General features: G+C 43.2%; 1 protein-coding gene across 1 annotated transcript; it reads left to right on the top strand.

The window, feature by feature from the left end:
- The first annotated feature begins 27,172 nt into the window (after positions 1–27,172).
- On the top strand, positions 27,173–125,461 carry LOC126095171 (uncharacterized). The gene is made up of 7 exons (XM_049909899.1): positions 27,173–27,324; positions 51,627–51,864; positions 64,667–64,839; positions 83,144–83,271; positions 91,359–91,534; positions 97,418–97,668; positions 123,831–125,461. Exons 1-7 carry the CDS (start codon positions 27,174–27,176, stop codon positions 125,315–125,317), a joined length of 2,604 nt encoding a protein of 867 aa, XP_049765856.1. The 5' UTR covers position 27,173; the 3' UTR covers positions 125,318–125,461.
- The last annotated feature ends 18,718 nt before the right edge of the window (positions 125,462–144,179 follow it).

The following is a 144,179-nucleotide window of genomic DNA, read 5'->3' as shown; positions in this document are numbered from 1 at the left end:
TCAATGCCATCATCATCCCGGAGTGTCTGGATATGCTGTTTCGAGCCACTTACTGATTTAACGTAAGACCAGAACTTCCTAGGATTTTCTGTCAAGTCGGTACATAGAATTTTACTTTCGAATTCACCGAACGCTTCACGCATAGCCCTCCTTACGCTAACTTTGACATCGTTTAGCTTCTGTTTGTCTGAGAGGTTTTGGCTGCGTTTAAACTTGCAGTGAAGCTCTCTTTGCTTTCGCAGTAGTTTCCTAACTTTGTTGTTGTACCACGGTGGGTTTTTCCCGTCCCTCACAGTTTTACTCGGCACGTACCTGTCTAAAACGCATTTTACGATTGCCTTGAAAAGTTATTGAACTTATATCCAACACATATTGATTTTGTATTACTCCTGACATGCTAGAAACATCTCAGGTTATTTACTTCGTTTTAAATTATTGCGCAATATTTATGACGTCGGAGCTAGTTGCAGCGAATGGCTGGCACACAATGGAAAGACTGATGTGAATTTTATAAGGCGTGAGTATGCTGCTTCCCTACAACATCCGCTCTCAGTGCTCATACTCATGCACCGGAACAATCTTTTTCTAGTCGACTGCCTAGCAAGAAAACTATACCTCTATGACTAATTTCGTCTGAAGACATATAAAATCAACAGAATCTAATTTGAAGGTTTCTGCGGATTTCACTAAAATATTTAATAATCTACCATTACTGTTTCCCCAAAATTAATTTCAATCCCAATATACACGTCACTTGCCTAACCATGTACGGATCTAATCATCTCGTGGTGCTGTAGTTCTTCTTCTTAGATCCGTGCTTGCTGTGAAAATAGGACGAGGAATTCCGCCTAACGCAAGACACCTATTCAGTTTTGTTTTAGCCAGACACGGTTCAAAACTTTTTGTGTCATCTCCAGTGGGTTATTTTTAGTTTCTTACTTACATGATGCTACTGGATATTTATGTTGGTAGTTGGTCTGCTACACAATCTACAACTTCTCATGGCTTTGATGTTGCAGTGTTTTCTCATATGTTGTTGGCGAGGTGAATAGGCTGATTTCGTGATCTATGGTCGCTTGACAACGCACTTTTTATTCTCACTTGTCAAGCAACCATAGGTCACGAAATCAGCCAGTTCACCTCGCGAACAACATATGAGATAACACTACAACATCAAAGCCATGAGCAGTTGTAGATCACGTAGCAGACTAGCTACCAACAAAAATATCCAATAGCTCAAAAATGGCTCTAAGCACTATGGGACTTAACATCTGAGGTCATCAGTCCCCTAGACTTAGAACTGATTAAACCTAACTAACCTAGGGACATCACGCACATCCATCTCCAAGGCAGCATTCGAACCTGTGACCGTAGTAGCAGCGCCGTTCCCGACTGAAGCGCCTAGAACCGCTCGGCCACAGCAGCCGGCTATCCATTAGCAGCATATAAGTAAGAAAATAAAAATAACCCACTGAAAGTAGCACAAAAAGTACTGAAACATGTCTGGCTATAACAAAACTGTAAAGGTGTCTTGCATAAGGAGGAATTCCTCGTCCTATGTACGGATCATCGCAACTTACGTAAGCACCGTATCCCCTGGTGCTACTCTGAACGCATTTATTTGTACTTTATATAAAATGATCAGGCTTGCTGCACATGCTCAGTACTTCATATATGATGATTTCTTTGACAAAGTTAAATTTATCTCCGGAGAGACCATGCACATTTTCCATTGCAATGCAGGCTTTGTGGACTCGCTGGGCACATGCCTAACGTACTCACCCTTAATTTTCTTGCGTCCGGCCATCCTGATTTAGGTTTTCCGTGATATCCCTAAATCGCTTCAGGCAAATGCCGGGATGGTTCCTTTGACAGAGCGCGGCCGACGTCCTTTCACATCCTTCCCTAATCCAATGAGACCGATGACCTCGCTGTTTGGTCTCTTCCCCGTGACTCGTCACTCCACACAACGTTTTTCCACTGTTCAGCCGTCCAATGGTTACGCCCCTTACACCAAGTGAGGCGTCGTTTGGCATTTACCGGCGTGATGTGTGGCTTATGAGCAGGCTTATGAGCGACCTTCCTCCTAACTGTCATTGTACTTGTAGTGGATCGTGATGCAGTTTGCAATTCCTGTGTGATGGTCTGGATAGATATCAGCCTATTACACATTACAACCCTCTTAAACTGTCGGCCGTCTCTGTCAGTCAACAGACGAGGTCGGCCTGTACGCTTTTATGCTGTACGTGTTCCTTCACGTCTCCACTTCACTATCACATCGGAAACAGTGTACCTAGGGATGTTTAGGAGTGTCGAAATCTCGCGTACAGACGTATGACACAAGTGACACCGAATCACCTGACCACGTTCGAAGTCCGTGAGTTCCGCGGAACGCCACATTCTTCTCTTCCACGATATCTGATGACTACTGAGAACGCTGATATGGAGTACCGCCGGCCGCGGTGGCCGTGCGGTTCTAGGCGCTTCAGTCCGGACCCGCGGGACCGCTACGGTCGCAGCTTCGAATCCTGCCTCGGGCATGGATGTGTGTGATGTCCTTAGGTTGGTTAGGTTTACATAGTTCTAAGTTCTAGGGGACCGATGACCTAAGATGTTAAGTCCCATAGTGCTCAGAGCCATTTGAACCATTTTTATGGAGTACCTGGCAGAAGTTGGCAGCACAATGCACCTAATATGAAAGACGTTTGTTTTTGTGTGTGTCTGGATATTTTTGATCTCATAGTTTACATCACGTACATACAGGGTGTTTCAAAAATGACCGGTATATTTGAAACGGCAATAAAAACTAAACGAGCAGCGATAGAAATACACCGTTTGTTGCAATATGCTTGGGACAACAGTACATTTTCAGGCAGACAAACTTTCGAAATTACAGTAGTTACAATTGTCAACAACAGATGGCGCTGCGGTCTGGGAACCTCTATAGTACGATATTTTCCACATATCCACCATGCGTAGCAATAATATGGCGTAGTCTCTGAATGAAATTATCCGAAACCTTCACATGCAGATGAGATGTACTGCTTCAGCTGTTCAATTGTTTCTGGATTCTGGCGGTACACCTGGTCTTTCACGTGTCCCCACAGAAAGAAGTCACAGGGGTTCATGTCTGGCGAATAGGGAGGCCAATCCACGCCGCCTCCTGTATGTTTCGGATAGCCCAGCGCAATCACACGATCATCGAAATATTAATTCAGGAAATTAAAGACGTCGGCCGTGCGATGTGGTTGGGCACCATCTTGCATAAACCACGAGGTGTTCGCAGTGTCGTCTAAGGCAGTTTGTACCGCCACAAATTCACGAAGAATGTCCAGATAGCGAGATGCAGCAATCGTTTCGGATCTGAAAAATGAGCCAATGATTCCTTTGGAAGAAATGGCGGCCCAGACCAGTACTTTTTGAGGATGCAGGGACGATGGGACTGCAACATGGGGCTTTTCGGTTCCCCATACGCGCCAGCTCTGTTTATTGACGAAGCCGTCCAGGTAAAAATAAGCTTCGTCAGTAAACCAAATGCTGCCCACATGCATATCGCCGTCATCAATCCTGTGCACTATATCGTTAGCGAATGTCTCTCGTGCAGCAATGGTAGCGGCGCTGAGGGGTTGCCGCGTTTGAATTTTGTACGGATAGGGGTGTAAACTCTGGCGCATGAGACGATACGTGGACGTTGGCGTCATTTGGACCGCAGCTGCAACACGGCGAACGGAAACCCGAGGCCGCTGTCGGATCACCTGCTGCACTAGCTGCGCGTTGCCCTCTGTGGTTGACGTACGCGGTCGCCCTACCTTTCCAGCACGTTCATCCGTCACGTTCCCAGTCCGTTGAAATTTTTCAAACAGATCCTTTATTGTATCGCTTTTCGGTCCTTTGGTTACATTAAACCTCCGTTGAAAACTTCGTCTTGTTGCAACAACACTGTGTTCTAGGCGGTGGAATTCCAACACCAGAAAAATCCTCTGTTCTAAGGAATAAACCATGTTGTCCACAGCATACTTGTACGCTGTGAACAGCACACGCTTACAGCAGAAAGACGACGTACAGAATGGCGCACACACAGACTGCGTTGTCTTCTATATCTTTCACATCACTTGCAGCGCCATCTGTTGTTGAAAATTGTAACTACTGTAATTTCGAAAGTCTGTCCTCCTGAAAATGTACTTTTGTCCCAAGCATATTGCAACAAACGGTGTATTTCTATCGCTGCTCGTTTAGTTTTTATTGCCGTTTCAAATATACCGGTGATTTTTGAAACACCCGGTACACACCGTGTCGGACAGCATAAACAGGACGAGGAAAGGTACACTGCTGGGAAAGTACACTAACGTCCAGGGCAGGTAACTGGGGCGTTAGAGGCCACAAGGCAGAAGTTACCACTGGTTGTAATAAGAATAATAATCAATTCAGTGTTGAATAACAAACAGAGAAAGACGGCTGCAATATTTCACCGCCTCGAAACACTCCACTCGTTGCCGCCATGCTCAGTAGCCCTGGGAGCAACAACCTACAGACCAAAGGCGAGAACTCAGAACAGTGTAGGTTGCATTAGCAGTGAACTCTTCACTCAAACGTCCAGGTTTCGGAGTGCAACGAAGTCGTCGCTCTCGCAGCTACCCCTCCTCGATCCGGCAGTGGCAGCACGCCGCCAGCAGCCCCGGCTTGCCCTAGCACTGCACGGACCTGCTCGCTGCTGCGCCCCAACCGAACTGATGTCCGCTCGCAACTCCCCGCTCCACACAACTCACCCGGAAATACTAGCGGTCGCTCCAAAGATACGCTACTGGCCATTAAAATTGCTACACCACCAAGATGAAGTGCTACAGAGGCAAAATTTAACCGACAGGAAGAAGATGCTGTGATATGCAAAAGATTAGCTTCTCAGAGTATTCACACAAGGTTTGCGCCGGTGGCGACACCTACAACGTGCTGACATGAGGAACGTTTCCAACAGATTTCTCATACACAAACAGCAGTTGACCGGCGTTGCCTCGTGAAACGTTGTTGTGATGCCTCGTGTGAGGAGGAGAAATGCGTACCATCACGTTTCCGACTTTGATAAAGGTCGGATTGTAGCCTATCGCGATTACAGTTTATCGTATCTCGACATTGCTGCTCGCATTGGTCGAGATCCAATGACTGTTAGGAGAATATGGAATCGGTGGGTTCAGGAGGGTAATACGGAACGCCGTGCTGGATCTCAGCGGCCTCGTATCACTAGCAGTCGAAATGACAGGCATCTTATCCGCATGGGTGTAACGGATGGTGCAGCCACGTCTCGATCCCTGAGTCAACAGATGGGGACGTTTGCAAGATAACAACCATCTGCACGAACAGTTCGACGACGTCTGCAGAAGCATAGACTATCAGCTCGGAGACCGTCGCTTCCGTGACTCTTGACGCTGCATCACAGACACGAGGGCCTGCGATGGTGAACTCGACGACGAACCTGGGTGCACGAATGGCAAAACGTCATTTTTTCGGATGAATCCAGGTACTGTTTACAGCATCATGATGGTCACATCCGTGTTTGGCGACAACGCGGTGACCGCACATTGGAAGCGTATATTCCTCATCGCCATACTGGCGTGTCACCCGACGGGAGGGTATGGGGTGCCGATGGTTACACGTGTCGGTCACCTCCTGTTCCCATTGACGGCACTTTGAACAGTGGACGTTACATTTCAGATGTGTTACGACCCGTGGCTCTACCCTTCATTCGATCACTGCGAAACCCTACATTTCAACAGATTAATGCACGACCGCATGTAGCAGGTCCTGTACGGGCCTTTCTGGACACAAAAAATGTTCGACTGCTGCCCTGGAAAGCACATTCTCCAGATCTCTCACCAACTGAAAACGTCTGGTCAATGTTGGCCGTGCAACTGTGTCGTCGCAATACGCCAGTCACTACTTTTGATGAACTGTGGTATCGTGTTGAAGCTGCATGGGCAGATGTACCTGTACACGCCATCCAAGCTCTGTTTGAACCAATGCCCAGGCGTATCAAGGCCGTTATTACGGCCAGAGGTGGTTGTTCCGGGTACTGATTTCTCAGGATCTATGCAACCAAATTGCTTGAAAATGTAATCACATGTCAGTTCTAGTATAATATATTTGTCCAATGAATACCCGTTTATCACCAGCATTTCTTCTTGGTGTAGCAATCTTAATGGCCAGTAGTGTAGTACCACAGCACTCGTATCGATAAGCGCTGCTGCTGCCACTCATGGGCAGGCAAGCCAGTAATTTAGTGACGCCAGTAAATCGAATAAGAAACGAGATGCCATGACCGTAATGACAAGATACGAAGCAGTAAACTGCGTCAACACGAGCCGCACACGGCTGACATGTGATCAACTGCACACGAGCTGTCTGTATGTGAGCGGTGGGCAGTAACGGTCGATGAGACATTTGTGTTTCAATGGAACGTTGTACGTAAAAATGGGAAATGTAAGGATGTGACAGAGTGACAAAAATGAGGAATTTTGTTTTGCCTTGGCTAAGGGAATACGGTGGTGAAGTCTCTACATTTTTTTGTGTTTCGGGCGCGCCCTTCAGCCACTCTAGAGGCAGTAATGTAACGGACCTGGCCACGAAACACAAAGGCAGAATTGTGGTAGGAAAAAGATCCAGGCTGAGGCGGTCCGGGGACGCGTTTCACGGCTTGTGACTCAAAATCGCTTCCACACCCCACAGGAACTGCTGCATGCAGTGAATGAAGGTCCATCGCAACCTGTCACCGAGAGAACATTGCGACGGGAACTGTACGCAATGGACATTAAGAGTTGGTCACCTTGGAAAGGGCCATTGCTCACACAAGCACATAGAGCTGTGCATCTTTAGTGGACTAGAAATCATCGAATGTGGTCAGTAGGTGACTAGTGGAACGCAACATTGTCTGAAGATTCACGTTTTCGCCTGTAGTCAAATGACGCCCGCCTTCATTGAACCAGAGTCCAAACGAAGTGTCGGATGATCAAAAAGGCAGTATAAATTTGAAAACTGAATAAATCACGGAATATTGTAGATAGAGAGGTACAAATTGACACACATGCTTGGAATGACATGGGGTTTTTATTAGAACCAAAAAATTACAAGAGTTCAAAAATGTCCCACAGATGGCGCTTCATCTGATCAGAATAGCAATAATTAGCATAACAAAGTAAGACAAAGCAAAGATGATGTTCTTTACAGGAAATGCTCAATATGCCCACCATCATTCCTCAACAATAGCTGTGGTCGAGGAATATTGTTGTGAACAGCACTGTAAAGCATGTCCGGAGTTATGGTGAGGCATTGGCGTCAGATGTTGTCTTTCAGCATCCCTAGAGATGTCGGTCGATCACGATACACTTGCGACTTCAGGTAACCCCAAAGCCAATAATCGCACGTACTGAGGACTGGGGACCTGGGAGGCCAAGCATGACGAAAGTGGCGACTGAGCACACGATCATCACCAAATGACGCGCGCAAGAGATCTTTCACGCGTCTAGCAATATGGAGTAATTCTAATAAAACCCCATGTCATTCCAAGCATGTGTGTTAATTTTTACCTCTCTATCTACATTAGTCCGTGGTTTATTAAGTTTTCAAATTTATACTGATTTTTTGATCACCCGGTATTTCGTTCTGAATGTGTGCGAGGTCTGGTTCAAGCCTGAGGTGAGTCTGTGGTATTTTTGGTGGTTTTTTTTCTTGTCATGAATACGGACCGCTCACTGAGGTTATCGCTAACGTGAACCAGCACGTTTACCCAAACATTCTGAATGATCAAGGCAATGCCTGAATGATCAGGTGTTGCCTTCCAGTAAACATCTCTATGATGAGTGTGCAGCCGGCCGCTGTGGCAGTGCGGTTCTAGGCGCTACAGTCCGGAACCGCGTTGCTGCTATGGTGGCAGGTTCGAATCCTGCCTGCGGCATGGATGTGTGTGATGTCCTTAGGTTAGTTAGGTTTAAGTAGTTCTAAGTTCTAGGGGACTGATGACCTCGTTTAAGGGTATACGGAACGCCCTATGCTTACAATGTTAAATTGAGCTAAATGTTAGGAACATTTTCTTATTTGTTATTTGGACGATACTCTTGATTTTTTCACAGTACGCAGAGATATGTTCTGCTTTCATGCTGAATTATTAATTTTGAAAAATAATGTATAGTTTTTCAGATATTTTTTTTAAATGTAAAAAAAAGTTATTAATTTTAAGATGTATTTTAAAATTTACATCCATTAATACAAAATAATTCCACATATCTTTTAATTAAGATATAAGGTCTTAAGGAACAACTACAGAAAATTTCATCTTTCTACTATAAATAGGCCCTGAGAAAATGTAACTTATACACAAAAAAACTGATGTTACGGGAAATTAGCTTCATAGTTTTTACTTCAGTACAAGCCTGCTCCATAGCTTGTATCATCAGAATCGTCCAACAGCTTCCTCTTGATGGCTCTGCTATACTGTCTAGCCATCTTTGAATATACTTTTATGGCATTATCTGAAGACCCGAGCCGTTCCTTGTCCAAACAAAGCATAGCTGCGGCAGTTCGTAGTCATACACAGAGACCCAACTTCTGCAGAACTTTGCACTTTGTTATATTGCCCTGATTGAATGATGAAACAGCATCATAAACGCCAAAGTGAAGTGTGTTTTACCCACAAACACAGTTTAAGGTAGTCTATTCCATATCACATGGTTCACACACTCATTTGGATTTTGAGTCCGGCCATGAAGACATTTTGTTAGTAGACTAATATCTGCAAGGTCTCGGAATATTGGTTTTATTTCATCCATTACGGCAGGTGGCAGGTGATGAGGGTGATTGTATCGTTTCTTAGTTACCTTGCCTCTGTTGTACTTGCACCAACTATCGTCTCCTTTTGGACATAGCCCATGTTGGGGATTCTCATTGTTTGAAGCTGTATGAAAAAACAGAGCCCAGACTGCTCTTCTCATTAATTCTGCATCTGCTGTATTCTATCTTATTGATAGAACATAGCACTTCTGAATATGATCTATTGTAGCATCTGTCAGTCTATTTTTCCTATCTAAAGTTTTTCCATCGCTCAATTTCTTGCCTTTCATGCTAGCCTTGAGCCGTCGAAGTCTTGATCCCATCCTTTTCTGAACATCGCCAACACACTCCAGTTTGGAAATTTTCACATCGTTACCTTATGGTCTCAGTTCCTCAATTTCTTTGAAAGCCTTTGAGTCACCATCTCCAAGATAATTTATGTGTCTAACGTTGTACCATTTTACTGAGCGTTGATAAATACTTCTTACACCAGGAACTTCCACACCACCACTTGACCCATAGTAATTTGCCATGCACTCATCTTCATGTTTATTTTTCATTTTCTCCTTGCATCTGCAATGCTTGGAAAGTATTGCCACATCAACTACCTTGCCAGTGTCCACACTTGTAGCTGTTACTACACCATTCAGAGATGTGTGGCCTCTCTTCTGCCAGCTTCCATCAAAAGCTATGGACAAGTCTCTGCTATTATTATTTTCAACAACTGCTTCCTCAACAGCATCTTTCATGTTTTCCTGTGCCACATCTTCTACAGCAGAGCCTATTGCAATTATGTGTTTGTTATATTTTGAAAGTGGAGGAGGGAGGTTCATCACACCACACAACATGGCACTTGCAGCCCTGCCCTTTCCTATACACCGTAATCCATAAACCAGTCTAATGTTTATATCGTATAGTTTACCTGTATCTGCAGTAACATGTGAGGAATTGAAGAAAGTAACACTGTGTTTGCAATAACTGCACATCAACTCTAATTCACAAGCAAGTCCTACATGTAAGTTTGTTTTCAATGAAACACCACATTTTCCACATTATTTGCAGCACACATTGTTCTCCAAAACGTCTGATAATAAAGAGACGTTAATTACCTCATATTTTGTAGTCCCAGCATTTAGTTTCTTGTATTCTTCTTCAATTCCAGCTAGTTTTCTTCTTGAAGCACTTTCCGGTGTAGTGGCAGCAGCATCACTCAATATATCACTACCAGTGTTGAGGTTAGTCGCTACTGGGACATCAGATACTGATGAAGATGAATCAGACGAATTTTTAGTACACTTTACTTTCTTGCACCAATGTACACACTTTCTAAATACCTTCAGACTAGGTCTTGGCATGTTGAAGGACAGAAAACTCAATGACTTCCCCACATACGACTTTCACAACAATGACATGGATGTACTCACAAAGGAAACAATACAAATGGTGCAGAATCTATCGTCAACTGTCTAGCAGTGTAGCCAACAGAAAAGCTAACTCTCTTGTGCTCAATTATATCTCTGGCAAGGCTGCCTATATCAGGTATATTTCGCGTCTCATATACAAGGTGCGGAACATCGTGAGTCGAAATTATTTTAAAAAATTATTTAAAATAGTTCTATTCATTCACGTCATCCAAATATTTTATACATGGTATTAAACGGGAGAGTCTAAATTTTTCGAAAATGCATTTACCCAAAAATCGATTTTTTCAACGAAAAACTCATTCCATATACCCGTAAGTCCCGTAGTGCCTAGAACCATTTGAACCATTTGATTGTGTGCTATTGATACCCCTACATTTCAAGACGACAATAGCAGAGTTCTTCAGCCAGGCAGAGTATATGACTGGTTTTCTCAACACTCCCTCACCTTATTATTGTAGTGGGTAATAAAAAAGAAAAGAAAACAAGAAAAGAAAAAGTTGAAAATGTGGGAAGAAATGGTGAATAAGAAGGGGAGTTTTAAAATCGTTAATGACCGTGAAGAAGGGAAAGAATGAAATGTAAATCGGACTTCGTATTACAGAAAAGCTATCGGACTTAGTGATTCGGAAAAGATATTGTTTTGGTGGTCCTTGTGGCGTTTCTTAGCGGAAGTCAAACCAATTTCCACAACAAAAATTATTTGAAAGACAACAGAGAATAACAAAATGTGATTAACAGGGGGAAATGGCGTAGATAAGAGTTCGTTCTTTACCATGTTAACATGTCTTCTCTCGTGCGGCGTCCAAGTCTTGTTCTCCAACAATCTCCTGCTTCATTTCTGCATGAAAAGTCGTAGCTGCTCCAAAATCTTGCAGTAAATTTCATTGTCCAGGAATTACTAATGTCTACAAATTAAAACCATCTTGGTATTGAATGCAATGTATTTTACGTTGCTGCTTCCATCCTCCAAATTTCATACAAACTTTCACAATACGTCAGCACATCAATAAGTTTTTTTTTCGTCTTAATCCGACCAAGACTAGCTAATAAGTAAGTTAAGCTTCCGCTCTCAAGAGACAAGAGCGGGTAGAAAACAAAAAGATTCACAATTTTTGTACCTTCATTTTCTTATATATTTTCTCTGCCGTCGGGCGCTCATACAGCTGCTTCGGTATAATTTATATCTGAGGGAACGAGTGTAGCGCGGCGAAATTCAAAATCCCGCTACATTACATCTCGACTGATCAGCAAAATGACATGACTCGAACCCCATAGAAAATCAGCAGAACATGTTGCAACAGTGGTTAAAACGGCATCAACATCCCCACAATTTCCTGGAACTGCGCGATCAAATCCTCCGGAAGCAGGAAGTGTTTAACACTTTCTCATCAGATGACTTCCGTATGAGCGACAGTAAGAGCTTGCTAGTTGTAGCTGAATTACTGAAGAAAACAGTGGAGGTGAATGCCTACAGTGGTTTGTCCATAAACAAGAATTTAGAACCCAATATTGTTACGTTCATGAGAAGGACGATGAACCGTCTTCTCACTCTGATAGGTTACTGTTTGAGTCTAGAGTTACGGACCGCGTCAGGAGATTTCTACTGAAGAACTATATACAACCACATTTTTCAGTCAGAAAAAAATAAAAGCCTTTTCCTGTCCCAAAATGGACGCACGTGATTACTCCCACACTGCTGGAGTTTATGAGGTGACGTACGGCTGCGGCAAAACATTTATAGAAGGGAAGGACTGTAGAAGAACGAATTCAACAGCACGAACGCCACACGAGGTGAAGACAAAGTGTGAAATCTGCATCAGCGGACCAGCAGACCTGCGGTCAACACAGTGATTTCGAGTCGTGGTTGTGCTGACAAAGTATGCAACATTTACAGAAGGAAAGTCCGAGAAGAGATTCAGATTTCCAAAAAGGAATGTAACTTCAATAGAGAAGACGGATACAGGCGTCCGGCTTTGTGGTTTCCCGCCATCAGGGAAGTAAATACGCAGCTACGGTGCGCGAGGAACGCAAACAACGAGCAGGAAGTCGCCTCTGCAGCACGAAAATAATATTTCGGTAAACAAAAAAATGGTTCAAATGGCTCTGAGCTCTATGGGACTTCATGCTGTGGTCATCAGTCCCCTGTAACTTAGAACTACTTAAACTTAACTAACCTAAGGACATCACACACATCCATGCCCGAGGCAGGATTCGAACCAGCGACCGTAGCGGTCGCGCGGTTCCGGACTGAAGCGCCTAGAACCGCTCGACAACAGCGGCTAAGGAATACTAACTGACAGGAAAATCACATCCTCACACTGTTGTTGTTGTTGTGGTCTTCAGTCCTGAGACAGGTTTGATGCAGCTCTCCATGCTACTCTATCCTGTGCAAGCTTCTTCATCTCCCAGTACGTACTGCAGCCTACATCCTTCTGAATCTGCTTAGTGTATTCATCTCTTGGTCTCCCTCTATGATTTTTACCCTCCACGCTGCCCTCCAATGCTAAATTTGTGATCCCTTGATGCCTCAGAAGATATCCTACCAACCGATACCTTTCTCTGGTCAGGTTGTGCCACAAACTCCTCTTCCCCCCAACCCTGTTCAATACCTCCTCATTAGTTCTGTGCCGGCCGGGGTGGCCGAGCTGTTCTAAGCGCTACAGCCCGGAACCGCGCGACCGCTACGGTCGCAGGTTCGAATTCTGCCTCGGGCATTGATGTGTCTGATGTCCTTAGGTTAGTTAGGTTTAAGTAGTTCTAAGTTCTAGGGGACTGATGACCTCAGCAGTTAAGTCCCATAGTGCTCAGAGCCATTAGAACCATTAGTTATGTGATCTACCAATCTAATCTTCAGCATTCTTCTGTAGCATCACATTTCGAAAGCTTCTACTCTCTTCTTGTCCAAACTACTTATCGTCCATGTTTCACTTCCATACATGGCTACACTCCATACAAATATTTTCACAAACGACTTCCTGAGACTTAAATCTATACTCGATGTTAACAAATTTCTCTTCTTCAGAAACGCTTTACTTGCCATTGCCAGTCTGCATTTTATATCCCCTCTACTTCGACCATCATCAGTAACTTTGCTCCCCAAACAGCAAAACTCCTTTACTACTTTAAGTGTCTTATTTCCTAATCTAATTCCCACAGCATCACCCGATTTAATTCGACTACATTCCATTACCCTCATTTTGCTTTTGTTAATGTTCATCTTATATCCTCCTTTCAAGACACTGTCCATTCCGTTCAACTGCTCTTCCAAGTCCTTTGCTGTCTCGGAGGGAATCACAATGTCATCGGCGATCCTTAAAGTTTTTGTTTCTACTCACACTAAAAATTGTCAAAATTATCTGGATGGTTCTGAAACACACATGACACAATGGAATGATAAAATAAAATTTGAACATTTTTGCTATGTTCAATCCGTAAATTATTTCTGAAGCAAATGAACAAACTTCACTCATCTGTGACAATCTATGCTGGAATAAATTACACTTCCTTTAATATCAGTTATAAGACTGACGTAGATTTTAGGTTTCGGGTTAGGATGTTATCAGACTTAACGTGACTTGTAACAGCGATAGTGTGGATCACACGTAAGTTGTGTCAATATCTCACAAAAAAAACTTGCATAAAATCGACACTTAGCCCACGTCTTTTTACAGTTCTAGTGAAAACAGTTTATTGGAAGTTACGACGGGAAGTGTTGTGTCGGTGCAGGCAAGTACTGCTTGAACATAGCTTCCACCCTTGCACCGCTCACAAATGGCCCTCCTTCCACTTAACAATTGTCATAAAGCATAATACTTGCACTGTATGTGTTTAAATACAGAATCAACATTCAATAGAAGTTCTAATTCTTTGCAAGCGAAGATACATTAGCCTAGAATGCGAGCTGTTCCACTTCACTTCAGACAGCAGGAAACCTTGCATTTTCTTTAGGGGTTGAATTTTCAGTCCTCTAAAGTAGATGTTAAGTTAATATCTTTTGCATTCTTGTAGCTGTGACCAACAAGTGAGTTCGAGTTTTTTAAGAGCCACGCGATTATGAGACTTCCTGCCGAAGAGGCGAGCGGTTCTAGGCGCAACAATCTGGAACCGCGCGACCGCTACGGTCGCAGGTTCGAATCCTGCCTCGGGCATGAATGTGTGTGATGTCCTTAGGTTAGTTAGGTTTAAGTAGTTCTAGGGGACTTATGACCTCAGAAGTAAAGTCCCATAGTGCTCAGAGCCATTTGAACCATTTTTTTGATTATGAGACTCGTAGCTCAGAAACTTTACAAAGTAAAAGTAACAAATAAAAGTTCAAAGTGAAGGTATTATTCTATAGTTTCAGGTAATATTCACTCGATATCTTAGAACTTAAATTTAATGTACTTTTCATCATGTTTCATATTTTTCCTGCAAAACAATATTTTAAATAGAATAAAAATTACACTATATTGTCCAGAAATTGCTTTATAAACAATATTAGGTAACATTTTTATGATAGTTTTAACTGAGAGCGGTAGAAAATAAAAAAGTAAATTTAAATGACTGTAACATCCGTAGATCCTGACGAGGAAGATGTCGGTCGTGAGTTGTCAATGTTTCAAGGCAGCTCATCACAACCTAAGTATAGCACAAGCTTGAATATTTATAATTTTTTTCCATATTACAGACAAGGATCTCCATGAAACTTAAATCTGGAATCAATGTGTAATAAAAAGAGGTTCAAGCCCACGTAAGGTTAATGTTTATGAAATTTTTGTTCATGCTTAATGGATGAATAAAATTTTTTTAAATTGAATTAGTAATTGTTATGTTATTGCTATATATCCCCATCAACAACAGAAATTTAGCTTCAAAATAAATCGCAGTTCGCTGAAAGCCGATATAACGTTCTTGGTAGACAAATCGTCGCGTTCGGAAAATTAGGCAAATTTTAGCGAATTTTAATTCGAAAACTAGTAAAATTTTAAAACAAAACTTTTTGAAAGTTGTATTCTTTTACTGTAACTGGCATTTGTAAAAATTATTTAGGATTTAAAAAAAAATACGACGTCCATTTTCTCATCTTTCGTGCGGTTTTAAATGGATGTGTACGGTCTGCCTCAGCTGGCGCGATCTCTTTGTGCCTTCTACGTCGCCTTTGGCGCGCTTTTGCCTCTCTAGCGTAGAGGCACTTCCTTCCGATTCTCCCTACTCCACCGTTACAATTCTAACTAACGGCTCTGTGCATGGATCAGTAAATTATACACTCATTAAAAAAAGAAAAACCCCCTTCAGTCAATCGTGATTTTATTTTAATGCACAATGCATTTCGAGTCCTAGGGGCTTATTTTCAGGTCCTTTGACAATCTAGATCAATGTTTTTCTCAGATTTAGTTTAATTTTGGTCCTGGTAAGATTACAGTCGGGTATTATAAAGTGACGTATTGTGAATATATGTTTACAAATCTAAGACAAATTGAAGAATAGCTTACTGTTTCCAGTAGTGAATACACGGTTTTGCAGCACAGTAATGAGTAAACATGTTATTGCAAATACACTGACGAGTCAAATAAACTGGTACACCTACCTAAGATCGTGTGGGGCTCCTGCGAGCACGCAGAAGTGTAACAGAACGACGTGGCATGGACTCGACTAATGTCTGAAGTAGTGCTGGAGGGAACTGACACCATGAATCCTGCAGGGTTGTTCATATGTCCGTAAAAGTACGAGGAGTTGGAGACCTCTTCCGAACAGCACGTTGCAAGGTTTCACAGATATGCTTAATATTATTCATGTTTGGGGAGTTTGGTGACAAGTGGAAGTGTTTTACAGCAGGAGAGTGTTCATGGAGCGACTCTGTAGCAATTCTGGACGTGAGGGGTGTCGCATTGTCCTGCAGGAATTGCTCAAGTTCTTCGGAATGCACAATGGACATGAATGATTGCAGGTGATCAGACCGGATGCTTACGTACGTGTCACCTGTCAGAATCGTATCTAGACGTACCAGGAGTCCCATGTCACTACAGCTGCACACGCCCCACATCATTGCAGAGCCTCCACCAGCTTGAACAGTCAAAAGTGTTCAAATTGCTAAGGTCATCGGTCCCTGGACGTACACACTACTTAAACTAACTTATGCTAAGAGCAACACACACACGATCCATGCTCGAGGGAGGATTCGAACCTCCGGCGGGAGGGGCTTGAACAGTCGATGGCTCACATGTGTGGTCGATGGATTAATGAGGTGGTTCCCATACCAGTACACGTTCATCCGCTCGATAAAATTTGAAACGAAGCTCTTCCGATTGGGCAACACGTTTCCAGTCATCAACAGTCCACTGTTGGTGTTGACGGGCCAAGGCGAGGAGTAAGGCTTTGTGTCGTGCAATCATCAAAGGTACAAGAGTGGGCCTTTGGCTAAGAAAGCCCATATCGATGACGTTTCGTCGAATTGTTCGCACGGTGACACTTGTTGATGGCCCAACAATGAAATCTGCAGAAAGTTGCGGAAGTGTTGCACTTCTGTCACGTTGAAAGATTCTCTTCAGTCGTCGTCGGTCCCGTTCTTGCAGGATCATTTTCCGGCCGCATTGATATAGGAGATTTGATGTTTTACTGGATTCCTAATATTCACGGTACACTCGTGAAATGGTTATAAGGGAAAATACCCACTTCATTGCTACCTCGAAGATGCTGTGTCCATCGTTCGTGCGGCGACGATATCCCCACGTTCAAACTCACTTAAATTTCGATAACCTGCCATGTAGCAGCAGTAACGGATCTAACAACTACGCCAGACACTTTTTGTCTTGTATCGGTGTTGCCGACCGAAGGGCTGTATTCTGCCTCTTAACATACTGTATCTCTATATTTGAATACACATGCCTACACCTGTCTCTTGTAATTAAAAGCCAAAACAAGGCAAACAATTTTAAATGTAAAGTTGCTGCATTTCTGCAAACACATATGTGTTATCAGAAATAAAAATACTTGCTGCGTCAGTCACTTGTTTATTTTGGTACTACGCGTTTCCATGGTTCACATCTCCATCTTCAGGTATATATTTGTTTAATTACATGGCTGGTGTTGGTGAAGAGTACAGACGTCTTTTCACAGACGCAGACCACAGGTGGTGTAGGTTATTTTGAGCCTGTTAATAATGATAAAAATGGTTGATTCAGAAAAGGCACTGCAGAGCCGGCCGCGGTGGCCGTGCGGTTCTGGCGCTGCAGTTCGGAACCGCGGGACTGCTATGGTCGCAGGTTAGAATCCTGCCTCGGGCATGGGTGTGTGTGATGTCTTTAGGTTAGTTAGGTTTAAGTAGTTCTAAGTTCTAGGGGACTTATGACCTAAGATGTTGAGTCCCATATTGCTCAGAGCCATTTGAACCATGTTTGCACTGCAGAGGTTAATAACATGAATTTCCGACAGTGAATTGTACTGACAGTGACGGTACTGTTGCCTGATGTGTGTTCTCTCCACTGCACATTACATTCAAGCTGTCGTTTCAGAGAAGTTATCCATCTTAACGGTATGTTTGTTTACATTGGCTATAGAGATATGAGATCAAATGGTTTCTGCAAAAATATGTTTTTTTCTAAATACAAGTATGGGCTGCACCAAAATACTAAAACCTGCAGAACTTACTTATTATATCAGGTAGCTATTTATACATTTCATTTTATGTGAATGTGCTGCAGCATTGGATACGAAAAATAATGATTAAGTAGTTAAGTACAGAAATATCTTCTTATTTTGTTTAAAAAGATTTTAATGGGCTGCTGTTGAGTACAGATTGTAAGAAGGCAAGAACTATACCCCTTTCATGAAGTCATTAAAGATCACCTAAATCACATTGAGCGAACCGTAGGGCTGAACAAAAATGACTGACAAGGCACCATGCATCTTGTAGAGGGTATAGTATGGATGTATTGGAATAATTAATGTTGGATGATGGTTTTAAAGTAATTCAAACGACATTAAAAACTTTGTGGAAATGCGTCGATTTACTGGAGGCTAGGTTATCCCAGGGAAGTATTCAGAATTGACTGTGGCCAGCTGGGGAGCGGCGAAGGGAAGCGACAATAGGCAGCTTAGGGCAGCTCAAGTTCTGAGAAAGCGCCAATGGGGAGCGGCCTCCAGCTACCTTAAGATGAGTGACAGTGAGTGGGTGGTTGACCCCTTCCTGGTGTACCGAGAAGCAGATGGAGAACTTGTACGCCTGTTGATAAATGTCCATCGTCCCGTTTTCAGTGAAACATGCGAGAAAGCCGCGCAAAGCTACAGTGGAGTGTTCAACAGAGGCCAAAATATGCGTGTTTGTGACTATAGCAACTTCATGCTGAATTCACGGTCTGCTGAGTCTGAAATAAACCAGTTGAAGAGCGACAGACTGAAATAAGCCGGTCTCCGATGGGAACGTAGGACCAAGGAATTTTAAGTACTCTCCTGGGAGTCAGAATTCCGGAAAAATTGGTTTTGTGCAGACGCTAACCTTGATGGAGGAGCTAAATAGCAGAAGTTGAGAGGAAGAGAATTTTTGTGGGAATTTGTTCACTTCCCAGAGCAGGCACTGGTTTGCACTGGAAAGCGATGCATAATTAACGCGACTTGCGCTGCAATTGGCGTAAGTGATTTTGCTGGAGAGGAAACTGAGGCGAAGAGCGGACTGGGAGAAGACTTCATAGTGGTCTTCCATTCCCAGCTTGCTTTGAGTGCGGATGTGGCGTTCTTTACTCAGCTTGCCTGAGAGAGAGTGAGCATCTCTGCAGTTTAGGACTTAGCAAACGTAACGATTGAGCTTGGAGATAGAAAGTTATCGTTCAGCTATGTACTGAGCAAGATGGCTAGAAGTGAATAGATGAGCGCAGCCTTTCAGCACCATGAGGCCGGCTGATGTCCTCACAACGATGACGCCCCGCCACGCTGAATTTGGTGATATTGCACCCACTCCAGCTTGAATTAGGCCACTGATTAATTTGTTGGATCATGTCGGCAAAGTTTCCATGAGGCTTTCATGGGCCGTGTATTGTGGAATTCTTCTCGCACTTTGCATTACGCCGGGGTTGGTCAATAGGAATTAAGTTTGATTTATCGTGCTTTACCCCACGTGAATGCAATTTATTAACACTGCCTGTTAGGAGAGTCATGTAATGTGATGATTGAAATTCGGGAGGTAAATAAATTTATGCTAATCGACTGCATCTGTTTTCAATCAAGTAGTTGAAATCCCAAGTCACTTTCTTAAGTAACTTTATGTTCAACATTTGCATCTGGTGTTCTATAGCTGAATATAACATCAATGTGCACCCCTTTTTAATTAAAAGGGATCAATTCTGAATCAATTAATGAGAACACTGCCCCAGAGTTCAATCAGGAGTCACAGGGCCTTATTACATTCTTTGCGTTATCCAACATTGCTGCAGTTTTGCACTCTCTGTTGATCTGTTATTCAATTACCTGGGGTGAACACACACCAAGACCAGGTAAGTGATGGGTGGGGTGTTACAATATACTCATACACTTCAATTATTATATTAACTTCTTACCTATATAACGATTACAAGAGATCATACATATGTACTGTAAGTTGAAATTATTGAGAGACGACTAGGAGTATTACATTAATTGCTGTGCAGTGAAACTGTAAATTATGGAAATGCATTAAGTGTTGTGAACGCTTTTGAAAAAGTTCATTAATCCTGTTTTTCAGTATTGAGACTGGATAGATGTTCCCAAAGGTTTTTTTCGGTGTATGTGGATTTCTAGTCCTTCATACCTTTGTGTCCTTTGCTCACTGCATGTAGTGTTTCAAGGTTGCTTTCTACATTGATAAATGAATATCCTGTATCTTTTATATTGCGGGCTGCTGCAGATTTGTATGGTGTGTTTTACCGGAAGGCATTGATGTGTTCTTTGAATATGGTTGTAAGTACATTTCAGTGTCAGAAATTCATGTTTTCCAACATCTAAAGCGCCTTTCTAAATCAATAATTTTTCTCATTAGCAATCTTGAAGAGATTGGCAATCTGCTGAGAAATCTTCCCTACGAAAGGCAGGCTTATGAATGTGGTGTTTTTGTTTGTGGATGGTTGTTCAGCAGTTCTCACCAAATTGCCAACCTCTTCAAGACATACAACATAAAAATAACCTTCTTCACCAACAACAAAACACAAAATAAATTTACACACTGCACCAAAACTACTAAACAACAGTATCAAAAGTCAAGTGTACAGACGCTCGTTTGCAACTAATGTCCAAGCTGCTACATTGGAGAAACTGGTAGAAGCTTCACAACAAGATTTAAAGAACACATAGATGCACTCCGTCTTAACAACCTTAACAAATCCAGCTTTTCCTCACATCTTGCCCAACACAATCATTATGCAAAAAACATAGAACAAAATCTCCAAATACTCCATTTTGCCAACAAAGGCACTATACTTGACCTTCTTGAACAAATACAGCGTCTGACTACCTACTCATTGACGCAACTGAGCCGGCCACTGTGGCCGAGCGGTTCTAGGCGCTTCAGTCTGGAAACGCGAACCGCTACGGTCGCAGGTTCGAATCCTGCCTCGGGCATGGATGTGTGTGATGTCCTTAGGTTAGTTAGGTTTAAGTAGTTCTACGTTATAGGGGAATGATGACCTCAGATGTTAAGTCCCATTGTGCTCAGAGCCATTTGAACCATTCTGACCAAACTGAACTGAAAAAGAAAAATTTATCCTTCAGAACTTTGAAGATTTACTAGTTCAAAACCAGTAATCACTCAACCAACCCTACACTGCCTTCGCACCCCCTCTCCCATCACACCCTACCCCTCTCGTTACATCTAACTTCAATGGTGTCAATGTAAATATCCTACCACGGAATAAAACCTGTAGTACTCAATTCAAAAAAAGGTTTTGCATCACCTCGATTCAGTGAGTTCCGAAATCTGTACAGAAAATTGGAATATAGATCAACATAAACATCATTTCCTTCCTTTTTATTGCTCATGAAAAACAAACATTGCATGTTGTACCACGATACAGGTAGACCCTCAGTGTTGGTGGTCCAGATTGCTGTACACACCGGTACCTCTGATACCCAGTAACACGTCCTCTTGCATTCATGCATGCCTGTAATCGTCGTTCCTCCGAGCCATAATCCGTAGGTAGCGATCATCCACTGCAGCAGCAGCCCTTGGGCGGCCTGAGCGAGGCATGTCATCGACAGTTCCTGTCTCTCTGTGTCTCCTCCATGTCCGAAGAACATCACTTTGGTTCACTCCGAGACGCTGGACACTTCCCTTGTTGAGAGCCCTTCGTGGCACAAAATAACAATTAGGATGCGATCGAACCCCGATATTGACCGTCTAGGCGTGGTTGAACTACAGACGACACGAGCCGTGTACCTCCTTCCTGGTGGAATGACTGGAACTGATCGGCTATCGGACCCCCTCCGTCTAATAGCCGCTGCTCATGCATGGTTGTTTGCATCTTTGGGCGGCTTTAGTGACATCTCTGAACAGCCAAAGGGATTGTGTCTGTGATACAATATCCTCAGTCAATGTCTGTTATCAGGAGTTCTGGGTACCTGGGTTATATGAAAACTTTTGATGTGTGTATATTTCTAAGTGGTAAAGCCCTCTAGTATCAACATAAATCAGTAATTTTATACATATTACTTCTAGCTGGAACAAACAGAATCTGCCTTTACCAATATTTCGGATCACATTAATGTCAGAACAAAAATAAGTCAACATTTGGCTTGATTTTTTGTTCTTGGTTTTTAAATATAAAGTGCATGGTCATGCAAACAGCTATAGTCCATTACAAACACTATAACATTTATACCTATTACCTTCAGCTAAAATAAACACAAGCTACTCTTACTAACATTCCACATCATGTTAACGCAAGAACATTATATAAAATTTAAATTTACATATAAAGGTGGTGGTCATACAAACAGCTGTTTCTCATTGCACATACAATAACTCTGTATTATTAACTCCTGGGCATTCATGTTAAGGCCAATCTTGATTAAAATATTTGCTATAAACTGACTGTATTCTACGTTAATATACGAATAGAAATAAGATATCAGGTCACTTGAATTTTGTTCTTGTAGTAATTTATTTATTTATTTTATCTCGTGCTCTCATGTTATCGCCAGTCTGGTTAAAATATTTGCCTTGATATCGACTTTAATAAATGTAAAAAAGAACAAATTACATCTGTGTGCAAAGTATGCTTATGCCATATCTTTTTGTCAAGATTTTTGTTACAAACAACAGTTGTATAGCACTTGCTAGATGCTGGCCAATTTTCGTTGTCTGAGTGTACATTAATATAGACTGTGTAAAAGTGTGTGAAGTGATATACCAACTGGCCATCAAAATGGAAGCAGAGAGACGGACACTAACGAAAAAAGCCGCCCATACTGTCGCAATAAGTAAGAAACTAAATTTAAATCCATATCGACAGATAAACAATAGTCACGACTATACATTAAAGCGTGTTACATCTTATTATCACAGAGCCAGCACCCAGCATTATGCCAGAAATAATGATGTAACTTCCAGAAACCATCTGAAGATGAACCTGAAAAGGTTCGAAAACTGGTTCAGGGAATAAAACATAATTATTCAAAAAAAGTGACTGGTTGCGGTTTTATGTAACTTATTTACCGTAAACAATTCTCCACCTGAAGATGATGGCGTGAACCATCGAAACGTGTAGGAGCAAAATAAACAAGTGACTGTTGCAGAATCTGTTTTATTTATATTGATAAACAGTCAAAGACTCATGACGGACGAAATATTTACATGAGTTATTATTTGAAAGAAGATACAACGTTATTACAATATTAGTTGTTACGAGACATCATTTACAAAACAAATATTTGTGAACTTGTCAAATGTGGTGAATGTTATCAAATGGTTTGCAGTGTTAAATATTTGTTTAAATAGGGAAGAATGAGCTTTTAAATTTACTGAGAAAACTGTGGCTGCTAAACTCTGTTTATTCATTCAACATATTTTCAGAAGATTTTTCTTTATGTAACATTATTTATGTTTGTTCTTGTAGACCAAGTTTCTTAGCATGGTTTTCTGTCTGTAGTGCTGTTAGGCTGCTGTGGATGTCACTTACTCTTTTTTCTATTAAGGTACATGTAGTTGGCTATTGTGGGTTTGTCAGAGTGGTTAAACATAAACGCATTAGTGTGTCCTTCATAACATGTGTAGAGAGTTCTTTCTGCTTTGACTATGTAAAATGCAGGGCAGCAGTTACATTGTAATTTATATATTTCACCATCTTCTGTTACAGAGGTGTTTGTGTTTACTGTGTCCATGTTTGGTGTTTGTTGTTTGTGGAGAAGTATATTTTAACATTAATTTTTCTAAATAAGTTAGCAATGTTTTGTGATGCTGTGCCTAAAAATGGAATTATTGTGAAAATATATTATGTGTAAGTTGTTATTCCTCTAGTGCTTCAATTACTGGTGTTGTTCTACATTTTGTTCTATAGTTCGTCAACAGGTTTTTCTGAATACCGTTTACTTATTGCAGTTCCTTTGATCGTATCAATTTCTATTTAAAAACACCAATATTAAAATATCAAAGTTTATTTTTTCCTAAATAAACAAATATATAATAGTGCAACAATTTGACAACATTCATCCGAATTTGAAGTATTCACAAACGCTTTGTAAGTGATATGTTGTACAGCTAATGAACTAGTAGCTCTGCATCTTCTTTGAAATAACAAAAGCTTTGTATCTGTAGAACTGCAGCCTCTTTGCTTCTAAAATACTTTGACTCGTTTTGATTATTGTGTGCAAATGTGCTGTAGAATCGAAAGTGTATATATGTGTGTAAAGATGTTTAGTCATACTGTGCTTCGAAACTATGTATCCACGTATGGAAACAGTAAGTCATTCTTCAATATGTCTTAGTTTTGTAAACTTACATTGACAATATGCTACTTTGTAATATACCTTGTTAAGTTACCATGTCAACAGTTAACCTAAATCTGCTAAAAATCTATGGGGATTCTCAAAGCACGTGATGATAAACCCCTAGGGCTCAAAATACAGCGTGCATTGAAATGAAATCGCGGTTCTGAATGAATGCGGTTGTTATTTATTTTACGAAAGTAATATGGTGACGCAAGTAACATTGACGCCAGTGGGTAAAATTATACTATACAGTATTTTACAGCTTATAATACAGATACAGAAAATGTCCGTATTCAGTAGAAAGTTATAAGTTTACTTAAATACTGACAGAGTATATACAAAATATAGAAAAAAATTATAAACAAGTGAAATTACGAGTGGCATGAAGTGTTGGTGTTACGCAGTCCCGTTCACTCGAAATCCTGATCATGATCAACTGTTTTAACAGCATGGAAACGAACGACACACGCTGTAATCACTTGAGACTGCATGGAATGGTTTCGAAAAATCCTTGACGCTGCTTCGGAGCTGTGTGTCACGAGGTACGTACGCACAAGTCCCGTAAATTGCCTTCGGTGATGCGTGGGAGCGTAGCTAGCGCCTGATAGCGTCTCCAATTGTAAGTCTTCTAGGTTATTTTTGTTATTCAAGAGCATTGATGTAAGCTCTATTTTCATTCGGTGTGTCATACTTCAAATCTGTGTACTGGATATTTTTCAGACAGAGGTTTTAAACAGTTGATATTTTATATCACAGAGGCTCTGACTACAAACAATCTGATCTCTGATTGCTAGTAGCATTGTCGATGGTGTAGCATTCCAGATGTTGGTCGTCCTGAGAGGTTTGGTAATAGTTTTCAGAGCTCGGAGAGAAAGATACCGAGAATGATGAATTTTGGAACTACAATTTGGTGACGTTTAATTTCCGAACTATCAATTGTAACTAGTAAAGAAAATTGTGTTAGAAATAAAAAGAGTGACGAACGGGACTCGATCCAGCGATCAGGGGCTTGAACGCTTCCCACTCGGCTGCCGCCGCTTCCTGGTAAAAACAGCCACGCACAGGCATATACTTGACGACCGAAATTATCTTGTGATTGTCTCAGTAACGCTTGAGAAGTACGCGCTACCGCTTACACATTTTGTTGTCCTCATGGAGTACTACGAGTGTGAAAAGTTTGAAGTAAATCCGCGTTCCAAACATCGTGGCCTGCCCTTGTGAGATGAAGAGGTCGGCACGGGAGAGGAGTTCGTGGTGGGTCGCATCAAATCAGTGAGAGGACTGATGACAAAAGAAATCAGTGATATATGTGAATATTGCATTCAAAATGTGCCGCGAACACAGATAGTAATGAAGAAGTAATAAAATAAAGTGTTATGGTTTAGACGCCAGTTTTCCTGGATGAACAACGAAAATTAAGTAAGCGACGAACATCTTTCATCTTTTTGTGGGGGATGACAGCGAGGAAAAGTTTCGTAAAGGTTTGAAATCACGTGTAAAGCCTGCAAAAAGTCCCTAGTGCTCTCATTCACAGATGCTGGATGAATGAAGTATGGCTACTTCCACGTCATGAGGTACACTTCTTTTCTCCCGTTCCCGAAACCCTTTAGTTTTTAGAAATATATAAGATAGCCTGTTTTAATTCAAGGTACAAGCAACCCTCATTGCAAATTTTATCTATACACTTGCAGCCGTTTCAGCGTGAAGGGGTAACAGACATACTACAACACACAATAACTTTCATTTTTATAATATATGTAAGATATAGAGTGACAATTATTGAACTATGTGAAAAAAAACCTAAATTAGTTACTAACTACGGCGTACATACACTTTGTTCAACATGTAAACGTCACTACCCCTTTTCGGATGTAGGTTGTGACATGTTCGATATGCGTGCCATCATAGGCGATTATGTGACGCAGACGAATAGCGAAATTCTACACTAGCCGGTGAAGTGTCGGAACATCGACGCTGTCGATGACCTCCTGAATGCCTGTTTTCAGCTCAGCATTGGTTATTATTCTACACATTGTCTTTAATGTAGCCTCACAAAGATTAGTCGCATGTCTTCAGATCCAGATATGCCGGCCAATCGAGGCCCCTGCCAGTGGCCTCTGGGTGCCCCAGAGCACGAATGCGGCCCTCAAACTGCTCCCCCAGGACATCAGACACTCTCCTGCTTCTGTGGCGGTCATGAAGCACATATTGTCAACATCAGGATGACTTTGGAAAATGGGGATGAAACCATTTTCCACAACCTCCATGTACCGATCGGTAGTTACCGTGCCATCAAGGTAAACATCGCACCGATTACTCCGTGATTGGATATTGCACACCAGACAGTCACCCGTTGAGCGTGAAGAGACTTCCCGGTCGCGAAATGCGGATTTTCAGTCCCCCAGATGCGCCAATTTTGCTTGTTGACGAACCCTCCAAATGAAGGTGGGCTTCGTCGCTAAACCAAACTATGCCAGCGCATTCTATTTCCCAGAGTGCCGCGTGCCCAGCAGTTTGAACATCCTAACACAAACCGTAATGACGATTTTATTGCACGTATTTCAATAATATTGTCTCCCTGTATAAGATAACAGGCATAGCGTCAATCACAGGGATGAACAAATTTATTGTTACAATGAGCGGAGTTACCTACAACTTCTCTCAGTTGGGGAATCAGTGTTAAAGAAGGTCACGCCTCGCAATTCTTGAGTCGGAAACTAAACCTTCACTTCTGGGTATCACCCGTTTATCCCTTAGTGGTTCTCTCTGTCGTCCTAAAAACGTGTGGCAGATGTACGCGTAAAACGAAGGAATATCTTTCTGTAACGACTGTGTGCTTGCAGATTGCTACTGTGACAGGAAAAAAGAATAAGCACGGAAGTCGTCGTTCTTCCTGTGGTTTTCCCATCCTGCGGAAAGACTTCCGCTACGAGAATCCTTATGGTGCGCCCGCGGTGCCAGCGATGCTCACTGCATGTGATTCCCTCTCGGTCTCAACAACAGCTGACAATGCATCCAGTGGGGGTAGCTGCTCCGTTGCTGGTTTTGCTGGCGGCGAACGGCACTACGGTGCTCGACTGTGTCTGCGATAAGATCTCCAGATACAACTTCGAGGGCTACGGTGCAGACTGGATATATAAAGCCTACTGTAGCGATTTCAGTGAGTACTTTTTCGTATAGCACTGATTCACACTACTTTAATCACCGTCCAGTTTTGATGTACTGAGACTAGGCTTTGCTTGCATATATCGTCATCAAACAAGATAAAACATTCACAGTCTGACAGTAAATGACTGTGACACTCACTACACATCAATCGACTTTGTCCAGCCTTTCGCGTGTGACCAGATGGTACGAAGTGCGGTTTGGAAGGCTGAAAATAATCAGTCTACATCTCTTCATTGAGCCCAAGACGTTTTCGAAATGTGTGAGAGTGCGCGTTAGACAGAGGTTGTGGAATGTGATTGGTAGGATGCATAATACTTTTTCGATCGTTTCCAACCATTGTTTCGTCCAACGTAATTCATTTTATGTTAACATCGACCACCTTATTCTCTTTTGGTCACCGCGTACTTACATCCTATGAATGCACTCTTATTTCCCAGTATGTATAAGCTATTACTTTGATTTTGTTAAAGACCTTTTGGTACCATAACTTTGACCTCATAGTCCTACACATAATATACTAGCTTGTGATGCTACACTACTGGACATTAAAATTGCTACACCACGAAGCTGACGTGTTACAGAGGCGAAATTTAACCGACAGAAAGAAGATGCTGTGATATGCAAATGATTAGCTTCACAGAGCATTCACACATGGTTGGCGCCGGTGGCTACACCTACAACGTGCTGACATCAGGAAACTTTCCAACCGACTTCTCGTACACAAACAGCAGTTGATCGCCGTTGCCTGGTGAAACGTTGTAGTGATGCCTCGTGTAAGGAGGAGAAATGTGTACCATCGCGTTACCGACTTTGATAAAGGTCGGATTGTAGCCTATCGTGATTGCGGTTTATTATATCGCAACATTGCTGCTCGCTTTGGTCGAGATCTAATGACTGTTAACAGAATATGGAATCGGTGGGTTCAGGAGCGTAATACGGAACGCCGCATGGCTGTAACGGATCGTGCAGTCACGTCTCCATCCCTGAGTCAACAGATGCGGACGTCTGCAAGACAACAACCATCTGCACGAACAGTTCGACGACGTTTGAAGCAGCATGGACTATCATCTCGGGGACCATGGCTGCGGTTACACTTGGCGCTGCATCACAGGCAGGAGCGCCTGCGATGGTGTACTCAACGACGAACCTGGGTGCACGAATGGCAAAACGTCATTTTTTCGGATGAATCCAGGTTCTGTTTACAGCATCATGATGGTCGCACCCGTGTTTGGCGACATCGCCGTGAATGCACATTGGGAGCGTGTGTTCGTCATCGCCATACTGGCGTATCATCCGGCGTGATGGGTTGGGGTGCCATTGGTTACACGTCTCGGTCACCTCTTGTGCTCATTGACGACACTTTGGACAGTGGACGTTACATTTCAGATGTGTTACGACCCGTGGCTCTACCCTTCATTCGATCCTTGCGAAACCCTACATTTCAGCAGGACAATGCACGACCGCATGTTGCAGGTCCTGTACGGGCCTTTCTGGATACAGAAAATGTTCGACTGCTGCCCTGGCCAGCACATTCTCCAGATCTCTCACCAATTGAAAACGTCTGGTCATTTGTGGCCGTGCAACTGGCTCGTCGTAATACGCCAGTCAATACTCTTGATGAATTGTGGTATCGTGTTGAAGCTGCATGGGCAGCTGTACCTTTACACGGCATCCAATCTGTTTGACTCAATGCCCAGGCGTATCAAGGCCGTTATTACGGCCAGAGGTGGTTGTTCTGGGTACTGATATCTCAGAATCTATGCACCCAAATTGCGTGAAAATGTAATCACATGTCAGTTCTAGTATAATATATTTGTCCAATGAATACCCGTTTATCAACTGCATTTCTTCCTGGTGTAGCAATGTTAATGGCCAGTAGTGTACTGTCATACTTAGTCCTGTTACATATAAGTTAAGTTTCCAAATCACTATATGCAACTTGGATATAGATGACTTTTGCAATACAGATGGTCAACGTTATACCATTCAGTGAATGATTAGTTTACGTGTAACAGTTAAGAAAGGCACGTAGCTAAAGTATCACACTAACTTTCGTGCCTTGTCACTGAATATCCATTCCTGATACTTCGACGCTTAAGACTTAGAAATTCACCACGACATTTAGTGACGTTCAATACTATGGTTTAATTAATATTCCTTACGGTATATATAGTTCTCGTTCCAACATAACTGACAATATGGTAGACAAACATACCAACGGTGCTGGCACACATTGCCTTTTCTTTCTACCCATAGGCATTAAGACTCATGCCCGCCTTTAATTCAAGCTGGACGATGCTATTTCATGAGATCTTGACGCCAATTTAAGCTAACTTCAATATTTATGGAATACAGTTTAATGTATTCTTCCCTAGGCAGATAACTTTGACCTTGTTGCTCTAAATAATATTTTTTAGGAGAACTATAGCGTTGCCCGCTTAGTCACGCTGTGTACAGTGTAACCTTTGAGATATTATTCCTATCAAAGGTTAGTTTGCAGACAATATTCTGTAAATGCTTGACCTATGTCGGTCAACAGCACGTAAGAGTGATGATGGGGCCGTTGTGGGCCCAGTCGCACCCTACTTTAAATGCTAGGTTCTGATTTATGCTATTAACATACGTGAGACATTTACACTTTGCTCGCTATTAGACCATGTCCGTAATTTATGTTCCCGTTCAATAGGGAAGAATACAGCTTATGTTCATAGTATTAGCTTGACCTTTATCGGTCAATAGTACATAAGTGTGTTGGCAGTTGCGTTGTACGTCCTGACACACCCTATGAAACTTCCTGGCAGATTAAAACTGTGTGCCGGACCGAGACGCGAACTAGGGACCTTTGCCTTTCGCGGACAAGTGCTCTCCTGCAAAGGAGAGCTTCTGTAAAGTTTGGAAGGTAGGAGACGAGGTACTGGCAGAAGTGAAGCTGTGAAGAGGGTGCGTGAGGCGAGCTTGGGTAGCTCAGTTGGTAGAACACTTGTCCGCGAAAGGCAGAGGTCCCGAGTTTGAGTCTCGGCCCGGCACACAGTTTTAATCTGCCAGGAAGTTTCATATCAGCGCACACTGTGCTGCAGAGTGAAAAGCTCATTCTGACACACCCTACTTTAAATATTAGGTCCTTATTTCTTGGTAGTCTATGTGAGAATTCCAGGACGCTCACAATAATCGTCATCCTAAATAGTTAATAGCCTTGTATGCAACATCCTAAATAGGTAATATCTGATACACTAGAGTGTGTATTTCGACAATTAGCGTGGCATAACCTATTTGAATACATAGGGTCTTGAACCCACTGCTAACTAATAATCAATCTTTTCCCTTAAGAGTTTTGTTCCACGTCACCCTTGTGACTACATACAGTGGACGGTCGTACATATTATATTTATAGTTAGTGTATGTTTGGTTAAGTTATTACAGATTTCCTAAACACAACGTTGACCACCTGTGTATAAAGCCATAAATGATGCCCTAAGCTTTACACACCCAGTCAGCCATAAATGCGTAGTAATGTAGTGCCATAATATAACAACCTTAGTCAAATTTCGAGTTAACAAAGTGACGTATTACTCCATGTATAATGGAAATTATTTTATTTGCACCTTCTCCTAACCCTGAGAAGTTCTCGCGTTACTGACATATAACCTTGTTCATCCCCCGCATGAGATCGTGCGGAACCATACCAACATAGCGGTGATCATATGTGGTTTTTAATCTAACAAGCTGAACGTAACGTCTAAGTAAATTTCGTATCAGTTAATAAGGTCTCGGTTTACAGTTAACGCTCATCGGGATTCTATCTACTTAGTGCCTTGTTCCTTCACAAATTTCTACATATACATCTATTTCTACGTGATTACTGTGCTATGACAATAAAGTGCCTGGCAGAGGGTTCAGTGAACCACCTTCAAGCTGTCTCTCTACCGTTCCACTTTCGAACGGCACGCGGGAAAAACGAGCACTTAAAGTTTTCTGTGCGAGCCCTTATTTGTCGTATTTTATCGTGTTGATCATTTCTCCCCATGCAGGTGGGTGGCAACAGAATGTTTTCGCAATCGGAGGAGAAAACTGGTGATTCAAATTTCATGAGAAGATCCCGTCGCAACGAAAAACCCCTTAGTTTTAATGATTGCCACTCCAAATCACGTATCATGTCTATGGCACTATCTCCCCTATTTCACGATAATACAAAACGAGCTGCCCTTCTTTGTACTTTTTCGATGTCATCAGTCAGTCCCACCTGATACCGATCCCACACCACACAGCAGTACTCCAGAATAGGGCGGACAAGCGTGGTGTAAGCAGTCTCTTTAGTAGACCTGTTGCACCTTCTAAGTGTTCTGCCAATGAATCGCAGTCTTTGGTTTGCTCTACCCATAATATTATCTATGTGATCGTTCCAAGTTAGGTATTTGTAATTGTAATCCCAAAGTATTTAGCTGAATTTACAGTGTTCAGATTTGTGTGACTTATCCCGTAATCGAAATTTAGCTGATTTGTTCTAGAACTCATGTGGATAACTTCACACTTTTCTTTATTCAGGGTCAATTGCCACTTTTCGCACCATACAAATATTTTATCTAAATCATTTTGCAAGTTATTTTGATCACCTTATGACTTTACAAGACGGTAAATGACAGCATCATCGGGAAACAATCTAAGACGTCTACTCAGATTGTCTCCTATGTCGTTAATAGAGATCAGGAACAACAGATCGCCTGTAACACTTCCCTTGGGGAACGCCGGATATCACTTCTGGTTTACTTGATGACTTTCCTTTTATGACTACGAACTGTGACCTTTCTGACAGGAAATCACGAATCCAGTCGCACAACTGAGGCGATATTCCATAGATAGTTGCGTTACAAGACGCTTGTGAGGAACAGTGTCGAAAACCTTTTGGAAATCTAACAATGTGGAATCAATTTGATAGCCCGTGTCGATAGCACCCATTAGTTCATGATTATAAAGAGCTAGTTGTGTTTCGCAAGAATGGTATTTTCTAAATCAGTGCCGACTATGTGTCCATAAATCGTTTTCTTCGATGTACTTTATGATGTTCAAATACAGTATACATTCCAAAACGCTACTGCAAATCGACATTACTGATATGGGCCTGTAATTCAGTTTATTACTCCCCCTTCCCTTTTTGGGTATTGGTGTGACTTGAGCAACTTTTCAGTCTTTAGGTACGGACCTTTCTGTGAGCGAGCGGCTGTATATAATTGCTAAATACGGAGCTATTATATGAGCATACTCTGAGAGGAACCTGACTGGTATACAATCTTGACCGAAGGCCTTTTCTTTATTAAGTGATTTAAGCTGCTTTGTTACACCGAGCATATCTACTTCTATGCTTCTCATCTTGGCAGTTGTTCTTGATTGGAATTCAGGAAAATTTAGTTCGTCTTCTTCGGTGAAGGAGTTTCGGGAAACCGTTTTTAATAACTCTGCTTTAGTGGCACTGTTATCAGTGACTTCGCCGTTGTTATCGCGCAGTGAAGGTATTGATTGCGTCTTGCCACTGGTGAGGTTTATGGTTTAAGGTTATAGGTAATTTCCCAGTACATAACATAAAGACAGCCAATGGCAGGCACCTTTGACTTTCCGGGATCCGCCATCTTGCTCGGCACATATCCGCGTGCCACAGTCAGTTCCAACGTAGCGTCCACGGCTAAAAGACTGCTTTCCACGGAGGGGCTGTTCCTCAGCTAAATAACGTAGGTTGACCTGGTATCACGGTACTTAAGCTTTTTATGTTCGACCGTGTCTTATTCTGGCAAGTATTAGTTTATTTTATGCTTCTGAAGAAGGCTAGATTAACTGAAACCTGGTTAAAGACCAGTAACATTTCGCAACTGAGGCGGATTTTTGAAATATTAATTTATCACAGTTGCTGACTGGGCTGAAACATGTTAAAAATTCCTAGGTGTCTGTCACCATCGCAAAGATGCTGAGCAAATCTGTCCGATCCCCCGTGTGCGGCCCGCCCGCAATGCTGAAACGTGCGGACACTCTCACTCGAAGTGATCGACGCGTCACACGCACTTCGCTGCTCAACTGTCCGTTTCTTTTGTTAGTGCTGGCACACTCATCTACCCGTAGGGGTACACAGATGTGTGTGCCCACTGGGATCATCTCCACTTGAGAGAAGACCATAAAGATCATCGAAGGACCGTCTGTGCGGAACTGTTTGCTTGCTACGAGGCTGATAGTACCGTTTCTTATCGAACATCGTCAAGGGCGATAAAATGTAGGTTCATCACTTCGCACCGGAAACGGAACTGCAAGCCGTGGTGTGGCGTCATATCACATCTCCTCCGTACAAAAAGCTTAAAACCGCAGCCACAGACGTTAGAATCATGGTCTTCTGGGCCTCTGAAGGAGTTATTCTCTTTGATACTCTCCCTCATGGTTGCGGGCTTTCAAAGAAATTAATGATGGCCTTCAGCTTAGAGTTGAAATATTAAAATTACAATGAAATGAACACCCTGAGCTGCTTACAGGCGTTGACATACGTCAACGGGGACAGATGAAAATGTATACCCCGACCGGGACTCGAACCCGGGATCTCCTGCTTACATGGTAGATGCGCTATCCATCTTTTTTTTTCTTTAACCACAGTTCTTTAACCACTTTTTTCCATTTTTGTTTTTTTCTCTATCCACTTTTTTATTTCCATCTTTTTTCCAGCAATCCAATTTTTATTAACCACTGTTATTTTCTTTTTATTTTTTATTTATTTTTTATATATTTTTTATTTTTAGGATGGTCAGGGCGTGGTACACGCCGCAATAGCAGTGGGGTCTCTTCACGGCGCTGCCAGTGCGTCGAGGCCCAAACCCCTGCCACCCCTTTTTCATGTTCCCTGTTGGGTCATAGCACTGTGCAGAAACACAATATTCCCATTCTCCGATGTAAGAAAGACAAAGAAACCGCTTCTCTGAGTAGAAACTGATCACTGATAAAACCAATTCTTCTCGAATCACACAAATGCGTTGGAAGTCGAACACGAGTAATTTTGATAAAATGTTTTGAAAAAAGAAAAAAAAATAGCCCGGCATAGTTGATGTTCCGCCACACAGCTTTCCAGTCACAATTTGGGAATTTCGTTTCAATTTTGCTTCTACCCTCATTTAACTTCCTTTCAAGTATGATGTCGCGCGCTGTGATACGTGTGTTGCTTCTCACTTCGTCACTAAGGTAACTTGCTTCGAGGAAAAAGTTCCTCACATACTGCAGACGGCCATTAATCCTTAGCACATCAATCGGTGCTTGCAGGCTATGGGGTGTCACAGCCTCAAAGAGCTTTGCGGTTATAAATTGTGGAAGTTCTCTGAGTATATGGAAAGTCCGTTCGAGGAACAGAGCAGACGCTTTATTGCGAATATCCACCAAACCGAGGCCCCCGTTTCTCACATCCAGTATAACGGTAGTCGCACCAACCCTGAATATGTCTCCTCGCCATAAATAATTGGTAACAGTGGACATGATCCCTTTCGCTACTAGTTTAGGGATTGGAAATACCTGTGCAGTGAAATACGCTTTAGACAAAACGCAGGAGTTGACGAATCTGACTTTTTGCACCAGGTCCATAGTTTTATGGATGTTCTCCATTACAGCACCATGAACTTTCCTCCTAGTTTCCGTCCAGTTAAAAGCAGCCATCCTCATCGGACATGCCATTAAGGTTATTCCCAAAGTTTTATGTTTGTTGTCTTGTTTTGCCCATGCCAGTCGAAGGTGATCTAGGCCCCGTAGATTCAATATTTGACTTTTGTTTTCATTTGGTGCCGCTCCCGACGCTAGACAATATCTTTGGATTTCTCTTTCCAGTGTAACTGTCTCCTCCTTATTCCTTATTACAACGCCCACGTCATCAGCATAAGCTCGTATGACAGTTTTCTCTCCACTCAATGTTATACCTGTTAATCCTGCGTGGACAGTGTAGAGGAAGGGCTCTAAAGACACGGAAAATAAAAACATAGATAAGGGGCTGCCCTGTGGAACCCCTCACCTTATCTGTATGGGTTTAGATGTTTGACCATTGATTGCTATTTTCGCATTTATACCTGTTGCAATATTCCTTAGCACGTTCACAATCTGGGGGTGGAAAGCCATTCTTGACAGCGTCGCAAAGAGGTATCTATGACTAACGCGGTCAAAAGCTTTGTTGAAATCTATAAAGATTAAAGCACATTTTATACTTGTCACTGAGGTAATTGCAATGACGTCTCTGTATGCAGATAGACTTTCGAATATCGTTCTGGTCGGAGAACAAGATTGATGATGACTCAATATTTTGTTGGAAAAGGCAGAGAGTCTTTTGTTGATAATACGCGAAATTATTTTGTAATCAGAATTTAGTAGCGAAAGAGGCCGAAAATTGTTTAACTTGGTTTTGCCTTTACTCTTAGGAATCAGTACTATTTTACTTTCCTTAAACTCTGCAGGGACCGGTTTTCCGTTCAGGACCTCATTTCCTGTGGAAGTGATCTTGTCCCCTGTTGTGAATTGGCAGGAGCCAATTCACGGGATTTGGAGGAAGCCGAAAGGCACGCGTTAAGCTCACGCAGGCTGGCGTGAGGTCTGGAACAGGACAATGTAATTAATATAGCCAATAAGGTACGTTGCTGCTGGAATACTTAACTTTAATCCATAATTGGTGTACATCGGTCTGACGGTACAGGCATGACAAGATTAATAACAATTGATATTGGCGCCTTGCTAGGTCGTAGCAAATGACGTAGCTGAAGGCTATGCTAACTATCGTCTCGGCAAATGAGAGCGTAATTTGTCAGTTCCATCTCTAGCAAAGTCGGCTGTACAACTGGGGCGAGTGCTAGGAAGTCGCTCTAGACCTGCCGTGTGGCGGCGCGCGGTCTGCAATCACTGACAGTGGCGACACGCGGGTCCGACGTATACTAACGGACCGCGGCCGATTTAAAGGCTACCACCTAGCAAGTGTGGTGTCTGGTGGTGACACCACATCCCCAATTATAGACCAGTAGCGGGCATAAAAGTCCACAGGGAGGCCATCAAGTCCCGGAGATTTTTTGAAAGGTGAGTTACGCACTACCTCATGCACTTCATCTTTAGTAATAGGTGACAGGATGACAGCGTTGTCTGTTCCCGACAATTGTGGACCTAAAATAGTGAGAAAGTCCTCGAGAGCTGCATCTTCCACTGTGGTATGGGCATATAGGGTTTCATAGTACCTGTGGACTTCGTCCAGTATTTCTTTCTGGCATGTGAGCCTCGTACTAGTATGCGTCTGGACTTCATCAATTGAAGTTAGACGTCTGTTTTTAGCATGCCGCACCAAGTGATACAGAGAAGCTGTTTCATCTGCTACGACTGATGTGGCTTTCGATTTAATTTTGAGTCCCTCCATCTGTTTCCGTTTAATGCTTAATAACTTGGCTTTTATTTATTTGATATCATTCAGACGAATTACGTCATCATGGGCCTGTCGATATAAGTTTCTTAAAACTTTATAATAAAAAATCCATTGTATTCCTCAACTCCCTGTGCCTCGCTGCACTATACTGCATGACAACTTTCCACAGCCTTGGTTTAGCCCTCCTAGTCCACCAGTCAATGACTGTTGGGTGCTTGTCTACTGTGCGGAGGCACATAGTCCACGCTACTCTTATTTCCTGTTCCAGTTCTTCCTCAGTTAAAACAGAGATATTTAAATTCCATTGGCCTCTGAATCGACGGGTTGGCTGTACACTTAAATTAATTCAAGTTGAAAGTGTACTGTGATCTCTAAAATACACGGGAATAGTTTCAACGTTTAACAAATAATTTTGCAAATTTGGTGACACGTAAATTCTGTCTAGTCTGCTGCGGGAGTGGCTGGTTATATACGTGAACCCGACTGACGTCGGGTGCTGAAGTTCCCACACATCCTTAAGGTGTAGATCACTTACTAACTTTTTTAACTGTGGCGAGTAGTTGAAGTTGGGTTGTTGATCCTTCTGGTTTAAAACACAGTTAAAATGTCCGCCTAGTATAAGAGAACACAGATTTTTCCTCAATAAATAAATCAGTTGATCTTGAAAAAACTTCGCACGATCCAATTTGTGGGAATTTCCTGATGGGGCGTAAAGGTTAAGCACTGTCACATCGAAAATTTTTATGCCTATGGCTCTTAACCTGATTCTAGTCGTTCGATTTCAGTCACCGGAATGCCTTCCCTTTTAAGAATGGCTGTACCGATATTGGCTTCCGTAGAAACATTAACAATTTCAAAAAAGCCTGGGATCCGAAATTCCGTTATCACAACTTCTTGTAGCAACGCGATATCTGTCCCGGACTGGTACAAGAATTCTTTTAGGGCTGCCAATTTCAAGGGTGACTGTATTTTATTAATGTTAATAGTAGTAATGCTATAAGCTTGAAGATGGTCAAGTAGCCGGTGAGCCTTAACCATATATATATACTAAGATGGTATCTGTTCTTTCGTACATGTTCCGAAAGAACAGATAACATCTTAGAATATGTATATAGAAATATTATATATATATATTTGGCTGATTTCTTTGTCTAGGGGCTGGGATACGTAGTTGCCGCATTACAAGCCAAATACTGCTGAGTCTACGGTATACAATATCAATATACACACGAATCGAATGGTCGAAGGTTCCTATCACTCGGCAATTGTGAATTTTGAATGTAACATAGAAATTTATAAATGAAAGATTGCAGTTAAACAAAATCTGTAGATACTATTTTTAACGACTTTAAATGATGAGTACGAAAGCAGAAGTACCTTTAAGAATGCCGCTTATTACTGCAAAACACTTATTGGTTATCGATGGTTCAGCAATTAAATAAAATATAAGTTGAATAACAGGGAGACAATAGATTCCTACTTCACGTAATTAGTTATGAACAACAGCATAACCTCGTGAGATATTCACTTCTAGATGCAGACTACGTGTTCACTGCAGAAGCCATGGAAGTCGCACAAGTGCACAAGCCGGCACTACGAAATATTTCTACCTCCCGCGACCACGCACAAGCTGCTCAACACTCTCCAAGCATTTCCTGCGACTGCCCGTGGCGCCTTCCCGTCCAGCACTCCCCTGTGTCCTGTGCCACCCGATGCTCCTCCCCCACTTCCATCCAATCTCTCCATTGGCTTCGGTAGTCGCCTACTGTAGTAACGAGCGCTGTGATTGGCTAGAGCGCTCCCGCCATGTCTCAAAGCCACGCACACTCACAAACATATTGAAACACATACGAAATACTGGATTTACATTTAAATGACTTGAAATTAAATAAATATTCCTACGGCTGGACCATAAACGCGCTCTAACACACATATTTAATACATAAACAAATTAAATAAACATATATCAAAGGAATAGAAACAAAAGTAGGCCAGTAGCCTAATGACTCAGAGCTTCCTAAAACACAGTAAATATTTGACCAATTTCTTCGTGAATAGCACATACCGGATATAGACCAAGACGTAGACGAATAAGTACATTTATAAACATGGTGCTACCGCTTTTTTCGTGTAACTGTGGAGTACTTATCGCCTGATGCCATCAATAATGACCTCCAATAACTCATCGGCTATTAAAGATACATGCCTGTAATTCATACCAATTTAGGTTTACACTAATAGCTTTCTATAGACACGTCGATCGTCAAAATCGGATGAACCGTTCAGGTTTTGAAAATTCGCTCCTGGGTGTTACTTATATAATTTACAATGAGATACTAAACTTTAACCTAATAAAGATATTGAAAATCTAATTAAACCACCAGAATCGTCGTGCAAATAATGGTAATGTATATGTATCTTTTTAAGGTATCAAGATTCCTCCAGCTATTATTCATTTCTACATGAACTGTGAAATGTCTGCCATTATGGTTCCACGAAGTCCGCCATCTTTGGCATTCCCGGCCTACAAATCTCCTTCATCGACACAGCGTCAACACGGAATTCCCAGCCACACGGCTGGCCTGGACCTCGCACTGGGGCTGCCCCTCTTGCTCCGGCTGACGTCCGGCACCACGCAGTTGCCGAGGAGCTCCGGCTTGCCTAGCGGCCCGTGCAGCCACGCCAACTCCGAACTTAGAATATTTTCATGGCGCCACATCTTGCCCGTTACCTCATATGGTGTACCGATCAACTCTGAAGTGTGATGCGCTACCCTCAGTAAATAGAAACGCAAACGAACTTCTCTATCTCCACAACAGTGCAAGGTCTCACACAAGGCTGCACACCCGAGAGGAGCTTATAACAACTCACTGGACTCTTCCCCATTATCCACCCCACAGCCCGGATCTCGATACTACCGACTTCCATCTGTCTGGCCCAATGAAGGATGCAGTGAGCAGGAAGCAGTACACGGAAGATGGGGGGGATACTGATACGACAAGACGTTGGCTCCAACGTCGACCAGTAGATTGGTACCGTATGAACTTAGGGGTGCACCCAGTAAGCTAGTATCATGCCACAGCTGAACTCGATGTCTCTCTGGTAGTGGTGGCCAGTTGCGTTTCTCAAAAGGTGTGCACTCGCTGGGTTCCTCGGCGCGTCTAAACATTCCGAGTTCCATCTGTTTGGTTGAATGAAGGATGCACTTCGCGGCATACAGTACGTTTATAATTGGGAGCTTACTGATGCAGGAAGACTTTGGTTACGACCATTAGAGTGGTACCAAGCGATCATACAGGCCTTCCCACTACAGTGGCATATGGTCGTCGCATTGAACTGAGATTACGTTGAAAAATAGGGTTTTGTAGCCAAAAGTGTGGGGAATGATATAGTGTATTGGAATCCTGAATAGATTCGACCTACTTTTAACCCTTTCGGGACGCAAGGCCCTTATACATGGCCCGACGTGACAGTCGCTATGGGACGCGAGGCCCGTATACGTGGACCGATTGTCACGTCACACACCCAGTGCTGTATCTAGGGACTGCCTTTGAGTATCGACACGGGACGGGGCGCATCCTGACAAAAGGGTAACCGTTCTGGCTAATATCAGTTAGCGATCGTCAGCGCTTACTTACTGCATGTCATCGTGGCAAAGAAAAGAGGAGACACACCAAAGAGTCATTTGCAGTTTCGGAAGAGTCTCGTCAAGGAGCTTGTGGGCGAGGTCAGGGCTCGAGGAAGAGGCCACGCTCTGAGCACGGTGACCCACACAGGATGGACGGCCTGTACCGAGCTATCGCAAGAATAGACACCGGAAAACTGTGTGACTGTGTCGTTTGCACTGATCGCTCCAAGCCAGGAGGGCGAAAACGGTTCCCTTTTTTTTTCTGCGAAACTTGTCCGTCCAACCCTTCTCTTCATCTGCCTGAGTGCTTCAACAGCCCTCACAAAGTAGCAAAGTACCGAGAGGACTTGTAAAATATGGTTTCCTATCGAAAACTCGATATGCAAAAGTTGTAAAGTTTGTTTTAAGCAAATTTTATGAAATTTTGTTGTTTATTGACGTAAATTAAATTTTTCTTCGCTTAAAATGGACTTTTTATTTTTCTTCCCACGGACGTATGTCGTTTTAAAGCTAAAACTTTAAAGACTAAGGTACAACTAATTTTAATAGGTATAATTCATTGCTTCACCACACAACTAAAAAAAAGTAACAAAAAATCAAAATTTTCATTTTTTCTGTTTTAACACCACCGCCTAGTCAAAAATTGCGTTATATGGAATAATGAAAATAGTATGCCGGTAGAGAGCGTGTTTTAAGCTTCATTTACAAAAAAAAAAAGAAATAAATTACTCCCGTAAGTCAAACATAAGCGATGAAAGAAACCAAGGGATATGGAACCCGTACAGCGCCGCCGAATCGCTCCGCTTTGAGGAAATGCGCTCCGTCCCGAAAGGGTTAAAAGAAAAAAAAGTGTCGCATTATTTATTGAACGCCCCTCCAGGCAGTTCCGATCATGTGTTTTGTACCAACTGACACAACGCAGTCAGTAACCCCAGGTAATGGGCATGTACGAGGAGAGCGACGAATGTAACCTAGTCACGTTCATACTCTTCGGAGTCTCCACACATGAGCATCACGATGCTCTTATCAGAACAGGGACTCGTCCGAAAAATCGATCTGCTGAAACTCCTGTGTAGAGTGTTGTCGTCATGCACGACCACTGTCGGCGCATCTCTCTCTGCTTCCGGACCAATGGAAGCCGCCACTAAGGTCCTCGTGCTGACCGTCAGCTGATACGCTAATTACTTCTGTGGCGAAGGACGCAGGACACCTCAAGCCATGTTGACGTGCACTAACTGCCGTCTCAGTGACTACTGCTGACGTAGACACACTGAGGTGATAAAAGCCATATGATACCACCTAGTATGGTGTCGGAATTATTGAGCCATGGTGCTTCCATAGCCGTCCACAATTGCGAAGGTGTTGCCGGTGCAAGGATTTTGTGCACGAGCTGACGTCTGGCGTCTGTCCGATAAATGTTCAATGGGATCCATGTCGGGCGATCTGGCTGGCCAAATCATTCTGTTGATCTGTCCGGGATATTCAGCAAACCAGTCGCAATCAGCTGTGGCCCCCTGACATGACTCCGTTGTTTCTAAACATAGAGATCATGAATGGCTGGCAGTGGTCTCCAAATACACTAACGTAATCATTTCCAGTCAATGACAGGTTCAGTTGGCTCAAAGGAGCGACCCACTAGCTTGCACAGTACCTTGTTGACAACTGCAGTGCTTGAATAATGTTGATAACAAAACTGGGGGCTCAATTTAGATCCAAAAATCATCTTCAGGCCCCAAACGTAAACTGCCATGCACAACCGTTTTCATGAACAATGAACAAAAATGGTTCAAATGGCTTTAAGCACTATGGGACTTAACATCTGAGGTCATCAGTCCCCTACAACTTAGAACTACATTAATGGACAATAAAATTGCAACACCAAGAAGAAATGCAGATGATAACCGTGTATTCATTGAACAAATGTATTATACTAGAACTGACATGTGCTTACATTTCCACGCCGTTTGGGTGCATAGATCCTGAGATATCAGTACCTAGAACAACCACCTCTGGCCGTAATAACGGTCTTGGTACGCCTGGGCATTGAGTCAAACAGAGCTTGGATGGCGTGTACAGGTACAGCTGCCCTTGCAGCTTCAACACGATACCACAGTTCATCAAGAGTAGTGACTGGCGTATTGTGACGAGCCAGTTGCTCGGCCACCATTGACCAGACGTTTTCAATTGGTGAGAGATCTGGAGAATGTGCTGGCCAGGGCAGCAGTCGAACATTTTCTGTATCCAGAAATGCCCGTACAGGACCTGCAACATGCGGTCGTGCATTATCCTGCTGAAATGTAGGGTTTCGCAGGGATCGAATGAAGGGTAGAGCCACGGGTCGTAACTCATCTGAAATGTAACGTTCTCTGTGGTGAAAGGTAGTGGTTGATATCTGGTATTCTCAGCACACGGTCACTATTGATCTCTAAATACTGAATTCCCCAGCGATATCCGAAACGGGATGTCCCATACTTGGAGCCCAAACTAACATTCTACGTTCAGAGTCTGTTAATCCCCATCATGTGGGCATAATCACGTCGGAAAGCTTCTCACGTGAGTACAAATGACAGCTCCATCAACGCACTCGCCTTTTGTACCTTGTGCGAGGGGATACTGATTTAATCTGTGTACGGGGTGGTCCATTGATAGTGACCAGGCCTAATATCTCACGAAATAAGCATCAAACGAAAAAACTACAAAGAACGAAACTCGTCCAGCTTGAAGGGGGAAACCAGATGGCACTGTGGCTGGCCCGCGCTGCCATAGGTCAAAAGGATATCAACTGCGTTTTTTTTTAAATAGGAACCCCTATTTTTTATTACATATGAATTTATTACATATGAATTTTTATTACATATGAATGTTTTAGTTGGATCACTTTTTCGCTTTGTGATTGATGGCACTGTAATAGTCACAAACCCATAAGTACGTGATATCACGTAACATTCCACCAGTGCGGACGGTATTTGCTTTGTGATACATTACCCGTGTTAAAATGGACCGTTTACCAATTGCGGAAAAGGTCGATATCGTGTTGATGTATGGCTACTGTGATCAAAATGCCCGACGGCCGTGTGCTGTGTATGCTGCTCGGTATTCAGGACGACATCATCCAAGTGTCCGGACCATTCGCCGGATAGTTACGTTATTTACGGAAGCAGGAAGTGTGCAGCCACATGTGAAACGTCAACCTCTACGTGCAACAAATGACGATCCCCAAGTAGCTGCTTTAGCTGCTTTCGCGGCTAACCCGCGCGTCAGTAGCAGACAAATTGCGCGAGAATCGGGAATCTCAGAAACGTCGGTGTTGGGAATGCTACATCAACATAGATTGCACCCGTACCATATTTCTATGCACCAGGAATTGCGTGGCGACGACTTTGAACGTCGTGTACAGTTCCGCTACAGGGCACAAGAGAAATTACGGGACGATGACAGATTTTTTTCAGGCGTTCTATTTAGCGACGAAGCGTCATTCACCAACAGCGGTAACGTAAACCGGCACAATATGCACTATTGGGGAAGGGAAAGTCCACGATGGCTGCGACAAGTGGAACATCAGCGACCTTGGCGGGTTAATGTATGGTGCGGCATTATGGGAGCAAGGATTATTTGCCCCCATTTTATCGATGGCAAACTAAATGGTGCAATGTATGCTGATTTCCTACGTACTGTTCTACCGATGTAATTACAAGATGTTTCACTGCATGACAGAATGGCGATGTACTTCCAACATGATGGATGTCCGGCATATGGGTCGCGTGCGGTTGAAGCGGTATTGAATACCAAATTTCATGACAGGTGGATTGGTCGTCAAAGCACCATACCATGGCCCGCACGTTCACCGGATCTGACGTCCCCGGATTTCTTTCTGTGGGGAAAGTTGAAGGATATTTGCTATCGTGATCCACCGACAACGCTTGACAACATGCGTCAGCGCATTGTCAATGCATGTGCGAACATTACGGAAGGCGAACTACTCGCCGTTGAGAGGAATGTCGTTACATATACTGCCAAATGCATTGAGGTTGACGGACATCATTTTGAGCATTTATTGCATTAACGTGATATTTACAAGTAATCACGCTGTAATATCTTGCGTTCTCAGAAATGATAAGTTCAAAAAGGTACATGTGTCACATTGGAGCAAGTGAAATAAAATGTTAAAACGTACCTACATTCTGTGTTGTAATTTAAGAAACCTACCTGTTACCAACTGTTCGTCTAAAATTGTGAGCCACGTGTTTGTGAGTATTACAGCGCCATCTATCACAAAGCGAAAAAAGTGGTCCAACTAAAACATTCATGTTTCTTTACATACTACACGAATATGTAATAAAAATGGGGGTTCCTGTTATAAAAAAACGCAGTTGATATCCGTTCGAGCTATGGCAACGCCATCTAGCGGGCCAAACATAGCGCCATCTGGTTTCCCCCTTCAAGCTAGAAAAGTTTCGTTCTTTGTAGTTTTTTCGTTTGACGCTTATTTCGTGAGATATTTGGCCCGGTCACTGTCAATGGACCACCCTGTATATGCATATCGCCATCACCTCTGTGTAGTACTAGCTAATAAAATCTTGCCTGAATTGTGTACATGCATGAAGGTGAGTGAAAACATTGAAACATCTCAGTGAAGTCGTTTCATAAGTCGCTTGTCGAATTCTGTGCAACCTATTCATTTTACTACCTGATTTTAGCGCAATTCATGAACTCTTCCAGAAAGACTGAGCACTCAAACAAGACCTATTCATTATTATATGTGTGTTTTAATGTGGGTTTCGGTTTTGTTTTGTGGGAATCGCTGAGTTGGTCATCGTCTGCTGGGGTATTGAATTTACGAGCTCCACACACCGCACAGTGGCCCTGGCTCGGCGGCTTTTGCAGTCGATTCGGCACCATGTCCGCGGTCAAGTGCACCGTAACTTAAACCAACTACAACGTGTGTCCTATGTCAACATGTATGTCGCCCCTAAACTGGTACACGTTGCCCAGATCCTCCCAATGCCGTTACTCCTTGCCCTCCGCATCCAATCAGCCTTTGGATATTTCGTGTCAGCAGGGGCACTTTTCAAAGTCCGCTACAACACTCTAACACTGCCTCCTGCAAAAGGTGGCCTCGGACTCGTCAACGTGCGGGCACGATCTTCTGCACTCTTTGTCCACACTCTGTTGCGACACTGGCAGGGGCCGGTCCCGTCCTTAACACGCAGTCTCTTAAATATCCTACGACCAGCTTCTCTTGACCCACCGTTCAATGTGGCACCTATTTCTCCATTATTGTACCACGTCGCCAATTGTTTCATAGAACTCAGTTACGTTCGGGTCGATCTTCCAGTCACCCGTCCTCCCCGTACAAAAGATTATTATCGTTTGTTTATGCTGTCCAACCCTTGCGACCCCACGGTGCTACAGCATCCTGACATTCTCTGGCGCACGGTTTGGGGGTGTGTGCATGCACCCTTTTTACCGTCGTCTGTGTCTGCACTCTGGTATATTTTATTCTACGGAAAATTCCCGACTAATAGTCGACTTTATCGCATAGGACTGGCCACCTCCCCACTCTGCCCTGACTGTCAGCTGGAAGACACCGACGAGCACCGTCTTACGTGCCCCTGAAACAAAACGTATGGCTCCTCATCCAACGAATCGTGGGCTTTTACCTCCGTGCCCCGCCAACGACGGAAACCCCGGATTTCTTGCTGTTGCCCCAGACATTTCACTACCCTCTTGCTAAGCACCATGCCCTCATCTGGTTTCGAGGACAGGCTTTAGAATACCTCTTTCAGAGTGGTCCACATACAGTCCTTGACTTCTGGTACAAAGTTGTGACCGCGCATAGCACCCTCACCCGAAAACCATCATACCGACAAACTTTTGCCGGTTATCTCCGCAGCGTCTTCCTTGACCCTCCTCAAAGTTGGGGTGTACCATGCCTACCTGTCACATGATGCAACACCCTTATCAACGTTCTCATGCATCGACCAAAAAAAAAAAAAAGGAAGAAGACAGAATATGTTATATTTTGTTGTATTTAATGTTTTTCTTTTTAATATTTTTTGTTTAACTAACAGTGATTTGTATTTTTATAATGGTACATTGAAGAACTCTTGCATAGTGAATATATATGTACTTTTAGTTTGTTCGATACAAATTATTAAAAAATAACAAAGAAAACAGGATGTGTTATATTTTGTTGTATTTAATGTTATTCTAACAATTTGTTTACCTAATACTCGTTTGTATATGTTTAACTGGTACCTTGAAGAACTGTTGCTTTGTGTATATATATATGTACTCTCCGTTTGTTCAAAAAAAAAAAAAAAAAAGATGGTAGAGCGCTTGCCCGCGAAAGGCAAAGGTCCCGAGTTCGAGTCTCGGTCTGGCACACAGTTTTAATCTGCCAGGAATTTTCATGAAGCAACTTGAATAATACAGGACTGGAAATCAGAATAAGGGGGTAAGATCGACGCCAAGGAATTTATCTTTAACGTAGATTATTTATTGTAACTAAATATTTGATTGCACATCCTAACTACACATAATTGGTGCCTGACTCGAAATATTTAAGTAAGAAATACGTGAGAATGAAACAGAGCATAATTTAACTACAGCAAGAAGAAACACAGCAGACGGGGGTGGGAGACAATTATACTATCATCTTCTTTGCATTAATACCATAAAAATATCTAAGTGAGATTTGCATTACGATTATACGCATGCTCTATTCTGGGCAGAGGTTTAGCCGATACACAAGGCTGTGCGATCATTATTTAACATACTAACTGCGTCTGCTGCTTGCAAACGGCCGAACTAGAGCACGTGGTGCATTCTGACTCAAACTGTTGTGTTGCATTGTAAAAAGCGCACGAAAGAACAGATATTTTTGCAGAAATTGTAGCTCATTAAACAAGCAAAGCCCATTGTGGTGTCGTGGTGAACCAGAAGGGTCATTGATTGCCAAACACGTGGCACAAAATCGGCACACACAGACACAAGCAATTTCCACAATATATAAGACTAAAAATCATTTTAAAAAATAACCCGCTTCACACGCTTCAGTTTAGCTAAAGTTCTTAAGTATTTCACCAGTTAAACATAACGAAGTCCTAACTCAACCTGATTCCTATCACTTGAAACCTCCTTAACAGCTACGATCGGTGCTCACCAAGCGTTCACCGAAGAGTGCCCCTTTCTCTTACCTAGCTCCTCGTGCAGCGGAAGCTAGCAGAGGGGTAGCCCTCCAACCTCACACACAAATACAGCTTTCGACACAGCCGTCGACTAAGAAGGGGAAACCTCTCTGTTCAGGAATTGGAGACCTAGGTTGGTCATCCTGTGCTCTACTTTGAACCGCGGGAAGTAGTAACCGGCGAATGGCACCGACAAAAAGTAATGGGAACCCCATACGTGTCGCCACCATGAGGAGGAATGGGTGTCGAACGCGATCAAAGGCACTCGTGAAATCGACGGATACCAGTGCTGCACGAAGGCGACAAACCGACGCCAGTGCAATGAGGCCACGGCATTCTCCTAGGGCTGTTTGTAAGGTGGCGCCACAACCACGTGCAGTCTGCTCAGGTGAAAGGACCGTAGGTAAGACGGTGCGTATGCGCGCTGCTAAGAGGCGTGCATAGATTTTATAGTCTGCATTCAGCAGTGTATGAGGGTGATATGCAGAGACATGAGACCCTCCCTTCGGTTTAGGCACAGGTAGAAGAATGCCAGTGACGAATTCAGGTGGAATTGGGAAGGACGGAGTAAAGAGTTCCTGAATCATTTCCATCCAGCGAGGAAGCATTAACGTGGTGAACGCCCGGTAAAACTCCACCGGGAGACCATCTGGTCCGGGTGATTTGTTCTTGGCCCCCTTGTTGATCGCATCTACCACCTCCTCTGCGGTGATTGCAGACATCATGGACGTTGACTCCGCTACGGTGAGTGTCCGATCAGGGGAAGGACGGAGATCATCAGAAATGGGCGTCGCCATCGGTTCATCATCATAAAATTGGCGATAATGTTCAGCAAAGGCAAACACCACTGCCGCCTGTGTTGTGTGGTGAACACCATCGGAGGTCGTGATGTTGGGGACGAAAAGTTGACGTCGACGACTATGGTCGGATGCGGCATGGATTGTGGATGGGGTTTCGTCGTGGGAGTCTTGTCGTCGGGAACGCACCACGACACCATGCAGCCGTGCACGTTGAAGAGAGAGGAGACGAGCTTTAGTACGTTGTCGTCCCTATGGGTGTCAGGTGATGGAGGGAGTGCTTCGAGCTCACGGAGGACGGCGTAGTGAAAATTTGTGGTGTCTCGATGCCATGCTGCTGCTACCTTGCTACACTGCATGAAGGCCTTTCTGATTGCAGGTTTGGCACATGTGAGCCACAAATGGAAAGTGGATGTGTACTGCGGAAGGCGTCTTTCGCAAGACGCCCATGTAGTGGCAATACATTGTCGGCAGTGTGGATCATTAAGGAGGGAGGTATTAAGCTTCCAGTGACCTCTGCTGCGCCACACTGACTGAGGTGGCAGAGCCAGGGAACAAATGACGGCGCAGTGGTCCGAAAATGCAAGGGGCCATCGTTCAGCTTGGACGACTTCATTGCCAAGGTGGGCAGAGACATAAAACCGGTCCAGTCTGCTTGCAGAATGTGCTGTATAATTTTCTCCCAAACGTCCACTAGATGAAAATCTTCGATTAAGGTGAGCAGCGCCGGGCATGGCGAATAACCAGGCATTTGGTCCAGCGGATGGAGGACACAGTTGAAATCGCCTCCCATGATAAGGCGATCATAGCGTCCAGAAAACAGGGGCGCCACGTCATGTCCGAAGAAAGTGGACCGCTGCCGACGGTTCGTGGAGCCAGACGGAGCGTAGATATTGATGACGCGCGTGTCGAAGATGGTAACAGCCATGCCTCTTCCACAGAGAAGGATTGTCGTGTCCTTGAGTTGGATTCCTTCGCGTATGTAGAAAGCCACTCCACGCCCTGATTGATCACATGTGGACGTGTATGAGTCGTAGCCGTAGACTGGTGGTAGTGTGGCAACGCGTACTTCCTGAAGAAGGGCGACGTCGACGTCAGAGGCCCGAAGCATGTCACATAGAAGTTGCAGCTTGGGTGCAGTGCCGATCATGTTGATGTTCAGTGTGGGAAACCGGTACGTTTGTTTCAGTGGTGGTGGACGCGCATCTACGATCACCAAGGGAAGTAAGAGGAGGGCACCGACAGGAAGTCCCGTCCCATCAGCTGCAGTGCCTCGCTTTTGATGTTAACAGGCAGCCTTGTCCGGCGGAGGCAACTCATCCGGAGGAGGGGGCGTATCTTCGTCAATGTCGTCGGCCCATGCTCCTGTGCCGTGGGTCTGTCCAATGTCCATGGGAATTGCGTCGTGGTGAGAGAGATCTGGAGTTGTCGGCGGGGAGACAGGCGTCTCAACCGGCGCACCGATCGTTACATTGTGCGTGGCGACCTCCATAGTGGTCCCGTCCTGCGAAACGTCTTGTTCATCGTGAAAGTTGTCCGCCGACCTCTGTGTGGAAATATCGGCTGGTTGGGTGTCGTCTTCGTCGTCGCGGGTGGCGACGCTTTGAGAGCCCGTGGGCGAACGGCGACGGCGTTTGCGCCTACGTGGTGAGCGTTGTTTGCGCACGTGTTCCTCAGTGTCGGACGACGGCAAGGAGGAGTGTCGACCTGGTTCGAAGGCGTCGGTGGGTACAATGAAATGGTCAAACAGATGTTGTGAAAAAGTACTGTTCTCCTCAGCGTCCGGTGCGGGAGACTGTTCGGAGGCAAGGTTGTCAGGTGGGACGTCCGCACCGTCCATAGGTGACTGGGACGGTGGGACGTGCCGATCGGAAGGACCGGGCGACGGACTGGACGAAACTGTAGACGTGGCGAGAGCAGGCAGGGCGGTCATCGTGGGTGTGACGGACGCTTCCGACAACGGGAGCTGCGCGACACGTCGTTGAATGCATTCAGACCGTAGGTGACCTTCTTTCCCACAACCGGAACAGGTCCGAGGTTGGCCGTCGTACATTATAATGGCACGGCAGCCTCCGATACGTAGATAGGAAGGCACGTGTTTCTGCAACTCGATGCGGACCTGTCGAACACCGTTTAAAACTGGATGGGTTTGAAATGTACCCATCGTTCGGCAACATGTTCCAGAACGTTGCCATAGGGACGGAGCGCCTCGATGACGACGTTTGCAGGTAGTTCGAACGGCAGTTCGAAGATCCTTATCGTCCGTGTGCCGAGACCTGCGTGATCGACGGTAACGGCTCCGACGTTGCCGTCGGAATGACAGAAGCGCAGTCTACGTTTTGCCTCTCGAAGCACCTTGTCGCACGCCGCATCGTTGATCATTTTGACGTAGACGGTACTGCTAACTATGGACAAGCGGATACCAATTAGATCCGTTGGTGGTATCTTAACTTCATCGCGAATAAATCGTTCTACCTCCAGGGCCTTGGGTCGGGCGAAGTCGGAACAAAAGTTGAAACGTAATGTCTTCTTCCGATAGTTGTGCGCCATGGTGGTCTAGAAGGGAAAACGGCACTGACAGCGGCCGAAGTAAACACAAACACACCGTGCGCGCCTCGCCCGCAGCGCTCTGGCGCGTGACCGCCTCGCAGCACTGCCGGCGGCAGACTATCCACCAGAGCTACCGAAGCACGACTCACGCCCGGTCCTCACAGCTTTACTTCTGCCAGTACCTCGTCTCCTACGTTCCAAACTTTACAGCAGCTCTCCTGCGAATCTTGCAGAAGCAGCACTCCTGAAAGACAGGATACTGCGGAGACGTGGCTTAGCCACAGCCTGGGGGATGTTTCCAGAATGAGATTTTCACTCTGCAGCGGAGTGTGCGCCGATATGAAACTTCCTGGCACGTTAAAACTGTGAGTTCGAGTCTCGGTCGGGCACACAGTTTTAAGCTGCCAGGAAGTTTCATATCAGCGCACACTCCGCTGCAGAGTGAAAATCTCATTCTGGAAGTTGCTTCGTGCACGACACGGAGTACTATTTATCTGGCTGCTTGAAGAAATTTGCGTACTTGTAATTAAATTATTAAAGTAATTAAACTAATATTTTCCAGCTCCGTTTTATTTTGTAAATTGTTAGGAATGGCTTGGGCTGGTGGCGACCCTGAATTTCTGAATTTTTATCTTCATTTGTGTGAGAAAAGCAGCTAGAAATGCGAGTAACGCATATGGCTCGACGAGAAACGTCGTAAAGATAGTAATACGTTACAACGTGTTGCAGAACACACTAACGTGTTGATACCCTACAAAGTCCTCCTGTATCGGTCCATCGCGGTGGGTGCGATGCTTCCCCTGATAACGAGCTGGACGCTGGGACGCTATAGCCTCGGCTACGAGGGCTGCGACGACGGCCAGGCTGCTCTCGCCGGCCTCACTGACGCCACGGCCAACGACCACCTCGCTATGGACCTCGTGTGCTTCCTCGCTGCCGACTGCATCGACTCCTGCTCTGCGTCGGGGTACGTACGCCACTCAAAGCCCCAACCACCAACCTTACATCTACTACTCTTGTCCTCTTCTTACATTTGTTCTTACACTGCCATTCACTTTTCCTATACCTCGAGACAACATTCCATTAGAACTACTGACGGCCTTGGGAGAGCCAGTCAGGACAAAACTCTGCCATCTGGTGAGCAAGATGTATGAGACAGGCGAAGTGCCCTCAAACATCCAGAAGAATATAATAATATCAATCCCAAAGAAAGCAGGTGTTGACAGATGTGAAAATTACCGAACTATCAGTTTAATAAGTCACAGCTGCAAAATGCTAACGCGAATTCTTTATAGACGAATGGAAAAACTGGTAGAAGTCGACCTCGGGGAAGATCAGTTTGGATTCCGTAGAAATGTCGGAACACGTGAGGCAATACTGACCTCACGACTTATCTTAGAAGAAAGATTAAGGAAGGCAAACCTACGTTTCTAGCATTTGTAGACTTACAGAAAGCTTTTGACAATGTTGACTGGAATACACTCATTCACATTCTAAAGGTGGCAGGGGTAAAATACAGGGAGTGAAAGGCTATTTACAATTTGCACAGAAACCAGATGGCAATTGTAAGAGTCGAGGGACATGAAAGGGATGCAGGGGTTGGAAAGCGAGTGAGACAGGGTTTTAGCCTCTCCCCGATGTTATTCAATCTGCATATTGAGCAAGCAGTAAAGGAAGGAAAAGAAAAGTTCGGAGTACGCATTAAAATCCACGGAGAAGAAATAAAAACTTTGAGGTTCAGCGATGACATTGTAATTCTATCAGAAACAGCAAAGGACTTGGAAGAGCAGTTGAACGGAATGGACAGTGTCTTGAAAGGAGGATATAAGATGAACATCAACAAAAGCAAAACGAGGATAATGGAATGTAGTCGAATTAAGTCGGGTGATGCTGAGGGAATTTGATTAGGAAATGAGACACTTAAAGTAGTAAAGGAGTTTAGCTATTTGGGGAGCAAAATAACTGATACTGGTCGAAGTAGAGAGGATATAAAACGTAGACTGGCAATGGCAAGGAAAGCGTTTCTGAAGAAGAGAAATTTGTTAACATCGAGTATAGATTTAAGTGTCAGGAAGTGAAACATGGACGATAAATAGTTTGGACAGGAAGAGAATAGAAGCTTTCGAAATGTGGTACTACTGAAGAATGCTGAAGATTAGATGGGTAGATCACGTTACTAATGAGGAGGTATTGAATACAATAGGGGAGAAGAGGAGTTTGTGGCACAACTTGACTAGAAGAAGGGACAGGTTGGTAGGGCATCTTCTGAGGCATCAAGAGATCACAAATTTAGCATTGGAGGGCGGTGTGGAGGGTAAAAATCGTATAGGGAGACCAAGAGATGAATACATTAAGCAGATTCAGAAGGATGTAGGTTGCAGTAAGTACTGGGAGATGAAGAAGCTTGCACAGAATAGAGTAGAATGGAGAGCTGCATCAAACTAGTCTCAGGACTGAAGACCACAACAACAACAACATTCCTCGAGACTAATATCTGACATCAAACAGACACCCTAGGCGAGAGCATGCCAAAATCTTGTAGAACTGTCTCTAGAAAGTCTCTTCGTGTTTGCTGCCGGATCCCAAAATCAACTTGACTCGATATTTCGGTGGTTCAACTGGTCGCCATCTTCAGGAGAATGCTGCTTCTACTGATGAGTCCCGCTGAGAACTGACGCTAGGCCGCAAATCGACGTCCTATATAGGCCACCGTTCAGTACACGGCGCATGCCCCACCCATCACGGTTGCTGCCCTCCAAGACAGGGAGGTGGCGCCGCCCTTGGTGGAACACTGCTGGCAGCGATATATCGCACTCAGGATCGCACCGAAGAACGTTCAATTTCGATGCGAGACAATAGGATTCCACGTCTTGCTAAGAGGGAACCCATTGTCCCTTTTGATTAAGGGGGGAGGACGTCAAACGGACCGACTTCGAGAAGGAGAGGCAACACAGGACATTTTAATTTGCACTGTCTATACTTTTACAAATAAATTCATAAAACTATGTCGGCATGAGCAGGAAGGATTCCGAATTCACACTCATAGCAGTGAAAGTTCAAAAACACGAAAAAATTTAGTTTTTTAAATGTGAAATTTCATGCTTTTTTCCACTTACTGTTGGCTGCATTTGTTGCTATAGGTACACTTTTCTTCATAACTAAGGGAGATTCTTCGATGAATTTTGCACAGCTTGCAAACCGTACTGACAGATGTATGAAACTCTTGAATTTATGGAAAAATGAATCGGCTGATACATTTTAAACTTTGTGTTTAGAGAAAACTCGAATTTCATACCTAATTATCTCAATTTTTACACACAGTTTTTAACAGATTTGGGAAATTCTAGAGTTTCATACACCTGTAAGTATGGTTTGTAGTATGTGCAAAATTCATCGAAGAAGCTCTCTTACTTACGAAGGAATGTGTACCTACAGCAACAAATGCAGCCAATACCAAGTGAAAAAATGATGAAATTTCACATGTAAAAAAAAAAATTTGTTTTGTTATGTTTTGGAACTTCCTCTGCTGTGAGTGTGAAACCTGAATCATTCCTGGTCATGCTAACAAAGTTTTAAGAATTTATTTGTAAAAGTATAGACAGTGTAAATTAAAATGTCCTGTGGTGCCTCTCCTGCTCCGTTTGACGTCCTACCCCCTTTAAATTATCCGCCAACCTAATTTCAATCGCCTCTTTATAGACACTGTTCCAAAAAGCGGAAATGTTGGCAACTACGACAGTTTCATCAAATTTCACACTGTGTCCCTCATTTAGGCAGTGTTCTGCTACTACCGATTTTACTGCCTGGTATGACGGCGATGTTCCACACACCTGTCATGCACTGTGTGAGTCGAACGCCCAATGTAAGCCATCCCACACTGACACGGAATTTTGTACACACCAGGTTTCCTAAGCCCCAAATCATCTTTCACATTAAACCTCCCCTTAGAAAAATTTATGAATGATTGTGCTGATAAACCCCCTTACATTATTTGATTTTCAAACAGCTGAGCAGAAGTAAACGTACTCAGACATTTCACTCTTTACTTATTCTGATCAACACTAAAATCACACACAATATTTTTACCGCAACGCAATCTGACTTTCAATAATACCTACAAAAGAATTGTCCTTTCTAACAATAACCTATACCTTTCATGAATCACTTACCTCACAAAAATCTTCGTTACTCGAACTACTGCAATACAGCGAGCGCCAATACTGCCAGCTAAATAAACGATTCTAACTATTGAAGTCACTAACTACTGATAAGCATAGTTGGCAAATGAAGGATTTTGATAGAGAACAAACAATGTTGTTGTTGTTGTTGTTGTGGTCTTCAGTCCTGAGACTGGTTTGATGCAGCTCTCCATGCTACTCTATCCTGTGCCAGTTTCTTCATCTCCGAGTACCTACTGCAACCTACATCCTTCTGTATCTGTTTAGTGTATTCATCTCTTGGTCTCCCTCTACGATTTTTACCCTTTACGCTGCCCTCCAATACTAAATTGGTGATCCCCTGATGCCTCAGAACATGTCCTACCAACCGATCCCTTCTTCTAGTCAAGTTGTGCCACAAACTTCTCTTCTCCCCAATTCTATTCAATACCTCCTCATTAGTTATGTGATCTACCCATCTAATCTTCAGCATTCTTCTGTAGCACCACATTTCGAAAGCTTCTATTCTCTTCTTGTCCAAACTATTTATCGTCCATGTTTCACTTCCATACATGGCTACACTCCATACAAATACTTTCAGAAACCACTTCCTGACACCTAAATCTATACACTGGTTTACACTAATATGCTCGATGGACCTCGTGGTCCGGCCGTTGCTAACGATCTCGGCCCTGCCGAGCGACCAGATAGGTGGCCGCCAACTCTGAACTTAGAATATTTCCAGAGCGCCACGACTCCCCCGTTACCTCACACGTTGCGTAATAGTCTCATTACTAGTTGCAGATCATCTGTCCAATTTACCGCTACTCTTAATCGAGGTGGCAACACTTTTATTTAAGCAGAATGAACAGTTTTGACACACAGTACCACATGCGCACAACACGAATGTGTTATTTCCTCATAAAAACATTTCATGAAAGTTGTTGCGAAATAACCTGGCTCCATACATAAGCAGAGAACAATTTTTATCACGTAAGATGCTGTTTGCACTATAGCTACAGATTATTCACAATCTAAGTGGAATTTATTACCTCTGAGTGGATTCTGGGCCACCAATACAGAATTATTATCGCAATAACGTCGATCAATGATCTCTGTTTAAAAATTCAGTTTAAAACTGCCGCTGAAATATTCCAATAAGATGGTGGCTAACATAAGACAATCACTTATAGAATCTATCTTCAGGCAGTTTTACTACTAACATATATATATATATATATATATATATATATATATATATATATATATATATATATATATATATATATATATATATATATATATATATAGGGTGAGTCACCTATCGTTACCGCTGGATATAGTTCGTAAACCACATCAAATACTGACGAATCGATTCCACAGACCGAACGTGAGGAGAGGGGCTAGTGTAATTGGTTAATGCAAACCATACAAAAATGCACGGAAGTATGTTTTTTAACACAAACCTACGTTTTTTTAAATGGAACCCCGTTAGTTTTGTTAGCACATCTGAACATATAAACAAATACGTAATCAGTGCCGTTTGTTGCATTGTAAAATGTTAATTACATCCGGAGATATTGTAACCCAAAGTTGACGCTTGAGTACCACCCCTCCGCTGTTCGATCGTGTGTATCGGAGAGCACCGGATTACGTAGGGATCCAAAGGGAACGGTGATGGACCTTAGGTACAGAAGAGACTGGAACAGCACATTACGTCCACATGCTAACACCTTTTTATTGGTCTTTTTCACTGACGCACATGTACATTGCCATGAGGGGTGAGGTACACGTACACACGTGGTTTCCGTTTTCAAATTACGGAGTGGAATAGAGTGTGTCCCGACATGTCAGGCCAATAGATGTTCAATGTGGTGGCCATAATTTGCTGCACACAATTGCAATCTCTGGCGTAATGAATGTCGTACACGCCGCAGTACATCTGGTGTAATGTCACCGCAGGCTGCCACAATACGTTGTTTCATATCCTCTGGGGTTGTAGGCACATCACGGTACACATTCTCCTTTAACGTACCCCATATAAAGAAGTCCAGAGGTGTAAGATCAGGAGAACGGGCTGGCCAATTTATGCGTCCTCCACGTCCTATGTAACGCCCGTCGAACATCTTGTCAAGCGTCAGCCTAGTGTTAATTGCGGAATGTGCAGGTGCACCATCATGCTGATACCACATACGTCAACGCGTTTCCAATGGAACATTTTCGAGCAACGTTGGCAGATCATTCCGTAGAAACGCGATGTATGTTGCAGTTGTTTGGGCCCCTGCAATGAAGTGAGGACCAATGAGGTGGTCGCCAATGATGCCGCACCATACATTTACAGTTCACGGTCGCTGTCGCTCTACCTGTCTGAGCCAGCGAGGATTGTCCCCGGACCAGTAATGCATGTTCCGTAGATTCACTGCCCCGTGGTTTGTGAAACCCGCTTCATCGTTAAACAGGTAGAACTGCAACGCATTCTCTGTTAATGCCCATTGACAGAATTGCACTCGATGATTAAAGTCATCACCATGTAATTGCTGATGTAGCAACACATGAAACGGGTGAAAGCGGTGACGATGCAGTATGCGCATGACACTACTTTTACTCAGTCCACCGACTCTCGCAATGTCCCGTGTACTCACGTGTGGGTTCATGGCAACAGCAGCTAACACACCAACTGCATCCGCTTCTCCTGTGACGGGCCTGTTACGGACCGGTGCTTTGTGCACTGTGCCTTCTCCTGATTGGTTAACATGGCTTCTTGGGCACTTCCCCTCATCCACTACCTACGTGCTGCGATCCTAAAACAGAAAAAAAACTTTGATAGTTGTAAACAATTCGACACAAGTTTCATATTTGTTTCTTACTTCTAGCCTGAATTTATGTAATCAGGGAAAGACTTTTCGGACACCTTGTATTTCAACTGAGACCAGACAGTTTTCGGAAATGTGTCAGCAGTCCCGCATACCACCCTTAATTTACGCTGGAGGATGATGGTTCAGATGGCTCTGAGCACTAGGGGACTTAATTCCTCTGGTCATCAGTCCCCTAGAACTTAGGACTACTTAAACCTAACTAACCTAAGGACATCACACACATTCATGCCCGAGACAGGATTCGAACCTGCGACCGTAGCGGTCGCGCGGTTCCAGACTGTAGCGCCTAGAACCGCTCGGCCACTCTGGCCGGCTACGCTGGAGGAGCTCACTCTCACTCATCTCTTATGACCTGGGCACCTGTAAAAGGAAAACATTAAAATTTGTGAAAGGACAAGTTGAGTTTAGCTTTAACAATTCTGTTCCACAAAGTACTGGGATGTGCTGAAAAATAGTGTCTCCGAATTTTTTATGTGAAAATTCTTATAGCTTTTTGAATAAAAGAAAATGTAGTAACATTCTACATCTTTATTCTTCATGTCTGTATATTTCTTTCTCTACGTCTCGTCTTGGCAATCGCCTTGCCGCAGTGGATACACCGGTTCCCGTGAGATCCCCGAAGTTAAGTGCTGTCGGGCGTGGTCGGATCTTGGATGTGTGACCATCCAGGCCGCCATGCGCTGTTGCCATTTTTCGGGGTGCACTCAGCCTCGTGCTGCCAACTGAGGAGCTACTCGACCGAATAGTAGCGGCTTCGGTCAAGAATACCACCGTAACGACCGGGAGAGCAGTGTGCTGACCCCACGTCTCTCCTATCCGCATCTTTCACTGATGATGACATGGCGGTCGGATGGTCCCGGTAGGCCACTCGTGGCCTGAACACGGAGTGCTTTTTTTATTACGTACCCACCTTGAGAACGACCACATTTCTCTCCACGAGAGACGAGTTTGGTGTTACCGTCGCGCCTTAATCACCACAAAGTGAAATCCGCGAAAGTGTTCTTCAACTTTTTGAAACAGATGAATATACGAGGCGTGTTTTTTAAGTAAGTACCATTTTGAAATTTAAAAAAAAGACTTTCTAAGATATCTCAATAATTTTATTTTTACGTCAAAGCCTGTACCTTAATCTACGCACTGACGCCATTACAGTCTGATTCTTCCTTGTTTACGTTGTGCACTGAGTGTTTAAGATGCCTCCGATAATCGAGAGTCCCGCCGACTGTGAAGTACGGGCTGTTATAAGATTTCTCAGTGCTAAAGGCCTAAAAGCGATCGATATTCATCGTGAGATCTGTGCAGTTTACGGAGAAAAATTATGAGTGATGGAATGGTAGGAAAGTGGGTGATAGCATTTAAAGATGGCGGCACAAATGTGCATGATGAAGAACGGAGTGGGCGTCCTTCGGTCGTTAATGAAAGTTTAGTGCAGGAAGTGGACCATAAGGTGAGAGAAAACAGGCGCTTTAGGCCTACGATTTCGTCGTTGCGGGGTGACATTCCTAATGTTTCTCGTAGTGTTTCGTATAGCACTGTGACCGAGCACTTGAATTGCCGAAAATTGTACGCACGTTGCGTACCGAAAATGTTGACGGATGTGCACAAAACCAGACGTTTAGACAGTGCATTGACTTTCCTTGAGCGGTACCACAACGACGGTGATGATTTCTTAGGCCAAATTGTTACGGGCGATGGAACGTGGGTGGCCTACGTCACACCAGAATCAAAGCAACAGTCCATGGAAGTTGAGCAAGGGCATCGTTTTGCTGCAAGACAATGCCCGTCCGCACCTGGCGAATCAGACCAAAGATCACATCTTTTCGATGGGAAACTCTAGATGATCCTCTGTACAGCCCCGATCTTGCGCCCAATGACTACCATCTGTTCCTGCACTTGAAGAAACACCTGGGCGGTCAGCGTCTTCAAGACGATGACGAAGTCAAAACAGTGGTGATGCAGTGGTTAACAAGTCGGGCGGAGACTTCTATGAGGAGGGTATTCAAAAACTGGTACAACGTTATGAGAAGTCCCTCAATATTGACGGAAATTATGTAGAAAGGTAGATTAAGGTACAGGCTTTCATGTAGGAATAAAATTATTGAGATACCTTAGCACGTCTTATTTTAATTTCAAAACGGTATTTACATAAAAAACGCGCCTCGTTGGATGGCGCAAAGTCCGGACTGTATGGAGAATGATCGACGAGAGCGAACTCGAGGCGCTGGATCGCTTCAGCGTTCATGTGTGGTCTGTCAGGAGAGGGTGCCCTGTGTCTGGCCGATCTCTTAGAATTCGAAACACGATTACAGCACTCTGTTTCTCACGCACTGATAAAGTTACGTCACACACCGCCGTCTTACACCCTACAGTTGTGAGCCCTCTAGCGTCAGAGGGCTGCAAATATGTGGACGTGAAGCGCAAAGATGAATAATGTTTTATTTTCAAAGCGTTGAGAGTTTCACACTAACAATCCGGAGGCATCACTTTTAAGCATGCTGCAACGTCGTGTTTACGTGCAAACCGGTGACAAGTGAAATAATAAGTACAGAGGGTTTGCAAGATATTACTGATCAACAGTTTAACCCAAAGGGCACAGTATTTACATAAAAATTTTGTACAAGTGTATCATATTCACAAGTCAGAAAATACATTACACAATACCTTTCTAATTGAATTAGGTGCAAACAAGAATTTCTTATAATTTCTCTACTAACTGTAAGCTCTTCGATAATAAAAGGTAAAATCAGTTTCATTTAACGAGGACACTTGAAAAATAAAGGTGAAATAAGTTTCTTTTGAACAGGATACACAAGTAAAAAAAATATATTACGCAAATCCTTTCTGATTGTATTACTTGCAAACAAGAACTTCTCATAACTTCTATACTAACTGTAACAACTTCAATAATAAAAGGTAAAATCAGTTTCATTTGACAAAGGGCACTTGAATAATAAAGGTGAAGTAAGTTTCTTTTAAATAGGTCACCTGGGCAATCGCAATAGGACAATTCACATAATTTCCGATTTCCGCTTCCCATCAAGTATTTATCTTTAACATGTACATAGGCTCAACTCCCGCTACCATTAGGTATAATTCAGAAAACTAGTCTCCTTCCTTTATGGTTTTGAAGGTAAATACACTACTGGCCATTAAAATTGCTACACCAAGAAGAAATGCAGATGATAAACGGGCATACATAGGACAAATATATTATACTATAACTGAAATGTGATTACATTTTCACGCAATTTGGTTACATAGATGCTGAGAAATCAGTACCCAGAACAACCACCTCTGGCTGTAATAACGGCCTTGATACATCTGGGCATTGAGTCAAACAGAGTTTGGATGGCGTGTACAGGTACAGCTGCCCATGCAGTTTCAACACGGTACCACAGTTCATCAACAGTAGTGACTGGCGTTTTCTGACGAGACAGTTGCTAGGCCTCCATTGACCAACCGCTTTCAATTGGTGAGAGATCTGGAGAATGTGCTGGCCAGGGCAGCAGTCGAACATTTTCTGTATGCAGAAAGGTCCGTACAGAACATGCAACATGCGGTCGTGCATTATCCTGCTGAAATGAGGGTTTCACAGGATCGAATGAAGGGTAGAGCCACGGGTCGTAACACATCTGAAATGTAACGTCCACTGTTCAAAGTGCCGTCAATGCGAACAAGAGGTGAGCGAGACGTGTAACCAATGGCACCCTATACCATCACGCCGGGTGATACGCCAGTATGGCGATGACGAATACACGCTTCCAATGTGCGTTCACCACGATATCGCCAAACACGGATGCGACCATCATGATTCCGTAAACAGAACCTGGATTCATCCGAAAAAATGACGTTTTGCCATTCGTGCACCCAGGTTCGTCGTTGAGTACACCATCGCAGGCACTCCTGTCTGTGATGCAGCGTCCTGGGTAGCCGCAGCAATGGTCTCCGAGCTGATAGTCCAGGCTGCTGCAAACATCGTCATACTTTCGTGAAGATGGTTGTTTTCTTGCCAACGTCCCCATCTGTTAACTCAGGGATCGAGACGTGGCTGCACGATCCGTTACAGCAATGCGGACAAGATGCCCGTCATCTCGGCTGCTAGTGATACGAGGCCGTTGGGATCCAGCACGGCGTTCCGTATTACCCTCCTGAACCCACCTATTCCATATTTTGCTAACAGTCATTCGATCTCGACCAACCTTGTGTGAATACTCTGAAAAGCTAATCATTTGCATATCACAGCATCTTCTCCTGTCGGTTAAATTTCGCGTCTGTAGCACGTCATCTTCGTGGTGTAGCAATTTTAATGGCCAGTAGTGTATATAAGGAGTATAGCAAACGGAACAGGCGCCTTGGCGTCCCAATGCAGAGGAAACTTAACTGAATGCAAGATCCCCACTCACTGCAACCCGAAGAACTCAGTGGCCGCCGTATCGGTTGCCACTTTCCCCGCGGCCAAAAGAACCTCCCGTTCCCTCTGGTATTGGTCGGCCAAGGCGTCGTACTCCGGACATCGATTCAGACATGGACTAGGTGGCCGCTGCAGTGCTGAAACAGAATAGCACAAAAACACAGCCACAGTGAAAAGAAACAATGTTAACAGCCCCCAGAATATATTAAGATAAAATTCTGCAAAGAGAGATCACATCAAGACAAAGGCAAATTAAAAATGGTTAAGAGCATTATCTGTAGACTTCAAATTTCAAAATACACTCCTGGAAATGGAAAAAAGAACACATTGACACCGGTGTGTCAGACCCACCATACTTGCTCCGGACACTGCAAGAGGGCTGTACAAGCAATGATCACACGCACGGCACAGCGGACACACCAGGAACCGCGGTGTTGGCCGTCGAATGGCGCTAGCTGCGCAGCATTTGTGCACCGCCGCCGTCAGTGTCAGCCAGTTTGCCGTGGCATACGGAGCTGCATCGCAGTCTTTAACACTGGTAGCATGCCGCGACAGCGTGGACGTGAACCGTATGTGCAGTTGACGGACTTTGAGCGAGGGCGTATAGTGGGCATGCGGGAGGCCGGGTGGACGTACCGCCGAATTGCTCAACACGTGGGGCGTGAGGTCTCCACAGTACATCGATGTTGTCGCCAGTGGTCGGCGGAAGGTGCACGTGCCCGTCGACCTGGGACCGGACCGCAGCGACGCACGGATGCACGCCAAGACCGTAGGATCCTACGCAGTGCCGTAGGGGACCGCACCGCCACTTCCCAGAAAATTAGGGACACTGTTGCTCCTGGGGTATCGGCGAGGACCATTCGCAACCGTCTCCATGAAGCTGGGCTACGGTCCCGCACACCGTTAGGCCGTCTTCCGCTCACGCCCCAACATCGTGCAGCCCGCCTCCAGTGGTGTCGCGACAGGCGTGAATGGAGGGACGAATGGAGACGTGTCGTCTTCAGCGATGAGAGTCGCTTCTGCCTTGGTGCCAATGATGGTCGTATGCGTGTTTGGCGCCGTGCAGGTGAGCGCCACAATCAGGACTGCATACGACCGAGGCACACAGGGCCAACACCCGGCATCATGGTGTGGGGAGCGATCTCCTACACTGGCCGTACACCACTGGTGATCGTCGAGGGGACACTGAATAGTGCACGGTACATCCAAACCGTCATCGAACCCATCGTTCTACCATTCCTAGACCGGCAAGGGAACTTGCTGTTCCAACAGGACAATGCACGTCCGCATGTATCCCGTGCCACCCAACGTGCTCTAGAAGGTGTAAGTCAACTACCCTGGCCAGCAAGATCTCCGGATCTGTCCCCCATTGAGCATGTTTGGGACTGGATGAAGCGTCGTCTCACGCGGTCTGCACGTCCAGCACGAACGCTGGTCCAACTGAGGCGCCAGGTGGAAATGGCATGGCAAGCCGTTCCACAGGACTACATCCAGCATCTCTACGATCGTCTCCATGGGAGAATAGCAGCCTGCATTGCTGCGAAAGGTGGATATACACTGTACCAGTGTCGACATTGTGCATGCTCTGTTGCCTGTGTCTATGTGCCTGTGGTTCTGTCAGTGTGATCATGTGATGTATCTGACCCCAGGAATGTGTCAATAAAGTTTCCCCTTCCTGGGACAATGAATTCACGGTGTTCTTATTTCAATTTCCAGGAGTGTACGTAAAACTGCCCCAGCACAAACAGGCTAGTTTTAAAAGGGCAACGATGAGACAATTATTACACTATTACGTCGCAGTTCCAATACAATATTGAAACTCATAAGAAAGAAGCTAGTGAAAACACGGCGTAAGTCCGATTGTAAAACTAGAAAGCTTGAATGTCTACTTCTTCAATAGACAGCTGCGTGGTACATAATTCAACCCCAATAGCCAAAATGAATAACACATTACTCAGTGTCCTGTGTGGAAGACCATGGGCCAGTCACACCTCAAGAACTTGCGATAACAGGTGCACTTCCGCATTCCGAGCCACATACACCGGTCAAATCCAGCTAACTCCACGCAAACACTAGTTTCACCCTCTGAGCAGCGACACGTACCGGCCGTTCCGAAGGCAAAATCCAGTCTCCCCGCCAGCTCACCAGCACCACCACCGGCCTACGAGGCAAAGATAAGAAACGCCAGAGGGAAACAATCGATCCGGGTGAATCGAACGGAGAAAGCAACTGGCGCCGGCGCCTCCCCACGTGTCACATCTCCTCTTACAATCAAATTTCAGGATTTCATTTGTTACACCAGCTGATTGCGTTTTGTTTTTAAAGGTCTAACATCACGAAGTGGAACGTGGAAACGCTGAGCTCGGACGATCACAGGCGTCCTGTCCTCTTCAAATTAGAGCGCACCCTTCGGCACATCACAAAAGCCATACGCCTAGGCAGAATATGCGCCGGGCACAAAAAATGGAATTTTCTCCAGCGGCACATGAACAAAACAGGTGAGATACATGCGATTGCAGCCTTTCTCGGCGTATTCCACTGATGAATTATTCTCGGGTTATCAGCCGAGTGGTGGCGTCGTCTTGTCGCAACGTTTCAGTGAGTTTCGTACCCATCATCTTCTGGCGAAGATGGGAGGGAGTTGACACACTTCGCCAGAAGATGATGGGTACGAAACTCATTGAAACGTTGCTACAAGACGACGCCACCACTCGGCTGAAAACACGACGAGAATTCATGAGCAAAACAGGTGAGTCTTTATTTGTAAGTAAGTTCTTTGGGAATGCAGATTTTATCGGTGAATTTCAGTGGCGAAACTTTTCGAGGTATCAACCGAATAGCGGCGCCTTCGCTGGAAGATGACGAGTTAGAAATTCGCAATGTGCAAAAATTTCATCTAATATGGTATCCATGGCCCGCCCGATTGGCCGTGCGGTATAACGCACGACTTTCCGGGAGGGAAGGAGCACCTTGTCCCGGCACGAATCCGCCCGGAGGATTTGTGTCGAAGTCCGGTGAACCGGCCAGTCTGTGGATAGTTTTTAGGCGGTTTTCCATCTGCCTCGGAGAATGTGGGCTGGTTCCCCTTATTCCGCGACTGCTGCGCAAACAAGTTCTCCGCGTACGCTTACACCACCATTACTCTACCACGGAAACATAGGGGTTACACTCGTCTGGTGTGAGACGTTGCCTGGGGGATCCACCGGGGGCCGAACCGCACGATAACTCTGGGTTCGGTGTGGGGTGGCGGAGGGGGGAAGTGGGCGATAGTCGTCGTGGGGTTGTGGACCACTGCGGTTGCGGCGGGGACGGAGCCTCTCCGTCGTTTCTAGGTCCCTGGTTAACATACAATACAAACAATGGTATCCATACATATTATAAAAAACTATGTGTAACTGTACGCATGTACACTGATTAGGCAGAACATTATGACCATATACGTAATAGCCAGTGTGTCCACATTAGCACGGATAAAAGCCGCAACGCATCGTGACATGGAAGCAATGATGCCTTGGTAGGTCTCTCGAGGGAGTTGACACACATCTGCACACACAAGTCACCTAATTGCCGCAATTTTCGGGAAAATGGGGGGGCGATGAAATCTGACGCCACATTCAGTCATATCCCAGATGTGTTCCATTGGGTTGAGATCTGGTGAGCTGGGGGACAGCACATCAATTATAACTCGCCACTGTATTCCTCAAACCACTCCATCACACTCCTCGTCTTGTGACATGGCGCATTGTCTTGCTGAAAAATGTCACTGGCGTCATGAAGGAGCGTACATGGTATTTGTTGTATTCTCCAACAGTTTATTGAACGTAACTTCTTCTACAATACAATAGCTGGCTGTACAATAGACGTAGGTGTCCGTCGATCTAGCCGGAGATGTGGTTCCTCTCGGTCGGCTGGTACTTCGATCGGCGGTGCAGTACAGCGGCTTCGGTGATATCTTCTCGGAGACTCCGCTGTAGCGGAGACTCCATTAGCAGCGGACGAAGACTGGTCTGCGTTCGACCGGCCGGGCCTATATAGTGAGCTGGAGCCAATAGAAACCCGGTTTAGAAATCCGTGGCCGGATATGTCGCGGCGACCTCTGGAAGGAAAGGTTCCTATTAATCGACTGGAATCTTCGGCGTGTTTGCTGATGTCTTCGCCTGTTTGGCTGTTGGTTTGTTTCCCTCATAGCGTGGTTGCTATGCGGTGCTGCCTGCCATGTAGGGGAACCCGATGGCAGACGGTACAGTATTGAACCAGCCTACGATACTTCTTGGCCACCATGGTGCCTTGCACGAGCACCACTGGAATCATGGATGCCCATGTCAATGTTCCCTAGAGCGTAATGGAATGGCCACCAACTTGTCTCTGCCCAGTAGTACAGGTGTCAGGAAGCTGTTCCCCTGGTAGACGACGGATTCGCGCCCTCCTGTCGGCATGATGAAGGAGGTATGCCGGCCGGAGTGGCCGTGCGGTTCTAGGCGCTACAGTCTGCAACCGAGCGACCGCTACGGTCGCAGGTTCGAATCCTGCCTCGGGCATGGATGTGTGTGATGTCCTTAGGTTAGTTAGGTTTAAGTAGTTCTAAGTTCTAGGTGACTGATGACCTCAGAAGTTAAGGCGCATAGTGCTCCTTGAACCATTTGAAGGAGGTATCGGTCTTCATCAGCCCATGCAAAGCTCTGCCACTGTGCTAACGAACAGTGCCGATGGTCACGAGCCCATTTCAGTCGTAGTTGTCTACCTTGTGTTCTTAACATTGGCACGTGCATGGGTCGCCGTCTGCGGACGGCCATCGATGGAAGTGGTCGCTGCACTGTACTCTGCCCAGCATGGAAGTCTGATATTAGTTCCATCACAGTTCGCCGACTGTTCTGTTTTACCAGTCCGCCCAGCCTACGACAGCCGACATCTGTAGTGAGGTATGGTAGCCCAACCCGACGACGTCTGGACGTGGTTTCATCTTGGTTTCGACACGTATTGAAGACACACCCGACACAACTGCTCGAAAAGCATACAAGTCGTGTAATTTACGAAATGCTCCTACAGAGACTTCTGCACATCATCATGTGCCTCGGTCAAACTGAAATAGGTCGGGCACCTTCCCCATTCAACACACAGACAGCAGGCTCACTCATAGTAAGTACATGCACCAAGCGTGTGTCTAACTAGCAGTCATTCCTCGTCAGGTGTCACTGATACATTACTGGCCATTAAAATTGCTATACCAAGAAAAAATGCAGATGATAAACGGGTATTCATTGGACAAATATATTATACAAGAACTGACATGTGATTACATTTTCACGCAATTTGGGTGCATAGATCCTGAGAAGTCAGTACCCAGAACAACCACCTCTGGCCGTAATAACGGCCTTGATACGCCTGGGAATTGAGTCAAACAGAGCTTGGATGGCGTGTACAGACAGGTACAGCTGCCCATGCAGCTTCAACACGATACCACAGTTCATCAAGAGTAGTGACTGGCGTATTGTGACGAACCAGTTGCTCGGCCACTGCCGGTCAACTGCTGTTTGTGTATGAGAAATCGGTTGGAAACTTTCCTCATGTCAGTACGTTGTAAGTGTCGCCACTGGCGCCAAAGTTGTGTGTAAACTCTGAGTAGCTAATCATTTGCATATCACAGCATCTTCTTCCTGTCGGTTAAATTTCGCGTCTGTAGCACATCTTCGTGGTGTAGTAATTTTAATGGTCAGTAGTGTATATTCTTGAAGAGAATGGCGGACCCATTTTCGAACAGGCGATGGATTCGTTTGAACCAAGGGTAATTCCTTTTTTATACTGTGGTTGCGTTCTTTATTTTTGTTAGGCTTTGAGCTTTTTACCTTATATTAATTTTAGTTCCCGTTCTTTTGGCTGTGAGGTGGAATTTGGATCCATACTGTGGAAAAAAACCTCCCTAAAAACTTCAGTTTGGTTATTTGTATTTTAAACTAATCTATATTAATCTTCTTCCAAATTTTGATCCTGTAAATCCTGCGGCATAACTTGTACTTGCTGGGTTCTGTCATAGTTGTGCAGTAGCACTTGGTGGGAACGAATATTTATGTTTTGGAAAATTAAGCTGCATCGTTGGTTGTTTTAACGAGTGCGTTGTTTTTGATTCTGTTGTTAATTTAGATTCTCCGTATTTAGCTGTCACTTGTATCAGTCTCTGCTCTAGTACCTGTACATATGCTACATGGTATAGATATCTTCTATTGGCTCTTGGACTAGTATTTATCGCTGTTCGTATCATTATGTTAAATATTTTTGGTGTGTGAACGTTTGAAAGAAAAAAGGGCTCCAAGCACTATGGGACTTAACATCTGAGGTCATCAGTCCCCCAGGATTTAGAACTACTTAAACCTAACTAACCTAAGGACATCACACAGATCCATGCCCGAGGCAGCAATCGAACCTGCGACAGCAGTAGCAGCGCGGTTCCAGACTGAAGCGCCTAGAACCGCTCGGCCACAGCGGCCGGTTTGAACGTTTCATATCATCCATATTGGTGCAGCATGTTCCAGTGTTGGTATTATAAAACTGCGGTAGACATAAAGTAGATGTGGGGCTGTTGCTGCATAACTTTTTTTTTATCAATTTTAATAGTCCTAATCGTTTTCTCTCTCTCATTATTAACCGAGCGGGGTGGCGCAGTGGTTAGACACTGGACTCGCATTCGGGAGGACGACGGTTCAATCCCGCGGCCGGCCATCCTGATTTAGGTTTTCCGTGATTTCCCTAAATCACTCCAGGCAAATGCCGGGATGGTTCCTCTGAAAGGGCACGGCCGACTTCCTTCCCAATCCTTCCCTAATCCGATGAGACCGATGACCACGCTGTCTGGTCTCGTTCCCCAAACCAACCAACCAACCTTTCATTATTGGTTCTGTAATAGCTTGTCATCACGGTGGAATCAAATGTTAGTCGAAGATATTTTACGTCTTTTTTCGGTTTTATGGATACTTTACAGCTTATTTTTCTGTGGTTCGTCACTTTATAAACTACATTTTCACCTCTAACCGGATTTTAAGTGCTTATTTGACACGTACATGAGAGGTAAGTATGAACCTCAGTATCTCGAAAACGGATAAAGAAATCAGTAAAATTTTTGGAGATCAGGATCTTAGGAATACATCGTAAGAATTTCAGCCATTTACTTGGAATCCGCGGCTCGATTTTGGTACGAAGGAATGGGATAGGAAAAGGTTTATTTCGGGGGATGGGGGGGGGGGGGGGGCGGGCGGTTCCTAAGGGAACGCCCATGAACTAATTGTGTTTCCAAAAGGCACTTAAGACTCACCGTAGGCATCAAATGCAAAAAGACTCAACTGAGTCGCTCCGATTGCCTAAGCAGGAGGAAATTTGTAACATTGATACTTTGGCCCCATACTGTTGGATAGCGACACTAAGAAGAGCCTTCTGTGGGATACACAAATGGTCCCCAGCCAAAGGACTATCCAAAACATTCGACCCTACATTTCTGTCAGCAATAGAACCCGAGGTATAAGCCCCGGAAGGATCTCGTTTTTATGTGCGACGTTTTGTAATATAACAGGTACCGCATGCTTCCCGCACGCATTCCGTTATGGGCGACGGCGTTGCTGCAGCGTGTACGCAACGTAGCGAGACTCCTATGCAGGTATATAAGCACCGACATGTAGGCAAGGGATTAGTATGGCATTCGCGTCTTTCCTCCGTGCGTGTACTATGGAGACGTTATTACCAACTGTGTCCGAGCAGTACCAACGTGCTGTTATTCTTCTCTTGGATGCCGAAGGACGAATACCGGGAGGCATCCATTGGAGAATGAAGAATGTGTGCGGTTAAGGCGAAACGTTCGGGGAAACTTCGACAGAGAATCCTACTGCTTCATGACAGCGCAAGTCCCTATATCGCGAATGTCGTAGCGCAGAAGCTACGCCAGCTCAAGTGGCGTCGGTGGAATGACAGCATCATTGCTCACGGCGATTTTTTCTGACTGGCATACCGATTCTCAACGGTACGGCCGTCCGACTGCCCCTCCCACCCTTGTATCTTATGGTGAGGACAGTATTAACTGGTCACTGCTACGTTAGCAAGTTTGAATAGAGGAACTGTGATTTATCGTGATCCTGTGAGCGGTGTTTTTGACAGACAGATTTCAAGTAACGGTAGTTTTATACCTTTACTCGCTCTGTATAGGAGATCACTTTTATTGTGTCTCACTGTTTAGAGGCACAAAACGCGCGGGTGTGTAACGACTACGCTCTCGCCTACGTTAACTCTTTAAAGCCTGTACTATGGTAAGTTGACGGGCTTCACCTTATAAGAAAGGATTTTAGTAAATATGTTGACCGCGTGTACCTGAATGGAGGCAAAATCAGACCTACACCCACTCAGTAACAACAATGATACGTCAAGCAAGTCTAAAGTGCAACTACACGTTAGGACGGGCAAGAAACATACACAGTAGATGCTACCAATTGTTAATAATACGGTCGCCAGCCTAATTAGGCATTAACTGAGTTTCTTCCCTGTACAAGAGGAAGTACGTTCAAGCATAACAACACGTAATAACATTGCATTATATGGTAAATTTTAGAACCAGAAAAATCTACTGAACTAATATTTTCTCTTTCTGTGCTAATTTTGACAAGCTATACATACACAACATTACACTATAATGATTACTACAAACTGCGTTTTGTCTATTGGTCCAACTGAAATCGGGCATAGGTTACCCTAGAAACAGCACTTTTGAAACACACATACGATGTCAATTTTAAAAGGGTAAAACACTGATAAATTTAGGTTTTATATTGACTTTAACTTTGCTGGTCAAAGCAGTTCACCACACTTCAGGATTCAAATGAATAGAAAAGAAAGAAAGGAGAAGGGGTTGGGGGTGGGGGGACCCTGAAATTGTTATGATCACTGTAGTGAAAGTTTGATCATTGAGAGTCTTAAGCATTCCAGATTTCCAATATATGATTTACCACTCTTTTTGTCTTATTTCCTACTCATTTAACTACCGTTATTTTTGTCTCAATTTAAATAAACTTCATTACTAAACCAATTTCAATATTATCTTCCAACTTGGTCAGACCAATATTATTCGTCCAATATTTCATTAACAACAAAGTTCTTTAAACATCATTCTAACGTAGATAGGGCTGCAGGTAATTATTATTAACATAAACTTTAAATCTTCATCTTGGGATACTCGGATTGCACAACATTTGGAAAGGACCCTGTCTAGGTTAGTTGTGAGGATAATTAATTGATAGGACAGTTCTGGTAAAATTTAAGTTGTTATTGAACAGTATGTAGCAAAAGCGACACTGGTCCACACGAATACAGTACTGAAAGTTTCAACCTGTTCGTATCGATGAGGCGGTCGGCAGGCGGCGAGATGGCGAGGCACAAAGCACACGTGCAATTACAGCAATGGCTCATGAAATATCGGCACTTTACTTCTTCATGGCGTCGCAATGCTTTTCCATATAGTGCCTCTGGAATATTGTCATGCTGTATAGACGTCGGAAACAGCGCATCCGAGGCTCAACGAAACCACTTTTTCCAGTAGAGCCTCCTCGATCCAGCACGTGTTTCTCAAATCGATGCCCAACTCCGACTACTCTACTGAGCGCGTTATGCCGTACCGTGCCTGTGTGCATTTTCCCGCGCTCGCCTGCCTCCACCTTTTACCGCTCCCCTACAGACAGGGTATTCACCAAAGGTTTTACATTCCACATATTCTAATACATTGCCTACATATGGACCAGGCGTACAAATACAACTTTCACATATTACAATAGTTTCAACATTAGGTACACTTCCCTTCGATTACAACATTACTTGAAATTTGACATAAATATTAAAATTTACATCGAAATTTGTTTATAGCTTTTTCAACATAATGTCATGAAACAAAAAAGAAATGAAACCAGAATATCGATTATACTAATTTATCGAAATTCAGAAGAAAAAAAATTATTACATATACAATAGTATAACGTTAGTGTTGTTACACATGCCCCTGTTTCCATTAAATTTCATTAAGTGAAAATTTGATGGGAACACTGAACTTTATTTTACACAGTGGTTCTGAATCTTTGTGTGATTGTCCCATCAAAAAAAATTTTTTACCACAAACTTCCTTTCACTCAATTTACATAAGTATATAATTTTTTAATACACCAAAAACATTTACCTATCGTTTACTTAAGTGCCTTTGGCACAGTCCAACCTCCAATCACAACATTATTTAAGTAGCAAATCACTCATCATTGTTCAATTTCTCAGACAAATAAAAACCAAATTTGGAACACAAACACTTATTTACAAAAGCAAATACAAATATCTATATACACTATAAAACAATTTGTTGCTGCTTGCATTGAATGGCAGTCCATTTCCTGATTTCCTAAAAAAAACACACAATAATATTTAGAAAATTACTACACACATTTGCTGCCTATTATTCAGATTTGGGCAGTCCTTTTCACCTCATATTGTCATATCTCCTGTATCACACTTACAATTCTCCTTTGACTATTTATCTGCCCTCTTTGGTGTTTGGCAGTCCTTTACATTATGGGTCATACACTGCCAATTTTCATTTTTGACAGTCCCATCTTTTATCTGGCTGACAGCATTTATCCTTTCTTTTCAGCCCCTTTTCTCCATACCTCTTTACATTTATAGTACAATTGGTAATCTGAAACTCACATAATTACATTAGTACACTGATATTAGTCTACCTATATTACAAAGGTTTGTTACATTTGGCATACATTAGCTTCAGTATAATATACAGCATATTTACTGTAAATTGTTTTCTGATTGTACTTAGTTCACTCACTGCTAGGAACATACAGTTTCAGGTCCACAACATTTCTTACACCTAAAGGTCTTTTAGATTTTGGGTAGATCAGGTAGTAAGTATTATCATGTGGAATGTTCTGTATCACATATGGTCCATTATAAATATATTTAAATTTGGAAATTTCATGGTGCAGTTCACTAGACTTTTCGTGGGTTTTTAAAAGAACATAATCTCCAATTTCAAATTTTGAAACTTTCAGATTTTTATCATGTCTTTTAGATCTCGATTCAGCTTTTTGCTTTGCCCTATTTCTGACTAATTCTTTCTTTTGACTCAAAACCAAGCTTGTACAAGGTGAAACTCTAGTTTTTCCTCAATTAAACTTCTACTTCTGCTGCCTAACAAAATTTCTTCCGATGGGAACCCAGTAGATTCATGATGCAAGGTGTTCATGACATTCTCAAAGTCCGATGTAAACTTGCCCCAGGCCCTAAATCATGCCCCTTCCTGGTTTTTCCGCAACGCACCTTGGTCGACTGTGACATCATCCCAAGATACGTTCCTGACCTGTGGACCACTTATATCTGGCGGCTTTCTCGGTTTCTGGAGTTCAAAGTCTTTACTTACTTGAACTCTTTGCAAAATATACACTGAGTCATCAGGTGGCTCTTTCTTTCTTTGTTCGGTCTCAACATCTGGATTTTGTTTTGAAACTTCGCCATCATTAGGTATAATATCGCAATTAGCTGCATCCCCATTATTTTCATCAGTACCGAAATATTCGTCATCTGAACTATCGTCAGAATCCGACCATTCTGGATCGCTTTCAGGTTCTAACATAAAAGCTTTTCTGAGACAGGCACTAAGTTCTTCCTCTGCATTTTTGTCAGGCTTTAATTTTAACTCAGTATCCTCTTTTAACAAAACGACCTCATTATCAGCTTTACTCACATCCACTGCTACTTCATATTTAGTGTAATCCTCGTGGACTTCAATTACTTTTAGGTAATTACCTGCCTCTTCCTCACGGTGCCTTTCGGTAGCAGCTTGGACTGTTGGCGGATCGTTAACAGAAGTTACTTCCTCGTCAATGCTTAGGATTTCATCCTCCAATTCCTTCCTACTTTTAATCATCGTCCTATCGGCAGCACGCGTACTTTGCGCGGCGCTATTTAATCTCTCCTCTTCCAATTTGGGCCACGTCACCTTATCGACGTCCCTATTATCTCCCTTTTCACTAATTAACCTCCTTGCCTCATACTCCTTCTTAAAATCCTCCCACTCACATTGCTTGAGGCCCTTGTACAGATCATCGATCTGCACACGCCAATCAGTTACTTCTGCTAATTCATTCTCGCCATTTACTTTATTGCTAACACTGCTAACCGCACCTCTCTGTGTATCCACAGTTTCATCTACTATTTCCTTCGCCATGGAATTACCTCTTGTAATGTATGCACCAGTTCTTACGGCAGTGTTCGTATCTAATGCTGCCGCATTGCTAGCGGCTTCTCTCTGAACAGCTGTTTTGCTAGGCTGGGCCGTTGCCCTCTGATGCTCCACTCGCCTGTTAACATGTAGCACTCTGCGCGGCAACGATGACTCATTTATGCCCGCACCTGACGCTTGTTTCGCAACAACACGTTGCGTCGTTCCACGCCTGTCTCTAACCTGTCTCATAATATTACTGTCAGTTCGGTAACATTTCTTAAATTGGGGCCGGTATGTACTATCCGCTTCCGTTTGGCCCGCAACGTTCGCGGAAATCAGTTTCCCGCATCGTTATTACTTTGTGCGGTATACCCTCTACCACGACCTATATAACTTCCTCTTCCTCTACCTCTGCCTCTTCCTCTCTGTATCATATTGACGCGAATTCCATCGCCGTCATTTCTTTCGTCACTATTATGATTATTTCTGTTGCCAAAATTCTGATAATTGGCACGACTTTCGCGCCAGTGGTCTTCGTCTTCCACCCTTTCGAGAAACGCTTGGAAGCTACGATGATTGCTTTCCACATATCTCTTTGAATCTTCTGGAAACTTTTTATATAGCTCCCATATGATTTCTGAATCAGATCTTCTCCCTCTTAAATGCGTCAACTTTCGGTACCAATATTCGCAGAAATCTTTCAAAGAATTCCTGCCCCTGTCATCATGAAGTTTGGCCATGATAAACTCGCGCCACAAATGATCCTGTTTTTGTTCGGACCAATATTCTTCCATAAACTTTTGCTTAAATTCTTCGAACGTCATTCGTTCGGTATTCAAATTAATTCCCCAGCGCTTAGCGTCACCTGCTAAGGCGCTAATTACTACGTTTATCTTTTCCTGATCAGACAAGTGTTCAGGAAGTATTCTCTCACAATTTTTGATGAAATCTAACGGATGCCATCCATTATGTTTCTTGGCGGGATCGAAGCGTTCCTCACCTTCCAATAGCTTCGTAAGTGGTGTGCCATTATAGACAACACCAGGCCTATATTTAATTTTACCCTCAAGATCGAAAATTTTGCCTTGAATTTTCGAAGTATTTTGTCACACTTTTGTACACATCCAGTCACTTTTTCGCCTAATTCTCTTTCAGTGTCTGAAACTGCCTTTTTCAACTGAGATATTCCGTGTTGACATTCGTTTACGATCTCAGTTTTAAGACCGAAAACTTTTTCGTCTACTTTTGTTTCCACTAGAGGCTCTACTTTCTCTTGGATGTTGAGAATTTCAACATCAAACCTACTGTTAATGTTGTCAATTTCCCCCTGCATAGTATCCATATTTTTATTAATTGTGTCAATTTCGAACTTCATAGTATTTACTACAGAGCTTAAACTACCCACTTGTTGTTCTAGCTGTTCTATTTTTTTACTAATTTTAATTCCTTGCTCTTCGACCTGTGCTTTAAGCTGATTATTCTGTGTCTTGAGCTCTTCAACGTGTGTTTCAAGCTGATCATTCTGTGTTTTGAGCTGCTCTGCAACGTGTGTTTTATGCTGATTATTCTGTGTTTTGAGCTGCTCACTCTGTCCTGCAATTTGTTTGGTTAATTGTTCGAATAAATCGTTCATGCTTAAAATTTTCACACTGTTTTGTCCTACGGAATCGGTGTGTTCCGATCCTACTTCAAAAGTTTCTTTCGGTTCTTTCTTTACCTGTGGAGAATCAAACATGTCAGTGGACTCATTCACGTACCCACTATCATCTACAAAGTCATCCCCTACTTCTTGTTTTACCCCTTGCTGTGTTCGAGGCAATCTCGACATTTCAATCTGTTCATTAACATGTTCGTGATATTGTATGTACGCCAACTGTCTTCCGCTAACGCCATCTGTTATCTGGCCGCTTAAACTCCTGCTATTGCCATGCGCATCTTCCATTACGCTCGGCACATCTACCCTGTCTACTTTCCTGTCCATACTGAATGCAAGCTACACCACACTACCGTACTTGACGTTCACTGCTATTTATTTTACTGAATATTATTACAATTCGTGCCACTGAACACCCACTGTTCGGTATTCACGTTAATTTGTGACCGACAACAACTGGATGTCCTGTCATCGGGAAGCCACTTGTAACGACTACGCTCTCGCCTACGTTAACTCTTTAAAGCCTGTACTATGGTAAGTTGACGGGCTTCACCTTATAAGAAAGGATTTTAGCAAATATGTTGACCGCGTGTACCTGAATGGAGGCAAAATCAGACCTACACCCACTCAGTAACTACAATGATACGTCAAGCAAGTCTAAAGTGCAACTACACGTTAGGACGGGCAAGAAACATACACAGTAGATGCTACCAATTGTTAATAATACGGTCGCCAGCCTAATTAGGCATTAACTGAGTTTCTTCCCTGTACAAGAGGAAGTACGTTCAAGCATAACAACACGTAATAACATTGCATTATATGGTAAATTTTAGAACCAGAAAAATCTACTGAACTAATATTTTCACTTTCTGTGCTAATTTTGACAAGCTATACATACACAACATTACACTATAATGATTACTACAAACTGCGTTTTGTCTATTGGTCCAACTGAAATCGGGCATAGGTTACCCTAGAAACAGCACTTTTGAAACACACATACGATGTCAATTTTAAAAGGGTAAAACACTGATAAATTTAGGTTTTATATTGACTTTAACTTTGCTGGTCAAAGCAGTTCACCACACTTCAGGATTCAAATGAATAGAAAAGAAAGAAAGGAGAAGGGGTTGGGGGTGGGGGGACCCTGAAATTGTTATGATCACTGTAGTGAAAGTTTGATCATTGAGAGTCTTAAGCATTCCAGATTTCCAATATATGATTTACCACTCTTTTTGTCTTATTTCCTACTCATTTAACTACCGTTATTTTTGTCTCAATTTAAATAAACTTCATTACTAAACCAATTTCAATATTATCTTCCAACTTGGTCAGACCAATATTATTCGTCCAATATTTCATTAACAACAAAGTTCTTTAAACATCATTCTAACGTAGATAGGGCTGCAGGTAATTATTATTAACATAAACTTTAAATCTTCATCTTGGGATACTCGGATTGCACAACATTTGGAAAGGACCCTGTCTAGGTTAGTTGTGAGGATAATTAATTGATAGGACAGTTCTGGTAAAATTTAAGTTGTTATTGAACAGTATGTAGCAAAAGCGACACTGGTCCACACGAATACAGTACTGAAAGTTTCAACCTGTTCGTATCGATGAGGCGGTCGGCAGGCGGCGAGATGGCGAGGCACAAAGCACACGTGCAATTACAGCAATGGCTCATGAAATATCGGCACTTTACTTCTTCATGGCGTCGCAATGCTTTTCCATATAGTGCCTCTGGAATATTGTCATGCCGTATAGACGTCGGAAACAGCGCATCCGAGGCTCAACGAAACCACTTTTTCCAGGAGAGTCTCCTCGATCAAGCACGTGTTTCTCAGATCGATGCCCAGCTCAGACTACTCTGCTGAGCCCGTTATGCTGTACCGTGCCCGTGTGCATTTTCCCGCGCTCGCCTGCCTCCACCTTTTACCGCTCCCCTACAGACAGGGTATTCACCAAAGGTTTTACATTCCACATATTCTAATACATTGCCTACATATGGACCAGGCGTACAAATACAACTTTCACATATTACAATAGTTTCAACATTAGGTACACTTCCCTTCGATTGCAACATTACTTGAAATTTGACATAAATATTAAAATTTACATCGAAATTTGTTTATAGCTTTTTCAACATAATGTCATGAAACAAAAAAGAAATGAAACCAGAATATCGATTATACTAATTTATCGAAATTCAGAAGAAAAAAAATTATTACATATACAATAGTATAACGTTAGTGTTGTTACAGGTGGTTTCAGCTCGTTACTAAATGCAAATAAGTAGGAGGCCAAAGTTGATAGGAGCTGAAGGAGTCCAGGCTGCAATAATATGCGGTACGGCATATTGTTAGAGAGAAGGATTACTATTCAGGAAACACGTAGTACAATGAAATTACTTATCTTAAGTAGTTTGTAGGACTGCAGCTGCGGCTATGATCTGACAGTCTTATAACATGGAATACCGTGAACTAATACAACCTGTTCTCAGGGACTAAGCCTGATGGGACCTCCTCAGAGAATCAGTGCAAACATTACAGAAGTGGCTGAGGGCCGATTATGAAAGTGCGTCTGCCTAGGTTGAAGTCTAGCTAAGAAGTGCACGAGGCACACTCCAGTTCCGCCGAGCTGCACAGCTCGCCAGAGTGCGCCGTGCTCGGCAGACGAGGGGCTGCCGACCTTGCGTTGGCACGGCGTCGTAGTAGTACATGTGGCAATGATACTACAACTTTCAATATCACCAGAACGATATTCATTCAGAGTATGTTCACCAAAGTTGGAATCTCTCTTTTTCAGTCTCCATGTGTTTTCGTGTTAAGTCAGTCTAGCAGTTCTGTCCTTTTCTGATTGGTCTTCATATACATTGTCACAAAAAAAAGTAACATGAAGCAGTATACATTCCACTTCTTTCTAAAGATTGAATCTCGTCTTTAATTCTTGGATGTGTGGTCCGTCAGTTATGCAAAACACCGTTTTTTCTCAGTATCCAAACACGTTGCTGCACCACTGTGCCATCATCAGTGGCTTTTCGTTTTTATTTATTCTGCAATGTGAGCATTTTTGTTAAATGATTATAAAATTATGTGCATCTTTAGTTCAAACAACATATCGTTTCTTTTTGTAAATACCTTTACGTTTGGTGTGCATGAATTTTCTGGATCAATTGTGTGTTAATTACTAGAGGTAGCTTGCAATCTGCAACCAAACTATGTTAATGAGAAAGTTTTCTGCTGGAAGTTAACCTATCTTCTAGAACGTAATTTAGTTTGTCGCACTGTTTCCGCCGCTATATTCGTTTTTACTTACGTTTGCGTGTGCGAAGCACTTCAATTCTCCGCATCATGCTGACGTGTTGTGATGCACACGTAACTATAACAAGTATTTTCCATAAATAACGTAGTAAAACACTCTTCACTTCAGCAAAACACAGTGTGATTGTGGTTTGTTGTGTGTCCCAGCGCAGTCACTGTTCATTTGTTCACCAGAGAGTTCGGCGCCAAATTTAAATTTTGTTTGCTTTTTATCTTTGTGTGTGTGCTTGTGCGTCTGTGAGTTTGTTTTCTGTGCACTTCTTAGCTGTGTATGTTTTCTTTTATATGGTATTCATTTTGTGTGAAAATGGTGCGTCTTTGCAGATTTTAGTGTATCATTTTTTAGCGCGCGTGTGTGTGTGTGTGTGTAGATGTATGCCTGTGTGCGTGTGTGCGTGTGTGCGCGTGTGAGTATTTACAAAAATGAACCGATCTGTTGTTTGAACTAAAGATGCACATAGTTTTATAATCATTTAACAAAAATGTTCACATTGAAGAATTAAAAAAACTAAAACCCACTGATGGTGGCACAGTGGTCCCGTAACGTGTTTGGGTACTGAGATGGTTCAAATGGCTCTCAGCACTATGGGAGTTACCTTCTGAGGTCATCAGTCCCCTAGAACTTAGAACTACTTAAACCTAACTAACCTAAAGACATCACACACATCCATGCCCGAGGCAGGATTCGAACTTGCGACGGCAGCATTCGCGCGGTTCCAGACTGTAGCGCCTAGAACCGCTCGGCCACTCCGGCCGGCGGCTACTGAGAGAAAATGGTGTTTTGCATAACTGAAGGACCTCACTTCCAACAATTTTAACTGCAAACACGGCCAATACGTGGAGCTGTAAATCAAAATGATGAATATCTGGTCTTTAACATTGAACACAATGCTGAAAGGAGTATACTGGGGCTCACTTGTATGTGGCACCAGAATAAGATAAGAATATTAATAAATTAAAATGAAACTAGTATACTATAAACGACGAATGTCTCTGATAGGCTCGATAATGTGGATTGATGACTGTGCGCGACCGTAGAGCCAGAGATACTGTTTCTGGTCTGAGAATGTAGTGTTGGAGAGAGCTGTGCGCACACTTGTAGGCAGCTGCGTGTGAGGGAAAGACGGTGGAGTGGGCGGCTTCTGTGGTGTGCTGTGTGAAGTCATCAAGAGTTAGATTAATGCAGGTGTGTCGATATTGTTGAACATGGAAGCAGAAGTCTTCATGTATGCGAGGTAAAAATTCTCAATAATTACGATGTTCTGTTTTTGCCAGAGCGTTAGTATAGGTGACTTGGCTGACAATTTGTTATTGTTGAGTAACCCCACGATGTACGTAAACGGTTTTCACAGAAAGTCTACTTAGGTATTTCATTTTTGTAATGCTTTTAAGATTTATTAACAGAGCTATGTGTAATTTGATGATTTGCATTTACGTTGGATTAGTGAAGTTAGATAATACTTGATGTTTAAATCTCATTGTTTGTGAATCAATTGTGAGTAATGTAACTTCAATTTCCAGATGTTTTTGAAGAGGCAAACTTAATTTGCAACATAATTCTGCTGTATACAGTGAGTGCTAGTAATGCATCATTATCAGCAACGCCTCCCAGTCCAGGTTATATATTTCTCAAATAATTTGGAATTTCTTAAATGTTCTCGTTTATCAGCCAAATGAATTTCATGTGCATTTCAAGTATTATGGCCAGAATTGCACTCTGCTGAGCCTGTAGTTAGTGTATTTGTATTTTTTTATGAGAGACCAGAATATACGCGTTCCACCGTTGCTGCTTTAGACGTAAGACCATTTAATTTAATTGTTACGTGTACAGGGAACAAACTTATTGGTTTTTTAACAGGGCTTCAGCATTCAGTGGTAAAGGGGGTGAATGTATTTTGCAGTGACTGTTTCTTCATTGGTATTGAGAGTTGCATTACCCAACCGATTCGTGTTAAGTTTTGCTAACAATTACACAGACTAAGAACACTACTTGCACTTACAACACGCCACACGACAATGCGAGTTCAGTAGTCATTCCACAGATCAGACATTCATTCAACTTAATCATCAAGTATGTTATACCACTTTTTAAGGAACGCTACAATGTGGACATCTACATATACTCCTGCGTGATTACTCTGCTACTCACAATAAAGTGCCTGGAAGAGGGTTGAGTGAACCACCTTCAAACTGTCTCTCTACCGTTCCACTCTCCAACGGCACGCGGGAAAAACGAGCGCTTCAGTTTTTCTGTGCGAGCCCTGATTTCTCTTATTTTATCATGTTAATCATTTCTCTCTATGTAGGTGGGTGGCAACAGAATGTTTTCGCAACCGGAGGAGAAAACTGGTGATTGTTTTAATTATTGCCACTCCAATCATGTCTGTTGCACTATCTACCCTATTTCACGATAATACTGCCCTTCTTTGTACTTTTTCGATGTCATCCGTCAGTCCCACCTGATGCGGATCCCACACTGCACAGCAATACTCCAGAATAGGGCGGACAAGCGTGGTGTAAGCAGTCTCTTTAGTACACCTGTAGCTCCTTCTGCCAAAGAATCGCAGTCTTTGGTTTTTTCTATCCACAACATTATCTATGTAATCGTTCCAATTTATTTTATTTGTAATTGTAACCCCTAAGTATTTAGTCGAATTTACAGCCCTCAGATTTGTGTGACATCGCGTAATCGAAATTTAGCTGATTTCTTTTAGCACTCATGTGAATAACTTCAGGTTCAATTGCCACTTTTCGCACCATGTAGATTTCTTATCTAAATAATTTTGCAATTCGTTTTGGTCTTCTGATGACTTTACAAGACGGTAAATGACAGCAACACCTGCAAACAATCTAAGACGGCTACTCAGATTGTCTCCTATATCGTTGATCTAGATCAGGGACAATAGAGGGCCTATAACACTTCCTTGTGGAACGCCGGATATTACTTCTGTTTTTCTCGATGACTTTCCTTCTAGAACTACGAACTGTGACCTTTCTGACAGGAAATCACGAATCGAGTCGCACTCCGTAGGCACGCAGTTTGGTTAGAAGACGCTTGAGAGGAACGGTATCGAAAGCCTTCTGGAAATCTAAAAATATGGAATCAGTCTGACATCCCCTGTCGATAGCACTCATTACTTCATGGGTATAAAGAGCTAGCTGTGTTTCACAAGAACGATATATTCTGAATCCGTTCTATGTGTCAATAAATCGTTTTCTTCGGGGTACTTCTCAATGTTCGCATACAGCGTACGTTCCAAAACCATACTGCATATCGACATTTGTGATATGGGCCTGTAATTCAGCCGATTACTCCTACATCCTTTTTTGGGTATTGGTGTGACTTGAGAAATTTTTCAGTCTTTAGGTACGGATCTTTCTGTGAGCGAGTGGTTGTATATAATTGCTAAATATGGAGCTATAGTATTCTAAGTTTTTTTTAATACATTTGATGTATATTTCCTGGACTGCAGCTTTGCCTATATGTATCATATTAACAGTTGAAGCCAGGAAGTGAAAGCTGTGTTTCTGACAGAAATCTGGTCAGTTGTGTAGTTCATTAGAATGTCGTCTGTATTGTCCAGAACTGGAGGCCGAGGTGCCCGCCTACCTGGAACATGTCTCCAGCTACTCACGGAATGTTGCCCAGTTGCTCTCACATGGTGTGAGGCATATATCAGCAGCTTTGGTTCCGTTCGCATTCGAGATCATGGTAAGTGACGTTTCCCTTACTCAGTTTGTTACACGTAAGATGGGTGAGAAAATGACACACACAGCCGCGCGTTAAGTGGTCAGTTCTGAGAGTCTGCTTCCTATGTCTGATTCACACTATCGTTATCTTTGCGTGTCCGATTGTGACGTTAATCATCTGTAAGAGTTCTGACTCTCCCGTAAGTCTACGATACTTGTAGCGTTGTTAGAGAGAGAGAATGCAAGCTGAAAACGGATAAGGACGGTGAAAAAATTCGACCCTTTCGTCTTCCTCGTAATGTGTTAGCAGTCTGCTGAGTCAGAAATTGAATTACTAGTGCAGACCTCACGAAGAATATATTAATTCCAATCCCAAAGAAAGCAGGTGTTGATATCAGTTTAATAAGCCACGGCTGCAAGATCCTAACACGAATTTGTTACAGGCGAACGGAAAAACTGGTAGAAGCCGACCTCGGGGAAGATCAGTTTGGATTCCATAGAAATGTTGGAACACGTGAGGCTATACTGACCCTACGACTTATCTTAGAAAATAGATTAAGCAAAGGCAAACCTACGTTTCTTGCATTTGTAGACATAGAGAAAGCTTTTGACAATGTTGACTGGAATACTTTCTTTCAAATTGTGAACGTGGCAGGGGTAAAATACAGGGAGCGAAAGGCTATTTACAATTTGTACAGAAAGCAGATGACAGTTATAAGAGTCGAGGGGCATGAAACGGAAGCAGGGGTTGGGAAGGGAGTAAAACAGGGTTATAGCCTATCCCCGAAGTTATTCAATCTGTTTATTGAGCAAGCAGAAATGGAAACAAAAGAAAAATGCAGAGTAGGAATTAAAATCCATGGAAAAGAAATAAAAACTTTGAGGTTCGCCGACGACATTGTAATTCTGCCAGACACAGCAAAGGACCCAGAGGAGCAGCTGAACGGAAAGGACACTGTCTTGAAAGGAGGATATGAGATGAACATCAACAAAAGCAAAACGAGGATCATGGAATGTAGTCGAATTAAATCGGGTGGTGCTACGGGAATTAGATTAGAAAATGAGACGCTTAATGTAGTAAATGAGTTTTGCTATTTGTGGAGCAAAATAACTGATGATGGTCGAAGTAGAGAGGATATAAAATGTAGATAGCAATGGCAAGGAAAGCGTTTCTGAAGAAGAGAAATTTGTTAACATCGAGTATAGATTTAAGTGTCAGGAAGTCTTTCCTGAAAGTATTTGTATGGAGTGTAGCCATGTATGGAAGTGAAACGTGGACGATAAATAGTTCGGACAAGAAGAGAAGAGAAGCTTTCGAAATGTGGTGCTACAGAAGAATGCTTAAGATTAGCTGGGTAGATCCCATAACTGACGACGAGGTATTGAATAGAATTGGAGAGAAGAGGAGTTTGTGGCACAACTTGACAAGAAGAAGGGATCGGTTGGTAGGACATGTTCTGAGGCATCAAGGGATCACCAATTTAGTACTGGAGGGCAGCGGGGAGGGTAAAAATCTTTGAGGGAGACCAAGAGATAAATAGACTAAGCAGATTCAGAAGGATGTAGGCTGCAGTAGGTACTGGGAGATGAAGGGGCTTGAGCAGGATAGAGTAGCATTGAGAGCTGCATCAAACCAGTCTTAGGACTGAAGACCACACACACATATAAGAAAAAGAAGCAAAAGGTAGGCCCGAAGCCTAATGTCTCTGTGCTATCTAAAACACAGTAAATAATTCACCAGTTTCTTTATGAATAGCATATGTCGGATATTAACAAAGACATAGATGAATAAATATATTTATAAGCGCGCTGCAACCATTCTTTCGTGTAATTGTGGAGTACTTATGGTCTGACGCCATCGATAGTAATCAGCCACTTTGACCTCCAATAACTCACGTACTATTTACGTTACATGCCTGTAATTCGTACAAATTTAGGTTTACACTAATAGCTTTCTAAAGACATGGCGTTCGACAAAATCGGATGAAGCGATTATATTTTGGAAATTCGTTGCTGGGGGTTACTTGTATAATTTACCGTCAGATACCAAACTTTAAGTTAGTAAAGATATTGAAAATCTGATTACAACATCAGAATCTTCGTGCAAATAATGGTAATCTACCGTTCGCTGTTCCTATTTTGCTTTTTATTTCACTGTACAGTACACCTTCTTCCTGTTTTCGTGCTTGATCTATGTTCAGCTTTTGACAGTCTGTACACTGGGCCCCCTTACCCCTAAACCTGAGGGGGGATGCGATGGGGAGTTTCCCATGTAAGAAGCAACGCGACCCATATGTTAATTAGTTGCTCTTCCGCGGTGCACGTAATACTGAGGGAAACAACTGTTTCAAACCGACCACGGCACGCAGTACACCCTCATTCCCGTAGCACGACAAACACACTCTCGTTCTCAGTCCAGACTCTTCGTTGATGTTTTATCTCTGTCGATCTATTGGTATGTTTCTAAAGCTCAACATATCTGGCTTAAAATTACACTTTCAAAACTTTACGAATACATCGATTTATATTGTAACACAAATTGCAACCTCACATTATTCTGTTCAAGGGAAAATTTTTAAATAACGTGTTAATAAACGTGCGAGTACACAGCACCAGAAAAAATGAAAATAGGAATTACATTCACGACGACTACATCTCGATCCAATGTTTGAAACCATGTATCCAGCCTCGTTTATCCGCAGAACAAACAGGTTACATTCAAGGAAAAGGAACTCGTGAACAGTTCCTCAACGTACAACAAGGAATTGCGAAACCTTTGTGTTCTTGTCTTGTCTGCTTCCGTGACTATAGGAAAGTCTTTGACTGCATTGTCTGGGAAAAGTTGTGACAGGTACTTCAGAGTTTGGTGTCTCACCGCACTTGACAGTACCGATCAGAAGTTCACACAATAATCACCTCGCAGACTCGAAGACAAGTGCTGGTACATCTGATTTCTTCAGCGTATCAAAAAGAGTCAGAGAGGATTGAGTTCTATGCCCCCACCTGTACAATATTTATACAGAAAATTTTATAAGGAATGATGTTGATGGCTGGCCATCTCAATTGCTGGTAGAATTTTTAACAAGCTCCGATTTTCTGTGGACACCGTACCTGTACACAGCAGCGAAAATGAAGTTGCTGAGCTGTTAACAACAGTAACGGACATTAGTCTATCATATGGGTTGGACCTCAATCTCAACAAGACGAAATTCATAATAAGTGAACGAGGAGTATAGGTCCAGCTCACAGGTCGATTAAAGGACCTGGAAGTCTTTCATCTATCTTGTGTCAAACATCTGTGACACGGCAAGGTGTGAAGATGAGATGAGAAGACATATCACGCTAGAGCGAGTGACTATGAAGGAAATCACCGTGATTTCGCAGAACAGAACAATAACGAATATCTCAAACTTGCGACTTGTTGGAACACTCTTGTTTTCCCTTCAGTTTTATGGTTGCGAGTAGGGTTGCTGGCAGAATATTGATAAGCCCAAATATCGATATACCTCCCAAAATGTTTCGATATATATCGGTGACATATCTTTCCCAGCTGTATCGTTATCGCTATGACAATATGGAGTGGTGATATTTTTATCTATACACTACTGGCCATTAAAATGGCTACACCAAGAAGAAATGCAGATGATAAGCGGGTATTCATTGGACAAATATATGATACTAAAAACGACATGTGATTACATTTTCACGCAGTTTGGCTGCATAGATCCTGAGAAATCAGTACCCAGAACAACCACCTCTGGCCGTAATAACGGCCTTCATACGCCTGGGCATTGAGTCAAACAGAGCTTGAATGGCGTGTATAGGTACAGCTGCCCATGCAGCATCAACACGATACCACAGTTCATCACGAGTAGTGAGTGGCATATTGTGACGAGCCAGTTGCTCGGCCACCATTGACCAGACGTTTTCAATTGGTGAGACATCAGGAGAATGTGCTGGCAAGGGCAGCAGTCGAACATTTTCTGTATGCAGAAAGACTCGTACAGGACCTGCAACTTGCGGTCGTGCATTATCCTGCTGAAATGTAGGGTTTCGCAGGGATCGAATGAAGAGTAGAGCCACAGGTCGTAACATTATCTGAAATGTAACGCCCACTGTTCAAAGTGCCGTCAATACGAACAAGTGGTCACCGAGACGTGTAACCAATGGAACTCCATACCATCACGCCGGGTGATACACCAGTATGGCGATGACGAATACATGCTTCCAATGTGCGTTCACCGCAATGTCGCCAAACACGGATGCGACCATCGTGATGCTGTAAACAGAACCTGGATTCATCGGAAAAAATGACGTTTTGCCATTCGTGTACCCAGGTTCGTCGCTGAGTACACCATCACAGGCGCTCCTCTCTGTGATGCAGCGTCAAGGGTAACCGCAGCCATGGTCTCCAAGCTGATAGTCAATGCTGCTGAAAACGACGTCGAACTGTTCGTGCAGATGGTTGTTGTCTTGCAAACGTCTCCATCTGTTGACTGAGGGGTCGAGACGTGACTGCACGATGCGTTACAGCCATGCGGATAAGATGCCTGTCATCTCGACTGCTAGTAATACGAGGCCGTTGGGATCCAGCATGGCGTTCGGTGTTACCCTCCTGAACCCACCGTTTCCATATTCTGCTTACAGTCATTGGATCTTGACCAACGAGACCAGCAATGTCGCGATACGATAAACCGCAATCGTGATAGGCTGCAATCCGACCTTTATCAAAGTCGGAAACGTGATGGTACGCATTTCTCCTCCTTACATGAGGCATCAAGACAACGTTTCACCAGGCAGCGCCGGTCAACTGCTGTTTGTGTGTGAGAAATCGGTTGGAAACTTTCCTCATGTCAGCACGTTGTAGGTGTCGCCACCGCTGCCAACCTTGTGCGAATGGTCTGAAAAGCTAATAATTTGCATATCACAGCATCTTCTTCCTGTCGGTTAAATTTCGCGTCTGTAGCACGTATCTTCCTGGTGTAGCAATTTTAATGGCCAGTACTGTATGAAGCTGTTGTTTCGAAATTGTAGTAAAACGTAATTTTACTTTCACTATGTGAAAGAGTCTTACTACTTTTCGAGCTCCCATCACGTCTGGTATTTCTCTTTGACTCCCTTCACGGAAGTATAGGTGGCACAAAGAAGAAGTCAGAATGCACTAGGTGATGGTTGTGTCAATTAAACAACAAGATTTCCGATGTTGACAGATAGCACACCAGCTGTGTGCTATTTCTTCACATCGGCATTATTAAAAAAAAGTCTCTGAATGAGATAACCATAATGTAAAAGACGCGATTGGGTGGGGACGTGTGGGAGGGGGGGGGGGGGGGTATGCTGACGTATTCGGCGCTCGGCGCTACCAACAGAAACTGCAACGTTTAACTTCATCACGCAATTTTGACACCACGGCTGCTAGGGCGCTGGTGTTTGCGAAAAAGAAAAAGAAAAAAAAAAGAAAGGGAGGTCGACAAGGAGTGTTCTGGGCAAATCCGATATGCGACGAAACCTAACGACGGAGCCATCGGACACCTTTTATTTTGCCTCTTACATACAGTTAGCAAAGTGGTTATCACCAAGCGTGAACGTGCATCGTTTTCTTTTCAGTTCTTGCTATAAGGGTGACAAGTGGGCAGCTAGCTTGATGTACAGAATATCTAATACACTCCTGGAAATTGAAATAAGAACACCGTGAATTCATTGTCCCAGGAAGGGGAAACTTTATTGACACATTCCTGGGGTCAGATACATCACATGATCACACTGACAGAACCACAGGCACATAGACACAGGCAACAGAGCATGCACAATGTCGGCACTAGTACAGTGTATATCCACCTTTCGCAGCAATGCAGGCTGCTATTCTCCCATGGAGACGATCGTAGAGATGCTGGATGTAGTCCTGTGGAACGGCTTGCCATGCCATTTCCACCTGGTGCCTCAGCTGGACCAGCGTTCGTGCTGGACGTGCAGACCGCGTGAGACGACGCTTCATCCAGTCCCAAACATGCTCAATGGGGGACAGATCCGGAGATCTTGCTGGCCAGGGTAGTTGACTTACACCTTCTAGAGCACGTTGGGTGGCACGGGATACATGCGGACGTGCATTGTCCTGTTGGAACAGCAAGTTCCCTTGCCGGTCTAGGAATGGTAGAACGATGGGTTCGATGACGGTTTGGATGTACCGTGCACTATTCAGTGTCCCCTCGACGATCACCAGTGGTGTACGGCCAGTGTAGGAGATCGCTCCCCACACCATGATGCCGGGTGTTGGCCCTGTGTGCCTCGGTCGTATGCAGTCCTGATTGTGGCGCTCACCTGCACGGCGCCAAACACGCATACGACCATCATTGGCACCAAGGCAGAAGCGACTCTCATCGCTGAAGACGACACGTCTCCATTCGTCCCTCCATTCACGCCTGTCGCGACACCACTGGAGGCGGGCTGCACGATGTTGGGGCGTGAGCGGAAGACGGCCTAACGGTGTGCGGGACCGTAGCCCAGCTTTATGGAGACGATTGCGAATGGTCCTCGCCGATACCCCAGGAGCAACAGTGTCCCTAATTTGCTGGGAAGTGGCGGTGCGGTCCCCTACGGCACTGCGTAGGATCCTACGGTCTTGGCGTGCATCCGTGCGTCGCTGCGGTCCGGTCCCAGGTCGACGGGCACGTGCACCTTCCGCCGACCACTGGCGACAACATCGATGTACTGTGGAGACCTCACGCCCCACGTGTTGAGCAATTCGGCGGTACGTCCACCCGGCCTCCCGCATGCTCACTATACGCCCTCGCTCAAAGTCCGTCAACTGCACATACGGTTCACGTCCACGCTGTCGCGGCATGCTACCAGTGTTAAAGACTGCGATGGAGCTCCGTATGCCACGGCAAACTGGCTGACACTGACGGCGGCGGTGCACAAATGCTGCGCAGCTAGCGCCATTCGACGGTCCACACCGTGGTTCCTGGTGTGTCCGCTGTGCCGTGCGTGTGATCATTGCTTGTACAGCCCTCTCGCAGTGTCCGGAGCAAGTATGGTGGGTCTGACACACCGGTGTCAATGTGTTCTTTTTTCCATTTCCAGGAGTGTAATAAATCAATAAATATACACATCTAAATCCTGCAGTATTTTTACAATGTGCACCAGATATATTTATAGGCCCGTACGTATACACGTTTTCCGTCGATATATCGACATATTTTTCGATAACTCGGTGGCCTGTAACGATATGTTTTTAATATCAATATATCGGCATTCCGATATTTTTGAAAATATCAACACACCTAGTTGCGAGACACGCACTCTTAAAGCGAGAGACTAACAGCGCATCGAAGCGTTTGAGCTTTGGTGTTGGCGCACGATGCTGCACATAAAACATACCGAAAGAAGAACAAATGAGTACATCATAGACCAACTCAGTATTTCCAAGCACCGTTTTCTTTTGTCAACCAAAAAATTCTCCAGTTCTATGGCCAAATTGTGAGAAGAGATGGAGAAAGTCTCGAGAAAATAATCATGAAAGGTCTAGGGCACAAGACCAGAGGGAGGAGCAACGACAAGGTGGAGAGATCAAATCAAGGGCATCTCTGGTCTGCCTCCCCAGAAGGTTCTGAGAGAAGCTGGTTACTGGCCAGGGTGGAGACGTTTGGGTAGTCGGGTCACGACGCTCAGGAATCAGCTCAGCGATTAGTGATGGTCATGACATGATGCAAGCAGGAACATAGCTGTAGGAAAAAATAAATGTACAGTACTCATCCTGAAATAACTCTTTCGATGTATCAAGAAAGTAAAGTGGAAAACAAGAAAAAAGAAAGCACAGCAAAAAGAAAAAGAAGAGTAGATCGTGTTATCTTCACATACTGTTTCTACCTAGAAATAATTGGAACTCTCTTATCTGTTGTCATAGGTTGAAAATTGTCTGTATTTAATAAGACATCTCTAGACACTTATTTTGGATTCATGTTGCAATGGCTGTAGAAAACTGAGTGTTAGTCCACATGCCGGCCACAATTTCAATGTTACGTAATAGAGCTACCTATAAGTGTAAGTTAAGACTGGCTGTTGGTTGCGAATATTATGCCAGTAATTTGAATTATTCTCTGTGTTTCTCAGAAAACGGACCCGAATGATGAGCTACTCAGTACCTGGATTAATCACGTGGAGCATATGAGGGACATGCTACACACGAAATTAAGGGGTTGGATACAGGATATGCAATACGTCAGCGAGCAGACAGCGAATTACAAGGTGGAAGAAGACAAGAAGTCTCCTGGGAAGTATATAATAAGGTATAAACCACTGTACATTGAAACCTATGTCAGACTCAATGTTGTGTTGTGCCGGCCGGGGTGGCCGAGCGGTTCTAGGCGCTACAGACTGGAACCGCGCGACCGCTACGGTCGCAGGTTCGATTCCTGCCTCGGGCATGGTTGTGTGTGATGTCCTTAGGTTAGTTAGGTTTAAGTAGTTGTAAGTTCTAGGGTACTGACGTTCTCAGAAGTTAAGTCCCATAGTGCTCGGATCCATTTTTGATCCAGTTGTTCTCAATTTATCATACACACGTGTAGGGTGAGTACGTTGGGGATATCTTTCAGCGAATAACTCTCTACATCTCACTGAATTTAGTTGGCAGTCTCTGTAAATGAGAAGCATATCGACGTACTCTTCGAAGGAATACATCTTTCACATTCGCTTGATTCGACGATACTAGTCATGTCGATCCCATTAGTGATGTATTGTGAAAACGTCGAATGGTGTTTACATATCGATGGCACGTGAGATGGATACGCCGTATTCGGCGAATATTTACTATTTGCATGATATACGAGAGAGAATTGTCAGAGCATGTGCTTGGATAAGTGCCGAAGTGATAAGGAATATCACTCAATACATGATAAGAAGATTGCAGCACTGCATAGTTACCACTGGTCATGACTTCAAACATCTTCTGTAAATGGTCGCTCATACCACATACACGTGAGGCAATACTGACCCTACGACTTATCTGAGAAGAAAGATTAAGGAAAGGCAATCCTACGTTTCTAGCATTTTTTGACTTAGAGAAAGCTTTTGACAATGTTGACTGGAATACTCTCTTTCAAATTGTGAACGTGGCAGGGGTAAAATACAGGGAGCGAAAGGCTATTTACAATTTGTACAGAAACCAGATGGTAGTTATAAGTGTCGAGGGACATGAGAGGGAAGCTGTGGTTGGGAAGGGAGTGAGACAGGGTTGTAGCCTATCCCCAATGTTATTCAATCTGTATACTGAGCAAGCAGTAAAGGAAATAAAAGAAAAGTTCGGAGTAGGTATTAAAATCCATGGAGAAGAAATAAAAACATTGAGGTTGGCCGATGACATTGTAATTCTGTCAGAGACAGCAAAGGACTTGGAAGAGCAGTTGAACGGAATGGACAGTGTCTTGAAAGGAGGATATAAGATGAACATCAACAAAAGCAAAACGAGGATCATGGTATGTAGTCGAATTAAATCGGGTGATGCTGAGGTAATTAGATTAGGAAATGAGACTCTTAAAGTAGTAAAGGAGTTTTGCTATTTGGGGAGCAATGTAATGGATGATGGTCGAAGTAGAGAGGATATAAAATGTAGACTGGCAATGGCAAGGAAAGCGTTTCTGAAGAAGAGAAATTTCTTGACATCGAGTATTGATTTAAGTGTCAGGAAGTCGTTTCTGAAAGTATTTGTATGGATTGTAGCCATGTATGTAAGTGAAACATGGACGATAAATAGTTTAGACATGCAGAGAATAGAAGCTTTCGAAATGTGGTGCTACAGAAGAATGATGAAGATTAGATGGGTAGATCACATAACTAATGAGGATGTATTAAATAGAATTGGAGAGAAGAGGAGTTTGTGGCACAACTTGACAAGAAGAAGGGACCGGTTGGTAGGACATGTTCTGAGGCATCAAGGGATCACCAATTTAGTACTGGAGGGCAGCGGGGAGGGTAAAAATCTTTGAGGGAGACCGAGAGATAAATAGACTAAGCAGATTCAGAAGGATGTAGGCTGCTTGAGCAGGATAGAGTAGCATTGAGAGCTGCATCAAACCAGTCTTAGGACAACAACGACCACATTTTTTATCTTCGTTGACCTTCAAAGACCTTACTGTTACACATCATTGGATTCGTCTCGATAGCCGCCGTCAGAAAACAAGTACCAAACTATAGCATCCCATTTAAAAAACGAAGGTGAGCTTCATATCTCTGAAGCGACCCCACCGAGCAACAAAAAACCAACGTCATTTCATGACCCCTGTTGTTCCATGCAACATATGTCCCACAAACTTTTCAGCTACTATCATACTTTCGGATTTATTCTAGCTGGCAGCACTTAGTGACTCATCCTGTACACAGGGTGGTCAGGAAAAGTCTGAAAAGCGTCTAAGGGTGTTACAGGGCAGGTTGCACTCAGAAATAAATGTCACAAAGAAAATTAGACACATTGCGCTGTTTCTGAGTTAATTAGCACTGAAGTTATCCAGTCAAGTTACTGAGTGTGCAGCTTCAAGAAACGGGGTTTCCGAACGTGTTCTTGGTTTGCTTTCCCGGAAACCAAAAAAATGATATAAAAATGGGACATGTGATAGTGGTAAGCATCGAACCAACTCAAAGGTTGAGCAGTTTCGTGTGCGTCCATCGACGCTGACACCGACTGACGATAATTATATCTGGCGGCGAGCTTGAAATTTCATCACGTAACTGTCTGATTGGTTAAATTCAGTGCTATTATCTCGGAAACGGCGCTAGGTATCGAATTTTTTTTTGAGAATTATTTCTCATGACAATATACCTTGCAACACCATCACAAACTTTTCAGACTATTTCTGACCACCCTGTGTAATAACACAGAATTTTTTTTCCTTTATTGCGATTGCCTGTACAACAGGCAGGCTGGCAGCAGCATTCTACGCTGCTCTTCAGCCGTAGAAAAGACAATGAGAAAAAACAGAAGGAATACACATAATTTACATAATGGCGGGTAATAAAACAGTAGACACATAAATACAAAACCACGGAGCCGTTCACACTCGACGATAATCCACACTACAAACTGTTGACACGACGCACTAACACTGATGATGTCGATGGCACATGTGAACGATGGAGTGTGATGGTGATCACTAAACACAAAACACGACGGCACACACGAGAAACGGATGGCAATGATCTCCGGCGCGCGAATGTTCACGTAACGTGTGCGAGTCCGGTGACCTGCCAAGAGGGTGAGAAGGGTGAGGGGGAGTGAGATGGGAGAGCAAAGGTGCCAATGGCAGAGGAGATGGGACGAGGAGTAGAGGGACGGGGGTAGGGAAAGCCCGGGGGAGGAGTGGGGAGAAAGGGAGGAGGGAGGGAAGGAGGAGAGAAGGGAAGGAGGGTGCCCAAAAGAAGAAACACAGGAAGAGGGAGGGAGGATCAAATGTGGTAGGAGGGGAGCTGGCGGAAGCCACCTTGGGAGAGGGTGAGGAGGGTGGAGAGATGGAGAGCAGGTGGGACGTGGGAATATAGGCGCGGCAGCGGACAGGGGTGGGAGAGGATAGGTAAGACAAGTGGGTGAGCAGGATCGAGTTTACGGGAGGTGTAGAGGATCCGTATCAGTTCGAGGAAAAGTAGGAGGTGGGGGAACGGAATTAGGTCGTACAGGATCCACGTGGGGGAGGGGAGACGGATGCGATAGGCGAGGCGGAGGGCATGGCGTTCAAGGATCTGAAGGTAGGGGGGGGGGGGGCGGAGATCCAGGCCAGATGGGCGTAACAGGGGATAGGGCTGTTGAGGGATTGATAGGTGTGGAGTATGGTGGAGGGGTCCAGACCCATGTACGGCCGGAAAGGAGCTTGAGGAGACGGAGTCGGGAGCGTGCCTTGGCTTGGATTGTCCGGAGATGGGGGGAATAACACAGAACATAGACATTCGTGTACGTCTTCTGCGGATAAAAATGTACACTGCTATTGTCGTACGTTAAAGTTCCATGCTTTATGTAGATAAATAGCGGAACCTGTTGGCAATGGTAAAAAATTACATCAACATTTGTTTAACGTTATACAGGGTGCTCCATTGATAATGACTGGGCCAAATATCTCACGAAATAAGCGTCAAACGAAAAAACTACAAAGAACGAAATTTGTCGCTTGAAGGGGGAAACCAGATGGCGCTATGGTTGGCCTGCTAGATGGCGCTGCCATAGGTCCATCGGATATCAACTGCATTTCATAAAACAGGAACCCCCATTTATTATTACATATTCGTGTAGTACGTAAAGAAATATGAATGTTTTAGTTGGACCACTTTTTTCGCTTTGTGATAGATGGCGCTGTAATAGTCACAAACGTATAAGTACGTGGTATCACGTAACATTCCGCCAGTGCGGAAGGCATTTGCTTCGTGATACATTACCCATGTTAAAATGGACCGTTTACCAACTGCGGAAAAGGTCGATACCGTGTTGATGTATGGCTATTGTAATCAAAATGCCCAACGGGCGTGTGCTATGTATGCTGCTCGGTACCCTGGACGACATCATCTAAGTGTCCGGATAGTTACGTTATTTAAGGAAACAGGAAGCGTTCAGTCACATGTGAAACGTCAACCACGACGTGTAACAAATGATGATGCCCAAGTAGGTGTTAAAGCTGCAGTCGCGGCTAATCCGCACAGCAGTAGCAGTCAAATTGCGCGAGAATCGGGAATAAAAACGTCGGTGTTGAGAATGCAACATCAACATCGATTGCACCCGTACCATATTTCTATACACCAGGATTTGAATGGCGACGACTTTGAACGTCGTGTACAATTCTGCCACTGGGAACAAGAGAAATGACGGGACCATTACAGATTTTTTGCACGCGTTCTATTTAGCGACGAAGCATCATTCACCAACAGCGGTAACGTAAACAGGCATAATATGCACTATTGGGCAACCGGAAAATCCACGATGGCTTCGAAAAGTGAAATATCAGGGACCTTGGTGGGTTAATGTATGGTGCGGCATTATGGGAGCAAGGATAATTGGCCCCCATTTTATCGATGGCAATCTAAATGGTGCAATGTATGCTGATTTCCTACGTAATGTTCTACCGATGTTGCTACAAGATGTTTCACTGCATGAGAGAATCTCGATGTACTTCCAACATGATGGATGTCCGGCACATAGCTCGCGTGCGGTTGAAGCGGTATTGAATAGCATATTTCATAACAGGTGGATTAGTCGTCGAAGCACCATACCATGGCCCGCACGTTCACCGGATCTGACGTCCCCGGATTTCTTTCTGTAGGGAAAGTTGAAGGATATTTGCTATCGTGATCAACCGACAACGCCTGACAACATGCCTCAGCGTATTGACAATGCATGTGCGAACAGTACGGAAGGCGAACTACTCGTTGTTGAGAGGAATGTCGTTACACGTAGTGCCAAATGCATTGAGGTTGACGGACATAATTTTGAGCATTAATGTGGTATTTACAGGTTATCACGTTGTAACAGCATGCGTTCTCAGAAATGATAAGTTCACAAAGGTACATGTATCACATTGGAACAACCGAAATAAAATGTTCAAGTTCTGTATTTTAATTTAAAAAACCGAACTGTTACCAACTGTTCGTCTAAGATCGTGAGCCATATGCTTGTGACTATTACAGCGCCATCTATCACAAACCGAAAAGCGTGGTCCATCTAAAACATTCATATTTCTTTACGTACTACGCGAATATGTAATAAAAAGTGGGGGTTGCTACTTTAAAAAACGCAGTTGATATCCGTTTGACCTATGGCAGCGCGATCTAGCGGGCCAACCATAGCGCCATCTGGTTTCCCCCTTCAATCTAGACAAATTTCGTTCTTTGTAGTTTTTTTCGTTTGACGCTTATTTCGTGAGATTTTTGGTCCGGTCACGATGAATGGACGATCATGTTTATCACTGTAGCTCATCAGAAGGACAGACCTTTGCTTAAAAAAAGAAAAGACACGACGGTTCTAGTCGCAGTCCAGTAAGCAGTTTTAATCTGCCAGGGAGTTTCAAATAAGCGCACACGTTCCGCTGCAGAGCGAAAATTCCATCATGCACATTTTTACGTTCTTGCTTGCACTGTACATGATTTGGCGTGTTTGTTTTATTTGCTTTTAACGTTCAACCTCGCCGCTCGTGCGTCAACAGGCTGCCGCTGTTGAATCATCGCCTGCTGTCGTATCACGAGCAGTACCCCGCCTTTCCCGACGACTTCAGCGCGCAGTGTGAAAAGCAACAGCCAGAGGCGTCGTCAATGTTCACTCTCGCCGACGTGCTCTACGGCTTCTACTACAGCGTCTGGTTCAACGAAGCTGCTATTTTCCTGCCGCTTTACGAAATTCACTACGATACGACCAGCTATGGTGGACCATCAAATAAACCTCCTATCGACATCAAAGGTAAGTTTGATTCTGGGATACACGCGCTTCACGTTTATGCACTGAAGGCTGTTGACTCTACTGTCATTCGAGGAATCAGGTACAAAAAACACCTGTAGATATTCACTTCTAGATCTTCCGTGATTTTCTACACCACGTAAGATAATTGCGATAGTTGCTCGTGTACTTTCCATCTTCCATCTTTCGACTGGCTGGCAGCTCTCCATCTCTGTTTGTTTCTAGCTTACACTTCATTTCGACGTGACGTAGGTTAGAAAATTTAAAAAGGGAAATGGATAGGTTAAAGTTGGATATAGTGGGAATTAGTGAAGTTCGGTGGCAGGAGGAACAAGACTTTTGGTCGGGAGAATACAGGGTTATAAATACAAAATCAAATAGGAGTAGGTTTAATAATGAATAAAAAAAAAAGGAATGCGGGTAAGCTACTACAAACAGCACAGTGAACGCATTATTGTGGCCAAGATAGACACGAAGCTCACGCCTACTGCAGTAGTACAAGTTTACATGCCAACTAGCTCTGCAGATGATGAAGAAATTGATGAAATGTATGATGAGATAAAAGAAATTATTCAGGTAGTGAAGGGAGACGAAAATTTAATAGTCATGGGTGACTGTAATTCGAGAGTAGGAAAAGGGAGAGAGGGAAACATAGTAGGTGAATATGTATTGAGGGTAAGAAATGAAAGAGGAAGCCGTCTGGTAGAATTTTGCACAGAGCATAACTTAATCATAGTTAACACTTGGTTCAAGAATCATAAAAGAGGGTTGTATACATGGAAGAATCCTGGAGATACTAGAAGGTATCAGATAGATTATATAATGGTAAGACAGAGATTTAGGAACCAGATTTTCAACTGTAAGACATTTCCAGGGGCAGATGTGGACTCTGATCACAATCTATTGGTTATGAACTGTAGATTAAAACTGAAGAAACTGCAAAAAGGTGGGAATTTAAGGAGATGGGACCCGGATTAACTGACTAAACCAGAGGTTTAACATTAACAGTAGAAATCCATTATTCCTTCGGAAAATATCATGTAAGTGTAAAAAAGTTGTGGAATGTTTTCAAAGAGATAGTATCGACAGCATTTGAGAGATATATACCACAGAAATTAATAAGTGATGGTACCGATCCCCCACGGTACACAAAACGGGTCAGATCGTTGTTGCAGTAGCAACGAATAAAGCATGCCAAATTTAAAAGAACGGAAAATCCCCAAGATTGGCCAATTTCTACAGAAGGTCGAAATCCATCGCATATTTCAATGCGAGATGCTTTTAATAATTTCCACAACGAAATTCTGTCTCGAAATCTTGCAGAAAACCCAAAGAGATTCTGGTCACATGTAAAGCACACCAGTGGCAAGACGCAATCAATACCTTCACTGCTCGATAATGACGGTGAAGTCATTGATGACAGTGCCACCAAAGCGGAGTTATTAAACACGGTTTTCCGAAACTCTTTCACCAAAGAAGGCGAAGTAAATATTCCTGAATTCCAATCAAGAACAACTGCCAAGATGAGAAACATAGAAGTAGATATCCTCGGTGTAACAAAGCAGCTTAAATCACTCAATAAAGGTAAGGCCTCCGGTCCAGATTGTATACCAGTCAGGTTCCTCTCAGAGTATGCTGATAAAATAGCTCCATATTTAGCAATTATATACAACCACTCGCTCACAGAAAGATCCGTACCTAAAGACGGGAAAATTGCTCAAGTCACACCAATACCCAAAAAGGGAAGTAGGAGTAATCCGCTCAATTACAGGCCTATATCACTAACGTCGATTTTCAGCAAGGTTTTGGAACATATACTGTATACGAACATTATGAAGTACCTCAAAGAAAACGATTTATTGACATATAGTCAACACGGATTCAGAAAACATCGTTCTTGTGAAACACAACTAGCTCTTTGTACTCATGAAGTAATAAGTGCTATCGACAGGGGATGTCAAATTGATTCCATATTTTTAGATTTCCAGAAGGCTTTCGACACCGTTTCTCACATGCGTCTTCTAATCAAACAGCGTGCCTATGGAGTATCGCCTCAGTTGTGCGACTGGATTCGTGATTTCCTGTCAGAAAGGTCTCCGTTCGTAGTAATGGACGGAAAGTCATCGAGTAAAACAGAAGTAATATCCGGCGTTCCCCAAGGAAGTGTTATAGGCCCTCTATTGTTCCTGATCTCTATTAACGACATAGGAGACACTCTGAGTAGCCGTCTTAGATTGTTTGCAGATGATGCTGTCATTTGCCGTCTTGTAAAGTCATCTTATGATCAAAACGACTTGCAAAATGATTTAGATAAGATATCTGTATGGTCCCCCCATGAACCATGGACCTTGCCGTTGGTGGGGAGGCTTGCGTGCCTCAGCGATACAGATGGCCGTACCGTAGGTGCAACCACAACGGAGGGGTATCTGTTGAGAGGCCAGACAAACACGTGGTTCCTGAAGAGGGGCAGCAGCCTTTTCAGTAGTTGCAGGGGCAACAGCCTGGATGATTGACTGATCTGGCCTTGTAACATTAACCAAAACGGCCTTGCTGTGCTGGTACTGCGAACGGCTGAAAGCAAGGGGAAACTACAGCCGTAATTTTTCCCGAGGACATGCAGCTCTACTGCATGATTAAATGATTATGGCGTCCTCTTGGGTAAAATATTCCGGAGGTAAAATAGTCCCCCATTCGGATCTCCGGGCGGGGACTACTCAAGAGGACGTCGTTATCAGGAGAAAGAAAACTGGCGTTCTACGGATCGGAGCGTGGAATGTCAGATCCCTTAATCGGGCAGGTAGGTTAGAAAATTTAAAAAGGGAAATGGGTAGGTTAAAGTTAGATATAGTGGGAATTAGTGAAGTTCGGTGGCAGGAGGAACAAGACTTTTGGTCAGGTGATTACAGGGTTATAAATACAAAATCAAATAGGGGTAATGCAGGAGTAGGTTTAATAATGAATAAAAAAATAGGAGTGCGGGTTAGCTACTACAAACAGCATAGTGAACGCATTATTGTGGCCAAGATAGACACAAAGCCCATGCCTACTACAGTAGTACAAGTTTATATGCCAACTACCTCTGCAGATGATGAAGAAATAGATGAAATGTATGACGAGATAAAAGAAATTATTCAGGTAGTGAAAGGAGACGAAAATTTAATAGTCATGGGTGACTGGAATTCGTCAGTAGGAAAAGGGAGAGAAGGAAACATAGTAGGTGATTATGGATTGGGGGGAAGGAATGAAAGAGGAAGCCGCCTTGTAGAATTTTGCACAGAGCATAACTTAATCATAGCCAACACCTGGTTCAAGAATCATAAAAGAAGGTTGTATACCTGGAAGAATCCTGGAGATACTAAAAGGTATCAGATAGATTATATAATGGTAAGACAGAGATTTAGGAACCAGGTTTTAAATTGTAAGACATTTCCTGGGGCAGATGTGGATTCTGACCACAATCTATTGGTTATGAATTGCAGATTGAAACTGAAGAAACTGCAAAAAGGTGGGAATTTAAGGAGATGGGACCTGGATAAACTGAAAGAAGCAGAGGTTGTAGAAAGTTTCAGGGAGAGCATAAGGGAACAATTGACAGGAATGGGGGAAAGAAATACAGTAGAAGAAGAATGGGTAGCTCTGAGGGATGAAATAGTGACGGCAGCAGAGGATCAAGTAGGTAAAAAGACGAGGGCTAATAGAAATCCTTGGGTAACAGAAGAAATATTGAATTTAATTGATGAAAGGAGAAAATATAAAAATGCAGTAAATGAAGCAGGCAAAAAGGAATACAAACGTCTCAAAAATGATATCGACAGGAAGTGCAAAATGGCTAAGCAGGGATGGCTAGAGGACAAATGTAAGGATGTAGAGGCTTGTCTCACTAGGGGTAAGATAGATACTGCCTACAGGAAAATTAAAGAGACCTTTGGAGAGAAGAGAACCACTTGTATGAATGTCAAGAGCTCAGATGGCAACCCAGTTCTAAGCAAAGAAGGGAAGGCAGAAAGGTGGAAGGAGTATATAGAGGGTTTATACAAGGGCGATGTACTTGAGGACAATATTATGGAAATGGAAGAGGATGTAGATGAAGACGAAATGGGAGATAAGATACTGCGTGAAGAGTTTGACAGAGCACTGAAAGACCTGTGTCGAAACAAGGCCCCGGGAGTAGACAACATTCCATTTGAACTACTGATGGCCTCGGGAGAGCCAGTCATGACAAAACTCTACCATCTGGTGAGCACGATGTATGAGACAGGCGAAATACCCTCAGACTTCAAGAAGAATATAATAATTCCAATCCCAAAGAAAGCAGGTGTTGACAGATGTGAAAATTACCGAACTATCAGTTTAATAAGTCACAGCTGCAAAATACTAACGCGAATTCTTTACAGACGAATGGAAAAACTGGTAGAAGCCGACCTCGGGGAAGATCAGTTTGGATTCCGTAGAATTGTTGGAACACGTGAGGCAATACTGACCTTACGACTTATCTTAGAAGAAAGATTAAGAAAAGGCAAACCTACGTTTCTAGCATTTGTAGACTTAGAGAAAGCTTTTGACAATGTTGACTGGAATACTCTCTTTCAAATTCTGAAGGTGGCAGGGGTAAAATACAGGGAGCGAAAGGCTATTTACAGTTTGTACAGAAACCAGATGGCAGTTATAAGAGTCGAGGGGCATGAAAGGGAAGCAGTAGTTGGGAAAGGAGTAAGACAGGGTTGTAGCCTCTCACCGATGTTATTCAATCTGTATATTGAGCAAGCAGTAAAGGAAACAAAAGAAAAATTCGGAGTAGGTATTAAAATTCATGGAGAAGAAATAAAAACTTTGAGGTTCGCCGATGACATTGTAATTCTGTCAGAGACAGCAAAGGACTTGGAAGAGCAGTTGAACGGAATGGACAGTGTCTTGAAAGGAGGGTATAAGATGAACATCAACAAAAGTAAAACGAGGATAATGGAATGTAGTCAAATTAAGTCGGGTGATGCTGAGGGAATTAGATTAGGAAATGAGACACTTAAAGTAGTAAAGGAGTTTTGCTATTTAGGAAGTAAAATAACCGATGATGTTCGAAGTAGAGAGGATATAAAATGTAGACTGGCAATGGCAAGGAAAGCGTTTCTCAAGAAGAGGAATTTGTTAACATCGAGTATAGATTTAAGTGTCAGGAAGTCGTTTCTGAAAGTATTTGTATGGAGTGTAGCCATGTATGGAAGTGAAACATGGACGATAACTAGTTTGGACAAGAAGAGAATAGAAGCTTTCGAAATGTGGTGCTACAGAAGAATGCTGAAGATAAGGTGGGTAGATCACGTAACTAATGAGGAGGTATTGAATAGGACTGGGGAGAAGAGAAGTTTGTGGCACAACTTGACTAGAAGAAGGGATCGGTTGGTAGGACATGTTTTGAGGCATCAAGGGATCACAAATTTAGCATTGGAGGGCAGTGTGGAGGGTAAAAATCGTAGAGGGAGACCAAGAGATGAATACACTAAGCAGATTCAGAAGGATGTAGGTTGCAGTAGATACTGGGAGATGAAGAAGCTTGCATAGGATAGAGTAGCATGGAGAGCTGCATCAAACCAGTCTCAGGACTGAAGACCATTACATACATACACATCTGTATGGTGCGAAAAGTGGCAATTGACCCTGACTAAAGAAAAGTGCGAAGTTATTCACATGAGTACTAAAAGAAATCAGCTAAATTTCGATTACGCGATAAGTCACACAAATCTGAGGGCTGTAAATTCAACTAAATACTTAGGGATTATAATTACAAATAACCTAAATTGGAACGATCACATAGATAATATTGTGGTAGATCAAACCAAAGACTGCGATTCATTGGCAGAACACTTAGAAGGTGCAACAGGTCTACTAAAGAGCCTGCTTACATTACGCTTGCCCGCCCTATTCTGGAGTACTGCTGTGCGGTGTGGGATCTGCATCAGGTGGGACTGACGGATGACACCGAAAAAGTACAAAGAAGGGCAGCTCGTTTTGTATTATCGTGGAATAGGGGAGATAGTGCAACAGACGTGATACGTGAATGGGAGTTTCAATCATTAAAACAAAGGCGTTTTTCGTTTCGACGGGATCTTCTCATGAAATTTCAATCACCAGTTTTCTCCTCCGATAGCGAAAAATTGTGTTTGCACCCACCTATATAGGGAGAAATGGTCATCACGGTAAAATAAGAGAAATGAGGGCTCGCACAGAAAAAATTCAGTGCTCGTTTTTCCCGCGTGCCGTTGGAGAGTGGAACGGTAGAGAGACAGCTTGAAGGTGTTTCACTGAACCCTCTGCCAGGCACTTTAACGTGAATAGCAGAGTAATCACGTAGATGTAGAAGTACAGGGTGTCCCACTCAAATCTCCCTGATTTCAGAGACCCAGGAAGAGAAGACACAGTAGATACAATGAAAAATGCACCACATTGTAGAGCATCTGAAATAATTTATTTTTTTATCATGAATACACCTCTACATATGAACCACTTGTAGCACGAAGAATATCGAGTCTACATTCAATTTCTTGCCGAGTTCTTTGTAACATTTCCTCTGTTACTGTTGCAATCACATTAGTGATACGATGTCGCAACGCAGGAATGTCGTCCACTTTGGTCGCATACACTCGGTCCTTCACGAATCCCCACATGAACAAATCAAGTGGCGTAATGTCGGGTGAACGTGGTGGCCAGGCAATGGGTCCTCCATGTCCGATCCAACGATTGGGAAATTTATTATCCAGGAACTTGTGAACATCCGTTGACCAATGCGGCAGAGCTCCATCTTGTTGAAAAATGATGTTGAGTTGCAAGTCTTGTATCAGAGGGTACACAAACTGCTCTAGCATGTCCATATACAGTGACTCATTCAGTGTTTGTTCCGCAAAGAAGAACGGTCCAACAACGCTGTCGTGCATTGGTCAGTACCAGACGTTTAGTTTAGGGCTATCACGAACATGTTCAATGACAGTGTGCGAATTTGCAAACCCCAAATCCGAACATTATGCCTATTAACCCTTCTTGATAGATGAAAGGTTGTCTCAGCTGAGAATAAACATTTTTCCAGGAAGCTGGCATCCATATCAATAAGCTGCAGTATATCCACAGCAAATTGTTATCGGTATCATTTGTCGTTCGGCGTCAGATGTTGCAGAATTTGCACTCAGGAAGCACACATACGAAGAAGCTGGTGAACTACACGATGCAATGTTGATCGAGGTACATCAAGTTGCCTAGATGCTTGACGAAATGACTTATGTGGACTTCTGAGAAACGTTTGTCTGATGTCCTCCACCGTCTCTTCTGAAACTCCGTAACGTGCACCGCCAGGATGTTTCCGAATACCTCCTGTTTCCAGAAACTTCCTATACCATTTCTTAACTGTTTTCACATCAGGTGGATCACATTCATACGCACGACGATAATTTCTTTACACAGTAATCGGCGATTTTGTTTCTGCAAACCACACTACTGCTTCCGCGCGCTGCTGTGGAGTCGCCATTTTCACTTCATGCGACCATGCTGCACTCTGGCGACGATACATGGCACTTCTGACGCGGGAATACAAATTCTTTGAGATGCTCTACAATGTGGCGCATTTTTCACTGTCGTAGGCGGAGGGTACCCTGAGTACCTCTATCCGTTCTCCCTTCTATTCCAGTCTCGTATTGTTCGTGGAAAGAAGGATTGTCGGTATGCCTCAGTGTGGGCTGTAATATCTCTGATTTTATCCTCATGGTCTCTTCGCGAGATATACGTAGGAGGGAGCAATATACTGCTCGACTCCTCGGTGAAGGTATGTTCTCGAAACTTCAACAAAAGCCAGTAGCTTACTACTGAGCGTCTCTCGCGCAGAGTCTTCCACTGGAGTTTATCTATCATCTCCGTAACACTTTTGCGATTTCTAAATGATCCTGTAACAAAGCGCGCTGCTCTCCGTTGGATCTTCTCTATCTCTTCTATCGACTCTATCTGGTACGGATCCCACACCGGTAGCTTTGTAAGTAACATATCTGATTGCCGCAGCGGTAACACCGGTTCCCGTCAGATCACCAAAGTTAAGCGCTGTCGGGCTGGGCTAGCACGTGGACGGGTGACCAACCGGTCTGCGAGTGGGGTGCACTCAGCCCTTGTGAGGCAAACTGAGGAGCTACTTGATTGAGAAGTAGCGGCTCCGGTCTCGTAAACTGACATACGGCCGGGAGAGCGGTGTGCTGACCAGATGCCCCTCCATATCCGCATCCAGTGACGCCTGTGAGCTGATGACGACACGGCAGCCGGTCGGTACCGTTGGGTCTTCCAAGGCCTGTTCTGACGGAGTTTACTTTAGTTTTTTTAGTTTGTTGGCAACATGTGTCCACTGCATTGTTTGGTCAGCGCCAGCCTCGAACTCCAGCTCTTATGTACTGAAATCGGCACTCATCTGACCAGGTCACGGTTTTACAGTCGACTAGGATCGAACTTATATGGTCAAAAGACCAGGAGAGGAGCTGAAGGCGATGTCGTGCCCTTAGAAAAAGTACTCGCGACGGTCGTCTGCTGCCATAGCCCAGTACCGCCATATTTCGCCGCACTGCTCTAACGGACCGTTCGTCGTAAGTTCCACAATGATTTCTGTGTGTTGCTTGTCTGTTAGCATTGACAACTCTACGCAAACGCCGCTGCTCTCGGTCGTTAAGTGAAGGTAGTTGACCACTGCGTCGTCTGTGGTGAAGGGCAATGTCTGAAATCCGGTATTCTCGGCACACTTTTGGTACTGTGTATCCAGGAACACTGAATTCACTAAATCTTTATGTCTGCATATCACTATTTCGGGACTGTTTGTTAACTAAGTGTAAAGCATATGATTAGCACTCAGTGTTAACTGATAATGACAAATATTAAAGATGCGCAAACCTAGAAAATACACACACCATTTACGCAAATCTCTCACAAACGGAAATACACAAAATTCTGTCCCAATTATTACTGAGTTTATTTCTAACTCAGCAATGTTCTTATTACTGGAAAAAAGAAGATTAGGTTTTAATGCCTCGTCGACATCGCGATCATTAGAACCAGAGGTTGAGCTGTGTCAAGATGTGGAGACAAATCGGCCGTGTCCTTTCAAGGGAACCAACTCGGCAGTTGCCTGGAGTGATTTGGAGAACCTAAGCCGGGATGTTCGTTGTGGATTTGAATGAGAGTACAATTTGCGCCGACCCTTGAGGCCGAGTGGTTCTAGGCGCTTCAGTCTGGAACCGCGCGACCGCTACGGTCTCAGGATCGAAACCTGCCTCGGACATGGATGTGTGTGATGTGCTTAGGTTAGTTGAGTTTAAGTAGTTCCAAGTTCTAGGGGACTGATGAACTCAGATGTTAAGTCCCATAGTGCTCAAATCCAATTATATAGTACAATGTGCCAACCACTATACTGCCTGGCTAACTTCGTATTACTGCGATGCTGATCAACTTAAAGGGTTTCAACAAATAGCAAGCAGCAGTATAAACTAGGCTATCTTATGGAAAGAGCGCTAAGGGAACGCAATAGCAAAACTGAAATGGTTCAAACGGCTCTAAGCACTATGGGACTTAACATCTGAGGTCGTCAGTCCCCTGGACTTAGAACTACGTAAACCTAACTAACCTAAGGACATCTTACACATCATGCCCGAGGCGGGATTCGAACCTGCGACCGTAGCAGCAGCGCGGTTCCAGACTGAAGCGCCTAGAGCCGCTCGGTCACAACGGCCAGCTCAATAGCAAAACACAGGGGTTTTCACGAACCGTGGTGGACACTTTGATAACGCTCTCAAGAAATAACGCCCTGTTTATTTTTGCCACGACCACCAACCGAGGTAGCAGGAAACAGGCCTAGCCAAACTCCATAGTGTTTGGGAAGTGGCGACTCTCCAGTAACTGCAGACACGCTTTCCAAAGTAAACATCCGCCATCCATATGTGGCGAGCAGACCTCCACAGCTGTAGGTGAGACAGTGTAAGGGAATAGCTGGCAGCTCTACCGCCCGTTGCCAGCTTTCAGCTGCGAAGCGCCATTGGCTGCTTGAGAAAACAGAAGACGTCTACACAGCTGTGTCAACAGTGAGGCGTTCCCATAGAGACGTTTACAAAATTGCATTACGTTATTGGCTGAGGCCAGCCAGCGAAGTTGTCGCACACAGCCCACTGATGCTATCAGGGATCGATTCATGCCGACTCCACCATAGCGAGCTCAGGCTCAGATCCAGAGAGTCTGCGTCCCAGCAGACAACCCCCAGAAAAACACATGCGTCAGCTGCACACGCAGATAAATCCCCGGTCGTGGCAAACTGAGCGTGCCACCTACCGACAGGCCAGGAAAAAAAAATTGTAGCTTTATGTCGTTGTCGTTGTTGTTGTTGTTGTTGTGGTCTTCAGCCCAGAGACTGGTTTGATGCAGCTCTCCATGCTACTCTATCCTGCGTAAGTTTCTTCATCTCCCAGTACCTACTGTATAAGGAAACCCAAAGGCGTTCTGCAAGCAGAGGTATTAATATGAGCATATTCACAACTCACAAAATTTTAATGTTTTTATAGTAGCAAAGAAACACTTTTTCTATGTGACAAAAATGTCGCAGTTGCACCGTTTGACGGCTAGGGGTCCATGAAGGTTTTACCAACGACTGTCTAACATACTCAGAACAACCACATGCTCCATGCATAATGGTTGTAGCCTCAGCCAAACTAGTAACCATCTCTTCTGGAATGCCTATTCCAGTCTTGTATTCCAAATGCTTTATCTACCCCTACCAAAACAAATCCATAGGAGTTCGGCAGCATCTATAAAACTATTTTCATCACACAGCAGTACGAACACCATCTGTGAACATCATTAGTGCTTCAGTGGTTGTCAACCCGATCTCCACTGCCCACGACCAAGTGTTCCAGGTTTCATTATGGACGGTAGGCAGGAAGGATTTTAAAAATATTTTAATTAACTTTTGGTGCGACCGGTAGCCACGTGGTTTATGGCGTCTTGTCATGATGCGCGAGGCTCCCCCCGTCGGAGGTTCTCCTCCCTCGGGCATGGGTGTGTCAGTGTCGTCCTCAGCATAAGTTAGTTTAAGTTCGATTAAGTAGTGTGTAAGCTTAGGGACCGATGATCTTAGCAGTTTGATCCCATAAGACCTTAACACAACTTTTAAAAAAAAGGAAAGTAAATAAAATTAACTTTTCATAAAACTTTGACATAAAGTACACTGTGTGATCAAAAGAATCCGGACATCCCCAAAAACATAAGTTTATCATATTAGGTGCATTGTGCTTCCACCTGCTGTCAGGTACTCCATATCAGCGACTTCAGTAATCATTAGACATCGTGAGAGAGCAGAACGGGGCGCCCCGCAGAACTCACGGACTTTGAACGGGGTCAGGTGATTGGGTGTCACTTGTGTCATACGTCTGTACGCGAGATTTCCACACCCCTAAACATCCCTAGGTCCGGTGTTTCCGATATGGTAGTGAAGTGGAAAGTGTATAGGCCGACCTCGTCTGTTGACTGACAGAGACTGCCGACAGTTGAAGAGGGTCGTCACGTGTAATAGGCAGACATCTATCCCGACCATCACATAAAAATTCCAAACTGCATCAGGGCCCACTGCAAGTACTATGACTGTTAGGTGGGAGGTGAAATGGTTCAAATGGCTCTGAGCACTATGGGACTTAACATCTGAGGACATCAGTCCCCTAGAACTTATAACTACTTAAACCTAACTAACCTAAGGACATCACACATATCTATGCCCGAGGCAGGATTCTAACCTGTGACCGTAGCGGTCGCGCGGTTCCAGACTGAAGCGCCTGGAACAGCTCGGCCGCACCGGCCGGCGCCGACTTCGTGCCAGGCCTCCCCGACGGACATCGATACCCCTCCTCAGTGTAGCATTCCGTGAAGAATGGTTGTCATTCCCCAAGCAACCTTGCAGCACCTGATTGAACGTATGCCTGCGAGAGCGGAAGCTATCATCAAGACTAAGGGTGGGCCAACACCATATTGAATTCCAGCATTACCGATGGAGGGCACCACGAACTTGTAATTCATTTTCAGCCTGGTGTCCGGATACTTTTGATCGCATTGTGTATTTGGTAATTAGTTATTTTATATGCTTTAAGTTCCTGTAACTACGCTTTATAAATTGTACGAAGTAGAGTTATTTTCCTAATTCATATGTAATCGTTACTATGGAACAGGTGGGTGGCTAGAAAATGTTTCTGGTAACAGAGATACGAAAGTGGCCAGTAGGTGAAAATGTTGACTACCCCTGGAATAATTCTTCATGGACAGCTATCAAGTAAATGGTCCACCTGTGACATTTATGTCATACAAGGAAGTGTTTCTATCTCTTCTAAGCGCACTAAAATTTTGTGTAGATAGTTTTTTTTTGTGTCCTATATACAAACGGCTTCTTCTAATTAGTGTTGTTTTGTAAATTTCTCATACATGAACTGTATATAATATATCCCATAGATTCCATTTTTACTTAATGAATAAAATTTCGATCTCTAATGTAACAGTTAATTAATAATGTTTCGACATTTCGGCCCCTAATTGAATAGTTTGTAGAACCGACGCTTGCAACTGACTGCGCAACGATCCCACTGCCGTCAGCATACATTTCGCGTAGGGACCACGGAGACAAGATATGAGAAATTAGGCCTGATACGGAGGCACATACATAGTCGTTTTTTCCTCCTTCTGTTTGCGAGTAGAACGACTAGCTGCGGTAAAGCGTCCTTACGCCTCGCACCGTACTGTGGCTTGCGGAGTAACCATGTAGATGTAGACAGCTAATTCCGCAAGACAACTTGCCAATATTTTTGATATAAATGTCATTACTCTGAACTACAGTAAATCTGAGAAATATCTGTGTGGATGTGTGTTAACAGGTGCGGATCGTTCTCAACGACTCTCATGTGACTGCATGGAGTTGAGAAAGAGGGCCTTTCCACCGAAACACTGTGTACTAGGCTGCCTCAGTAATCAGTCACGATTTATGATATACTACATTTAGCTCTGTGCAACCAGGTACTTGAAAATACATAGAAAAGCTAAAGAAACTGGTCTAGGCATGTGTATTCAATTACAGAGATATGTAAACAGGCAGAGTACGGTGCTGCGGTCGGCAACGCCTATAAAAGACAACAAGTGTCTGGCGCAGTTGTTAGAGCGGTGGTAGGTTATCAAAATTTAAGTGAGTCTGAACGTAGTGTTGTAGTCGGCGCACGAGCAACAGCACACGTCATCTCCGAGGTAGCGACGATCTGTGGATTTTCTAGTATGACCATTTCACGAGTGTGACTTGTGTGGTGTCACCGCCAGACACCACACTTGCTAGGTGGTAGCCTTTAAATCGGCCGCGGTCCGTTAGTATACGTCGGACCCGCGTGTCGCCACTATCAGTGATTGCAGACCGAGCACCGCCACACGGCAGGTCTAGTCTAGAGAGACTCCCTAGCACTCGCCCCAGTTGTACAGCCGACTTTGCTAGCGATGGTTCACTGTATACAGACGCTCTCATTTGCAGAGACGACAGTTTAGCATAGCGTTCAGCTACGTCATTTGCTACGACCTAGCAAGGCGCCATATTCAGTTACTATGTCTTCTGAACAGATAATATTGTGACTCATGTACCGTCAAGAGCGACGTTCATCATTAATGGATTAAGGTTAAGTATCAAACTAATTACGTCCGCTTTCTGAATTCTAATTCCTCGTCATGTTCCAGACCTCACGTCAGTATAGTTCTTCCCTCCTCACGCCAGCCTGCGTGAGCTAAAACGCGTGCATTTCGGCCTCCACTACTAACATGGTGTTGGCTCTTCTGCCAGCACAACAACTTGAATATCAGGAATCCGGTAAAACATCAAATCTCGGACTTCGCTGCGGCCGGAAAAAGATCCTCCAAGGACGGGACCAACGACGACTGAAAAGAACCGTTAAACGTGACGGAAGTGCAACCCTTTCGCAAATTGCTGCAAATTTCGATGCTTCACCATCAACAAGTGTCAGTGTGTGAACCATTCAGCGAATCATCATCGATATGGACTTTAGGAGCCGAAGGCCCACTCGTGTAACCTTGATGGATACACGACACAAAGCTTTACTCCTAGCCTGGGACCGTCAACAACGATATTGGACTGTTGATGAGTGTAAACATATTGCCTGGTCGGGCGAGTCTCTTTTCAAATTGTATCGAGCGGATGCACGTGTACAGGCATGGAGACAGCCTCATGAATTCAAGCTGGTGTAGGCTTTGTAATGGTGTGGGGCGTGTGCAGTTGGAGTGATATGGGACCCCTGATACGTTTAGATTCGACTCTGACAGGTGACACGTACATAAGCATCCTGTCTGATCACCTGCATCCATTCATGTCCATTGTGCATTCCGACAGACTTGGGCAATTCCAGCAGGGCACTGCGACACCCCACATAAACCGAATTGCTACACAGTGACTCCAAGAACACTTCTGAGTTTAAGCACTTCCGCTGGCCACCAAATTCCCCACGCGTGAACATTATTCAGCATTTCTGGGAAGCTGATAAGAAGAGATCTCCACCCCCTCGTACTCTTACGGATTTAGGGACAGCCCTGCAGGATTCATGGTGTCAGTTCCTTCGAGCACTACTGCAGACATTAGTCGAGTCCTCCCGCGTCGTGCTGCTGCACTTCTGCATTCACGTGGGTGTGCTACCCAATATTAGGCAGGTGCACCAGTTTATTTGGCTCTTCAGCGTAGCTTCTAACTGAAATAATATACGTATAAGCACTGCTAAAGTTGACGCACCTGACTGTATTGCTATCATAAGGGATTCCCTAATTCTTAAGTAATTCTCATAAGTGTGCGTGAATTTCAAAGTATGGGAAAATGTATACGGAAGCGGTCGCGTTAGAGAAACGTGTGGGTAACATGAACTCTAGCTCGATGGAATTAATTGCACCGATATACAAACCTTATAACCATTTAAAGCTGATTGCATTGTGAATTATCTATCGTATACTTTCATAAATAAATCGTGCTGTCTACATAGGCTAATTTCCTTTAAATTTAATAATGGATTCTATACTGAAAATAAACCTTTTCGCTCTACGATCGTGTGTCAGTTCCAAAAATAAATTTACTTAAGTAAACTTGTTACGTAAAGAAAGTTAGATCCAGCGAAAACTACTATCTTCTGTTGTATCTGTTTGATACTGTATCACGATTACGTTACAACTAAGACCACCGATGTAATTTACCACCTTTACTGGCTTTCTTCTATTTTTCTGTTGCGATGAAAAAAAAGTAACTTTTTACACTTTTGTGTATCTTCCCGTTTAAGAGAACTTTTTGTAATAAACGAATTATTCGAATAGAACATCCGAAGTATGCTTCTCATTTAGTTTCAATTAAGAATAACAGTTTTCCTCTTGACAACTAGACAGTCGTAACTTCATTAATCTCTTCATGACAACTTCATCGCAGTTATAATTATATGGAAAATGTTGATTATCTTTGCCTCCCTTAGGAAGACTTTTTCCAACTACTACACTCCTGGAAATTGAAATAAGAACACCGTGAATTCATTGTCCCAGGAAGGGGAAACTTTATTGACACATTCCTGGGGTCAGATACATCACATGATCACACTGACAGAACCACAGGCACATAGACACAGGCAACAGAGCATGCACAATGTCGGCACTAGTACAGCGTATATCCACCTTTCGCAGCAATGCAGGCTGCTATTCTCCCATGGAGACGATCGTAGAGATGCTGGATGTAGTCCTGTGGAACGGCTTGCCATGCCATTTCCACCTGGCGCCTCAGTTGGACCAGCGTTCGTGCTGGACGTGCAGACCGCGTGAGACGACGCTTCATCCAGTCCCAAACATGCTCAATGGGGGACAGATCCGGAGATCTTGCTGGCCAGGGTAGTTGACTTACACCTTCTAGAGCACGTTGGGTGGCACGGGATACATGCGGACGTGCATTGTCCTGTTGGAACAGCAAGTTCCCTTGCCGGTCTAGGAATGGTAGAATGATGGGTTCGATGACGGTTTGGATGTACCGTGCACTATTCAGTGTCCCCTCGACGATCACCAGTGGTGTACGGCCAGTGTAGGAGATCGCTCCCCACACCATGATGCCGGGTGTTGGCCCTGTGTGCCTCGGTCGTATGCAGTCCTGATTGTGGCGCTCACCTGCACGGCGCCAAACTCGCATACGACCATCATTGGCACCAAGGCAGAAGCGACTCTCATCGCTGAAGACGACACGTCTCCATTCGTCCCTCCATTCACGCCTGTCGCGACACCACTGGAGGCGGGCTGCACGATGTTGGGGCGTGAGCGGAAGACGGCCTAACGGTGTGCGGGACCGTAGCCCAGCTTCATGGAGACGGTTGCGAATGGTCCTCGCCGATACCCCAGGAGCAACAGTGTCCCTAATTTGCTGGGAAATGGCGGTGCGGTCCCCTACGGCACTGCGTAGGATCCTACGGTCTTGGCGTGCATCCGTGCGTCGCTGCGGTCCGGTCCCAGGTCGACGGGCACGTGCACCTTCCGCCGACCACTGGCGACAACATCGATGTACTGTGGAGACCTCACGCCCCACGTGTTGAGCAATTCGGCGGTACGTCCACCCGGCCTCCCGCATGCCCACTATACGCCCTCGCTCAAAGTCCGTCAACTGCACATACGGTTCACGTCCACGCTGTCGCGGCATGCTACCAGTGTTAAAGACTGCGATGGAGCTCCGTATGCCACGGCAAACTGGCTGACACTGACGGCGGCGGTGCACAAATGCTGCGCAGCTAGCGCCATTCGACGGCCAACACCGCGGTTCCTGGTGTGTCCGCTGTGCCGTGCGTGTGATCATTGCTTGTACAGCCCTCTCACAGTGTCCGGAGCAAGTATGGTGGGTCTGACACACCGGTGTCAATGTGTTCTTTTTTCCATTTCCAGGAGTGTATATACTTAACGCCTTTCCTATTTGTTTCAAATATAAGCCGTAGAACTGAAATCGGAGTAGCGTACGAGTACAAGCAAAAAATTTACAGTACCACTGACGGACAGCACTAAAAAACAAAACAAAAAAGAAGGAAAAAAGGAGCTAGGTGCCACCATCACTTTTAACCACACAATTTTACATTTGTTCAGAGTTCACACGTTCTGCAGATTTTGGCGTTAGCAGTCCCATTACAGTCCCTAGGTTGAGTGGTCACTCGACACGATCAACAACAATACGTGAGCGCTATGTGGTACATTCAGTGTTCGTGGTCTATATCTAAAAAACGCTAGGGCGTATTATCGCTAAAGGGACAAGCGAATATTCCTTGGATATACACTAGGATCTATCACAATAAAGTAACACTCTTGGGTTACTACGTTCAAGACCCAAAACACGAATTCTCCATCAACAAAACAGCCACAACAACAGGCCCCTCCAACCATCACGGGATTTTGACGATCTAACGCGCCAATCAGACAAAATTTGGCACGATATCCCTCAGGAGCAGTCCAACAACTCTAACAGTCAGTGCAGTGCCAAGACGAATAAATGCTTACATAAGGACCAAAGATTGTTATTGATTTGCTCAATTTGTGAAGCTATTGCTCTTGAATAAATAGCCCAATTTTCCTGATCTTTACATGTATATCACATCTACTGATTTCTGTCCCATTCGGATAATTCCTTCGTGGTGCGTGGTTTTTTTTTTCTCATACGTGTAATCGTTTAATGTATTGATGCAGTTGCCTTATATGGCTTTTAAAAATTATTTTGGCAATCCAGAATCAGTCAAAGTCCATGTGTTGATAGTTCCTTGGACTCAGAAATCCCTTCTACTGCATTTCCAACGTCATATCAAAGTTCATCTTCTGCAGCAGGTCACTTCCAGTTCATATAGGACTTACCCGATACATTAACTTACGACCTGTTTTTCTCGATACTTGCAACCGCACCGAGGTATAGTTCACCGTAGTTGATAAATAATCATCCCTATTAACAATTTTTAGATCACACACCTTTGTTTCTTTAGCCAACCTGGTCTATAGCGAGTTGCTGACGACACAATAGTGACTCTGGTTTCGTCATCGAGTACCATTTTTAAACCGGCATCGCTAAGGTATAATTCATCGTAGTTGACAAATAATCACCCCTATTGACATTTGTTTAGATCATGCACTTTTGTATCTGTGCCAGCCTGATCGACTTCCAGTCCCTGATGACACAATACTGACTTTGGTTTCGTCACCTAGTACTATTTTAAAATCGACATCGCTATGTGGTGTCACTTCTGGGTTGTTAATTGCTCTGACCTCTTTTCAAATGGTTCAAATGGCTCCGAGCACTATGGGACTTAACATCTGAGGTCATCAGTCCCCTAGAATTTAGAACTACTTAAAACTAACTAACCTAAGGACACCACACACATCCATGCCCGAGGCAAGATTCGAACCTGCGACCGTAGCGGTAGTGCGGTTCCAGACTGAAGCGCCTAGAACCGCTCTGATCTCTTTCGCCAGTTTCATTTGTTACTTCTGTTTCTGCCGTCTCTCTTGATGGTCATTTATTTTCTCAGTCGAAATTTTCCGGCTTTAATTGAGAGTTTTGTCTTCCTGCCACGATCCCTTGCCGTAGAAGTAATTACCTCAATTCTCAGGTTACCTTCCATTCGGAAAGTGGATGCACTCAGCGACTGTATGTGACTTATAAAGTCTCTCTCATTCATACACACACACACGGTATAAACATCGTAAATAGAAGTTAGTCTCGAACATATACTTCGTTAGGTTGGCAACAAATAGGTAAACATACCAAAGAAGATGAAACACGTAATGGAGTTGCAATATTTACGTTGTGAAAAACAGTGTGCGACGAAATAGTTGTATCGAGTGGCAAAAGAACAATAGTCCACCACAAACTAGAGCGAGAAACACTTTGAACAGTGTGTGGAAGGCGAGAACACAAAAATGTGATTATATGGCAGTGATAAAAGTGGTAGTGCGACCTTCAGACCAGATGTGAGGAAACGCAGATCAGCAAATCGTAATTACATTTTTTACAAAAAAATCACGTAGTGAACTGTTTAATAATGTATCTAAAACTTACAAAACTGTGTCGTCGTAGATCCCACTGAAGACGCCTTAGAACAGGAGAAGGCGAAACGCGTATGGGGTAAATAAAGTAACTAGCAGCAGGAAAAGGCAGTTTTATTTACAAAATAAGTATTTATATGCTTTCTACGCAGGATGTACACACAAACAAACTTGTTAAATGTTTCAAAGCTTTACGGTCCTTCAGAGTAGTCACCAGAATTGTGTGTAACCAGTTGTCAGTGATGTGGAACTTGTAGGATAGTTTTAGCAGCGCCAGTTGTGTTGATAGATCGAGAGGAGCGGTCTATTTCCCGAATCTCTGTAACAGATCTGAAACGATTGCCAAGTAGTGCTTCCTTCATGTTAGGAATCAAGTTGAAATCACAAGGGCTTAAGTCCTGGGACTGTGGTGGATTGCAGGCTGTTTTTCAAAAATGAACAGCTTAGACAAAGAAGCGCCTACACTTTCTGCACAGATCCGCCCATCATTTTGCAGGAGAATGTCCGGTCTCGTGTGGCACAGCTTGCGACTGATTTGGTCGATTGAAGGGGCTTGATTCCTGAGATGAAGGAACCTCTTTATGGCATTCGTTTCAGAACTTTCACAGAGATTCGTCAGGAAGTAGACCGCTCCACTCGGTGTATCAACACATCTGGCGCTGCTGCATGTGCCCTACGACTTCCACATTGCTGGCAACGGGTTATACACAGGGACAGGAAAACTTCGAAACATGTGTCTGCTTTGTGTATGTTGTAAATAAATATTTGCCTCTATTAAAGTTCCAACCCTCGTAGTTCTTAAGAATGGACCTCAAATCATATATCGATAGGAAATGCGAAATGGCTGACAGCTTCAGTGTGGTGTAAAAACGCAAGCTCATCTTGTACTGAGGACACTGTAGGGCGACCATACTTTTTCGTGTGCAGCGCTTTTACGAATAATTTATAATTTAACCTGTGCCCTATTAGACCACTCTGTTCATTTACAACTCCCTATGGGATTCTGGAGTAACAGAACTCTACCATTTAGTGAAGAAGATGTATGAGACAGGCGAAATACCCTCAGACTTCACGAAGAATATAATAATTCCAATCCCAAAGAAAGCAGGTGTTGACAGATGTGAAAATTACCGAACTATCAGTTTAATAAGCCACAGCTGCTAAATAATAACACGAATTCTTTACAGATGAATGGAAAGACTGGTAGAAGTCGACCTTGGGGAAGATCAGTTTGGATTCCGTGGAAATGTTGGAACACTTGAGGCAATACTGACCATACGACTGATCTTAGAAAATAGATTAGGAAAAGGCAAACCTACGTTTCTAGCATTTGTAGACTTACAGAAAGCTTTTGACAATGTTGACTGGAATACTCTCTTCCAAATCTGAATATGTCAGGGGTCAAATACATTGAGCGAAAGGCTATTTACAATTTGTACAGAAACCAGATGGCAGTTAAAAGGGTCGAGGGGCATGAAAGGGAAGCAGTGGTTGGGAAGGGAGTGAGACAGGGTTGTAGCCTATCCCCGACTTTATTCAATCTGTATATTGAGCAAGCAGTAAAGGAAACAAAAGAAAAATTCGGAGTAGGAATTAAAATCCATGGAGAAGAAATAAAAACATTGAGGTTGGCCGATGACATTGTAATTCTGTCAGAGACAGCAAAGGACCTGGAAGAGCAGTTGAACTGAACAGTGTCTTGAAAGGAGGATATAGGATGAACATCAACAAAAGCAAAACGAGGATAATGGAATGTAGTCAAATTAAATCGCGTGATGCTGAGGGAATTACATTAGGAAATGAGACACTTAAAGGAGTAAATGAGTTTTGCTGTTTGGGGAGCAGAATAACTGATGATGGTCGAAATAGGGAGAATATAAAATGTGACTGGCAATGGCAAGGAAAGCGTTTCTGAAGAAGAGAAATTTGTTAACATCGAGTATAGATTTGTCAGGAAGCCTTTTCTGAAAATATTTGTATTTAGTGTAGCCATGTATGGAAGTGAAACGTGGAGGATAAATAGTTTAGACAATAAGAGAATAGAAGCTTTCAAAATGTGGTGCTACAGAAGAATGCTGAAGGTTCGATGGGTAGATCACATAACCAATGTGGAGGTACTGAATAGAATTGGAGAGAAGAGGAGATTGTGACACAACATGACTAGAAGAAGGGATCGGTTGGTAGGACATATTCTGAGACATCAAGGGATGACCAATTCAGTATTGGAGGGAAGCGTGGAGGGTAAAAATCGTAGAGGGAGACCAAGAGATGAATACACCAAACAGATTCAGAAGGATGTAGGTTGCGGTTGGTACTGGGAGATGAAGAAGCTTGCACAGGATAGAGTAGCATGGAGAGCTGCATCAAACCAGTCTCTGGACTGAAGACCACCACAACAACAACAACACGTGATTTCGACAGCCCTTATCAGTTCAAAAGTTTCTGCAAGCTTTTCTGTGATAGTATTTGAATATGAACGTGTACCAATTGTGCTTGTAATTTTCTTATCAGGTACAGTTTTTGAGGCCATTTACGTAACAAAGGATGTTGCTTATTACTACAAAACATGAATAATTAATTATGATTTATTCCAAACATTAAATGACATGTTAACAAATATTAATATTGAAAGAGTACGAATTAATAAGTCCTGTAAAGTTTAGAAGAGGACTGCAGCGTAATTAGAATTGATTGTTGAAACTAGCATTTGCAGCTGTGAAGAATGGAGCAAAAATGGTGGTACAAAATTATAGCTCATAGTATGTGGACGATTAGTTTCCTTCTTTCTAGTGATTACTTAATTTACCTTCATTATTTTAAGCATATTGAGGCTTTAGTTTACATTTATACACCCACACCGTAATTAAAATTAATTTAAAAATGGTCGCCATTTCACTGTCAGCATATAAAGTTTCAGGATAGTAACAAAATACGACAAACAACAACTTCAACCTAAGTGAAATGACAATTAAATCGAAACCCTTAGCTGCCGACGGGTGTTGTTGATATACATCAATGAGGAGAGCTGAAAATGTGTGGCCCGACCAGCATTCGAACCCGGGATCTCCTGCTTACATGGCAGACGCTCTGTCCATCTGAGCCACCGAGGGCACAGGGGAAAGTGCGACTGCAGGGACTTATCCCTTGCACGCTTCCTGTGAGACCCACAGTCCCAATAGTTCACAACCTACATTCGTAGTGTTCCTAATAGGTATTTGCCCATTCACTCATTACTCGCGCCAGCCTAAGCTGACGAGTCAAGTAAGAGTTCGGGCAAAGTGTGCGCATTCGCACAGAAGGAGGTCAATGGCCAGGTAGCCTTTAACTGTATAAAGATGGTATCTGTTCCCGAAAGAATAGATACCACTGGATGGGCAAATATCTACGAGGGTCACTCCAAAAGAAATGCACACTATTTTTGTAAAAATACAGTTATCATTCTGCATGTGTGAAAGTTTTACAGTGTGTAGATACATCCTTCCCTCTTGTTTTCAAACTTGGTTCAACCTGTTCCCGTGAGTGGCGCCGTCACAGCATGTCTTCAAGATGGCTGCTACACTTGACGTTCGTCAGAAGCGACGTACTGCCATAGAACTCCTGTGCTGTGAAAACGAGACAGTGGGAAACATCCACAAAAGGTTGAAAAAGATGTATGGAGATGCTGCTGTCGATCGCAGTACAGTTAGTCGGTGGGCAAGCAGGTTAGGTGATGAAAGCCGGCACGACAACATTGAGCATTGTCCTCGCAGCGGCAGTCCTCGTACTGTACACACTCCAGACAATGTGCAGAGAGTTAATGAATTGGTGACTGCTGACAGACGCATCACAGTGAACGAATTGTCACGCTACGTTGGGATAAGGGAAGGAAGTGTTTGCACAATACTGAAAGTGTTGCCGTTAAAAAAGATTTGTGCCACGTGGGTTCCCAGGATGTCTCACAAAGAAACAAGAAAAACGCTATTCAGCGAACTCTTGGAACAGTACGAGAGTGGTGGAGATGAATTTCTTGGAAGAATTGTGATAGGTGATGAAAAATGGCTCCCTCATTTTTCACCAGAGACCAAGAGGCAATCATTGGAGTGGCATGATGTAAATTCACCCAAGAAAAATAAATTTAAAACCACACCTTCTTCTAGAAAGTTTTGGCTACGATGTTTTTCGATTCCGAAGGACTGTTGCTTATGGACGTCATGCAAAGAGGAACCACCATAAATTCTTATGCATGTGACGACACAGCAGAAACTTCAAGCTCGACTGAGTCGTGTTCGACCACATCTGCAAAAGCAGTATGTTTTGCTGTTACACGACAATGCACGGCCACATATCAGTCAAAAAACGCGAAGCGAAATGTAGTGTGAGGAGGGCTATGCGAGAGGCGTTCAATGAATTCGAAAGTAAAGTTCTATGTACTGACTTGGCAGAAAATCCTAAGAAATTTTGGTCTTATGTCAAAGCGGTAGGTGGATCAAAACAAAATGTACAGACACTCTGTGACCAAAATGGTACTGAAACAGAGGATGACAAACTAAAGGCCGAAATACTAAATGTCTTTTTCCAAAGTTGTTTCACAGAGGAAGATTGCACTGTAGTTCCTTCTCTAGATTGTCGCACAGATGACAGAATGGTAGATATCGAAATAGACGACAGAGGGATAGAGAAACAATTAAAATCGCTCAAAAGAGGAAAGGCCTCTGGACCTGATGGGATACCAGTTCAATTTTACACAGAGTACGCGAAGGAACTTGCCCCCCTTCTTGCAGCGGTGTACCGTAGGTCTCTAGAAGAGCGTAGCGTTCCAAAGGATTGGAAAAGGGCACAGGTCATCCCCGTTTTCAAGAAGGGACGTCGAACAGATGTGCAGAACTATAGACCTATATCTCTAACGTCGATCAGTTGCAGAATTTTGGAACACGTATTGTGTTCGAGTATGATGACTTTTCTGGAGACTAGAAATCTACTCTGTAGGAATCAGCATGGGTTTCGAAAAAGACGGTCATGTGAAACCCAGCTCGCGCTATTCGTCCACGAGACTCAGAGGGCCATAGACACGGGTTCACAGGTAGATGCCGTGTTTCTTGACTTCCGCAAGGCGTTCGATACAGTTCCCCACAGTCGTTTAATGAACAAAGTAAGAGCATATGGACTATCAGACCAATTGTGTGATTGGATTGAGGAGTTCCTAGATAACAGGACGCAGCATGTTATTCTCAATGGAGAGAAGTCTTCCGAAGTAAGAGTGATTTCAGGTGTGCCGCAGGGGAGTGTCATAGGACCGTTGCTATTCACAATATACATAAATGACCTGGTGGATGACATCGGAAGTTCACTGAGGCTTTTTGCAGATGATGCTGTGGTGTACCGAGAGGTTGTAACAATGGAAAATTGTACTGAAATTCAGGAGGATCTGCAGCGAATTGACGCATGGTGCAGGGAATGGCAACTGAATCTCAATGTAGAAAAGTGTAATGTGCTGCGAATATACAGAAAGATAGATCCTTTATCATTTAGCTACAAAATAGCAGGTCAGCAACTGGAAGCAGTTAATACCATAAATTATCTGGGAGTACGCATTAGGAGTGATTTAAAATGGAATGATCATATAATGTTGATCATCGGTAAAGCAGACGCCAGACTGAGATTCATTGGAAGAATCCTAAGGAAATGCAATCCGAAAACAAAGGAAGTAGGTTACAGTACGCTTGTTCGCCCACTGCTTGAATACTGCTCAGCAGTGTGGGATCCGTACGAGATAGGGTTGATAGAAGAGATAGAGAAGATCCAACGGAGAGCAGCGCGCTTCGTTACAGGATCATTTAGTAATCGCGAAAGCGTTACGGAGATGATAGATAAACTCCAGTGGAAGACTCTGCAGGAGAGACGCTCAGTAGCTCGGTACGGGCTTTTATTGAAGTTTCGAGAACATACCTTCACCGAAGAGTCAAGCAGTATATTGCTCCCTCCTACGTATATCTCGCGAAGAGACCATGAGGATAAAATCAGAGAGATTAGAGCCCACACAGAGGCATACCGACAATCCTTCTTTCCACGAACAATACGAGACTGGAATAGAAGGGAGAACCGATTGAGGTACTGAAGGTACCCTCCGCCACACACCGTCAGGTGGCTTGCGGAGTATGGATGTAGATGTAGATGTAGAAGCGATCACAAACCTCGGATGGACAACACTGAAACACCCGCCCTACAGTCCTGACCTGGCTCCATGTGACTATCATCTCTTTGGGAAACTGAAAGACTCTCTTCGTTGAACAAAGTTTGAAGATGATGACTCCCTTGTGCACGCTGTCAAACAGTGGCTCCAACAGGTTGGTCCAGAATTTTACCGTGTGGGTATATAGGCGCTGGTTCCAAGATGACGTAAGTCAGTTGAGAGGGATGTAAATTATGTAGAGAAATGAAAATATTGTTCCTAAAGAACGTATCTACACACTGAAACTTTCAGACATGTAGAATAAAAGATGGATTTAAAAAAAAGCAGTGTGCATTTCTTTTGGAGTGACCCTCATATTAGGAACACTACGAATGTAGGTTGTGGACAGTTGGGAATATGGGTCTCACGGGAAGCGTGCAAGGGATACGTCCCTGCATTCGCACTATCCTCTGTGCTCCTCGGTGGCTCAAACGGATAGAGCATCTGCAATGTAAGCAGGACATCCTGGGTTTGACTCCTGGTTGGAGCACATATCTTCTGGTGTCCCCATTGATGTATATCACCAACACCTATCGACAGCTAAGGGTTTCGATGTAATTATCATTTTATACTAGAGAAGCTGCACAGTTATCAGTGGTAAATGTTCTTTCGGGAACAGATACCAGCTTCATATAATCAACGTAAGTGTCTGAGAATACTGAAGAACACTTATTCAGTTCACACCAGCTGGCAGTGTAAGAATGACGTGCTTTGTTGAGATACTCATATATGGGATTGTTTGGTAGCGACATGCATAATACGATAACCGTTTACGGTTGAAAGTTGCCCGCATTTTTGGCACATTCAGCGTACGACGACAACCACCACCCAACTGGTGTCATTGATCTTGCAGGCGAGGAGTGGCAGCTGGAGGACAAAAGCAACGCTGCGCTGTCCGTGGACACTGGCTGCATGCAGCTGTTGGCCAACGCCCTGGACCACCCCACGTGCCCACTGGAAGACCTGCCTCCGGAAACCATTAAGCGGCGCGAGCAGTGCCGTGTGCAGCTGTGGCATGACCTGTCGCAGGGGTCGCCCCACATACCCGTCACCAGCTACCTGGCCTACACGCAGAGGGCCAACGTCAACCTCTGCCTCTTCGCCTGGATGACTGTCAACTCGGTCAGCATTTGCCAGGATGTCCCCTTTAGTATGATTCAGTCTGTGCGCGATGCCCGCTGCGTTTTCGGTGGTCCTGACGACCAACCCTGTCCGCAACTCAACGCAACCGACGCCGTCTGCTCTGTTTGCAGAGCTATTCTCCTGCTGAAGTGTCGCGATTTTGCTTCCACAACTTATGTCGAGGCATGTAGCGCCCTCATGGACCACCGTGGATTTTACTCACCATATTGTACGTATAATATACGGAACAAAGACAAGCCGACAAACAGAATACTGAGCTACAAAGACAGTCTAAACAGTGGCACCTTGAAGTACAGGGATTTTAAAATCGAGGGCTTAGAACCTTTAGAAATAACATTTGTAGCAGTGAATATTCTCTTCCGACTTTTGACTGCCGCAGTGTACGTGTACCTTCCCAATTTACGTAACTTGCCCGGAAAGATATTCTTGTCCTTTCAGATAACAGGTATGGTCCAGATCTTGTTTTCTGAGGTCTTGTATCGTATGGCAGGTGTACCTGACTTATCTACGACGGTGCAGATCGATAGCGCACTAACTCTTCTGAACTGTATCTGGCTCAACTCATTCTGCTACCAAATGTACGCATGCGTTCGTCACCTCAGGCTTCCTAGCGACCTAGATCGTGCTGAAGCGAGGAAGGTATTCCGCCGTCAGCTGTTGTGTTCGCTAATACCCTGGAGCGTAGTACTGGTGGCAACCATTGCTTTGGAAAGAACGAGCGAATATTACCTGTTGCACAGTCGGGTAATATTCATCGTGGGAATTTCCCTGTCAGTAACTTACAATATGGTTTGCCTTGGACTGGTGGGATACATGTACCGACGTACTCGGAATTCCATGCGGCAGCTCAAAATTTATAGTAAAGAGGCGTTTGGCTCAAAGACACTAATTCTTTACATGTCAGCTAAGACTGTCACTTTAAGTGGCATAGGCACGATTGTTAGAATTGGCTTCCACCAGGCACAAGGCATAGCGCAGTACGTGTACTATGTCCATATAGCTACGATGGTACAGGGTCCACTGCTTTTCGTTTTATTCGTTTGCAACGATGCAACTCTCCCTTTGCTCAGGGAGAGACTACTAGCACGGTGGAACCCCGATGTCATCGGTCCAGGGCAAGAATTGTGTTCATCGGCCGAGAGAAATTTGGCAAAGAGAGAAAATGTACAGGCTGCGGCTGCGGAATCCACATTGTAATCTCCACGGGTGTTTTTTTTTCCAAGGATTGTCTTCGTTGTGCTAAACCCTGTCATAAGTTATCAATGTAGAAGCTAGCTGGTTTGACAAAATTACTGTGATTCATGTAAAACTGCTTCCCTATTTTCTAATATGATCTTCATTTCTGCAATGACATTAAATAATTAATAAATAAAATTAAATCTATATGAAAATAAGATGCAAGTCTCTATTTCTTCTACCCAACAGGTGAAAGATTTAGACCTATATACCTTATTAACGTGCACTTCACAAATTAATGCAGCCACACGACCTGGCATGGACTCAACAAGTCGTTTGAAGTCCCCGCAGGAATACTGAGCCATACCACCATAGGTCTGCCGATGACATTGTAATATTGTTGGAGAGAGCAAAGGACCTGAAGAGCAGTTGAACTGAACAGTGTCTTGAAAGGAGGATATAAGATGAACATCAACAAAAGCAAATTGCGGATAATGGAATGTAGTTGAATTAAATTAGGTGATGATGAGGGAATTACATTAGGAAATGAGACACTTAAAGGAGTACATGAGTTTTGCTATTTGGGAAGCAAAATAACCGCTGATGATGGTCGACGTTGAGAGAATATAAAATGTAGACTGGCAATGACAAGGAATGCGTTTCTGAAGAAAAGAAGTTTCTTAACATCAAGTACAGTTTTAAGTGTGAGGAAGTCTTTTCTGGTAGTATTTGTATGGAGTGCAGCCATTAAAATGAAACATGGATGATAAATCGTTTAGACAAGAAGAGAATAGAAGCTTTCCAAATGTGGTGCTATAGAAGAATGTTGAAGATCAAAGGGGTGGATCACGTAACTAATGAGGAAGTGCTGAACGGAATTGGGGAGAGGAATTTGTGGCACAACTTGACTAGATGAAAGGATCGGTAGGTAGGACATGCTCTGAGGCATCAAGGGATCACCAGTTAGTATTGGACGGCAGCGTGTAGGGAGACCAAGAGATGAATACACTAAGCAGATTCATAGGGATGATGGTTGCACAGAATAGAGTAGCTCGGAGAGCTGAATCAAGCCAGTTTCTGGACTGAAGACCAAAACAACAACAACTGTCTCTATAGCAGTCCATATTTGCGAGAGTACTACCGCTGCAGGATTTTGTGCACGCACTGACGTTTCAATTATGTCCAACAAATGTTCAATGGGATTCGTGTCGGGCGATCTAGGTGGCCAAATCATAGGCTCGAATTGTCCAAAATGTTCTTCAAACCAATCGCGAACAGTTGTGGCCCAGTGACATTGTGCATCATTGTTTGGGGACATGAGGTCCAAGTACGATTGTAAGTGTTCTCCAAGTAGCCGAACATGACCATTTGCAGCTAATGATGGGTTCAGTTGGACTAGAGGACCCAGTTCATTCCATGCAAACATAGCCCACACCATTTTGGGGGCACCACCAGCTTGTCTAATGCCTTGTTGACAACGTGTGTTCATGGGTTCGTGCGAATTGCGCCACATTGTAATCCCACCATCAGCTCTTACCAACTGAAATTGGGACTCATCTGGCCAGGCCACAGTTTTCTAGTAGCCTAGGAATTAATCTGACCAGGCCACAGTTTTCTAGTCGCCTAGGATCCAACCGATATACCCAAAAGCCCAGGAGAAGCGTGCTTTTACCAAAGGCACGTGGGTTGGCCGTCTGCTGCCATAGCCCATTAACACTTTTAGCCACGCTATCGTAACTGGTCTATTCGTCGCAGATCTCACATTGATTTCTGAGGTTATGTCACGCAGCCCTGGTTGTGTGTTAGTAGTGACAACTCTACGCAATCACCGCTGCTCTAGCTCGTTAAGAGAAGACATTTGGCTTTCAGAGTCTGTTAATAACCGTCACGCGCCCTAATCACGTCGGAAACGATACGAATCGCCTTAGTACACATGATAGCTCCGCCAGTACCCTGTCCTTTTATACCTCGTGAACGCTGTACTACAGCCAAATGTATATGTGCATATTTCTACCGCATGACGTTTGTCACCTTAGTGTAAGTAAGTCTTTTTTTAATTTAATTTACTGATGTTATCCGAAAGGAGCAATGGTCTTGCCGCAGTGGATACACTGGTTCCCGTGAGACCACCGAAGTTAAGCGCTGTTGGGCGTGGACGGCAATTGGATGGGTGACCATCTGGCCACCATGCGCTGTTGCCATTTTTCGGGGTGCACTCAGCCTCGTGATGCCAATTGAGGGGCTACTGGACCGAATAGTAGCGGCTTCGGTCAGCAATACCATCATAACGACCGGGAGAGCGGTGTGCTGACCCCACGCCCCTCCTATCCGCATCCTCCTTGGCGGATGACACGGCGGTCGGATGGTCCCGGTAGGCCACCCGTGGTCTGAAGGGGGAGTTTTTTTTCTTTTTATCTGAAAGGGGTGCATTTTACACATATCTGAAGACGTTGTACCTGTGGATGTTTTTCATTTTAAATGCTGAGTCCAGAGAAATTAATATCATTGCAAAATGAGAGGTACAGGGAAGCGGAGACAATTAGTCAGTAGTGTGTTGAAGAAAGTGTAAAAGCTTGACTTGCTTGAGCTGGTTAGTGGTTCGATTCGAAAAGCAGGCGCAGTTAGTCCCTTCCTCTCCCATTTAAAAATAAATTGTGTGAAACCTTTTAGGTTTTTATGTTGTGTACGACATTCCAGCAACTTGGCAAGCGCCATTCTTATCTTTTGAAGAATGAAGATATGTCGGAAATATTAAAGAAAGAAAAATCTGCTGCTAATTTTAAGGCAGTGCTTGAAATAACCTAGGAACAACCTTAAGATAAGAATGACAAACGGGAATTTTAAATAAAACGGAAACTACGTTGATAATTTTAAGTCTTTGTTTGAGATACGATAACTTGATGGAAAAACTGTCTGCTATAATTCAGTTTAAAGTGGTATATCGAATATATAGCACCCTTGCATCAAAACGTTTTTCTAAGAAAGAGAGGGATACTTAACTTGCACACTCAACACACACTTGATCGTACACACTGACACATCACAGAGACTGTTGGGGTTATTATGACAGAAGATGCCGCCAATTTTGGATGTGGAGAATGGCGTTGGGTGGGCCATTGAATGATGTGCAGGAGATGATAAGTCAGTAGCATGCAAAGACCATGCTAAACCGAATCGTATGACAGTCCGTCAGCCAACGACTAAAGGTTACGAGAGTAATCCCAAAAGTAAGGTCTCCTATTTTTTACATAGACCTGTTTATTTCTACAATGGTTTACATCTGTTTACGGCTTGAACATTTAGCTATTTTTCGACATAGTCACCATTTCTGTCGATGCTTTTTTGTAGACGCTGTTCAGAAAGTTATGGACCTCTTCTTTCACCTCGTCGTCGGAGCTGAATCTCTGGGACCACATTTAATGCTGAAAGGTACTGTGAGACTCTGAAAAAAACTCAAACGGGGAATTCAGAACCGGAGAAGAGGAATGTTCAGCAAGGGTGTACACATTCTCCATGACTACGCCCTCCCACACACCCTATAGTCTTGACTTGGCGCCCAGTGACTATCACCTGTTCCCTAGGTTAAACGACTATTTGGCCGGAAAGCCATTCAACTCCGACGACAAGGTGAAAGAACAGGTTCATAACTTTCTGAATAGGATGGCGGCGAGCTGGTATGACATGGGCATACAAAAACTGCCACAGCATCTACAAAAATGCATCGACAGGAATGGTGATTATGTCTAAAAATAGCTAAATGGTCAAGCTGTAAGCAGATGTCATTCCTCGATCTGTCGGGAAGAAAACAATCATTGAGCTCAGAGCATACATAAAAAAGTCACCACCTGTAAGAGAATGTCAAGCGATAGCAGAGTACCATAGTACTCGCTGGGTATGTCAACAAAATGTGTTCTTAGTAACAAAATAATTCATATCACAACACCACACATAGGTGACGCATGTATCATCTATATTTTGATAACCATAGAAATCAAACTACACAGCTAAAAAGAAAAAAAATTATTACTTACACATAAACATACAAAATTATAGCATTATCATTTCAATACACCCAATTCTTATACAGCTGGTAAATGGAGGAACGCAATTTGACATGTGCGACTGCTGGTTGGTACAGCTTTTATAAAAATTCAGATCACTGTGAAAATAAGTACCAGGAAAATAATCAAGGTCTGGAAAATATCTATCATCACCTTTCATTTCAAATCATGAATTAAACACTCGAAATTTCAGTAAACTATCTCATATTCAACGAAGAAGCAAACTTGGTCCGAGCAATTTACCCAATACTGCAGTCATTAAAACAATGAAAACCTTCACTTGTCTTCTATCTACATGTTGGTATTTTTAAGTGGTGGCTCACAGTGGGTGATCATTTATCTAAGTGGCAGAGGAAGGAACCTTTACAATTTATACATTTTCTCAGTGCTCCAGCTTCTGCCTTTTCCCTGTCTTCAAACACAATACTGATCACTAATACTCTCGCTAGCCTCGCTTCATCTCAACTAATTCATGTGCCTTACAACTTCAAAACAATCAATTCATAGTGCAGCTCCTAACATTTTGAAAGTAAAATAATGTTTCCACTCATACTGGGTTACATCTCATCATGATCAGTATTAGGTAATGTATTTTGTTTAACATTATTAGGCTATCAGTGTCTTTTCTTTTACTGATCTCAATTAACCAAATATGGGCCTACTTTCACCCATCATCAAATCACAATCACTCATTTAATGGCTCAGTGCTCTTCTTCTAGCAGCTGGAAAATCGCAATATCCTCATAACCATCGTCAATGACTTCATTTCATTGTCTTCCATACAAACAAGTCCTCAGGTAACTTCATGCTCCCTCACATCAAACAACCCCATACTATTCGAAGAAGGATGTTATTTCCACCACTAGTTTCGGGACTGCCCGTTGTCAAGTGCATCTAAAAATACAACACACCATACTAAGGTAAGAGAGCTACATGAACGTACTACAACGACATCAGATGTAGTGTTAAGCAAACACAGTAGTTAGCTAAGTTACAAGCACGGATACGTCATCATTGCTACATCAAAAATCGCATGCTATGCATATTTGTGCACAGCACCGTCGTCAGTGGTCATCTCAAATATAGAGTACCTGACATGAAATTTATTTCGAGTCAACAGCGTTAGTGCGTTATTAAAATGTCACATATGGGCAAAACACCAAAGAAATAAGAAGAATGCCTTACTAATCAGAATAAATTTAAATGTTGGTCAACCTTTCCTTTGACAAGTCCCCCACTTCATCTATTACAACCATAAGAAGAAAATAACTCTGTAACAGGAGTCACCTGGAGGGAAACAAAGTATCAGAGAGCTCACTTGTAAACAGTTTACAAGTAATTAGACACTACAGCCTGGAGAATTGAATTATGATGAGTAAACATAAGAACTTCACGGGATCTGTGTGAGATATCATTGGTTCCATGATATTCATTAACATGAATCACCCATTATAGTTCATAGCCAATCTTCATATCATTTAACCATTTAACCAAGCACTGACAGTTGAATGGCTGTGGCAAAGTTGTTCAACAGCTCAAGCAACCACCAATAGCCGGTACTGAAATCGCCAAAAAACATGAGATAGCAGTAGTAGGAAATTCAAAAATACTTAGTGGAATTATGGGAAATTCAATAAAACTGCAATATGGCACGGCAGGTAATTAAAAAACACAAAGTGGCGAGACGGGAATTTCAAAAAATTGCAATATGCAGAACTAGCTCAGTTGTGCTGATGGGAAATTACAAGAAAATCTAAGGCGGAGAAAACAACAACTTCTCTGCCAGTCATTATGTTCAAAATATACAAACGATCTGAATTTTGCACCCTGTTCAAAAGTGCCCAAACGATAAGACTTATTTACTGAAAACGTGTAAAGGGTGTTACTTAATAGTAAGTATTTCGACATCCAAATTATGTATCTAAAATGTGTAAATTTCATCTGTATTATGTACAATGGGACCATGCTGAAAATTTATTGGAACAGCTTTAATGCAATGCTCAGAAGTATCCAAACAAGTTGAATTTTGTCCCATGATCAAAAGCATTCGATTAATTATCAGAAAGAATGTAAAGATATTGACAATACATCTTCATCTTGGCGCTAGTGATCTAACTTTAAGGTTACTCACCATCTGTCAACAAACTTAGTTCAGTCTGTTGTACCACACTTGATGTAAGGCGTTATGGAGCCCTCAAATTGAATATATTCATATCAAATTGTACCTATTATTTATCAAAATTGCGTAAGCACACACGAGCATGCACACACACACACACACACACACACACACACACACACACACACACTTACACACACACATGCACACAGTTTTTATGTCAAGTGATACAATTTTCATTCCACATCTAAAATGTATGTCAAAATATATGACAGCAACACACACACACACACACACAGTGAATGCATCAGTCAGGTCTCACAATGTTTTTTTCCACATCTAAAATACATAAAGGGCGTAACTTCCAGTAATTCCACATCTAACACATATGTGAAGAATCCATCAGCAACACAATATTTATGTCACAGACACAATGTGTAACTTTTATGTCTAAAATATCTCTGAAAACATGTAGTCTCCAACTCACATAATTTCGACCTGTACATGTATGTATAACTCTACAAAACACATGTGCTCTACTTAAATAAGATGCTAAGCAAGCTGCTGACTTTTCGTCTTATGCCTAAATGGCACTATGCACAGAAATAAACATGACCAAGAATAATTTTAGCAGTAAAGAAGATAAAAACACACACTGTGCCTATGTCAAGAGTCAAAATGATATTTTCACATTTAAAATGTCCATCAAAAATGTTAAGAGTGTAACTAACAGTATTTGCATGCCTAAAATATGTATCAAATACTACACCAATAACGCACACAGTATTTATGCCAAGTTTGCAATCTGTTTGTCATGTTAGTATGTTAAGTGTTCCAGTGATCAATTTCACAGTCACTGTTACGATGCATAATGTGTCAAGTGCATAAGAAATGCACACAAGAAAGAAGTTTCTTTCCTTTAAGCTTAAAATATTTATTACCTAGCTCATTCCCATAAATGGAACAAAGAGCGCATATTATACCTATAGATTTATTTATTCCAGTTCAAGAATTCATCTATGGTATAGGAGGAGTGGTCAAAGAGACAAGATTCCAATTTATTTTTGAAACTTATCGAAAAGTTTTACAGCAGCATATTTTTACCTTTCTCTGTGTCAAAGGTAGATTAATTAGAGGACAGTGTAAATCTTTCTTTCTTATGGTATTGTAATCATGAATGTCACTGTTGTTTTGAAACTGGTCCGAGTTGTTGAGAACAAATTTCATTACTGATTAAATGTACTGTGAGGCTATTGTAAGAATTCCTAATCTTTTAAACAGATGCCTAGAAGATGTGGAACTATGAGCCCCATATATTATTCAATGCAATTTCTACTGAGCAGTCAATACTTTTTGCCTACATGTTGAGTTGCTCCAAAATATTATTCCATATGACATCACAGAGTGAAAGTATGCAAAAAATGTTAGCTTACTAATTAGCAATTATTCTGATTGCAAAAGTTGCTGAACCTAGTCGTTTTAGGAGACCCAAAATATGAATTTTCCATTTAAGGCTCTCATCTATACGTACACCAAAAAACTTAGTATGCTCTACCCTGGCCACTGACTTCTGTTGATATATTATATTTATTGAAGAAACTGTACTCCTTGCAAAAGAAAATTGGATGTGCCATCTTTTTCGATGTTCAGATCAAGCCTATTCACAGAAAACCAATTAATAACTTTTCCAAAGACATTATTTGTATCATTTCCTTTTGCAGTTTCTTTTACTGGATTCATAATGATGCATGAATCATCAGCAAACAATGACAGTTTAGTTTCTTGTTTCAGATAAGAAGGGAGGTCATTCACGTATATCAAGAACAGATGGGGACCTATGATCGAACTGTGTGGCACATCTAATATAATTTCACTCCAGTTAGATGAAGTGGGAAACTTCCTTAAATCACTTAAGCCATATAAAGAAACGTTTTGGTTCCTGCTCTTTGGATATGACTTAAAACACTCATTTGCTGTTCCATTTATACCATAGAATTGTAATTTCTGTAATGTAATCTCATGGTTGGCAAAATCAAAATATTTGGATAAGTCACAGAAAATTGCTATTGGTGACATTTTATTATTTAAAGACTCTACTATGTGGGCAGTGAAATTGTACGTTTCTGTCTCAGTAGAACAGCATTTTTTAAATCCGAACTGTGATTTACTAAGTATCCCATTTCTGTTGAGATGGCTAACCACTCTTGAGTACATTACTTTCTGAACAATTTTTGAAAATGCTGTAAGAAGGGATACTGAAAATGATAACAAACTTATTTTCAACATTTGACCCATCAACTAACATCTTCAATTTACCATTAAATTGAACTAGAACATTTTTAGGACTATTATTAATCCCATCAATGTTTTGACTTACACCATCATGGATTAATATTATTTGAAATAAACTAAACTTAACCTTACATAATGAATTTAAAACATTACTGGGACCAAAATCATTTAATGGAACAACTTTTATCTTTATCTCAATTTTTATTATAATACTATTTAATAATTTTATAGGATTATCCCCTTACATCTTTACTAGAACAAGACATTTAGCATTAACATTTGCAATCGCTCTACCTATATGATTAAGATTCATATTATTTGGATGAATTAATCATACCAATCACATATTTACACACCTTGTTCCACAAGGAACACCACCTGCATTAATATCATTTACAGTATTAATTGAAACAATTAGAAATGTCATTCGACCAGGTACACTAGCAGTACGGCTAGCAGCAAATATAATTGTTTAGTTACTGACATCTGTGGTGTCCCATTTTTTGTAGAGAGGCTTGAGTTACTCTCTAAAATATTTGACCCGGTATGTAAAATGTGCTGGCATTTCGATCATTGACTTACTTGAGACTATATTTTACTGCATGTACATTGATCGAACTATCGTCACCTGATGTTCTTAGAAGTTTTTCAGTAATGTTTCACCTCACCAAGTACTATTTTATGGGGGAAGAAGAAAACATATCATGTTCTACTCTAGAAAAACATACTAACCAGATAATATAGGTTCTTTAATTACGTTCTGATCTTGAACACAATAGTGCTTAGGTACCACATGTGATCTATACACCGATGCCACATTTTCAAACTCTTTATAACAATAACCCACACTAAAAGAACTGTTTTGATGAAATGTTTAATGTATTGTGGCACTTTGAGTACATAGTTTCATAATATGCAAGGATAACTTCATAATACATGAAACATAATTGTAAACACAATACAACATGGCCAAAGACAATAATGGAACAAGCTTCCTCACAGATAGGGACGTTGGATATCTTGAAAATGTTATCTTGGCACCAAAATAGAATTATTTATCAAAATACATAAAGATAAGTACAAAACACATACAGTTTGTGTATTGTAGTACATAGGTATAATTACAGAGTTCTTGTTACAAATCACACTTCTGTCTTTACACCAAAATGAGATTACTTATCAGAAATTAGTTATCAAAATATACAAAGATTTCGAATGTAAAACACGCATGGCACACATTCACTACTGCTGTAAGTTACTGTTCTGTAGCACTAAAAATCCATATGGCAAGAATAGTGGCACTGTTAATCTCAATAAGGGCTTAAGTAGCACTTGAACATATCCATGAGCTAGTTTGATCTTCATACCACACATTAAAGAAACCAAAGTTGTCTGTATTATTCATCAAAATATGTAATGATTTGTTCTATAACACTGCAAAATACATGTAGCACTATTGTTAATCTAACTTATACTTACACTTATCAACAGGAAAAGGTTTATCTTTGTGCCGGAGTAAACAATGTTATTCTCAGGTCTAAACCGTATGCATTATTGGTCAAAAACTCGTCTTAGGATGCCTATAACTGATGCCATAGTCACCTAAACTTTATAGTGACCATATCTTGGGGTACTGACATTACCTTGCAGTACACATTGTTTCATCTTCTGCTGATAATGCAGTGTAGACTACATGTACGTCGCCATGTAACAGCAAAATTCTAAAAAAGTGCTCCATACATCGAAATGTTACGGCCAAACCATAACAAATCATCTCATACGTCACCATGTCCCAGAAAAATTGTAACAAATTGCTCCATACATCACCATATTACAACAAAATCGTAAGAAGTTACCGCATGCATCACCATTTTAAAGCAAAATACGAGGGCTGGAACATAAATAGTGGCAACTATTTTTTCACAACGGATGCAAAAGAGTTACATGTTTGCACCTGTTAGTGTCCTTCAAAGTAGTCACCAGCGTTGTGTAGAACCCGTTGCCAGCGATGTAGAGCAGCCACAGCTTGCGCTGTATGCGCCGCGCATTGTCATGCAAAATGATGGGTGGGATGCGCAGAGAGTGTCCCTGTAACAATCGTCGGATAGTTCCAGACCAAAGGAATTCCCTGGGTGATTTCGTTATTCCGGAAGGCACGCTGGATCAACATAAGTATGCGTGTGTCCTTATATCCACCCCTATATGCAGTTTGTTTCTTTCTCACCTCGATGGCAGCTACCAGCAGGACAATGCAATGTGATAAACGGCTTGCCAGTGTACATGTGTGGTTCTAAGAGCAACAGGATAAGTTTACCCCCCTATACATCGAACAGCCCGAAGTTACACCCAATCGAGAATCAATGGGACCAACTCGATTGGGATGTTTGTGCCATAGATCCTTAACCCAGCATCCTATTACAGCTGGCCACAGCACTGGAACTGGTATGGTTCCACATCCATATCGGTATGTTCCAGAACCGCCGTAACCGTCGTCCTGCACGTCAGTGCTGCACAAAGTTGTTATTCAGGCTTTTGACAGGTGGTCACATTAATGTGATTGGATCACGTAAAATAATAATGTTTTTTCTATTCGAGCATAAAATATTGATCAGCAATGCGTACATGTGAATAAACGAAGTTATTACTCGGAGTATTTATAAACGTGAAACGCACGTGGCTCTGGTGGTATGCCTGGTGTGGTATAGTTTAGTTCAATGAGTATTCCGTGGTCTGTTACATCACATACACTATGTGATCAAAAGTGTCCGAACACCCTCAAAAACATAGGTTTTTCATATTATGTGCATTTTGCTGCCACCTACTGCCACGTACTCCATATCTGCGACCTCAGTAGTCATTAGACATCGTCAGAGAGCAGAATAGGGCGCTCCGCGGATCTCACGGACTTCGAACGTGGTCAGGTGACTGGGTGTCACTTGTGTCATAGGTCTGTACGCGAGACCTCCACAGTCCTAAACGTCCCTAGGTCCACTGTTTCCGATGCGATAGTGAAGTGGTAACGTGAAGGGGCACGTACAGCACAAAAGCGTAGAGGTCGACCTCGTCTGTTGACTGACAGAGACCGCCGACAGTTGAAAAGGGTCGTAATGAATAATAGGCAGACATCTATCCAGACCGTCACACAGGAATTCCAAACTGCATCAGATCCACAATTAGGTGGGAGATGAGAAAACCTGAATTTCATGGTCGAGCGGATGCTGATAAGCCACACATAACACCTTACGCTTGGTGTAAGAAGATCAGTGGAAAAACGTTGTGTGGAGTGACGAATAACGGTACACAATGTGGCGATCTGAGGGCAGGGTGTGAACATCGCGAATACCCGGTGAACGTCATATGCCAGCGTGCGTAGTGCCAACAGTAAAATTCGGAGGCGTTCGTGTTATGGTGTGGTCGTGTTTTTCTTGGAGGGGGCTTGCACCCCTTATTGTTTTGTGTAGCACAGTAACAGCACAGGCCTACACTGATGTTTTAAGCACCTTCTTGCTTCCCACTGTTGAGAAATTCGGGGATGGCGATTGTGTCTTTCAACAAATCAAGCACCTGACAAACTGCTGATTGGCTTCTGTCTCGGGTTCTTCGGCCGACGTTCATCTAATGATTTTACTGTCGTTTCGCCAGCACGAGTGGCTGGCGTTGTCAAAGCTTCACCCCCCATTGCCGGTGGTGAACTGCATACTGGCATACTGCTTACAGGAACTCGTGCAGGCGAAACGACAGTAAAATCATTAGATGAACGTCGGCCGAAGAACCCGAGACAGAAGCCAATAGGCAGTTTGTCAACAAGTGGCCACGAAAGCCTTAACAATTTTGAATCAAGCATCTGCTCATAGTGCGCAACCTGTGGCTGAGTGGTTACGCGACAATAACATCTCTGGAATTGACTGGCCTGCACAGAGTCCTGACCTGAATCTACCGAACACCTTTTGGATGTTTTGGTTCGCCGACTTCGTGCCAGGCCTCACCTCTCCTCAGTCCAGCACTCCGTGGAGAATGGGCTGCCATTCCCCAAAAACCTTCCAGCATCTGATAGAACGTATGCGTGCGAGAGTGGAAGCTGTCATCAAGGCTAAGGGTTGTCCAACACCATATTGAATTCCAGCATTGCCACTAACTTGTAAGTCATTTTCAATCAGGTGTCCAGATACTTTTGATCACGTAGTGTAAGACATTTAAGGGGCTCCGGAAAGGTTCAAAATCATGAAAAGTTCAATTTTTACTTTTTGCGTTTTCTGAATCTGCAGACTATTAACTTTTAATAGATATATAATTTATTCAATTCCGAAGACTACAACTATTTTTAAATTTTTTTTGAAATGTGTTCTACATGGGCGTGACCCACTGTGGCGCTGTTAAACTGCTGTCAAATGGTGTTATTATTAACGTCCGTGTTCATCAGGTACATTTCAGTGATGTGAGATAAAGTATGGGTTGTGGCTAAACCTATTTTCAGAGACTTAGCAGCACCTGAACTGTTGAAAAAGTGCATTCACGGAAAAACTCGAAACCCCAATGAAAGTGTAAATAGTGTTATGTGGTCGAGAATCCCCAAGACTGTATTTGTTGGAATAGAAACACTTCACTTTGGTGTGTATGATGCTGTTGCGACTTTCAATGATGGCAACATTGTAAGGTGCAAGGCATTTAGAAATATGGGAATGACGATAGGTTCTAACATGGTACTAGGGATGCTTGCTTTAGACAAGGAACGCATTCGGGCTGCAGACAGGGCTGTAAAGAGTCTAGAAATACAAGCAAGAGTAAACAGGAGGAGGAACAAGAGGAAGCTGGAGGAGGAGTTTGCAGAGGATGAAGATAATCCATCCTATGGACCTGGAATGCACTAAAAAGTTAATCCAATCTTTGTCGCTCGATTCCCAAAACTTTTATTTTCTCATACTAATTACATGTTTTCTAAGGATCTTCCAAACATATTTGTTTCAATCTTTCAGTAAATGTTACACAGTACCTTCTGCATAATTTTACACAGCCTTTTTCCAAAAAACTGTATATTTTTGAATGTATAAATAAAAAATTGCAAAGAAATGTTGTGAATTTTCATTACAATTGAAAAAAAATCATCTTTAATAACTGAACTAAAATTTTGTAAAAGCCCTGTGTTAAATATTCCAATAAATAATCTGTAAAAAGTTCAACTTCCTACCTCAAATACTTTGTGAGGAAAGATGTAATTTATAAGCGTTATTTTAACATTGCAAGTATAGGGCGTTCCGGAGCCCCTTAAAAAAAGTGAATGATGAGTTAGTGGGTGAGTGAGACGAGCACTGCGTGATCAGTGACTCGCTGGCGCTCAGTGCTGATTAGAAGCGTCTCGACGGTGATGCGGCGCTGTGGGCGCCCACTTTGGCAGCGACGCCCAGCGCCTGCAGGTGACAAATGCCTCCGCCACTTGGCGCGCCAGCAGCCGGGACGAGTCACGTGTCTGCCTGTAGAGTGGATCCAAGCATGTTGACGAGTGCAAATTGGATGACGCCACAGTCCGTGGAATACTGCAGTGTCACGACAGCGACACGTGTGTAACAGGTTTCAGTGGCGTCGATGTGACGGTACCACTTTCTGGCATGCCACCAATCAATGACGCTGATGGGCTTCGCCAACCACTTAATAGTACCGCTCGACTGCTTCCTGGTGGTTGAATTTGGAAACAACAGCATTCTCTCCCAGGTTTCCTGAGATGCATTGCATACAACTAAAATTACGGCACCATGAATGCGGCACGCAGCCAATATCAAACTAGGTAGGACCTGCATATATGCAATTGGAAGCGAATCAAACGACAGAGTGGACTCAGGGGTAGCAATATTTATCAACAAGAAACTTCGTCATAAATTACGGCCTATATTGCATAATGAATGCTCAAATAACAATGCAGAACAATTTGCATTCTAAATCCGCTTGAGTCAGCCAACAATTTAATGAATATTGATAGACTTGCAGTAATCCACTCTGGTGCCTGCCTTGTTAGCCGAGCGGTCTAACGCACGGCTTTCCGGATTGGAAAGGAGCGCCTGGTCCCCGGCACGAATCCGCCCGGCGGACTCGTGTCGAGATCCGGTGAGCAGGCCAGTCTGTGGATGGTTTTTAGGCGGTTTTCCATCTTCCTCTGCGAATGCGGGCTGGTTCCCCTTATTCCGCCTCAGCTACACTACGTGGTGACTGCTGCACAAACAAGTTCTCCACGTAAGCGTACACCATCATTACTCTACCATGCAAACATAGAGGTTACACTCATCTCGTGTGAATCTTTCCGTGGTGAGTGGGGGGGGGGGGGGGGGTGTCCACCTGGGGCCGAACCGCACAATAACCCTGGTTAACATACAACATACATACAAAAATCCACTCTGAAGTGTTGCAGTAATCCACACTGACAATTACGAAATCCAAAGTACTATAACTTCTTGGTTGAAGATATACGATGCCAAATGAGAAGATTTCTGATGCAGAAACTGATAGGTGGATTTATGATGGAATACAGCTTGTATGGGAATGTGGAGCAATGTGCAAGCTGATAACCTGGCTAACGGAACAGCCAAATCGTGGAAAACAATAAGATTCAACAAAATACCTCACATGGAATAAAGGAAATCTGACAGAAGGGTTCAGCATCAAATAGGAGACTTAGTGGAAAAGGAGGGAAATACGAAACGGTGTTTTCCTAGGATCCTCCGACGTTTAACGATTAAGCTAGCACTATCAGCGAACTTTCGTAATTCAATAAGATTCTCAGTTATATTGATCCTCTTTGGTATCAATTGTAATTTTATACATATCTTTAAACACCCGAATGTATGCTAGATGGCTAACAGATTGCGAGTCATAAGTCAAGATGAAGATCTGTACAAGCAAATATAATTTGACATTTCAGTAAACTGTTAAGTCTTGATGTAATCTTATTTTGTATTTGCATGAGTTGAGTTGTCTTATTTTTGTTAATCTAAAATTCACAGATGTGATATTACAATGTAATGGAACACGTGAAATAAATAAATAAGATGGTAAGATGAAAAGATAAGCATTTCAGAGCACATACTTTCCACAAGGTGGTGGGATCGCGAACTCAGTGCGAGGTATTGTCTTATACTGCTGGAATATGCCATGCAATTCAAAAGGCGTTGTGGTGTGCACTGCAGTGTGGGCTATTATGTTATACTGCTGGAATTTTCAACACATTCTACAAGGTGGTATGGTGCGAACTGCATTGTGGGTAACTGCATTATACTGCTGGATTATGCCACACATTCCATGAGGCGGCGTGGTGCGAACCGCTGTTTGGGCTATTGCATTATAGTGCTGGAATGTTCCCTATATTCCACAAGGCAGTGTGGTACGAACTGTAGTGTGAGTTACTGCATAATACTGCTGGATTCTGCTGTATATTCAACAAGTCGGTGTGGTGCCAACTGCAGTGTACATTACTGCGATATACATCTATAATGTGCCATACATTCGTCGAGGTGCTGTGGCGGAAACTAAAGTGTGAGGTAATGTATTGTATTGCTGGAATATGCCATACATCCCTCAAGGAGTTATGAAGTGAACTGCAGTATGGAATATCGTGTTATACATTACTCAAGGCGTTGCAGTGCGAACTGCTGTGTGAGGTGTGTATCAGTTATGGATTTGAAAATAAAATTCATCGTTTATAGAGACTGTTGTCCTAGAAAAGAAAAGAAGTGGAATATGCGTAATTTAACATAGTTTTTCTTGTAGCATTGTGAATGCAATTCAACCTTATTTCATCTTGCACAATGTCTAATGAGTTTTACGTCACAAGTTCACCTCTGATATAATTATAGCTACATGACTGCTCTGCAAATCGCACTTGCTTGCAGGTGTTGGAATTATATCTATACCATTCCAGTGTCGAAAAGGGTGTGGCAGGAGTGAATACCTAAATCATTCCGTGTGAACCCTGATTTCTCTTATTACGCTATTATCGTCCTTCCATGCTGCATAAGTGTTTGGCGGAAAAATATTTTGACATTGGGAAAAGAAAGTCGTTGACTGAAATTTGGTACAAAGATTTATAGGCAAAGAAACACGCCTTCACTTTTATGACTACCATGCCAGTACACTTTCTATATCCGTGACTCTCTCTTCCCTATGTAGCGATAACACAAAAGTACCAAATTATGCAATAAATTGGAGAGGGCCTTCGAAGTTGCAGTATTCATTTAATTCATTACTTGGTAACTAGTTACGAGTCTAAGCTCATTAGTGAATCATCCACTAAGCTACGCAATAACAACCATTACTACAGCCACATGACTCTTTATTCTAGTTAAACACATTTTGTAAAGTAGTGTGGGAAAGAAATTCATTCACCCCATACGTTTTTTGCAGCACTGACTGAAAACGTGATTTCTTGTCAGAAGGGTCACACTATGTATTAACAAATGGAATCTCATCAAGCGGAATTTAATATTTGACATTCCCCAATGACATATGACTGACCCTTTCCTATTTCTGATGTTTATAAATAATTTAGAAATATCTGAGCAACGCTCTCAGATTTCTTACATTTAACTCCTTCTTTCAAAATTTGTTTAAGTCTACACACGATCAAAACGAACTGCAAAATATTGACAGCATATCCAAAGGTGTGAAAAAACAAGGATTCTAAAATGCATACCCTAAGAGCTATGAACACTTGTTCAGTTGAAGATGAACGACATAGCTCCTCAGGTATGTATTTCAGAGCCCCTGTTTAACAAACATATTTTCATGTTTTGGTCCAGCACTGAAAAGTGTCTACCCTACAAACTCCCCCAAAAAAGTCATGATACACAAATGCGGACTTTATTTATATATTATTCCGACCGGTTTCGGCCATAAACCATGTTCATGGTCCTGTATGAAATACGAAGCAAAAATCATGTCAATTGCAGAAAGGAAATGACCTACAAGGTTACAAGATTATTTCGAATGTAACAACAGAAAAATTACTTGCATCGAAAAATTAATCTGCAGCAAACATTACACGTAAAAACTAAAAGTATCGTTCATTTCCAACATTACAAGTACGATATCAGTGTGGAGAGCAACAAACTGAAGAGAACCAAAACGAGACAGTACAGGGCCAAAACTTATAGTAAACAACACGAAGATTAAGGACTACAAAGATAACACATTTGTAGCCAGGATGAAGATAACACTAATCATACATCTCGCAACAAAACTGTATTCAGACAAACATTTTCATCAAAACAAAGTAATAAAAATTTAAATTATATTACATAAGTGTTTTTTTACACACGATAACAACATTCTTTATCGTAAAGACTAAAGGGTCACATCTTTACAATATAATATAAACTTATCAGAATTGGGTAAATAACACACTGCAAATATCCAATTCGTGCTGACATATATATCTAAAAGGTATTACTCCAGTTTACATATTTTTATGGCAAAAAGGACCATCTAGCAACACAGTAGTTATTAAAACCAATATCTGATACATCTACAGCAAAGGTAATCAGAAACTGGCATAGTCAAATTCATGAAAAACGATCAGAACAGATGAGACCTGTTAGTGGGCTATCCCGTGGCATAATTAGGATCAAATCCTTCAGAAGTGTTATACTAATAGCATACCAAATCAACAGAGAGTATACGTTCACAAAATCATATGTAACAACTTTCAAGGATACAAAGGATTGTCAGAATGTTTCTGTCAAGAGTGCCTTACTAACAATGCCTTTTTCGCAAAAAAAGTGTACGAAAATGAAGCACAAATACAATTTACTAAGTGTAAAGTATAAAAAACTAGCTTAGGATAACATAGAGTGTAATTAATTATTTCATGCTGACATGCAAAGATAGAAATTAGCAGACCTACACATAGAGCAATAAAATTTAAGTACCTTCAATAAACGTATTTGTCACTTAAACAAAAAGTCAAATACCTACATCTAAGGCAATCAGAGAATATCACATGAGGATCAATAGCAAAGTATGACCATTCGAAATAATCTTGTGACCTCTTGGCCATTTCTTCTTGTAACTGACACGATTTTTGTTTTGTTTCGTACGGTGCTGTGAACACAGTTTATGTAAGAAACCTGTCAGAGTAAAATATAAATAAAACCAGAATTGGTGGGTCATGGATTTTATAAACTATTTACGAGCTGATAAGTACCTTAACAAGATATTTACCCTAAAATCTTAGTTATAATAGTAAAGGTATATGTATTCCACTGTCAGACGTACCAGAACGATTTTCACTTATAACTCTTGACCCATTCGTTTATGGACCAGGGTCTGTTACCTCAAAGACTGAAACATGTCCTCTTCTCCATCATTCCTGGAAGTCACCCAAATCATCACAGAATGTCCTTGAATACTATGTTTTCGACAAACAAGTGGT

The sequence above is a fragment of the Schistocerca cancellata genome, chromosome 8 (assembly GCF_023864275.1).
Source record: "Schistocerca cancellata isolate TAMUIC-IGC-003103 chromosome 8, iqSchCanc2.1, whole genome shotgun sequence".
In the NCBI taxonomy this organism is placed as follows: domain Eukaryota; kingdom Metazoa; phylum Arthropoda; class Insecta; order Orthoptera; family Acrididae; genus Schistocerca; species Schistocerca cancellata.
This window is presented reverse-complemented; position numbering and strand designations above follow the sequence as displayed.

Coding starts and splice junctions, on each gene's coding strand:
- LOC126095171 (XM_049909899.1), top strand. CDS start 27,174: ATGCATCCAGTGGGGGTAGCTGCTCCGTTGCTGGTTTTGCTGGCGGCG. Junction 51,865..64,666: donor GACTCCTGCTCTGCGTCGGG/GTACGTACGCCA, acceptor TTGTTTTTAAAG/GTCTAACATCACGAAGTGGA. Junction 97,669..123,830: donor ACCTCCTATCGACATCAAAG/GTAAGTTTGATT, acceptor TTGATCTTGCAG/GCGAGGAGTGGCAGCTGGAG.